The sequence below is a fragment of the Ctenopharyngodon idella genome, chromosome 15, assembly GCF_019924925.1.
Source record: "Ctenopharyngodon idella isolate HZGC_01 chromosome 15, HZGC01, whole genome shotgun sequence".
In the NCBI taxonomy this organism is placed as follows: domain Eukaryota; kingdom Metazoa; phylum Chordata; class Actinopteri; order Cypriniformes; family Xenocyprididae; genus Ctenopharyngodon; species Ctenopharyngodon idella.
In genome coordinates, this window is record NC_067234.1 from 25,123,871 (window position 1) to 25,232,344 (window position 108,474).

General features: G+C 36.5%; 2 protein-coding genes across 14 annotated transcripts; one reads left to right on the plus strand and one right to left on the minus strand.

Moving 5' to 3' along the window:
- The first annotated feature begins 533 nt into the window (after positions 1–533).
- si:dkey-52l18.4 (uncharacterized protein LOC560708 homolog) lies at positions 534–5,851 on the plus strand. Of its 2 annotated transcripts, none has more exons than XM_051861302.1 (5): positions 534–848; positions 1,281–1,616; positions 1,762–1,902; positions 2,025–2,053; positions 5,439–5,851. In XM_051861302.1, exons 1-5 carry the CDS (start codon positions 791–793, stop codon positions 5,538–5,540), a joined length of 666 nt encoding a protein of 221 aa, XP_051717262.1. In that variant the 5' UTR covers positions 534–790; the 3' UTR covers positions 5,541–5,851. The 2 variants fall into 2 exon arrangements, with proteins under 2 accessions (XP_051717262.1, XP_051717261.1); XM_051861301.1 differs by having other exon boundaries at positions 536–848; positions 1,759–1,902.
- Positions 5,852–8,583: 2,732 nt separating this feature from the next.
- Positions 8,584–101,261, minus strand: rap1gap2a (RAP1 GTPase activating protein 2a). 12 transcript variants are annotated; one of them, XM_051861288.1, is made up of 25 exons: positions 101,144–101,261; positions 83,068–83,103; positions 38,562–38,646; positions 30,024–30,059; positions 27,559–27,591; positions 27,035–27,067; positions 25,877–26,098; positions 25,337–25,440; positions 25,132–25,210; positions 24,097–24,150; positions 23,681–23,764; positions 23,492–23,592; positions 23,138–23,267; positions 19,349–19,504; positions 19,191–19,262; positions 19,021–19,107; positions 18,090–18,230; positions 16,351–16,497; positions 16,089–16,207; positions 15,368–15,463; positions 15,025–15,148; positions 13,143–13,242; positions 11,732–11,799; positions 11,434–11,472; positions 8,584–9,886 (listed from the first exon to the last, which is right to left on the minus strand). In XM_051861288.1, the coding sequence occupies exons 1-24, from the start codon at positions 101,155–101,157 to the stop codon at positions 11,464–11,466; spliced, it is 2,130 nt and encodes a 709-aa protein (XP_051717248.1). In that variant the 5' UTR covers positions 101,158–101,261; the 3' UTR covers positions 8,584–9,886; positions 11,434–11,463. The 12 variants fall into 12 exon arrangements, with proteins under 12 accessions (XP_051717248.1, XP_051717247.1, XP_051717249.1 ...); XM_051861287.1 differs by lacking the exon at positions 101,144–101,261 and adding an exon at positions 89,446–89,528; XM_051861289.1 differs by lacking the exons at positions 27,559–27,591; positions 101,144–101,261 and adding an exon at positions 89,446–89,526.
- Between the last annotated feature and the right edge of the window lie 7,213 nt (positions 101,262–108,474).

Sequence of the window (108,474 nt, forward strand, 5' to 3'; positions counted from 1 at the left end):
AACTGGTGCCCTACTAAAGTAGTGTATCGATTTGGGACACAGCCCATGATTTAATAGAACAAACTCTTGTTCTTCTTCATGGAATTTTATAGTGACAGAAAGTGATATATCTGGCAACATGCCATTTTTTTTTTTTCTAAAAAAATTTTGCACAACAAAAAGGTTATAAGAAATAAGAAAAAGAAAATAACTTGCCAGTGGAGTAAGAACAAATTATATTCTCTATTTACTCTTTGTATCTGATGCAGTTTTTCTTCTCACATAAATCTTATTTTAAGATAGTTTTACTAGAAAATTACAAAATAGCCTACAATTATTATTATTATTTGCAATAGTATATAAGCAACAACACAAATAAAAGAAAATATCAACTGCATTTAAAAATTGAAGGAAAACCTTCCGTATCTGTTGTAGGTTGTACCTATCTAGATTCCATCATTTGTCTCCTAGTTTCTGTCCAGTTATATTGGAATGTCAACAGTGATTGAGGTTCCCTGCTGCAACAGGAAGGATATGATCTTCCCTATAGCCTGTGGTGAACTCGTACAGTATTTCCTTCCTCAAGTGCACATTTACAATACGGCTGAAGCTGCCAAAAACGTAGGGTAATTAAACTGAGAGTGAATAAAGAGAGTGGGTGTTTACGGAGTTTAGAAGAACTAAAATTTCCTTTTGTTGTTGTACTCCGGAGTACGTGACGGAAGAATCGGCTATTAACTGTGAAAGCTCGTCCGAATCTGTTTTGTGGCTGCGAGGAAAGTCGAAAGATAGTATGGGAAAATTATAAACGATGAAAAGCACTTACAGGTGTTCCTTGACGTTTCTGGCATTTTTGTGTATCTTAAAAGGTAAGACACGTCTCAAATTCATAGTTAATACGACTGTAGCCTACTTTTAAAAAATCTTTAAAAAAAATCTTAATAAAAAATAATGTTTTAGTAATGTAAACATTTACAGTTCTCAAACATTTCTTTTAATTTTTTTTTTTTTTTTGCAAAAACATTTACACGGAGCCCCTAAAGTGACATTTGCAGAAGGAAAAACATTCGCGACTTTAGCGTGTTTACGAAAAAACTTGCGTGTGCAAAAAAGTTCGCATGCTAATGGATTATCGTTTTCGGTTAATGTTATTTTCATATAATTTTCTAATTCACGAATCTAGCTACATCTTGGGCAATTGTTAGCCTACTTATTTTAAGGGCTCTTTAATAATACAATCTGAACACAGTAGAAAAAATGATTTAGTGTAACTAAACTCGCTTGATTTACTCTGATTTCAGTATGTGAACTGTGCTCAAATGTTCGAGGAAGTCGTGCTTTCAAGGTTGTTGCAGAGGGAAGCAGTCTCCAGTTGAGCTGTGAAGTGCTACACTGTGGGGTCACTGGCTGGACTGGAGGATGGGCTTTCCGGGAAATGCCGACCACAGAATTTACTTTCCTCACTCCCTCTGAACGAATCGTCCTGTCCAATTACAGCTCAACAGCCAATAGCACACATCTGTTAGTCAACATTCACAACATCAACCAGTCAGATGCTGGAGCATACAGGTGCATGATAACCTGGCCGGGACAATCAACTAGCCCTGGGCACGTGACAAATGTTACCGTGACTGCAGGTAGCCTATATGTGTATTTTGGACATGCTATTGGTTTGAAATTTGCATACAGTATATTGCTAAAGATAAAATGAGAAAGTATGTATAGGATCATCATCCCATGGCTGAATCCAGTCCAATTAATGTGTTTATTTCTGGACAGCAGCAGTAGACTCATCGGGCAGAAACCTCTCTCATAGAGTTCTGCTGTGTCTTAGTGCCGCAATGTGCTTTCCTCTTGTTCTGGGATTAGTTTGGTGTCTGACCCCATCACCACCCCCTGTCCCACCTCGCTCCTACACTTCCTGTAAGAGCCAACTCTCTATTCTGCAAATGTGTCTTATATATAAATGTATATATAGAAATACCTAATGCAGCTTTTTTTGGTTTATCTGCCTAGTATTTAAATGACTTGTTTTCTTGTTCTAGTTGCAGCTAGAGGGAAACAAAAAAAGGAAGTAAGTACCTCAGTATCTTGTGCTTTCTGGTTTGTTTAAAAGGGTTATGAGCTACATTTTTTTTATTTTATAATGTTCTCTAAGGTTATCAAGAATTTTTACTTAAAAAAACATCCTAATTTAGCAGTAATAGGCTATTTTCAATACTGTTTTTGACCCTTTCATTCGAATGCTTGGAAGTAAATGCCCCTATGACTGGGTAACAGTTTTGCATATTAAAATAATTTTCAATGTCCCCGCCATTACACGTAACTTGTGATGTTGAAAAATATCTTGTTATATCATTGAAAAATTTGCCAACAATGTGAAACATTTATGCTTATTACATATGCTTTATAAGTCTTGGTTGTGGCAAATAAAGTGTTGTGTTTTAAGTAAAATAAAAAAAGAAGGAACAGCATATCACAACTATTTAGTTTGCGCTACAGTATAAATACTCAGTACATATCAAACGATCTTTATCAAAGAAATAGTGACACATGAAAAAACACAGTTACTCACTCTTGTGTGTTGTGACATTACCCCAGGTGAAAAAAAGTACATCTCTATAATGTACTTAAAGTGCTCTACTTTAATGCACTAATTTTGTACTTGATATACTAAAAATTCTTCTTTAGTACTTCTTAAGATAATCTTAAGAACATCTAAGTGTACTCAACTGTGCTATTTTGAGACACCATGAAATATGAACTAAAATGTGCTTTTAATATGCTATTTCTGTATTTAAAAAATGTATTTAGATACCACTTATAGTACATTTAGTGTACTACAAGTAGTATCTAAATACATTTTTTAAATGTATTTGTTTTTTTCACCTGGGACTATCTGATCCAGTGTAGTTGGCACTGCATCATCTATCATTTTCAGTCTCTCTGAAAAGCCTGTGCCGAACTGGCTTGTTTAAAATGAACAGGTTAGTTCACCTAAAAATGTAAATTCTGTCATTAAGTACCCATTCATGTTCATAACACTTTCATTCATCTTTGAAACACAAATAAAGATCTTCTTAGTGAAATCTGACAGCTTTCTGTCCCTCCATTGTAAGCCTACATAACTACCACTTTGACTCTTCAAGAAGTTCATAAAGAGATCCAAAAATGAATCCACATGAATTGAGTGGTTTAGTCCAACTTTTCTGAAGAGACACGGTCGCTTTACATGATGAACAGATTGAATTTAGGCTTTTAATCACATATAAACATTGATCAGTGAACATAAACAGAAGCTCAACCGTACCTTCTTGACGCGCGAGAACAAACCTCTTGTGGAAGCTCAAACGTGCTGCGTAACACACGAGAATGAACTTCAAACATGCCTGAGCTTCCGTTTACCACAACTGTTGATGAATGTTTATATGTGAACAATGTGTTCATCATATAAAACAATCAAGTCTCTTCAGAAATTTGGACTAAACCGCTCAATTCATATAGATTCGTTTCACCATCTCTTTATTAACTTTTTGAAAGTGGTACAGTAGTTTTATGGAAGGCCAATGGAGGGACAGAAATCTCTCAGATTTCATTAAAAATATCTTTATTTGCGTTTCAAAGATGAACGAAAGTCGACATGACGGATAGTAAATGATGACAATTTTCATTTTTGGGTGAACTAACTTTAAGGGTGCATTCACACTTGTAGTTCGGTTCATTTGGTCCGGACCAAAAAGAAAAAACATTTAGTCCTGGTCCGATTAGCGTTCAGATTGGCAATTTTATCACCGAACCAAAAGATACCGAACATACAGGCATAGGAATATGTTCACAACCTGATTGGTCGGATTTTATGACGTATTGCCTATTTTGAGACGGAACTTACCGAACATCCAAAACAATGCTGTGTGCGTAGCCTGCATATGATGGTATTTTGGCCAGCTGTGAACTTGTGAAGAGCTTATAAAATGTGTAAAGGAGTCAAAACAGCAGTGGGAATCCATCCGTCACACACACAAACGATCTGCTGCGTGGAGACGCGCGTCTGATGCCTGTGATGGGCAAACTCGCGACTATGACAAGAAAAATCGATATGCATGAGGATTCTGTCACTCATCTTCCTGTTTTTGGTTCATTTACATGTCTTTGGTCCGTGTTGCGTTCATATATCATTCGAACCGCACCAAAGTTCATTTGGAAGCGGATCGAGACCCATCTTTTCAGTGGTCTCGGTCCGCTTGTTTGGTGCGCAGCAGGATTCGGATGGCAGTGTTCACACGTTCAAATGAACCGCACTAACAGAGCAATCGCTCCAGGGTTCGTTTTAATCGAACTAAACATGACAAATGTGAACACAGCAGACTGTCCTATAGGTCGTTTTTTAAAGCACCTTATTACGACCTATATTTACGTTTTAAAGTCATGCGCCCTCTAGCAGGCATAAAAATAATGACAGTGTCGTGTTACGTCTGTCTTCATGAAATGACGTATGACGGTCATTACCAATCAAAATGCGTGTTCATTTAAATGCAGTGTGGACTTTTTACACCATTTGTCCCATTTCCATTTAGCAAAACTCTTTTTTTTTTATAAACGACTACACCCACCCTTAGTGATTTATAGCATAGACATTATAATAAACATACCGTTTATGATTACATACCGCACATGCGTTCCCTGGGATCGAACCCACGATCGCATGATCACATGATTGCATATTGTTGCATATTGCAATGCTCAACCATTTGAGCTACGCAGAACCCGAAATATGATGCAGATAAAAGGGTACAATCAATGCATTAAAACGAAGGTGTCCTGTTGTCGATAGGGGCGCAACTTTAGCAAACGCTCCTATGGGTCGTATTCCAGGGAAGTGACAAACGACCTATATGGGCGTATTGGTTGGAGGACATAATGGAACACACCCAAGTGAACAAATGAACAGTGTCTTACTGACGCGATCTGACTGGAACTTTGTTAAAAAAAAAAGTTCATCCACACTTTCTTAATGTTAAGATCACAAGGATGGCAATGCAAAGACTGTGTTTTTCCTTTTTACTTGACACTGCAAAACATCTTGTAATCCTCAGAGGCGTCTCCATGGTTTTGTTGCTGGAGTAATCCTGTGTTTGCATCTGTCCCGTATTTACTACTACATGATGTGCGAATCGGTGGGCGGGGCTAAAGAGGCAAAGATGTAGTAGTAGGCGTTGATCATCTTCTGCAGAGGTGGTCTTTCGTCACACTATGACGTAATAATGTGACAAAAACTTGGTGTCAATAAAAGCTGCTTTTGGAATAACAAGGAATTTTGAGTTCTGAAACTTACAGGATGTTTTTTATAGTACAATGACCTCTTATTTGTCAAAAGATCAATGAAAAATTGATTTCTCAATTCATGGCTCCTTTAATCAGTGAATATGATTGATTTTTTTTACTTGTCATTTTTTATGCAGTTGGTGTATGCAGAAGTGACATTGAACAAGTCAAGGCGGCAGAATGATTGTCCAAAACAAGTGCCTGAGGCAACTGTTTACTCCTCTGTGCATTTCTCCTGAACAGAAAGACTTCCATCTTGCATTTCTGTCTCTCATGTGGCTGCGGGTATTTTACTCAATACCAGAACCAACATGACTGTAAATATAGTGGCAAGACAGTTGCAATGTTAGACACAACAAGATTGAGAAGATCAACTGACTTGTGATCCTTTGAAATGTGAATGCTGCAATGTTACACTTTGATTTATTTTAGCTGTAATGTCATATTTGATGGCATTGATCTTCCAGAGATGTCTGTAAGATGTGTTTTGTGTATAATGGATTGTGTGATTGTACCTGAAATAAAAGGAGACATATCTGAGTAAATGGCATTGGACTCACTTTTCGAATGATTTACACAACAGACCGCTATTTGACACAAAATACATTTTATTTTATAATAAATTCTTAATGGCACATGCCATAACCAAATATACATATTCTGTTAAATTGTCTTTTAAATTATTTAGTTTGACTCTGTGTAATTTTTTTACATAACATCAACAACTTTTATTAATTATGCTCTCTGCAGTCGAATACCCTCACCAATACGTACCGCTGAAAACTAACAACTGATTTATGAGGAATGAGGAGAGACACATTTGTAAATAAATGACCCGTAATCTCTGCAACAGATGGAGCATAGTGGCTGTACAGGTGCTTATAATGCAGTTTTGTAGTCCTTCTCTCTTGGAACATTTAATGTGCTTGAAAAAGTGCTTGAACACCTGAAATGTAACTTTTTTTCAGTAAAATCAATGTAATACATTTTTGTTCAATAATATTTTTTATTTTGTATTTTAAGAGAATTTTATGGTAGGCCTACTAATTAATATTTATGCAATAAGTATGATCATTTTTCCCATTGAAAATAATACAAAAATTTTTTTTTTTTAATTATTTTTCAATTAAATGTCATTTTTGCACTCTTGATATTTTAGAATGTCACCTCTAATTGCTATGCACTTTTTTCGCATCCTGGCTGATTTGTAGATTGTACACACAAAAATGTCTCTGTTTTCATATTTTTGCCTATTTCCCAATCATTTCTGCAAAGACCACAAGTGTGACTATTTTTTACAACCATTTAGGCTTTTCGAATCATGCACTCAAATTATTATTTTTTTTGTGTGTGTTTACATTCCAAGTTTCAAGTGCATAATACTCACAGCGAGCAAGAGAAGCAGTGCAGAGCCGCAAGAGTCACGTAACGAAAGTGATGTGCAATGACTGACGACTTTTTTAAAAGTTGCATTTCTTAGTTTTAATGAAGTGAATTTGTATTTGTTTTATAGTTATAACTAATCATTCGTTTTAAATTAACGGGAAAATCAAAATATCTTTTATTTATTTGTGTTACACTTCATTTTGTTAATAAAAATTCTGTGTAACAAGCGAGTTTGTCATTATACCATTTTTTTTCATTAGGAATAATGTTGAGATGTAGTCTACATTAAAGATCAAAATAAGCGCTACAGGTCTAGAGCATCATTGACAAATATCTGCTCTTGTAAAATATGCGGTGTTAACGGCAACACCGGTGTTGTCACAAGGTTATTAATTAAACAAACACATAAACACAGGTAATATGTATGCCTGTAGTCAAAACACAATCTACAAACAGGCTGCAAGGCGACGGCACACAGAAATCAACTCGTAGACCTATCAGCCACAAGAAATATATCTCCAATCAAGAAATTGTAGGAAACTTTTTCCTCGTCGAAGCAGAGACCAGGAGACGTTGGGATATCTTTTCAAGCAGAAGTTACTCTTTATTGAGAAACGCGCTGTGCGTCGCTGTAGTCATCCAAGTCTAAGGCAGTGTACTTGGTAGTTCATATACATTCAAGGAGGAGGGATACATAGAGTAGAGGTGGAGACAATCTAAACAAAGCATGCAAATGCAGTGCAGGAATCAGCCCATTCCCTACATTTCCCAGCCATGATCTAATCAGCATAGCGGTGTCATTCAAATGCATAGGTGCTAATCCACTCAGTCTGACAGTATCGCCCATACCTTTACATTATCATAGAGACAAAGGCACCGCTGTGCTTTGAGCTTGTTCTGCCAAATGGTTAGGAAGCGTATGAAGACAAAAGGTTAATTTCACAGACACCTGGGCTGCCTGCCTTGATCTCCTTAGAATGTCATTATCTTTACCTCAGAATGTAAAACACAATGTATATCAAGTTTTCAGTTCATATACTATTACATTGGAACCTAGATATAACATAGTACAAATTTGTAATCCCACAGAGGCGTCTCCATGGTTTTGTTGCTGGAGTAATCCAGTGTCTGCGTCTGTCTCGTATTTACTACTACATGACGTGCGAAACGATGGGTGGGGCTAAAGAGGCAATTATGTATAAGAAGTAGGCATTGATCTTTTTCTGCAGAGGCAGGTCTATGACGTAATAATGTGACAACATCTGAAAGGAGTCATTATCTAAATTTGGTTTCAACAAAAGCTGTTTTTGGACTAATGAGGCAGTTTTGAGTTCTGAAACTTACAGGATATTTATAGTACAATGACCTCTTATATGTCAAAAGATAAATGGAAATTTGATTTCTCAATTTATGACAATATAATCGATTACTTGTCATTATTTATGCAGCTGGTGTATACAGAAGCTGAATATCAGTTCGAGGCGGCAGAATGATTGTCCAAAACAAGTGCCTGAGCCAACTGTTTACTCCTCTTTGCATTTCTCCTGAACAGAAAGACTTCCATCTTGCAATTATGTCTCTCATGTGGCTGCGGGTATTTTTCAATACCAGAACAAACATGACTGTAAACATAGTGGCAGTACAGTTAATGTTAGACACAACAAGATTGAGAAGATCAACTGACTTGTGATCCTTTGAAATGTGAATGCTGCAATGTTACACTTTGATTTATTTTAGCTGTAATGTCATATTTGATGGCATTGATCTTCCAGAGATGTCTGTAAGATGTGTTTTGTGTATAATGGATTGTGTGATTGTACCTGAAATAAAAGGAGACATATCTGAGCAAATGGCATTGGACTCACTTTTTCGAATGATTTACACAACAGACCGCTATTTGACACAAAATACATTTTATTTTATAATAAATTCTTAATGGCACATGCCATAACCAAATATACATATACATAATCTGTTAAATTATCTTTTAAATTATTTTGACTCTGTAATTTTTTTTTACGTAACATCAACAACTTTTAAAAGCAATAAATTATGGCAGTACAAACATATATGCCAACACATTTTATGTGAAAGTTCTCAATATTGTACAAGAATTTTTAACTCGCTCTCTGCAGTCGAATACCCTCACCAATACGTACCGCTGAAAACTAACAACTGATTCATGAGGAATGAGGAGAGACACATTTGTAAATAAATAACACATAATTAAAAAAAAAAAATCCTTCAAAAAATGATTCTGCCAGCCTTGGTTGAATAATGGTGCATTTACAAAAATGGAAATTAATTTTTGTACATCCACAAGTCTGAATGTAAAAAGAACCTCTCTGCTTTAAGTGTGCTTGAGAGCTCAAAATAAACTTAAAGTGAATAATTATATATATATATATATATATATATATATATATAATATTTGGAAAGCAATATATTTTTTAATTCAATTGTGCTAATGTACCTGTTCAATAAAGTTAGCAGTAGCTGCCAACAAATTTACTGTAAAGTCTTTATTCTGAGAACTAAATGTACACTGAATAGATTTTTGCTTTAAAAAATATAATAAAATGTGTCTTAGTCATCCATGCAATGCCATGTTTTTTTTGTTAAAAACTTTCCTTTGTACCACAAATAAACCCTGGTAAATCTTTCTCTTTCGTTACCCTCAGGAAAGAGTTTGCCCTCTTCTCACGTCACTCGAAAATAACAGAACTAACTCATTTCTCAACAGAGCTAGTTCTCTAAAGTGTACAGTATTTTAAGGCTTACACTGATGGGCGATGTGTTACAAGACACAAAATGACCCGTAATCTCTGCAACAGACGGAGCATAGTGGCTGTACAGGTGCTTATAATGCAGTTTTGTAGTCCTTCTCTCTTCGAACATTTAATGACTGTACTGTTCAAGTATTTCAAGTGGCTGTGTTAACATTGAGCATCTGGCTAGAAAGCAATTGCAGCAAGGCAAGGACAGTTTTCAACACTTGTTTGAGCACTATATTTAAAATGTTGGAAAAACAGAGACATTTGTTGCTTTTTCTACTAAGACTGGTGTCCTCTAAACCCTTTTCATGAGAGATTGAAGGATCAGCTCTTAACTAGTGTTCAGTTGTGTTATATGTTGAACAGTAATAACTGTTGCATTGGCTAGAGAAAATGGTCCCTTTTTCTTCATTCATAGTCACTGCCTAGAAAGAGAAAGAACAGACACACTGGGTAAATTATGTACTTTTAAAAGTACACAGATTCATTAAAGTACATACAAAACTAAGATAGAACAATACAGTAAATGGAAATATCTATAGTAAACCTCTATTAAATAGAAATCAGTGTTATTTTAGTATTATTTATATACTGTTACATTGTTTTTTTTTTAATATATTTTGAATTAGCTTTTATTTTTATATTTCATTTAAATTTTAAGTTTTTGGTATGTGGATTTTATTAGGTTTTTTTTAAAAATATATTTCTATTTAGCTTTAATCTTTTTTTTTTTTTTTTCAGTTTTAGTAATTTTAGTACTTCAACTTGAACTTGTTTCCGTTAGTTGCCAAGGCAATATTTCTAATTTGTAGGGTTTTTAAATTTAAGTTTTTCATCTAAATTTATATTTTATTTCATTTCAGCAATTATCAAAATAGATTTTTAATAAAACAATAATAACATTAATAAAAAACAATAATAAAATAATGTACCTCGTAACCAATCACGTCAGCGTGTCGGCGGGCTTTAGCATATCATTAACAGCGAACTAGCAGGGGAGTCTCAAGAGAAGCCAGGTTATCCTGGTTTATTTTTCTGTTGATATGCAAAATCGTGTAGATTTAGCAATATGGCAGGGTGTATGATGTATGTTATTATGTTATTATAAACTATATGTCTTTCTCCATCGACGTTCTGAGTTGTTAAAGCGTTTGTAAGGATCCTGATTGTTAGATGGCAGCTCTCTGACTCTGACATGGCGAACGGGAACATGGTTTGTTAAACATTTGCAACACATTATTAGCTGTTTGATAACATAGTCAAGCAAAAGGCTAATTATATTATTTATCGTTATGTGTCCGATGTTGTAAAGAGCGATACCATTGTGCAGCGTTTACCTCAGTAAGTTGACCAAGTGGATCTCTGAGCTGGTGTGAGCGAGTGGAGGTGGGGCTAATTTGCATATTCATTGACCCACGTATATTAAATGAGGCAAGGGTGTAGAGGTTTTTTTTTTTTTCACAGGAAAAAATGTTTAAATATGTCATTTTGGTGATCAAAGATGACTTTTATGGGATATAATTATTGACTACAGGGGACTTTAAAATTTCAAAAGTGACCAAAAAGCACCAGAGGGCAGTAACAACACTGATGGAAATCTTTTGTGACTTCTAAAGATAAAATTGGTAACTAAAGCCATTTAACAATCTATTTTTAACATTAAAAATGTCTAAATTGAAAATGATCAGACTTCTTTGTTGTTGTTTATTTGTTAACAATTATAGAACACGTTTCAGCATTCATTTAAAGCATTCATATTCTCTGAAAGAGGAAATAGTTCCTATCCTATCCATATATACTGTACTTCAAAGCTTATGATACCCATTCATTTTCATGCTAAATAAATAAAAGGTAATACAAAATTTATTTAAAAAACCTTTACATTTTCATGCAAGTATCAGTATCGGAATTTCAATATGCATCTGCTCATCCCTAGCTTAAAGATGTGTGCACACAGTAATATGCAAAGTACCTTTTGTCCATGCAGTGCCTTCTGTCTGACCTAATGACCCTGAAAGAAAGGGGAAGGATAATTCTCAGTTAATGATTTTTTTTTTATTATTTGGCTTACAAATGGAAACAAATGCACTGTTATAGATCTAAGATAACAAATACACTTTCAACATAAAACTCAGAGTAACACACGTGCTGTTATCATTTCAACATCACCATTGTTAACAATCTGATCTATCATAAAACAATCGACTTCAAAACCAATTTCAAAATACACACCCTCAATATTAAAGGTTATTTGAGGACACGGTACTTACTGTGGAGTGGCTCAGTTTGTCGAAGCGGAATTTCAAGTTTGACCTTGGTGAAGTTTTGCTCTTCCCATCTGAGGAAAACAGGGTGAGTTCTTGTTTATTGTTACAAGAGTTTGTGTGTGCAAGCAAGTACATGTGTGTTTATGCATGTCATGGCCAAAAGTATGTGAACACCACCCTCTAAATGATGACTTGAGGGCTTTTTTACATTTTCATCTTTCTTTAGGGTGTAATGTTGTTGTTTGCGCATGAAAAAGGTCTGCAAAGTTACAAAGCACAAAGTCCACTTCAAAGGGATCCAGTCTATATCATTAAGCATTCTGTTCTTGAAATGCCTCGATTGTAGTCTGTAGTTTTCTTCTGGGAACGTACATTTCACAATATTCCAAGCCATACGCGAAAAAAAAAAAAAAAAAAAAAAAAAAAAGGTGTGAGGCCTGATTGAGTTGCATTAGTAGTGTGTTGCAACTCGCAGTTAGGGTAAGCATGTGATATTTCAAAAACGTTTGAAGCGGTTTTGACCAATCACAACACACTGGTCCAGCCGACCAATCAGAGCACATTGTGCATTTCAGATGGAGGGGCTTCACAGAGACCGAAACTAAAGCGTTACTGACAGACTCGGAAAAGAGGTGCTGCAACAATGTAAAATATGTGAAAAATAATGTGTTTTTGAACATTCAAGCACAAAAACTTATTCTAGCAGACCCCAAAAACAAAAAGGGCATAATAGGTCCCCTTTTAATTGCAAGTCTGACAATTTCAACTACTACCAATAGTTAATCGAGCGCAACGTTAGTTCAGTCAGGCATAGTGCTGCGACCAGCTGACGCGGTCAGCTGTCAAATCGCTCCAATCACTACCATTCTCCTATTAGACCGGGGACATACGTGGCATTACTGCTCGGTAAGTATGCTCAAACTGCTCGCAACCCTCCGTCAATCCCTATTATAAGCATGAGCATATTACTGTGCACTTTCTGGTTGTCATCTTCTTTTGTTTCAGATTACTAAGGCTTTCAATTCCTAGCTGGCATGGACCTCTCTGCTGAGAGACACTCATCCTCATAACCAAGCTACAGTATAGACGTCCCACTGCCACATCTACACGATTACCACTGTTCGCTTTTAAAGACATTACTAAAGTGTCTTAATTGTCTATGTATTTCCAAGCTGATGGTTCCATGGGGGGTTAATGTTAAAGTTCTTGTATGTTCAATTAATTTCAGAGCAAGAACCCCCATAAGGAACCATACCGCCAAAGATAACTTGTGTTTCAATAAACTCAAAGTAACTTGCCAAAGTGGTCCTGTCTGAAATAGTTTTGACGTGAAATGTACATCAAGCGCATATGGGTGTGGTTTTCGGATGTCCACTAACTTTTAGCCATGTAGTGTATGATTGCTTTTTTTCACCTGTGGGACTGCGGCACATGATCAGCGGCGTTCCAGAGTTCTGGCTTTCCACACTGAGAGACGGACTGAACACAGTTGAAGCCGTGGATGGGTGACTGCTCTACAGGACACAACACACACCAAATGACAGTCTGAGTGAACTGCAGTGGTACTGTTAATACTAGTACAATCGCTATAGATTGTCCTAGAACTAGCTCTGGTGCAGTAATTAGGCATATTGACAGGCATCAGGCTGAGTGGATCAATGCAAAGGGTCAATTAGAAAGTGTGTGATGGTTATCTGCAAATCAGTTGTGTACAGGATGCTTCTAGATGTGACAGAAGCGTAATTGAATTGTTTTCATAGTGAGCTTATCTAAAGTGATTATCTGCAGGGGCTTTGCTAGAGAAAGAAACATGCTGCAAAAAATATTTCCGTAATCATTTTGTCTCGGTTTTAAAAAAAAATCTCTAAAAATTCTAGATGTGACTTAAACTTAACTGTTTTCACAGTGAGCTTATCTGAGGTAATTATTTGCAAGAGCTTTGCAAGAACGAGAAATACACAGCAAAAAATGTTGTTTTCCCACTTTAAAAATATCTAAATATCCTTAAAACAAAATAAATGTACTTACATTTTATTACTCAACTGACCGTTCGCAAAAACCCGCCTCCTATAGTGTTGCTATGTCCAACAAGCCATGCCGCTCTCACACCACACATCATGTTCTCACGCAGTGAAAAATACATCGCAGAGCAAAGAGGACACTGACAACGCGTTGACAGACAAGACACAGCAGGTTACTTTTGATACAAAACAAAGTCTCAAATTTTGTAATTTTTAAAGAAATTTAAACAAATACCGTTTTGTGGCTCTTTAACGTGTCGTGACAGATTGCTGTAGTGCCTCAGATTGGTTGTTGGTGCCAGACGGGCTGGTCTGAGTATTTCAGAAACTGCTGATCTACTGGGATTTTTATTCATAACCATCTCTAGGGTTTACAGAGAATGGTCCGAAAAAGAGAAAATATCCAGTGAGCAGCAGTTCTGTGGGTGAAAATGTCTTGTTGGTGCCAGAGGTCAGAAGAGAATGACCAGACTGGTTTGAGCTGATAGAAAGGCAAATAACTCAATAACTCTTTACAACAGAGGTCTGCAGAAGAGCATCTCTGAACGCACAACACGTCGAACCTTGAAGCAGGTCTGCTAGAGCAGCAGAAGACCACACTGGTGCCACTCCAGTCAGCTACAATTCACATGGGCTCACCAAAATTGGACAACAGAAGATTGGAAAAAACGTTCAGTTTCGATTTCTGCTGCGACATTCAGATGGCTGGGTCAGAATTTGGAGTAAACATCAACTGTTCAGGTGGTGGTGTAATGGTGTGGGGATATTTTCTTGCCACACTTTGGGCCCCTTAGTACCAATTGAGCATCACGCCACACCCTACCTGAGTATTGTTACTGACCATGTACATCCGTTTATGTACATCCGTCTGCAGCAACTGCGTGATGCTATCATATCAAAATGGACCAAAATCTCTGAGGAATGTTTCCAGCACCTTGCTAAATCTATGCCACGAAGAATTAAGACAATTCTGAAAGCAAAAGGGGGCCCAACCCGGTACTACCAAGGTGTACCTAATAAAGTGGCCACTTAGTGTTTATTATATATTACATATTTTTATATTATAAATGATATATAACAATATCTATATATCAATCTATCTTAAAAAGTTCTTTGTCTTAAGTACTTGTTTTAAGGATGCTGAGACACTTTTTTATTTAGACAATTTTATATATTTTTTTATTTATTTTTGCTGTGCATCTCTTGAATCTCCTGAAAGGTCAACAAAACTCTTTTGTCTGTGTGTGTGTGTGTGTGTGTGTTTGTTTGTGTCACCATTTCCAGCTCCTCCAGTCCATCTCCATCCCCCGCTGTGCTACTGAAGCTGCTGGTGCTGGAGGAGGATCGGGAGATAGAGATATTAGCTCTGCCGCTACACTCTTTTAGCTTCACGAATGGCCTGCAGGACCAAACCAACAGAGATTACACAACAGACATCCACAATTCTCTATTTACTGAAGAACTATAAAAAAAAACAAGAAGACTTTGCTAAAGAAATTGTGCTGGAAAAGCATTCAGAACTACATATCTGAGTCATCAAATGTCAAAACATTCCAACATTGCATTTAAATCTGCTGTAGCTCAGGAACTGGAACTCAGAAACAGCACAAAGACCCACCTTTCTTTGTTTGGGCAGATCTCTGGTGAACTCGGATTGGACAGTGTCTCTGACCTCACTTCCTGTGAGTGTGGGAACACTTCTGTTTTTTGGTCACTATGAAAACACAGAATACAGTTTATGTAGTGTTTTTCCCGAAATACTAATACATGGCATACACAGGCACAATTTGCATATTATCCATCCTAGATAGCATTCAAAATTAGAATTAGAGTATCCCAAATGTACCCGATGGTCTATTATTTTCGGATTTGCAGATCTGTGCACACTCTAACGGCTAATATTACCCACAATCCATCATGCACTGGACGAAGATTTGATTAGAACTACAAACACGAAAAAAGTGTTAAAACCCAAACCAAAACACATGAGAAGAGTTCTCTGCATGAAAGTCCCACGACTGGCAAATCAACGTGCTATTACATTTCTCTCCAATTCAGTATGAAATGAAATAAAATGTGGAGGATGTTAACTGTGACAAGATGATTGACAGGGCAGTTTAAATGCTGACAGGATACATAAGACGCAATTATGATGAAGTAGTATGTCCCAAAGCTTGCCTACTCTTGTGTTACACACTCAAAACGATGTAAGTTTTCTTCACAAAAACAGTACATACTTTTAGGGCATAGTATAAGTAGGTGTATTGGGACACAATGATCATCTGATTTTTAACATCAGTGTGTGTATATTATATATAAAATGATGTGTTTTTGAGTACCTGCTGCGAGTTGGATGTTTCTCAGTTGGACTTTCTGTGCTGGAGTGCAGTCTGGGGAACAAACCAGAGCGCCGCTTAACAGGACTCTTTAATGGAGACTTTGCAGACAGCACTGGAGGCTGACAAACACAAACAAACACACAAATAAAGCATCACTGCTGCATCACAGCACTGCTGCACCCCTATTATAAGTGACTTGTCAGCATACACTTGATAAGATAAGAATTTCATCTGAATAAAAAAAGTAGGAGAATAGAAGTACAGTGAAGGTGCTCTTGGTACACTCCATGCTGTTTTGCGGGAGTCCTCCACCGCTGACGCTGGACGGGACTCCTGCCACGGCTCCTGGACTCTTGTGTTTATGGGTCACCATTGTCTCCATGGAGTGGCTCCTCACACGCATGGCCCTCTGACAGAGAGAGAGAGAGAAGAAGAGGGTAAGAAATGGACAAAGAATGTACCTAAATGCAGAACCTGTATTGAGTACAACACATTTATAGAGACAAATGAAGAGAAAACGTGAAATTGTCACAGACTATCTCATTACAGCATATTCTTAAGACTTATATGTGCGTTTGTTATATTAGCTACCTAAAAATGTATTTAATTTAAATTATTTATTTGTTTATATCAGCCCTAGTAACTATGATGATAAAGCTAGGAAAACTGAATTGTATTTCCATGAAAAGCCAGTAGGTGGAGCTAAACACCAACTTTTATTAAAGCCAAAAGTAAAGAAAACACAATCTGCTCTCATCTTTAAAGTGTTTGATTTATATATTTATTTTTTATATATTACGTTTATATATTTTATTGTGAATTTACAAACTTTCCACACACAAAAAACATATCTAAAAATATATTTTATTTATATTTTATATTTTATTTCATGTGACAAAATTATTTTATATATACAAAATATATAATTTACTTAATATTATATACACAACATATATAACATATGTAAAAGTTATAATTATATATTATATATATATATATATATATATATATATATATATATATATATAAACTACTAAAATAAAATAATAAAAAATCTAATAAAAATGTATACAAATAATTTAAAATAATATGAAAAAAAAATAACTAAAAAACTTGCACAAAAGCACAAACAATCTACAGAAAAATCTAAGAGTCTTGTGTTGTTGTATACATGTTTAATGTATTATTTAATGTGCACTGGTCATCTGCAACAGTTCGGCTTGGTAATGATACACAGTCACAGCTGCTATGCAGATCAGAACTGTTGGATATGCGTGTGTCTGCAAACTGCCCCACACACACCTCCACCCTGCCTGTAAACACCCACACATGGCAAAATCATGCATATGGTCACAAACACACAAATGGGCCTTATAATGAGAGCTTAGTTGTTCAAAACAGCTCAGTTTCATGCATTTTAATATCTAGACAGACAGAATGACATGCAAATAAGACAGATCAAGACAGGCACACTGTCTTACACAAAAATTACATTCAGTGGCAGATGTTAAAGCTGCGGGTGTACATATACTACCGTTTGAAAGTTTAGGGTCGGTAATGTTTTTTTACAGCCAAGGCTGTAATTATTTGATCAATGATACAGTAAAACAGTAATACTGTGAAATATATTATTACAACTTAATTTATTTTAAAATGTAATTTATTGATGGCAAAGCTGAATTTTCAGCATAATTACTCCAGTTGTCAGTCACATGATCCCTCAGAAATCATTCTAATATGCTGATTTGCTGCTTAAGAAACGAGGAAGTGTCTTTACTGAATTTAATGCATCCTTTCTGATTAAAAGTAAAATCTTACTGACCCCAACATTTTAAATGGTAAAGTACATATTTGAGAATATCTGATATTTGATCTGATTTAGAAGGAATTGAGAATATTTCTCTATACAGAACAAATCCAAAGTGCAACATTGTTCAGTAAAATATTTAGGTTCTCTGAGTTTCTAAATGGTCAAGTGGAAGTCAGCATAAGACATCTCACCTTAAAGGACTCCAGCAGCCCACCATGACCTCCATTTTCTAGCTTTTCTTCATCTGAAGCTGAGCCCAATCCTACTGTGGCCTGTGTCTGTCTGTGAAGTTCATCGTGAAGGTTATCTAACAGTGCTGCCCGTGTCCTCTCCTGTCAAACACACACACACACACACACACACACACACACAAATAGACAATGATGCAGATCGACTAATTAAAGAGATGAAAACTCAGTGACAGAATTAGTAAATAATGACAGAATATTAATATTTTGCATTATTATTCCTTTAAATACAAAACAGGTAGAGTATGGAAGCTTGTTTCCAATAAAACATAAAAAAGGTAATTTTGACTCTTTATCTCACCATTCTGAATTCACTCATACTGAATTCTCTGTTTCACATTCAGAGTTGATGGTGCTGCAGTCTAAAAGTTGTAACGTCTTCCTGAGTCTCTCCATCAGTGCCTGATTCCGGTTTGAACAATGTAAGGCTGAACACCGTTACTGACAATCATCATTTTAGCTGCGTGAGATTCTCCAGCTTTGTTGTTGTTGAGCAACCAAAGCGCGAGCTGTTAAAGCTCCGCCCTCTTCTGGAAAGCGGTCCAGGAGCAGCAGCTCATTTGCACAAAAATGACGTGTTTTTGCTCACACCCAAATAGGGGCAAATTTGACAAGCTATAATAAATGATCTGTGGGGTATTCTGAGCTGAAACACATTCTGGGGACACCAGAGACTTATATTACATCTTGTAAAAGGGGCGTTATAAGTACCCTTTAAACTCTGAGAAAACAAATCCGAACTGTGACATATAAACTCGCAATTGTGAGAAAAAGTCACACTTGCAAGCAAAAAAGTCGAAATTTTATTTCGTGGTGGAAACAAGCTTCCATAGGCAGGTGTTATGTTGATCTCTGAATTTTCTTTTTTCCTCACCTCTAGCTTGGCGAACTTGTCTGACTTGTAGCATGCATTTTCTGCATTGATCAATTTTGCCAGGAGAAATTCCCGGAACTCAGGACCCTGGGGAAGAATTGATCTCCATCATCATATAACACAAATCATCATCTTTTCTAACATTTAATTGAAGCAATCTTCTATATTACCTTCTTAAAGACTGAAGGGTTTGGAAGAGGGGGGCCGAACGGAGGAACATCCTCTCGTGCTGTGACGGACACCTGTGAACACAAATCAATATCTCAGATCAGTGTTGGTTAAGGGATTGATGGCTATCTGGAGTAATTCAGTGAGGTGTTTGACAAACCTTGTACGTGGTATGATCAGTGCAGGGGTTTTCTGCCTGCACTAATACGTAGGCATGAAGGAAGTTGGAAGCGATCATATCAGGTACGAATGGTGTGGGCTCTTCCTGGAAGACAGCTGCGACAATGTCATTGCCAATATGTCTCTTCCTCTGGAGCTGAGAGAATATGACACAAGAGAAAAATATTTATAAATATTTTGAATGCATGGATTTACCAACACATTTATATACAGTGCTCAGCGTAAATGAGTACACCCCCTTTGAAAAGTGACATTTTAAACTATCTCAACAAACACAAAAACAATTTCCAAAATGTTGACAAGACTAAGTTTTATATAACATCTGTTTAACTTATAACATGAAAGTAAGGTTAATAATATAACTTAGAGAACAAAATTTTCAGTTTTACTCAAATTAGGGTGATGCAAAAATGAGTACACCCCACTGAAAGTCTCTGGAGCAAAGCTAAATTTTAGACTACAAATGTCTAATTTAACAAGAATTCAACCACAGGTGAGTCTAATTATTTATTCCACAGGTGTCCAGCAGACAGTGGACTATAAAAGGGTGTTAAAACCCCTTCCCATTTCATGCTGTCAGCAATGGCACCACATGGAAGAGAAATGTCACAAGACCTGAGAAAGAAAATAATTTCTTTACACCAGAAAGGTGAAGGCTACAAGAAGATCAGCAAAGCTTTACTTATCAGTCAGAATACTGTAGCAAAAGTGGTACAAAAATTTAAAAAAGATGGAACTGCAACCATCTCACAGAGATGTCCAGGTCGTCCACGGAAGTTAACACCTCGACAGGAGCGTCTTCTGATGAGAAGGGTTGAAGAAAATCGGCATGCAAGTTCACTGCAGTTATCTAAAGAAGTAGAAAGCCAAACTGGGGTGACTATTTCCCGTGACACAATATGGCGTACACTGCAGAGGGATGGCATGCATGGGTGCCGTCAACGAAAGAAGCCTCTCCTAAAGCCCAGGCACAAAAAAGCCCGCCTAGAGTTTGCCAGGGCCCATGCTGACAAAGATGAAGACTACTGGGACTCTATACTCTGGAGTGATGAGACCAAGATAAATGTTTTTGGAACTGATGGCTTCAAAACTGTGTGGTGTCGCAAAGGTGAGGAATACAAAGAAAAATGCATGGTGCCTACAGTGAAACATGGTGGTGGCAGTGTCCTTATCTGGGGCTGCATGAGTGCTGCTGCTGCATTTCATCGATGGCATCATGAATTCACAGATGTACTGCTCTATACTGAAAGAGAAGATGCTACCATCACTCCGTGCCCTTGGTCGTCATGCACTTTTCCAACATGACAATGATCCTAAACACACATCTAAGGCCACTGTTGGATTTCTGAAGAAGCCAACTTGTTCATTCCATGCCTAGAATTAAAAATCATGGAGGCCATACAAAGTACTAGATGTAGTAGTTTTTGTTGTGGGGTGTACTCATTTTTGCATCACCCTAATTTGAGTAAAACTGAAAAATGTGTAATCTAAGTTATATTATTAACCTTACTTTCGTGTTATAAGTTAAACAGATGTTATATTAAACTTAGTCTTGTCAACATTTTGGAAATTGGATATTGTTTAAAATGTTACTTTTCAAAGGGGGTGTACTCGTTTACGCTGAACACTGTATATCTATATCTATATATTTACATCTATCTATCTATCTGTCATGACAACTCTTGGAGTGTTTGGCATGGTTATGGATATGATAATGTTAATATGTTTGGTCTTGGCGGAATAGATCAAGTACGGGATTTGCTACTGCCAATACATACATGACACGCTGCTGCGAGTAATTAAGACATGCTACTGCTGTATGAGTAGCATACATGAATTACCCATAGCAGATCTTTACAGGTGGAACTGGAGCAAACGCTGACCAGCAAGCTCATTGGCTACTGATACAGCAGGAACCAATCAGCTGTGCCCAGAACAATGTGATTGCAAGCTGATTGAGTAAAGGACCTGTCAGCCTGTGTTATCTAGAGTTTCATGACAGAACTTTGTATATACACCAATCAGGCATAACATTATGACCACCTTCCTAATATTGTGTTGGTCCCCCTTTTGCTGCCAAAACAGCCCTGACCCGTCGAGGCATGGACTCCACTAGACCCCTGAAGTTGTGCTGTGGTATCTGGCACCAAGATGTTAGCAGCAGATCCTTTAAGTCCTGTAAGTTGTGAGGTGGAGCCTCCATGGTTCAGACTTGTTTGTTCAGCACATCCCACAGATGCTCGATTGGATTGAGATCTGGGGAATTTGGAGGCCAAATCAAGACCTCAAACTCGTTGTTGTGCTCCTCAAACCATTCCTCAACCATTTTTGCTTTGTGGCAGGGCGCATTATCCTGCTGAAAGAGGCCACAGCCACCAGGGAATACCGTTTCTATGAAAGGGTGTACATGGTCTGCAATAATGCTTAGGTAGGTGGTACGTGTCAAAGTAACATCCACATGGATGGCAGGACCCAAGGTTTCCCAGCAGAACATTGCCCAAAGCATCACACTACCTCCGCCGGCTTGCCTTCTTCCCATAGTGCATCCTGGTGCCATGTGTTCCCCAGGTAAGTGACGCACAGGCACCCGGCCATCCACGTGATGTAAAAGAAAACGTGATTCATCAGACCAGGCCACCTTCTTCCATTGCTCTGTGGTCCAGTTCTGATGCTCACGTGGCCACTGTTGTTGTTTTCGGCGGTGGACAGGGGTCAGCATGGGCACCCTGACTGGTATACGCAACAAACTGCGATGCACTGTGTATTCTGACACCTTTCTATCAGAACCAGCATTAACTTCTTGAGCAATTTGAGCTACAATAGCTTGTCTGTTCGATCAGACCACATGGGCCAGCCTTTGCTCCCCACGTGCATCAATGAGCCTTGGCCGCCCATGACCCTGTCGCCGGTTCCCCACTGTTCCTTCCTTGAACCACTTTTGATAGATACTGAAAACTGCAGACCAGGAACACCCTACAAGAGCTGCAGTTTTGGAGATGCTCTGACCCAGTCGTCTAGCCATCACAATTTGGCCCTTGTCAAACTCGCTCAAATCCTTAAGCTTGCCCATTTTTCCTGCTTCTAACACATCAACTTTGAGGAAAAAATGTTCACTTGCTGCCTAATATATCCCACCCAATAACAGGTGCCGTGATGAAGAGATAATCAGTGTTATTCACTTCACCTGTCAGTGTTCATGATGTTATGCCTGATTGGTGTATATATAATTTATGTTTTTAGACTATTAAGATTTTTTTTGCGTCATGAATTTCATGACAGTAACGCAAATAAATCTCATTACCATAGCACAAAATAATAATATATATAATTTTTGAACTGTAAAGTATTTATACATCATGGTAGTACCTGTTGTACTTCAGTGTATGCTAATTTTAAACAAAAAAAAAAAAAGCCTGTATTAAAGTCATGAGAATGAGAATTTTTTTCCCATTACAATAATTAAGATTTGGAATGGACATGTGCTTAATTGTGAATACAATGATTTTTTTCCTGTTAATTTTAGAATGAAATATGACAAAGAGTGTATAAAATCCTTAACAAATTAAAAAAATATTAGAAAAAAATACATAATTTATATGAAATAATTTCATAATATTTCATTATTACATATTAATTACATTTAAAAAGTTTAAATAAAAATAAAATAATATATTTTTTTAATATTTAAAAGTCATAATTTAAAATATATAGTTTTTTTAATCATTAAACATTATAACATAAAAAAATCATCTGGAATTGTGCAACCCACCTGCTGAATGTCTCCTTCTGTAAAGGGGAGTTTTGTGGAAACGTGAAACATGATTTCTCTCTGACGGAACGTAGTATAGACGGACTCAGATCCTGTCTGTCCATGAGACACGTCCAGACCGCCTCTGAACCTGAGCAGCACAATATTTCATATACCAGACAAATTAGTTCTGCGGAAGCACTGCTTAACCTCTGATTACCCTAAACAGACTTCCAGTCAAAATCACACACAATGGGTAAATTAAATTATTCACAACTGAACTATATGATTATTGTTTAATATTAAAATGGGCCTTTTATGTGTGTGCAGGTGACCCCTGGCAGCAGTTTTCAGAGTTTAATCTCCGTCTCTCACCCTTTAAAATCCTGCAGTTCAATATTGTCTCCTAAAACACTGAGGAATTCAGCAAAGGCAGGCGTCTCCTCATTGTTGCCGAACAGCTCTTCCTCAGATGTCTGATGTGAAGAGACAATAACAATGGGAAACTGAAAAAATTCAGTCAAAGTATATAAAATGAAGAAAACTACTCAAGACGACTCTCACCTGACCAAACTTCTGATAGATGACTCCAAACTTGAAAGTGTTGTTCACTTCGTGCTCATCAAAACTGACGATCAGTTGCGAGGCCTTGGGTGAGAGAAAACAGAAACTGAGCAAAAGCGCCCAGAGGGGGTAAATATGTGTGTCAGTGCCTTTCCATAATTCAGGCGTTTGTGTTTGCTATGCCTGAGAGACTATGCAAAGCCTTGAGATGGTCAAGGCTTCTCTCAAACACTATGTGGTTCAGGCACGCCAGGCAGTGTAAAGCAGATGGATTTGTGAGTCCCCTGGAGCATGGGAACATATTAATTCAGATGACTTGGGTACTAGGGTGAGACGGAGCAAAGTGCAGCCCTATTTCACCCTGACGCCTGGAGTAGGTAAGTCACAGATGGACTGAGAAACAGAGAAATACTCACCCTAGGGTAGAGGACGGGGTTGAACTTTAGACCCGTGACATCATCGCAGAGCAGCTGTAACACACAGGACACATCTGATGTAAGCATCTTGCATCTTTTGAGTGGATTGACAGAAGTTCAAAAGAGGTCTGCCAAGTATTTAAAGTCTTGAGAGACTTTGTGAGAGAATTTGTGTCCTCATGCACTTTAAAAGTTTGATTACATTTGGACTAGAACAATAACTCTAAAATCTTTTTGATTAGTTGGTTTAAAGAATTAAAATATATATACTACCATTCAAAAGTTTGGGGTCACTACATTTTTTTTGGTACAAAAATGTAATTTTTTTTTTTACAAATAAATGCTTTTCTTTTCAACTTTCTGTTCATCAAAAATCCTGTAAAAAGTATCATGGTTTCAAAAAAAAAAAAAAAAAAAAGCTGTTTTCAACATTGATAATAATATGTTTCTTTAGCATCAAGTTCTGAAGGATCATGTGACACTGAACACTGAAGTAATGGCTGCTAAAAATTAGGCTTTGCCATAACAGACATAAATTACATTTTAAAATATATTAACAAAGAAAAATGTTCTACTGTTCAAAAGTTTGGGCTCAGTAAGATTGTAATATAAAATGTTTTTTGAAAGAAGACTCTTATTTTCAACAAAGCTGCATTTATTTGATCAAAAATACAGTAAAAAATGTGATATTGTGAAATATTATTACAATTTAAAAACTGTTTTGCACATTTCTCATGATGCTAAAGATGGTTTAATTGAAATCTCATACTTGAATGCTCAAAATTAGTTTTTGTATTATGTGCCTTTTTATTAAATATAGATTAATCAATTTTTTTTTTTAATGGCCAGATAGTGAAGGAAAAACAGCCAACAAATATTCAGGATACATAGAAGCTTCTTCAAAGCATTCCAGGTGGCACTTCATAAAATTATTAAGAGAATGCCAAAGTCTGCAAAGCTGTTATGAAGGCAATGGAACAATCTAAAAGACAATTTTAATTTGTTTGGTATACCGCACGTCTTGCCAATACACACCTTGGCTATCTGTGGTACGCTTGGAAGCTGGAGAAGACCTTCAAGTGGGATTCGCTCATGAAGAGTCTTTGTTTTTGACCTAGAAAACGACACAAGAATAAATGCTTAGCTATTTACTGTTACAATACAGGCCTACGCAGCAATGACTAGACCAGAGTTTCGATATGTGTTGGAGTGTGTTTGATTTATGGTGGACATGTGGCACCTGAGCATGATGCGGAGTGACTCCTGTCCGTCTGCCTCTTCATACTTCAGAGACATTATGAGGTGTCCCATACTACTGGCTGTGCAGTAATAGTTCATGTGCTCCTGAGAACGAAAAAGGCATCATTTCACATGTTCCTTCCTCACAAATTTCAATATGGAGAGGTTCATTTTCCAATAGACTGATTTTGCATTTATAGCACTCATGTGTGGCTCAGTAAAACTGACACTGTCTCGTTCAGTGACACAGAACTGATACCAAATTGTAGAGCACAAAATGTTTGTTCAAAGAGGTGCCATCACACCTCAGATCCAGTGTTATGAAAAACTGTGAATAAGCTATGGGCACATGAAAAATTACATCACACAGGACACTTGCTTTCAGCTGAAAGGGCATATATTGGAATTTTGTGGCCGTGGTAAGAATTACCCATTATAAAATATTGCATACATGGGTGTTTCTTCAACTATGGGTACTTTTGGCCCTGTGGACTTATAGTATAAAAAAATAAACATACTGTCAGCAATAATGAATTCTGACCTTGCCCAGAAAGTGTTTGCGGTAAGCGCGTGAGGTGCTGTTACACTCCAGCCTGAAGCCGAAGCCTCCTCCTCCACCAGGACTCAGACCATCATCATCCTCCTCACAGAAGCTGCTGTCTGAGGACGTGGGCGTCCCGACTGGAGCCTCGGGATCCTCAATCCAGTATCCACCAAACTGAGGTAAAATGACCTGAGGGTAGGGACCACCCTTCTCCAGGACCTAGAGGGCCAATATGAAGAAACATAAAGGTCAGCAAAGTCATATTGATTTCAGTTATATCAACAATACAGTAAAAACAGCCATATTGTGAAATTTTAGGTAATACTTGATTTTGATGCTCCCCAACAGACATTCTACTGACTACTATGCAACTACGTATCAACTTATTCTGATATGCTGATTTGATGCTCAAGAAAAATGTATTTTGTTGAAAAAAGTTGTTCTGCTTAATATTTTTGTGGAAATCGTTATTTTCAGAATTCTTTGATGAGTAGAAAGTTCAAAAGAACAGCATTTTTAATAGAAATATTTTTGTAACAAATGTCTTTACTGTCACTGATCAATTTAATGTGTAATTTTAAATGTTTAATAGCAATGTTTAAGTTACTAATGAATGTTATTATCATGGCTACCTATGAAAACTATGGAAAAATATATATACTGTAACTGTATACTGGTCAGCAATTGTTAACTTAAAGAGCAATTTCTACCTGTTTTTAAACAAACAAACAAACAAACAAAAAACCTACAACTTATAACTTTATTGGAATAAATTATTGTATTTATGTATTAAATTATATTTTTGACGTCAAAACCAGTTAATTTAGATTATATCATTTTAGGTTACCAATTTTTTCAGTGTAGCAGAGTATATGAGATTTGTTGTCAGGGACAACAGCTTGATCTTAGCAATCATTTTGCAAACATATCTAAATGCAGAACACGGTGATTGACCAATCAGAATCAAGTATTCCAGAGAGCTGTATAATAAATAAACACAATCTGTTCCTTTCAGTCCTAAAACACTTGAGCATAATGAAAAATCTCTTGTGCTAATTTGCTAATACAAGAACATAATAATATATAGTACATAACTGCTGAAGGTTTAGAAGTGTGTGTGTGTATGTGTGTGTGTGTGTGTGTGTGTGTACTCACATCCTCAATCCGGGGGTAAGGGATGTAGTCATCCTGTAGGTAGGAGAGAAAAAGAAATTTGATCTTAGGATAACGCCGACTGCACAAATCACAGTCTGTTTATTGCAATGAAAGCATCCCAAGAGCAGGATAGAGGAATAATATCTACAACACAATATGACTGATAAAAAAGAAAATAACGGCAGCTGCAACAAAAAAAGGCATCTGATTATTCTCTGCTTGCATTCCTATAATCATATATGAAATATAAAAGTTTATAAGTCTACGTTTGGACTCTCTGGTAGCGTCTGAAGACCATCATAACTGACCTTTACATCACTAAATGTACAAAAATACTTCAAAATGATTGATGTTGATTAATGTTGTAAAACTCCACACTGTGGCTGATGTTTATCAAAATATTTATAGAGAAGAAAAGACTCTGAAGAAGAAGATATTATTCATACACAACTTTTCCACTCACACACATTTACATTCACTTACAGACACAAAATACACAAACACATTCAGATTACCAGCCCAACCTTATATCTCTTAGTCTCCTCAGTTTTGGGAATCTGCAGTGTCCAGGTAAGCAGAAGAGAGTGGAAGAGGAAGAATGCATGACAAACTAAATAATTTAACCTTGGTTGTCAAATAAGCTCCACAAATATAGCAGCTATGTTTATAGTCAATGTCCTTTTTTCCCTCATTTTAAATTGTTTTCATTTTTTTCTTTTTTTTTTTTTTTTCTCCATCACCACGGTGGCTAATATCAAGTTATTTGATCAAAAACTGTGTTTACCATGGTAAACTGTTTCCTGATAGTCTAGGAAAAACAGCTGCCTTAGAGATAAATAAAGGCAGAATCTCTTGTTCAGTACATGTTTGGCTCTTAGCTGTGATGAGACTAAAGCTGTATCTCATTATGCTGATTAGTTCCCTTTGTTGCGAATCTGAACATTGGGACATCAATGACACAATTATCTTGACGATTATGAGGTGACACATTAAACATAGCTAATATTTTTCCAATGTGATTGTATAACACATCACTTGACGATCTTCATTTTAGCTGTTATGCAGTTAAAGGGGTACTTCACTGCTGGCAAAATGGGCTTTTAATAAAACCTGGCTGCCTATGCAGTAGAAAGGCGAAACATTTTTGAAATCGATGCTACCTGACTACCTGAATCGGTGCTGCCCTTTTGCCAAATACAGTAGGTAGGAAAACTTCAACACCCATAATGCACTGGGCATGTTGCTGTCCAAGGCCACTCCCACCAGTCTGTTATGGATACATTTACCAGAGTCAAATACCGCCTTGCTTTAGTAGGAGATACTTCTTGGCAAACTTTTAGTTATAATGGAGTCGACTTGTATTGTTCCCGGGTGCAAGAATTTAAAGGGTTAGTTCACCCAAAAATTAAAATTCTGTCATTTATTACTCACCCTCATGTCGTTCCACACCAGTTTTTTGGCGCACAAAAAGTATTCTCGTTGCTTCATAACATTAAGGTTGAACCACTGTAGTCACATGAACTGCTTTAAATATGTCTTTAGTAGCTTTCTGAGCATTGAAAGTGTTAATTGTCTTGCTGGCAATGGAGGCCTCACTGAGCCATCAGATTTTATCAAAAATATCTTAATTTGTGTTCTGAAGATGAACGAAAGTCTTACAGGTGTAGAACGACATGAAGGTGAGTAATCAATGACAGAATTTTCATTTTTGGGTGAACTAACCCTTTAAATAGCAAATTTTAAAGAGTTACTTTCTGTTTCCAGTGAATGATCCAGTGCGTTGTATTAAAAAAATTCATTTAAATTATTTAATATTTATTTAGATTAATTTAAATATAAATTAAAATTAATTCATTTTATTTATAAATAAAACATTTAAAAAAAAATCTAAACTTTAAAGTTAAATAAAACTTAAAAAAAAAAAAATTTAAAAATATGTTTTTCTTCAACTTTTATTCCTGTTCAATTCTTAAAAGTTTGTGGCATTGTTTCCTTTTCATATACATCAGGAATGTAATTATAAACAAACTCTCTTTTAGACAAAGAAAATGGGAAAAGGCCAATTCCCTGAGCTCTGAACATGCTATAAGTATGGAGCTGACTAAGGGGTTGTTCACACAGAACGCGTTTTTCCATTCCAATGCACTACTTTTCTATTGTTTTTCTATGTAAACGTGCTAGACAGACGTGTATGACCGATGTGCTCACATCTTGCAGCATCTCGTGCATGACACAGCTTTCTGAAAATGCGTTAAAATCAGTTCAACTTTTAAAAAACACGTCTCGAGACCTTGTGTTTTTTTCCCATTCCATTGCCCACGTTTTGCGTTTTTCAAAGCAAAAACGCGTTCTGTGTGAACGAGCCCTAAGACACACCTTAACACCTTCATATTTGATTAAGAACATCACAAGTGCGTGTGATCCATTGGAGAGAGACATCAGCCCTTCAGACAAACCATCGATCTGTCACTCATACAGAGATCTGGACAAGAAGACCGAGGGCTTTAATAACACCCGACTGAGATACCACGCTTCTGCCGCAGCATATTGATCAGCTGATCTTTAGCTACCTGCTGCCATAATCTATACACTCTCACAAACATACATACAATGACAACACAATCATGCTGCTGTTATAAAACTGGTCAGTGTGTCCTGTTCCCAGTCTCTCACCCTGTGGGGCTCTTACAAAAACCCCCATCCAAAGACTGACCACAGAAAAAAGTGCTGGCCAAATCAATGCGTTTTCAAATGAGCTGAAATGTGTAATTATTCATTCAGAGTAACTGAGGATTGGTGGTCCACCGGAGAGAGAACACTTAGCCAGCACTCAAGGGCAAAAACATGCTGTGATTATTATATTATTATACAGTAAAATGCTCTTCAGCTTAAGTACAAAGTTACTAGAGGAATACTGTTATTACAGGAATCTTATTCCAAAGAACGACATGCACTTATAAGATCATCTGAATGATGGAAGGAGTCTTACCTGCATCCTTTCCAGCATGTCGAAGAACTCTGCCGACTGGAAAAGAAACAAATTGAGATGTCAATATTTGACTGTCTAAATCTACATAGTTTTGTGGTGATACAGTATCTACATCAAACCAGTTTTGTTATTTTTATTAATTAATTAATTTTTTTTTTTTTTACTTGAAGTTTTAGATCTATACAGGTGGAGCTGGGGAAGGTATAGGGTTTTAGAGGAACTTTGAAGCGCGCTGCAAACTGCTACAGTGAATGTAACCAGCCATTTAAATTTGTAAGCAACAAGCTCATTGGCTGCAGAAGTAAAATGGACCAATCAGCTTGTGCCAAGTAGTTAATGCTGTAATTATCATCAGCTTGCGTTAAGGACCCATCAGCCTGTGCCATCTAGAGTTTCATGACTGAACTATGTATATATTACATTTCTAGACTCATTTTTCTAAATAAAACAATCAATAAATCAATAAAACATTAAAAAACAATATCAATAATTTTAGAATGATTAATGTAAGCATCAAATATTTTGAGATTTGAAATATTACATTTAATAGTGTTATTAAATTCTTAGTGTTTTTTAAAAGATTAAGTTAAGGCATTATTACATGATGGCAAAGATAAAATATAATAAACCTATAACTGATATGGAACTGGTTTATTGTGCATCCCTAATCAAAACAACAACAACAACAACAACAACAAAAAAACATACTAAGTTTAGTTTGATTGAATTGCACTAGAGTTCATTATCCTCCTTGGTGCGGTTTGTTTGGGCAGGTGTAAATGCAGCAATCACACTCGGGTTTGCACCAAAAGTGTACCAAACAAGCGTACCGAGACCTCCTTGAAGAGGCGGTCTTGGTACGCTTTCAAACAAACACTGGAGCGGTTCACTCGAGATGTGAAAGCAATCCGACCCAACGGACCAACGAGCCAAACGATACCATAATTCTTAACGGAGAATGTGTTATATAAAAAGCAGTAGTGTCTGATTCTGTGAGCGAGGCACATTCGTTACTATAGATGAAAACCAAAGAGTGTCTCTTCATCTTAAATGTTTTGTAATTGCGCTTCTCCATTCTGTCCCGACGAAGCCTTCATTCCCGCTCTACTCGCATTATAACATTCATATATGGCCTCGACACAGCCTACTAGACAGCGCTGGGAGATCCAGAGAGATCGCGTTTGAATGCAGCATTAATACGAATGTAGTATATAATTGAACAGCGGGGGTGAAGGTTACATTCGTATAGTGTTTGCGTGTGTCTCGACAGTTACAAATAAAGCCACAATAAGTTCATCGAGTGAACTGACACAGAGAAAACTCTGACCAAAAAGAGGACAGTTGTACTCTCATGTGACTTGCATAAACACATTTTGGTACACTTTGAAATGTTGCCGTGTGAAAGTGAACTGAACCAAGAAGAAAATGCAACTTTGTAACAAATTTAATCCCTGTTTCGGAACAAAACAAATGATCCATAGATGTGAAAACACCCTCAATCAACATGAGGTGCATCCTGGGATGCTTTTTGAATTATACTAAAAGAGTTCCTATGTATATTGGGCTCTTAATCGTACACACCCAACTCACACAACCTTGAGGCAACAAGCCTGATCATATTTAAGATCAAATCAACAACTACAGACATGTCTGCAATCCACTGCACATTTGTAGATCTATATCATAAATACTGGAATGTGATATGGGTTGAGATATGCTCAATGCATGTTGAATGACATTAAATGCATCTTCCTTAATACAGACTTAAACAATAATACACCCTCAATCTAAATCAAACTTACTGAACCTTTACAGCCTTATTTAATTAATGGGCTGTGCAACCATTAGGGCTTAAATATTAGAAATGCAACAGAGATTTAAAGCATAATTTTTAGTCTAGACCTGAAGGGCTTAATAAAACAACCTCAACTATTCTTCAACTATAACTTGCACAATAGTTCAACTGAACCCAGAGATTCTTACCTTGACAGAGCACCCCTGCTAGTTAAGAGGCAGACCACCACAAAAACATCTGATTTTTGTTCAAAATAAATCCCTTTGGTTTAAGAATATTCCGAAAGGAGAGTAACAGATGTAGGTGGGTGGGACAAAGCAAATGTAGATCGTTAATGTTTAACCTGCCATGGATCCAAGGGCAACTTGGCTTCACAAAGTCAACAAAGTTCAGCCCAGCTGGGGCATATTTGCCCAAATAACCTTGAAGAACCAAGACCACAACATCAATAGGACACATTAGGGCAACTCCTTAATTCTAAGGCAGAATGCATGGTCAAAGAAGAAAGCGGCAAAATACTTTTTTGAAAGGCTTTGAAAGTTTTGTAATGCAAAGACCTGTTGACCTTTTTGATTATATATTGAATATTGAGATTTTTTGCTCTACAACCAAACAAAACTCACATGAGTCAGCAGTCCAATGCCTGAAGCTGTTTGTGTGAGCACATCAAATCAAAAATCTAAAAACAGAGCTGCATGATAAAAAATGCACAGTCTTTGTCTGTGGTGTCATAGTAAGGATATAAAGCTTATCTGCCACAACAACCTGTTAGTTCCACTGTTGTCTCAGCCAAGATTAACACCCTATCCTGGATCTTTGAAGCTTCACCCAAATTACAATGAACTGAAGGACAAAAGTATTCTCTAGCACACATAAAATGCATTTTTAACATTTCAGGTTGTATGAGTTAACATTACACCATGATATGCGTGTATATATGTGTGTGTGTGTGTGTGTGTGTGTGTATATTTTATATATATATATATATATATATACATATATATATATATATATACACACATATATATATACATACATACACACACACACACACACACATACATATATATACACGCATATATACCGATCATGCATAACATTATGACCACCTTCCTAATATTGTGTTGGTCCCACTTTTGGTGCCAAAACAGCCCTGACCTGTCAAGGCATAGACTCCACTAGACCCCTGAAGGTGTACTGTGGTATCTGGCACCAAGATATTAGCAGCAGATCCTTTAAGTCCTGTAAGTTGCGAGGTGGGACCTCCATGGATCGGACTTGTTTGTTCCGCACATCCCACAGATGCTCGATTGGATTGAGATCTGGGGAATTTGGAGGCCAAGTCAACACCTCAAACCATTCCTGAACCATTTTTGCTTTGTGGCAGGGCGCATTATCCTGCTGAAGGAGGTAACAGCCACCAGGGAATACTGTTTCCATGAAAGGGTGTACATTGTCTGCAACAATACTTAGGTAGGTGGTACGTGTCAAAGTAACATCCACATGGATGGCAGGACCCAAGGTTTCCCAGCAGAACATTGCCCAAAGCATCACACTGCCTCTGCCGGTTTGCCTTCTTCCCATAGTGCATCCTGGTGCCATGTGTTCCCCAGGTAAGCGACGCACACGCACCCGGCCATCCACGTGATGTAAAAGAAAGCGTGATTCATTAGACCAGGCCACCTTCTTCCATTGCTTCATGGTCCAGTTCTGATGCTCACGTGTCCACTGTTGGCGCTTTCAGGGTGGACAGGGGTCATCATGGGCACCCTGACTGGTCCGCGGCTATGCAGCCCCATACGCAACAAACTGTGATGCACTGTGTATTCTGACACCTTTCTATCAGGACCAGCATTAACTTCTTGAGCAATTTGAGCTACAGTAACTCGTCTGTTGGATCGGACCACACGGGCCAGCCTTCACTCCCCATGAGCCTTGGCTGCCCATGACCCTGTCACCGGTTCACCACTGTTCCTTCCTTGAACCACTTTTGATAGATACTGACCACTGCAGACCGGGAACACCCCACAAGAGCTGCAGTTTTGGAGATGCTCTGACCCAGTTGTCTAGCCATCACAATTTGGCCCTTGTCAAACTCGCTCAAATCCTTACGCTTACCTAATATATCCCACCCACTAACAGGTGCCGTTATGAAGAGATAATCAGTGTTATTCACTTCACCTGTCAGTGGTCATAATGTTATGCCTGATCAGTGTATATTGACTTTTAAAAGACCCCCCAAAGCTTGCAGTGGGTTTGGTGGGGGTTAATTGAGAATGAATGGAGGAAAGTCACGTGAGATATCTGTGATATATTATATTGGTTAAATTTTTATTATTAAAATATGTTAAATTGTTACTGACTTTAGTTATTGTTTTGGAATAAATGTAAAAATGTAAAAGAAAAATGTTTATACTTGGTTTTAATAAATAGAACATTAATTACATGGTTAATGTAAAAATACAAAATAGAATTGTATTGACTTTCTTTGTTTTCTTATCATGTAATGTTTAACCAGGAAACTGGGACATGAATTTACATTTGATTTACAAAAATTAAAAACAAATAAAATTGTGAGGACTTTGCTTCCTCATTTCACAACACCACTGCATGCCACTGATATATAGTCAAACCAAAATTTATTCAGACACCTTTCATTCACCTTTCACATTTCATTCATTATTACAGTTTATTCTCTATAGTTTAAAAAATGGTAAAAAAAAAATATGACAAGATCTCAGAGTTAAAGTGTGTCAGAAAAAATTAATCTTAATTATGTCAGATAACACTTAAGCAAAACATGGTCAGGTCAAAGCGTCTGAATAATTTTTGGTCCCAAATTTTTATCAGTTTTACTGGTAGTCCACTGTATGAAGAATTTTTGGGTATAATATGTCACAGTTTACTTTATTTTGCTATCCTCACTTACATAAACGAACTATAGTGTCCTGCACCCACTAGTAAAAAATGTTAAAAATTATTTCTAGTGTCTGAATAATTTTGGTTTGACTGTATATATATATATATATATATATATATATATATATATATCATTAACAGTGCCTCACTGCAACCTTGATTTTGCAGGACAAGTCAGGTTTATTTTTTGTGGTAATCAATAAGATGCAACAAATGCTGTCAAATGAGCTTAACTTAAATCCATAATATTCCTTTTAACATACCTTGGATTAATAAATGCTGTAAAAAAAATGCTGTTCATTTTTAGTTAATGACACCAAATACATTAGCAAATGATAACAAAATGAACCATACTGTAAAATGTATTGTTCAAAGTATTGTTTACATGAATGTGGCAAGATATTTTTTGACCAAGTAGTTATAGGTATAAACAGACGCACAAATAGAGGCAGCGAGGTAATAAAATGTGCATCTGGGACTCTTGTCCAGTTCTGGCTAATAAATAGATATTACATAAAGACCTCCACTCAGACACTCTAGAATGAATGAATGAACTGCAGCGGTGCAGGAGGTCAAATACAAGCTTCATCAACACCCCCGTCCCATAATAAACAAACATCCAGTCTAATACCTCTCACATTCTGTTTCCCCCGTCACAGTGTGTTACAAGCGATCATACCTCTCTCCTCTGATTAGCTGTTCCTCTTTGCAAACACTTTCAGTAGCACAAAGCAGGAAGAGGAAGAGGACGCCAAGTACGCACCCTAAAACTGGTCCTACCAGTGTGTCTGTACTTATAAGTTATTAAGTTCTCTCATTCTCTCTGCGTCTTTTGGCCTTTGTAGTCCTGCTTTGTATATGACCAACAGCTGAGCCACAGTTCAAGAGAGCTTATCACATCCACACACTCGCTGTCCTCCCTTTCCTCTTTTCTTCTTTAGACTCTGGGTTTACATTGGGAGTGGCCACTAACTGTGTGAACAAAACATAATTATATATCTTAAAAAGACACGCACACATACAGATTAATATGTCCTTACTAACTGTATTGTGTTTACACCCAAACACAGGTGTTAATGGAGTCTTTGCACATTGTGGGAGTGTTTTGAGTGGGTGTGTGTGTGTTTGTGTCAGGTTTTGGCTACACTGTGTGGACTAAATGTCCCTACAAGGGTAGCTAAACCTAAAATGAGGTACAGTACATTGTGCTGCGTTAACGTGTGTTTTGCAAACATTTCCCTGCAATGTGTAAAGTGACTCAGTAGTCTAAGGACAAGGTTAGAACTGGAAAAAAACAGGCTGTGTGAGTTTTTAAATGACAAATATACTTTAGGATTAGTACAATACAAACTAAAACTAGAATTCGTTAATGAAAACAGTCATATTGTGAAATATTATTTCAATTTATAATAACTGTTTTCTATTTTGAATATATTTTAAAATGTCATTTATTCCTGTGATGGCAAAACTGAATTTTCAGCATCATTACTCCAGTCTTTAATGTCACATGATCCTTCAGAAATCATGCTCATTTCTCAATATTTGTGCTGCTTCATTTTTTTTTTTTTTTTTTTTGTGAAACTATGAGATATTTCATTCAGGATGTTTTGATAGATAGAAATATATAACATTTGTAAAATTACAAAATCGCAAAAAATTACAAAATCGGGTGGGAATCGCGAAAGTGAAAGTGCCCTAAGTGTATAGGCAAAAAAACCAAAAAAACACATTCTTCAAAATATCTTCTTTTCTCAAACTTGTCAAAACAACATTGGACCCCATTGACTTTCATTGTATAGACAAAAAAGACAAAACAAAAAAACGGTGACATTCTTCAAAATATCTTTTATCAAACATATCAAAACAACACTGAACCCCATTAGGGGCTTTCGCACCGGAGGAACCTTTTCATAGTTCCTAGAACTATTGGCTGAAGTACCCATTTTTTGCCGTGTTTGCACCGCAGGAACTAGGAACGATTTTAGTTCTAGGAACTCCTTTTGGGGAACTAAATTAGCTCCTACTTCAGAGTAGGGTCTAAACCAGCAGAATAGGAAATATCAGTGATGTAAGTGTATGCTGATTGGTCAAACACGTCAAACACCGGCACCCGGCATTTGTAAAAAGCTGTGTAAACATATTTACTTCACGAACATGGAAAACAAAACAGTGATAACAGCATTTACCTGTTGTCTGAAAGTTGTCAAGGGAGATTTAATCTCTTAGCCCCACTTTTTGGTCTTTCAGTCACGTAAATATGCTAATCAATGACTTTAAGATAGTTAACTCCACATCAGCTACATAAATTCATCAACTAACCGTTCAGAAACATCCTGTTGCATTCTACATGTTGTAACTTCTTCTTGGGGGTCTCTATCGACATAAAAGGCTGAACAGTTTCTGAAATTTTCAGTGAGTCTGCGTGAGGTAACGTTAATCGGCGCTGCCGATTTGAGCTCCTGAAACTCCGCCCTCTTCTTGAGAGCAGCAGCTCATTTGCATTTAAAGGGACACACACAAAAAGGGAGTGTTTTTGCTCACCCTCAAAAAGTGACAAATTTAACATGCTATAAAAAATGATCTGTAGGGTTTTGAGCTAATTTTGAGCTAAAACTTCACATACACACTCTGTATGTTTTTTATTTTACATCTTGTAAAAGTGGCATTATATGACCCTTTTAAAGATGCTGCTGTCGGCCGCTTCACAGTTCCTATTCCCAGTGTGAATGCAACCAGGAACATGGCCCGGGGGAGAAATTAGTTCTCAGGGAACTATCCTAGTGGCTAGTTCCCATAACGGAGTTCCTATAACTATTCGGTGCGAACGCCCCTATTGAAGTATTGGTCAAAAAAAAAAAAAAAAAAAGTCATTCTTCAAATTATCTTCTTTTATGTTCTACAGAAAAAAAAGGAAGTCATACAGGTTTTGGAATGACATTAGGTTGAGTAAATAATGACAGAATTTACAAGATGCTCACAAGAGAGACAAAGTGATTTAAGTTTTTTTTTTTTTTTTTTAAAGCAGTTTGGTCCTCTGATCCTCCAACAGCAGGTGATAATAAAACACCTGATGGATACCTTAATAAATTTCAAGCATAATGTTCAACTAGCGCTGTGTGCTTCAGACATTTAATCAGTCTGAATGAGAAATTATCTTCATAATTAAAGCACTGGCTAACAGGATCATGACCTCTGAGTCCGACTTCATGTCTTCTCATCTTAATATCACTCCTGACACCTCTCGCCCTCCCTTCCCACATAAACACCAACCTCTCTCCCTCTTCTGATTTTCGGCAATTGCGTCTCATTTCAAGGTGACACCGACTGTGCTCCGCTCACACCACGCAATCCATCTCTGAACTCTGTACCACTTTTAAACAAGACAGAAAATCTTTCCAGGCCCTCTTGAGATTGTTGCAAATATAAAAGAGATAGCGATACTGTGCGAACTCAATGGGACCTTAATGCTCTGAAGAAAATGGATTTCTCAGTCCAAATGAATTAGAATTACATTTAGAGGTAACCTTGAATGAAAAGCTTTACCTCAAACACACTGCATGTACCTTCACAGACAGCACTGCAGGTTAATGTGCATGTCTAAGTCGGTTAGAGACATTATGTAAGAGCATGCTGACATTTCTGTAGTGAAACAAGGGTCATTTTATATAGCATGCTACAAAGGGCATTCTCACTTTCTCAGGTCATCACGCTAATAGAGGTTAATTTAGTATAAAGGTGTGTCTGAGAGACGAATGCACTAGATTTCAGCTAACAGCAGCTATTAGAGCAACGTTTGTGTGTGAATGTAGGACCACAGCACTCACCTTCATGGTGGGTGGTGCAGTGCGGGGAGGTGAGGGTGGACATTCTCCCAGAGGCACACTGGAGATGGTCAGCAGCTCTTGTTTCCTGCAAAACACACACAGTTAGCCTGGCACACAGTCAGCACACTATGAAGAAGACTAACTTGAAATGCAGTAGTTTTGCACAGAAGACTGATCCTCAAACACAGATTGCAGGGGATATTTATAAAAAAACAAACAAAAAAACAAACAAACAAAAAAAAAAAACAGGTTTTTTTTTTAAAAAAGAAAGAATGAACAAAGAAGAAAAGAAAAATATAGTTTAAAACACATGTGCAACATACTTAGAAATGCACCCTTTATATTCATGTTTTTGAAAAACATTTATACCATTTTTCTTTATGTTGGTTGCACCATATAACTGTGATTTTGCAGACAAAAGATTTATTTTAATTCAGATTTGTTTTATTTATTTTAATTCAGAGTTAAAGGGTTAGTTCACCCAAAAATGAAAATTCTGTCATTAATTACTCACTCTCATGTCGTTCCAAACCCGTAAGACCTTCGTTCATCTCCAGAACACAAATTAAGATATTTTTGATAAAATCTGATGGCTCAGTGAGGCCTGCATTGACAGCAAGACAATTAACACTTTAAATGCTCAGAAAGCTACTAAAGACATATTTAAAACAGTTCATGTGACTACAGTGGTTCAACCTTAATGTTATGAAGTGACGAGAATACTTTTTGTGTGCCAAAAAAACAAAGTAACGACTTTATTCAACATCATAAAACGGTTAGTTCCTGTCCTTGATTCTGATTGGTCAATAGCTGTGTTTTATTCACGATAAAACACGGCTATGACCGCTTCACCCAACGGTTCTGTGTATCACTACACAACACCCTTAGCAACCACTCTTAGCAACATAAACTGTATGTTCTCAATTGATATTATTCATTGAAGCTTACTGTATCATGTACTATTGTGAGAAAGATCAATTGAGCGAGTTTACTACCTACATTCAGATTTAGCATTTTCCTTCAGGTCAGTCCTATGTTCATAATAAAAAAATGTTTAAATGTCCGATGTATTATCTTGTCCTTTTAACAGTTAAGGGGTTTTCCCGTGACTGACAGCGCTAGTCAAAGCATTTGTCAGTTGTGTCTTGTTCCGTGTTCACAACAATTCAGTCTTTTCAATGTAAAAGTCTTCGCTACTGACTGACACATTCATAAAGACAGTCTTTGCCGCCATCTAATGGCTTAATAATGTAACTTCTGTTGCTATTTACGGTCAGGGACTATTTCTTTCGGCGGAAGGAAGGCTTTTAGTGAAACTTTACTTCATGAAAGTTGCATTGATACATATTTTTGGCTTTAATATTTGTATTGTGTGGTAACCGTTTTATAAAAGCAATAAGGTACTCGAGGCTAGTGCTGTATCGTGAATAAGTCACGGCTGAAGGGGTTGAAGACTTATTCACAATACAGCACAGCCTCTATTGCTTACATATTTAGTGATGGGCGACTTCAAAACACTGCTTCATGAAGCTTAGAAGCTTTAACGAGGCTTCGTTACATCATAAGTGATTCGAAATTTCAATGGTTCACCACTGGGGGGTGTGACTTTGGCAGTTTGATACACGCTCCGAACCACTGATTCGAAACAAAAGATTCGCAAAGCTTCGAAACTTCATGAAGCGGTGTTTTAAAATTGCCCATCACTAGATATTAGTGTATTAAAGTTGACTCGTTATTTTGTTTTTTTGCCGCACAAAAAGTATTCTCGTCGCTTCATAACATTAAGGTTGAACCACTGTAGTCACATGAACTGTTTTAAATATGTCTTTAGTAGCTTTCTGGGCATTTGAAAGTGTAAATTATCTTGCTATCAATGCAGGCCTCACTGAGCCATCAGATTTTATCAAAAATATCTTAATTTGTGTTCTGAAGATGAATGAAGGTCTTACGGGTGTGGAACGACATGAGGGTGAGTAATTAATGACAAAATTTTCATTTTTGGGTGAACTAACCCTATAAACTTTCCCCCAAATAGATAAATAAATCTACATTTTGAGATTTCTTAATAAACATACTATATAATATGTAATTAATGAAAATGTACATTTTTTCATTTATTTTTTTCAGGACAAACTGAGTTTTTTTCAGCCAATATATTTAAATGCTGTTCACCCATACAAAGACTTAACCTCTTGTACGATGAGCATGTTTTTTTTTTTTTTTTTTTTTTTTTAAAATTAATTTGATATTTTTGGGGAAATGAAAAGTCATGAAGAAAAAATCTTAATTGAAAACAATAACAATATTATTACTATTATTATTATTAAGCAATAATTACTATTACTATCATTATTATATATGGATGTTCAAATAAATTGATCAGACTGGACAAAAAAATTAGTGATCAATTTATGTTTTCATGAATTATTTAATATTAATTTTTAAGCAAGTCTCAAAATGTAGATGATTTCAGGTTTTAGTGTCCTTTTGGGTTAAATTTGCTTTTATCATTACAGGCAATTCTGACCCCCACACAAAGTAGCCAGGCAGATCAACACAATTCTTTAGCTAAAGACCAAGATTTTTCTTAGTTTTTCACTAAAACAAAAGACTGGCCCTCAGACGTATATGTATACAAACACACACACACAGAGAGAGAAACAAAGAAAACAGAGGGCAGAGGGTCAGTGCAGTACCCTTTGTAAAAGTCTACTAAAAAGAACATGGTTTTGCCTCTAGAGACTAAGGTGAAAGACTGCAGGATAGAAAAACCCAATAACATCAATTCTTCTGTTTGCCTTGGTATCTGCACAGAGACATAACAAGAACAACTAAGAGCAGTCAGCCCTGCAGACAAACTGCTGTAGGTCAAAAAAGAAGTAGAGAGAAGAGGTATAAGGAGGGGAGACAAGGTGTATGGAAAGGCATAAGTCTCCCAAGCAGGAACATGATCGCATTTTAAAAGCAGTTTTTTCAGCCGAAGACAAATGACAGGGGGGCTTCTTGGAAGAGGTTAAAATTAGTCAGGCAGACAAACTCTGGTCGAGAAATGCAGCTCCTTGCAGACAGTCTCAAGTGAGGGTCCATTAAAATCTTCCCTTACATTACACCTCTGAGGGTCATTTAACTCCAAAAACACTGAACACATGAAAATGCCACATGAATACATATATGAGGCTGTGAAGCTTTCAATAAAAAATGTAGGACAGTCATTTCAATCTGAGAGGATGGAACCAATAACACAAACAAGATTTATACATAATATTTAGTATTTATATCATAATAGCACAAGAACCACAAAGGTGATATGCAGTTGCAGAGGTTTTGTTTTAGAAGTATTTGTCATTGTTAGTTCTTGTTAACTAATGTAAAAAAAAGGATCCTAATTGTAAAGTCTAGCCAAAATTTTTTATTCAGAAAATTATGTAAACTAAAAATATTTTTACCAGTGATCAAAATTATGAATGAAACATCCAGTAGTCTAATGCAGTGACAAAGCAAATTTGCTGTTTCACTGCCCAGAAGGTTTCAGCATGTGACCTGGACATTACTAAAATATCACATTAAGTGGAGGGACACAGTCAATGTTAATGTACTTTGTTGATGCGTATACTCATTTTTTCCCTTCTGAAATACATCCAGCACACAGAAACCGTTCACTTAGACTCAAAAGCCAACTGTGAGTGTGTGTCTGGCTGCCTGTCTTTCCATTGTTAACGGGAAACACTGAGTAAACATCTATTCCATCTACCCATGACTGCAGCTGCTTGAGGGGACATGCTCCAGAACACTAGGACTCTTGTTGAAAACGACCAGTCGTGTCCCAAATTCATGTCTATACTGCACCACACCTTTTTCCCAGCTGGGTCATCAGAACAATGCCAGCTGCTGCTATGGATCTAAAGTCAAGAGGACAAACAGATGGACAACAGCAGTTTTTTGGACCAATCCAAGTCTACTGTATTTTGACACAGTTCCATCAAATTAGGCAGATGCCAACATGGATTGTGTGCTATACAAGTTTTTTTGCAACAAGGATAAACATGGTTTGTACTGACTGACCACACTATGTGTTCTGTGCGGTGAACTGAGAAACCATAGAAATTCAAGACACATTTAAAAACCAAATACTGAAAACATAAAAGACCAGCTTGTTGTGTTTTTCGAAAAATAAACAATGGAATCACATAACTAGAAATCCTCAAAAAAAAAAAAAAAAAAAAAAAAAAAAACTGATGGCAACATTGATAATCATAAGAATGTTTCTTGAGCACCACATCATTTTATCAAAATTATTTCTGAAGGATCATGTGACACTAAAGACTGGAGTAATGATGCTGAAAATTCAACTTCGCATCACAGGAACAAATATATTAAAATATCAAACAGTTATTTTAAATTGTAATATTATTTGTACAATATTACTGTTTTTTTACTGTATTTTGATCAAATAAATACAGCATTGGTGAGCATAAAGAAACTTGTTTAAAAAAAAAAATCATACAGATCCCATAAATTGGTCAGAAATAGGGATGTGCCCGAAGCCAAACACTATGTTCGGAAAGGAAATGATGCAAGGTGGAGGACATGGTGATGGAAAAAATATGAGATGAAAGGAAAAAAAATATTTCAATGCTTTTATATTGTCTCGCAATTATATAGTTAATTATATAGTAGACATTTTGCTTTCTATAGATAAATTTTTCCTGTCTGTGAGGCAAGTTTACATGGAGTTTCGGTTCTTTTTTCGGTGCACTCAAGTTCACAGAGAGAGACGGCAGAAAGCGCACCCCGTTTGCTTTCATTATTTAACAAAAGCACAATGTTTTGTTGTTATTTTGAGTACACACAAATAAAAGTAGACTCTTCACAGATTCAAAAGATGTATTACTCTTATCTGTATGACCAAAAATGACAGAGTATTTTAAGTGCAAGTGATCGCGCCAGCGCCTCAATGTTAGCTGTCATGCAGTAAGCGAGCTACTATTCAGCTTTCACACTCCGCACAAACTCTTTAATAGCGTTATTTTTCTAGGTTAACTTTAAAGCGAGCGGCCATGTAAAGTTGCTGCTACTTACATGTTTCAGATGATAAGCCATATTTGAGATCGATGAATGATAGGCGAGCTTTGGATGTCCTGCCCGATGTACTGTAATTATCACATAGACCAGCTGTTAACGATCTATCCATCACAGACTTTGTGACTTCGCCACTTCCTGTGGATTTTTTTTCCTGCGACTAAGCGACTAATAAAGTTTGGGTCAAGTAAGCCTCTTCTTGTCAACTAATGGTTAATCGCGCATACTCCGTGTATAGACCTTATTTATCAGAGAAACAAGTGCGCCGCCATCTTTAGAATATTGTCTTTGAACTTCCGTTTTTGCGGTAACCCTGTATATTTCTATGGCATCGCTGTTGAAGAATAATTAGCTGGTGAAGTGGATTTACCTGTTGTAGAGTTAATGAAAGTTATCATGAGCATTGTTACGTTTAAAGCAGATGTCTTAACAAATGTCAGTAGACCGGGAAGATTTTAAAATGAGCAGTTCATTCATAAATACATAAGATCGCTGTGGAAATATAAGCCGGAAGTCAAAAGACAACGAGCACAGCGCTGAAAAGGGGCGGGGCTACATAAGGTCTCTAGGGAGCAGCAGTACTGACCACACATTTTACAAGATTATATATTTCAGAATCTGTTGCACACCAAATCCTCCAACATCATACTGTCAGTCATCTCTCCTTACTATCTTCTGTACTGTAATGTAACAAAGTACAGCAGCAAGCCTATCCATGTCAGTTTAGGGACTCCATAGAATGCGTTTTTCATTTTCCGCGCCTTTCTGAATTCAGATTTAGGCATCGGGCACATAGTCAGAAGTCTTTTTTGTGCAGTGTCAATGTTGTAATGTTTATATATGGCCTGAAATACATATGCGCTGCTTTCGCATGCAGTCTGAAACTGGTGTAGCTTTAGAGGCACAATGTAATGCATCTTACTAAAGGGAGTGTGATCAGCATTTTGACTGTCTAATGACACTCTTTGCTGATGTAACTGCTTCACTGAATACACCACTCTTACTTTGCATGAGGGGACAGGACCACAGACACAGCACCAAAAAGACCACTAAATGCTCAGTGTTCGATCATTATACATCAGTGGGAAATTTTCAGTCATTGGTGATCTTAAATATACAGTTTACAAAAACAAAAATAGATACAGTACATTTAAAGGGATAGTTCACCCAAAAATGAAAATTCTGTCATCATTTACTCACCCTCAAGTTGTTCCAAACCTGTATGAATTTCTTTGGAAAAATAGTAGTCAATGGGGGGCGAGATCTGTTTGGTTACTGACATTCTTTCAAATATCTTCCTTTCTGTTCAGCACAACAAACAAATTCATAGTTTTGGAACAACTTGACCATGAGTAAATGATGACAGAATTTTTATTTTTGGGTGAACTATCCCTTTAAGACTGGAATTATCTACAAAACAATGTTTGTATGCAGTTAATTTATTGAATATAAGTACAAACACCTAACCAAGATGTTAAAAAAACAAAAATTATTACAGTATGTTTCACAAAAAAAATACTATTTCAGTCTTTCTACTTCAAAATATCATTAATAATTTATATAGTGCTGCTTAAAAAAAAAAATACTATTTCCGTCATTCTACTCTCAAAATGGTATGTTTAATTCAATGTATTACTTGCTGTTTCTTTGCATTTATTTGTGAAATTTACTAGCAATTTCTGAGTGAAATTTTTTTATAACTATATAATTTTTATATAGTAAATTCTACACAACTCACTGTGATAAAGATTGCATTTGTTTAAGTTCATAAAATGTATATGGGGGATGTGGAAAGAGGCTGAGAGGTTTGCTATGCTGTGCACAATGGAAAGATGAAGATTTATAAATAGGCTTATATGAAAGCTATATGAAACTTTTTCCTGGAACTCAACTGCAGAGCGCATTTATGATGCTGATTTATGAATAAAGCCTTACAGCACCCCAGAAACACAATTAACAAATCACAGTAAATCGCTGTTATGGCTTTATTAGAATCTTATCAGCTCATAGGGAGAACCGGGAAATTGTGATATCTCTAGTTGTCCTGCACATGCTGTCTCCACTCATTTCCAGTCCACAGTTTCATCACAAGGCTGTATATCTGCCTCTTTAATTAGGCCTGATTCAACACTAATCACATCTGCCCAGTGATTATGATTATCTAATGTTCCGGCAACATGCCTCATGCTTTGATTACACTCCAGAGAGAGAAAGACAACATACATGCTGAGTACTTATTATGTAAGCCGTCTTGATTCTGATAGGTCAAAATATTTAGAGGTATATTATTTTTGTATAAAGACTCCAGACCATCAATTTTCAAAAAACAGGATCTTGTATCAACATGTATGATCTGTTCTGGTTGAGTTTCATTGTGTTTTGGTTCTGTTTTCCCTGTTCCTGTTTGCCTGTGTGACCTTCCTAGTTTGTGCCAGTTTGTTCCCTTGATTAATGATTCCATTCACCTGTTGTTCAATTATCTCATTTGGTCTGTATATGAAGAGTTCAGATGCATAAACGCCACCTCCGTCAAAAATGAGATAATGATATTGAGCGAATGCTCTCCGCGCATAGTATACGTTCATCAAATACTTTTGCTTCAAATCTGCTATATCCCAGCGTCAGCCCATTCAGAAATACCAGTTCGTTGGCAGAAACTGCTAAACGCCACTTCCCTTTGCCAGCAAAAGCCTGTAAGTCCACAGAAGAACCAATCAGAAAACGCAAATCGAGTCACATGAAGATGAATGACGGTGTGCGTATGAGCCAGCTTTCAATTGCCAAGCTGCAAGTTATCATCATGTTTCATTCATCGTTACAGTGGCAATGACAGGATTTCGTGAGTAGCAAGTAAACGCAACAGTGTTCCTTTCGCTGCTGTAAAACTGACAGAAATGGACGTTTTACTATGTCTTGTTGTCCAAAGAGTTGAGACACATGGACTTAGCTGGATTGAAGCAAAAGACAGTCAAATTTGTTAAATACCAATGAACTGACTAAAGTGACATTTATGAAAATAAAGCATTTCAATAACTGACTAATAACCTTTTCATTGCCATTAAAGTGGAATTACTGAACCTAAACATAGGAGCCTGATAAAAAAATATGCTAATTTAAAAGAAAACACGTCAGACAGAAGGTTTTTGCAATTGAAATATTCTTGTCGTGTGCTTCATTGTACCACAACCACACATGACAAATCTGTGACTTTTTTTCTCACATTATAAAATAATTTAAACTTATTTAAACAAAAAAAAAAGAAAAGAAAAATAAATACTTTTCTATTTATCAAAGAATTCTTAAAAAAATTTATCAGTTTCCACAAAAATATTAAGCAGCACAACTGTCTGTTTTCAAAATAATAATAATAATAAGAAATGTTTCTTGAGCAGCAAATCGGCATACTAGAATGATTTCTGAAGGATCATGTGACACTGAAGACTGGAGTAATGATGCTGAAAATTCAGCTTTGCCATCACAGGAATAAATTACATCTTAAAATATATTAAAATAAAAACAGTTATTTTAAATTGTAATAATCACACAGCCTTGGTGAATATAATGTAATATAATATAATATAATATAATATTATATAATATAATATAATAAATACAGTCAAACCAAAATTTATTCAGACACTTTGAACATTTCATTCATTATTACAGTTTATTCACTATAATTTAAAAAAATGGTAATAAAATATGACAAGATCTCAGAGTTAAAGTGTCAGAAAAAATGAATCTTAATTATGTCAGAAAACACTTAAGCAAAACATGGTCAGGTCAAAGTGTCTGAATAATTTTTGGTTCCAAATTTTTGTCGGTTTTACTGGTAGTCCACTGTATGAAGAATTTTTGGGTATAATATGTCACAGTTTACTTTATTTTGCTATCCTCACTTACATAAATGAACTATAGTGTCCTGCACCCACTCGTAAAAATATATAAAAAAAAAAATCAAAAATGTCTGAATAATTTTTGTTTTGACTGTATATAGTTTGTCCATTTTTTCAATTATTTATTTGAAAAATTCAGATACCCCTGTTAGGGTTAATTTTGTACTCACATGCTGACTATACATTATCACTCACAAATTACATAAGACAGGCGAGAAGACCAGACTAGAGGAAAGGAGATATTGCCTGAGGGCTGACAATTAAATCCTAATTATAAATGTTATTTTTGACCTTGATAAATACTTATGAAAACCGATAATGAACAAAGTCCCCCTTTGATGATTGCAAATGGCAAATCCTTGCAGTAATGGACTTAATATTCAGCAAATTAGAAAGAAAAAACAATGACAAGCAGAAGCAATTTAATTGTTACCTACCAAAGGCACTGCGTGTTTGTTCTGCTCTCATAGACTAATTTAATATGATCCCGTCAGGTTCATTCTTTTACAGATACATTATGCACATCTGAGTCCGCAGCCTAAACATTATCTATGTGCTATACGATTATGCCATCGCTATGACAGTGTCAAAGCTCTGCTTGTCAGCTAAACTGACAGTTCACATGCTGAGGTAGTCTTTTATCATACTTCTCCCAGCAAGAAGGGATTATGGGAAGCAATACCAGTGTTGTTTAAATGGATAATGTTTTCCCTCAGATAACTCTTAGAGTGGTCAGAGTGCTGCTTCCTGTTGTACGTTGATATGTTGAGGCTATTTATAGAAAGTGAGAAATGTGGACCGCAGCCAGTGTCCCAAACATGGTGTACCACGTAGACATATTCAGTCACATGCACTAACACACAAACAAATGAAAATGCCTTGAACAATAAAAGTAATTTTGACAAACTCCATATGGAAATTTAATTAAGAAATAATTGCTGCTGAAACAGAAGGTTTTAACACATAAAAGGAACAATCGATACTGAGTGCTGTTAAAACCCTCTCTGCTTTTAGTCCCTGCTGTGCTAACAAGAACTACAAAGTCGCTCAATAGGGCTCAATTAAAGCATTCAGTCCTTTTTCTTTGATTTTTTTCTTGTTTAACTTTTGTAAACAAAGTATTAGAGTACTAGAGGAATATGGCATTGTGCCAGGATAAGGTTTTATGACTTTTATTTGATCAAATTCAATCTTCCTTCTTTAACAGACTACACAAAAATGAACTTGAACAAGCCCCAGAAAGTCATTCAAGTTCATTGACTAGTTCCAGCAACTAGCAGTTGTCAACCTTGTTAGGATCAATTAATGATGCAACATACACATCAGGCTAATTTATAGACCTTTAGAAACTCATCTTTTTTAAATAGGAAGCCGGTTGGCCCCTGACTCTTTGCACCTGTTCTCTATTTTACTCTACTGAGATTTTGTCCACTGCTTGTAGACAATCAATAACTCAATTAATAAAGCCATTCAGTCACCATTACACATTAGCAAGACTAGTCTCGCTACTATTGCAACTGCTCAGAGGTTGATATTAGAGGTAGACCGATATATCGGTCGGCCGATATTTGTCTTTTTTTAGTATATCGGCATCGGCCGATATCCGTGTTTAGTAGCGCCGATTTAAAGCCAGGCACGTCCGCGGGCAGCCCTGTGTTATTGGTGCGGTGGAATGTGCTGCTGCCACCGCATGTGAATTGAAACTTTTGGAAGATTCAACAACAGTCCTGGGAGATAAAGGTAGCCTAAGGCTTAAATTCTGATATTTCAAAGTCCTATGGCCATATATTTACTATATATTACTAGTAAACTATGAGGTGTTGCTTCACTTAGTGAAAGAAACGACGGATAGCAAAGAACCGTCGGGAACCGGCATAATGCTACAGCTGGTTGAAGGTTCGCTTACTTGTAGTTAACTTTAAGGACTGTAGTCCAAAACTACCAGCAGCTTGCTTGCTAACATATTAGCCCCAATGTTATAAGTTCTGTTTTATTTTTCCTGTATCGGAGTCGGAGAATTTCACTCTGAGCTTGGGGTGGAGAAGGCGGCAGCTCTCACAAACACTGCAGCGTGATTGAGGGCTACGTTACTCCGACAAATATTGTCAATATTAAGAGGATTTGGCATTTCCAATTAATGTAAGCCTGTTACATTCTTCTAGTCTATTATTACTACTATTAGGTAAGCTACTTTTATTATTAAATTAATATTATAATAAATTTGCCCCGCAATAATTTCACAGCGCATCACCGCATAACTGACGTGCTGTGAGGATAATAAAAGATTAGGCTATAAGCTCCTCTTTGAAAATGTTTTAAACATTTTTTAGGTCTATTATACAATGAATTAGACCAATAATTAAAATTATTAACAGTCTATAATATTTCCTAACACTGCAGTCATAAATGAAAATTAAGAGCAGCTTTAGGCTACTTCACCAACTTTAAAAAAACAAAACAAAAAAAAAAACAAACAAGCTGTTTAACACGAAATACTATTCTTCTAATTTTTTTTCACTATATGTACGGGCCACAAAGGAAATTATGGAATAAATTAAGACAGTTATATACCGTTATCAGCATATTATGTTGAAATTCGTCTCTGAGAGAAAATGCTCCGTTAATGCAGCGTCAGGCAGCTCCGTCACTTTTACTTTCACTTTGAATACTGACCGAGGTTAAGCTTTTACCGGCATAACTTTTCCGCAAAGTTTGCACGTTGCTTCTTGTGTGATATCCATTGGCTCCCCTTCTTGGTTGAACCCCCGCGGATTTGCGCTACGCCACTGCGCAGAAGTGTATGACATTTGTTCTGAAGCATGGTTTGATGCAGACAATAGCCGGGTTTCCATCCAACTTTGCATTAATGAAAATTCAGCTCAAGAATATGCGCATCTGCGTGTGTTTCCATCAACTGTGTAATGCGAATAAAAATGGACATCAGCCTAATAAAGTGATGTGTTCCGACCAATGACTAATATATATATATATATATATATATATATATATATATATATATGTCGCACAGTTATTATCCTCATTAAACCTGTCTAACGTTAACCGTCAAGAATGTAAGAAATCACTAAGAGTTTAGCACTGTTCTTGCATACAAGGCTGTGCAACATGACAAAGTTTTTAATTGATTTTTATTCATAAAGTTGTATTTATTTTATTTAAATGTATATTTAAGTTTACATTTGTGTTCCAACAAACTTGAAAAATTCAGCTTGATAAATGCTCTAAAACATTTATGTAAATCAAGTCAGTGTTCAATAAATGATGTTAAGTTTAGAAATGTTGTGCATCCACTTATTATTAGTGTGACATTTTAGCATGCAAATAAAGGGGAAAACTTCAAGATATCGGCCCTAAAAATCGGCAGCACATATCGACCATCGGCTGACCCTGACCTCTAAACATCGGCATCGGTTATAGAAAAACCCATATCGGTCGATCTCTAGTTGATATCCTATATGGCTAATAACTCTCAGCAGGATGAGAGTAACAATAAAATGCTCAGGACAAAATTGTATAGATTTACAAGTATATTTTATTTCTTTTCCACAGAATATGGCTAAAACACGCAGTTTTTCAGCTTGAGTAAAAGAAGAAGTTCTGAGGATCAAACAATCTAGATGTCACAGCCCGTGGAACAAAATCAAACCCTCTTGTTCACGTTCATTTTTAAGTTGCATTCTCTACCAAGTTCATAAAAATAGTACTGTGCTGGTTCCATTCCATTTCATTCCATTCCATTCCATTTCAAAATAAAATGAAATAAAATAAAATAAAATAATGACTCAGAAAGCAGCGGGTATACAGTATTAGGCTGCTGTCACTTTAAGACTGAAGGCACGGATCCAATATAACGATACACGTCGGTTTTCTTTCCTTAATTGTTTACGTAAGCCAAAATCAACCGTGTTTACGAGGATACTCAACGAGACGGCCATTTTGACTTAATTTTGTACGTATGTGTCCGTTCAAAAACAAATAGATAAGAAAGAACAGAATTCGGTGTTTGCAAGTCCGGTGTTCGGTCCATACGGATCACACATCAACTACGATCACTACTTGACATCGCACATGCTGCGATGCGACTATCGCGGATGCGCACATAGCAATATCGATGCTAAAACGATATCGTGCAGCCCTAATTCAAATCCTACTTTTTTTTTTTTTCAGTGTAGCTATTGTATATTTCAGGAAGTGGTACCCACACAAGAGGATCATCATATTTGGTGGTGTGTGGCATCTATAGTATTTTAAACAGTATTACCATACCATTACAGTTTAGCAATGGTACTTTTTTGCAAGTGCTACTTGTTTCTACAGTTCAATTTTACAAACCAGATTATGCTAAAGCAAAATAAGAGAACAAGTAGGCTACTGGTAAGAGAACAGACACAAACCTGTTGACGTAATCCCTCTTTCCAACTGTCTGAATAAATCAAATTCATTCTCACATCAACAATATCTTCCCTCACCTGTTTGACAGTATTCAGTCTGATGTACGTTTTTGCCTCCAGCATGACTCTGGGAGCAGCTCGTGTTTATTTGCCTTTCGACAAATTGGACAGTTGTTAGTTTTTGGAGGCTTTCCACATTCAAAAAGTCTCTCACAGAGTCCCAGCAGATCAGCAGAGAGGCCTTAAGGGGGGCTGGTGAGACGCTGCCATTGAGCAGGGCTTTTGATATCACTCCCTCTATTAAAGCAACCTGTGCTCCTCTGGGGTTTTTAAATGCATTAATCCTTTGTCCATATCACTAAATCAACAGTCTAACAGGAGACAAAGAGGATGCCACAGGGTTTTAAGGGAGCGAGAACGGGGAAAAGAAAAGTGACTTCTAAAAATAACCTCCTCAATTCAACTGCTCTGTAAATAGGCTCTATACAGCCTGTCAGTGAAACCGCTTCGAAGCACTTGTTAAGAGAGACATGGTCACCTCATCTATTCCACTTACAGATACAGTTCAATGGACCAACATATATACACACACCAGAAGAGACGTTTTTATTTTCATAATGAGTGGCAACTATACTATCGCCGTATAAAAGGTAAAAATGCAGTAACTATGGGAACAGTGAAGCTGGGAAAAATGGCTTCAATGTCTTTTGAATGAATTTTGATTGATTTGATGTCACTTTTCACACTCTGTCTTCTCTGAATCTGAGCTTAGTTGAGCTAAACTCATCTGTCACAGGATAGATCATATTCTTAAAGATCTGATTTTACTCACAAATCAATCATAGGTTGACATGATCTTATGTTTTTTGTCCATGTCTATTTATTTATTTAAAAAAAATAGGCCTACATTAAAAACAATGCATTTCTTACATACAGTGACCTGAATACACGACTTACAGTATCTGATCAACATGTATTTATACTCATTTATACTTTTTTGGGGGTGGGTATAATGTCTGAAATATCTAAAAAAAAAAAAAAAAAAAAATATGGGTGATACAGAGAAAAAAAAAAAGCCTCATTAAAAGTATGGAAGAAAATCCATATTGGGTAGTTTGGCATAAGCCTGCAGACATCCAGAAGGTGCAGGGGGGAAAACATTAAACTGGAAATTACATCACAGAAAGGACCCCTGAAGACTGTCATAACTGTGTGTCAAGGTCAGTAAGTCTCTTAAAATCTCAGTTAACCCTTAAACGGATACTTCCGGTCTTTAGTGACCCGGGACTTCATTCACTACCCTCCTCCTCATTCAATTTTTAAAGTTAGACATCAACCTTCTTAGTATTCTTCAATCAAATCATTATAAACAATATAACAAGAAAAAAAATAATAAAATTATAAAAGAATGCCTGTTTTCCCATTCATTTTTGTAAAAAAAAAAAAAAAAAAAAAAAAAAAAGTAAATTAAATAAAAAGTATGAAGGTGTATAACGGTGTAAGTATATTTTTTTCTGCACAACAATAATAAATCTTTAATGAGTGAATAATACACAATGATGAAGTGACCTTTCACTCATAGTTACCGCAGGCAGAAAACAAAAGAATAGGAAGTATCATCAGCAAAACTTGAAATAACTCAGCTATTTACTGCAGAGCAAGTACTGAACGCAATCAAATATAAGTGTCACTGTCACTTGATTGTGGATCTGGTGAAGAAGCTGTCAGCGATCAAAATATTGATTTTGAAGATGCTGAAAATGATAGTTTTAAGAATATGTCTGAGATCGCGAATATGAGCCAGATGCTGAATGTACTTGGAAATGAGCTCTGATGAGGACAGTGATGATGGTATAAAAGATCTGCTCAAACTGAACCCTTCCAAGCTCCAAAAGGTAATAAAAGGTCATATCAAGAGTTTTATATTATCACAACAGGTAGATTTTCATCCTTGCTAGATATAGATCTAAGTCGCTAAAGACTCGAATATGTAATAATGAATGGCGAAACATTCATGCATTTAAGGGTTAATGTGACTTTTTTTATGGCATGGCAAGGATATTCAGGTTGCAAAATGTCATGTGGTACAAAAATCATAATGATATATATATATATATATATATATATATATATATATATATGATTTAATCATAAATACTCAGAATAATTCATGATATTTGGAAAAAAAAAAAAAAATTTGAAAATAATTATTAATATGTGGACTCATGTATTCATTGAAATGTTGGCACAAAATCAAATGTATTTTCAATACAAAGTTACTAGATTATTAAAAGATTTTTACTTTATCACTTTATCACTTATGTATTGAGTCTTTGACAAAATCACTGTTTTGTTTTCGCAAGGCAGTATAAATCACAGACAAAACATTCATGGATTTCAGAAGGAATATTCAGTCCCCTTTCCTTTGACTCCCTTTAGTAGGACTGATAAGAAACATTAGAACATAATCCATCACTTGCCCAATATGCTTTGTTGCCATTTGACCCCTTTACTTTGAGTTTTTACTATGTGTATTTTACAGACTGAGCTTCGCCCTTGTGCTGGCAGCCAGAGGACTGTTTTACAGCCCCTTCTGGATGAATGAGCCGCATGATTTTTTCCAGGTACTCAACGATGACTTGCTCTTACAGTTACAGACGATGATGCATCTGTGATACTGAATGAGGAACTGAACTGGAATCTTATAGTGGGAATCTTATCCTCTCACCTGAAGGACATTGAGTCTGTTTATGTTTATATGTGGGGCAGAGGGCAAAAAGTGACCTAGTTTAGTTTATTTTCATGCAGCTGCTAATCAAAAACGCTTTCTCAACAACGGGGGGGGGGGGGCAAAACAACTGAGCAAAGAGGAACTAAAGGTGGGAGGAGCGCACAGCGGAGGTACATGAGGAGAGAAATTACACACGGAGAAACGATGTGAAGGAGAAAAGTGAAAAAAGCTGAAGGGAAATAAAGTGTGATGGAAACAGAATGAGTCAGGAGGTGAAGGCAGTTCATGTGAGCTGCAGGAGACAGGATCATGGGAGAAATGAGTGATGAAGGTGGAGGAAAATTAGATTTCAGTGAATGAAACAGGAAACCAGAAAAACATTTGCTTTGGTGCTTAATGAACTTATGAAGAAATGCTTTCGCCGCAGCTCTCATCTTACAGCACTTGCCAAGATAAATGGAAGAGAAGCATCATGTAAAATAAAGAATTATTAACCAAAATAAAACATAGTCAAGGTGAAAACAACACAAAATAATGCAAAAATTATCTTAAGTATTTGTCTTGTTTTCCCAGTAAAAATATCAAAAGTTCCTTAAAAGAAATAAATTTACTTGAGGAGCAAAATTGCATCAGATATCAAGCTTTGTTTTCAGAGAATACATCATCCTTTAATCCACTGGCATGAAAATAGCACGAAGCATTAACCTTACTATTTTATTTACCTAGATTTATGCTACAAAAATGTTCTTCAATGCTTAAAATAAAATCTGCCAATCGGGTAAAAAAATAAATTGTTATATTATATTATATTATGTTACACATTATACAGCTAAGGTGCAGAATTTACTATTATAAATTTAATAACTTCAAGATATTTTCTGTAAATAAGTCTTAAGTCAATTCAACTATGGATAATATTTTAAATGAAAAATTTAAAGGGTTAGTTCACCCAAAAATGAAAATCCTGTCATTAATTACCCACCCTCAAGTCATTCCACACCCATAAGACCTTCGTTCATCTTCAGAACACAAATATCTTTGATAAAATCCGATGGCTCAGTGAGGCCTGCATTGACAGCAAGTTAATTAACACTTTCAAACACCCAGAAAGGTACTAAAGACATATTTAAAACAGTTCATGTGACTACAGTGGTTCACTCTTAATGTTATGAAGTGACGAGAATACTTTTTGTGCGCCAAAAAAACAAAATAACGACTTTATTCAACAATGTCTAGTGATGGGCGATTTCAAAACACTTGAAGCTTTACGAATCTTTTGTTTTGAATCAGTGGTTCGGAGCGTGAAAGTCATGTTATTTCAGTAAACGAGGCTTTGTTACATCATAAGTGTTTCAAAATTTTAATGGTTCACATGACTTTGGCAGTTTGATACACACTCCGAACCACTGATTCGAAACAAAAGATTCGTAAAGCTTCAAAGCTTCATGAAGCAGTGTTCTGAAATCGCCCATCACTAGATATTGTTGAATAAAGTCGTTTTTTTTTTTGTTTTTTTTTTGTTTTTTTTTGCGCACAAAAAGTATTCTCGTCGCTTCATAACATTAAGGTTGAATCACTGTAGTCACATGAACTGTTTTAAATATGTCTTTAGTACCTTTCTGGGCGTTTGAAAGTGTAAATTAACTATTTTTACTGGAAATCAAGATAAAAGAAGGTGCTTTTATAAGAGCTTTTTACCAACTCAAAGAGCATCATTAACTCATCAACATCATTAAATTACACTCTGAAGTGCTCTCGAACCTTGTACCAAACCTTTAATTTTAAGATAAAACAATGCAATTACAACAGCATTCAAGCCTTTGATTAAGACAAGATGAAGCAATAACTTTCCTAACAGACCAAACTTGAAACAACCCGCCTTCAAGGTGATTCACTTTATACTGTTTACAAATATGCCCTGCTTATCACTCATTCAAACACTGAAAAGCCTGTCAGATATAGACTTTCTTCTCACGGAGTGCTCATCTGAGCTGAAGAACGGGACAGAACCGATCTAGAGGGAATAAACATGGTGACTCCAGCTGGGCTGTCTCACAGTGATGTCAGTAACCATGCCAGTTATCGATGAAATCTATGCAAATGGAACCGCACATGCGACGCCTCTGAACACAAATCGCATTGTGTGCATGGTTCAGAGCGGCACGACACCTGCATAAAAGAGTGTGTGTGGATGTGCGTTATTACGTGCCTATGCGGTCAAATCGGTTTTTAATTAATGATTAGACAAAGTGTACACTAGGGCCACTGTTAGTGATAATCAAGCCAGTTGATATAGAGCAACACGGCTACTGACCAGACAGCCACTGGAGAAACCTGGTATATGATAGCTGAGAAATAGTTTTGTGGTTTCTTCCTCGGAGATTTACTTCTACATACGATCTGACCTGGATGACCCCGACCAGGGGATTTCAGTGAAAACTATCTGCCCCGCTCTCTTTGTTTACTCTCTGTTTGTTTAACAGAGCTGTATTTGCTTTGAACTCTTTGTGCACGGACTGTTACACAGGAATGAAAAATTACACATGATCTTTTAATATCTTAACTGTTTCTCCTAGACAGCAATGAGATTAGATAAGAGAGCAAGGAAGGGTTTGCTTCCCCTGAAAAAAAAGGACCCCAACAACCTCACATAGAGTTTGAAAAGACTAGAGTTATTGGTGTTAACTAAAACTAAATTTATTTAAAGGATTTATGTTAATTAAAATATAAATATTAGATTAAACAAAATAAATGATAACTAGAAATAAGTAAAGTTGAAGCATAAAATAACACTGCTATCAACAATGTCTCAAACTGTGCTCAGTTTGCAAATTTACTGTGTTCTGTGATTAAAAGTCTCAAACATTTCTCATCATAATCTTGCAAGACCAAAAATGTAATCCATGGTAATTCTATAGCCATATACAGTACCTTTACTGTACAGTAAATCAACAATTGACTCATTTGTGTATTATGTCATTTCTCCATCAGAAACAGTTGAGATATTTAAATGCCACATAATTGTGAACTCCATCAAGTGTCCTAAGCTATAAATGAGCAATATCTAAGAACTTAAATTTTGCTTTGGGGCATATGAGGAGAGAAGCTGGGAAGTTGCAAGCAAGAACATCCTCAACTGAGCCAAGAAAACTGTCCTTTACTATATACTGACCCAATTACAACACACTCTGGGATGACAATAAATGTATAAAGTGTACATACAACGACCTACATAGCCATAAACGCAGGTCAACTAGAGCACGCCGGCCAATGACAACACCAGAACCGAGCCAGATCTGAAATCACAGGTCAGATTAGTAGGTGGGAAAAAGAAAAGTTCACCAACCGCTCCTTCTCCCTCTCTTTCTCCTTCTGTCGTCTGGACTTGTGCAGTAGTCCGATCAGAATGACAGCAGCCCGAATGCCGGCTTTTTTGGAGTTCACTCTGGGTTCAGAATCCGACATGCTGCCTGGCCCACGCTCCGAAAGACACTTCGGACCAGGACCGTCCTGTGCTATTCTGGTATGACCAAGCTCTCTGCCTCTGGCTGAGGGACTGAGAATATACATCTCCGTCTACCTCTCTTCTTCTCATGCTCTCTCTCTCTCTCTTTCCTCCTCTCACTCGCTCCTACACCAGTTCTCATTGCCTGCCCCTGTCTGGATCTGATAGGCAGAAGAGGACGCAAGCCCTGCCCCCTTCTCACCAGCCCCTCCCTCTCTGTCTTTCCACTCATTTTCCATCTGCTCTGTTCCTGGACTGCTCGCCTTTCTGTTGCCAGACCTTTCCGCACTCATTCAGTCTAAAAAAAATCTGTCCTCTCCTGCCCTCTTCACGCAACTACGAAACACAGTCAGACTTAATTGCATCTTGCATCTTTCTAAATCTCAATGTGACCTTTTGTTCAGTGTTGAAAGAAACTATCACCTGTCGGTCAACATCCTTGACCCCTTTTCCTATGTTATATGGCATTTCTTACCATCACAAAAAGGCTTTCAGAACATTCAGTGGTATGACAATAAGGCAGTCAATATGAGTGACCTTCCTCCTCTGCCAAAGTAAGAATTTCCATTATGTTTCAGTATATTTGCGTCTGCATGTTTGCGCATTCCACAGTCCAGCTAAAGGTACGTATTGCGGTTTGCTCCCTCCAGCATCTTGTCTGACCTGTTCTTCATTTTTCTGTCCTGTCTCTGTTTGTCTTTCATCTTCTCTTTCTGTTTGCCTTTTCCCACTGCAGGAAGTTACCCCCTCTTCTGCTGTCTGCCTGGTGTGCTGGGTCAGACTCTTTCCATGCATATCTCGCTCATTGACGGATTAATGCATGGGCCTGCTGAGCAATTGCCCCAAGGAGGTCTATAATACCTGGAGAAGGCTATCCGTTAGCATTTCCATTCATCTCAGTGGCAGTTGCTCAGCTGGTGCAGGAACCCCCAGAAGTACTGGTTTGAACTCTACCTTTTTTGCTCATGGCACTTCATGGAACCACATAAAATTAAAAAAAAAAAAAAAAAATATATATATATATATATATATATATTCATTTGTACCTTTGTATTCATCAAAGAGTCTTTAAAAACATTTATATAAATTGTGACGCTGGTTGGTCTTTAACACCCAGCATCAACACTGAAATTATGTGGCACAAATGACTTTGGTCTCCTTCCCTGGTCTCACTGGTTGCCCAAAGCTTGTAGTTAGATGTGTTCTTTGTGTCTAATAATGGCCATAACCCATCCAGGTTTTTTGTTCTGTTTGCAAAAGATTAACTACCCATGTCTGCAAAAACAGATGGTTCTCTGAAAACTTAAATGAAAGCTAAAATGGAAACAGTGGCCAGCTGGTCCTCTCTTAATCAATAAGGATTAAAGTCAACTTAAAATCAAAATTGACTTTCCCGTTTACTTTCTTAAAATGCATTCCTTGTCTTGGTCGCACACTGTTCAAATAAAAACATTTCTATAGAGGGTATGCATAGACGTCACTTTCCCGCCGGAAGGCGCTCCCTCAGCTGAACTGAGTGGCAAAAGAACCTGCTGCATGACTGGATTTAAACTTGTATAGTTTTTGTCAGTGTTTATTTAAAAACACCCAATTATGCAGAATATAAGATGGTAAATATTTAATTGATGAGTTGTCAACACAGTATATAACAATACAATATACAGGGTATGATTTTACTCCAAAATCCAACATTTTGACACAAAATGATAACTGCAAAACATGTTTCTTTGCCTGGAGTCCAGCTGTTTCTGTGAATTGCAGCGACCTATTTGCTTCTTTTTTCTGTAGCTTTCAGCAGTCTGTAAAAATATACCTCAGATTTTGTGTCAAAGCTATTTGTACAGTCAGTCGCAAAGCTCTTTCCCTTTTTGGATGTGTTTTGTGTGTTTTTCGCTGCATTCACGCTGAAAACCAATGCTGCCACTCAGTCTTTTGCCACTTAGTGGGCATAACCGCAATCCTAACGGTTGACGGTGACGTCACATGCATACCCTCTATTCATAATATTTCATTATAGAATTGCTCCGCCTCTAAAAGAACTTTACTTATCGACTGATGTCACCAAACCCTCTTATTTTACAACTCAACTCTTTCAACCATTCACATAAATACAATTAGGTTCCGCCCTAAATTTTCTCATTGAATATCCCGTTTCTCTCAGAAATACAGTTCAAAAAATGTTTGGGGTTCAAAAGTTACAGTAAAGACATTTAAAATGTTACAAAAGATTTCAAATAAATGCTGTTCTTCTGAAATTTCCATTCACCCTGAAATCAGTTTCCACAAAAATATTAAGCAGCACAACTGTTTTAAGTATCATGTGACAATTAAGATATAGTAAACATCTTACTAACCAAGAACTTTTGAACTGTAGTATGTTAAATTACTTAAAGCTGCAGTCTGTAAGTTTTGCTTCTGTCGCCATCTCTGTTTGAAACCTGCAATTGCAGTTATTTGCGGAATTATCATCTTTGCATGGGTTGTGCCTCGGCTCCTCAGCGCGGATGAATCTAATGTTTTGAGGAGAATGTTTGGCTGTCAGTCACCGTATACTGTACTTCGGAATCACAGATTGTAGTTTTGAAAGTATGACCAAAATAAGAATTTTCACCAGAAAATGTCATCCAAAGGAGTAAGTAACATGTCTCCCACTTTTGTTCTGACCAACTGAGAAAAAAAAAAAAGCATTACAATAAATCGCGCTACCAATGGTGATTAAATCTAACGATCGCTTAGCTTGGATCACATCAAACCGTGGAAATTATTATTATTGTTATACTTTGTTCTCAAATTGTTAACAACATCAGCATTGCGTGACTATGTGTATTTAGTGTGTGTTAGCGTTACCTGTAGATTTCAATTTCTGTACAGTCTAATCTCTATTGTTAATTTCTCATCCCATACAATCCACCATCAAAATGATAAGTTTAATTATTCCAGCTGCAGTAAAAAGGCTATAAATGATTCGCCACCTGCAGCATCCTCACATAATTTAGCCTACTAGTTGGGACTCCTCCTTTATGTAAACAGACATGACGTAATGACACAAAGATGTACCACCCGAATTATAAAACATTATTACAAGCTTACCGTAGTGAATTGGGCTAAGGTAAGGAGATGGCTGAACACTGGCTGGTTATGCACTTGCTCAAAAATAGATTTTGGATAATTTTTAAACAAAAAAAAAAAAAAAAAAAAACTTACGGACTGCAGCTTTAAGTAAACTGGGTTGTTAAAAATGAGATGTGAACCTGGTTCCTTAACATATATTGAAAAGACTGAACTTCAATCCTTACCAGCCCTGTTTCAATTAAAATGTGTTGTTTACTCTGTAAAAAGTATACTGTAAGTCTATAAGGTAAGATGTTGAAGTATCTATTACTTTGTTATATGTAGTGAGATACTGTTCTCTCATAAGTGCAAAAAATGAATAAGTTATGAATGAGACAAAAACAAGCAAGCAGCTGCAACAACAAGTGCTTCAAAAAGCCCATGTACCCCTTCCCCAGACTCAGGCTCTGCCATGGTAACGTTGCCTCAGATTCTCCAAATCTGCCACCAGGATCCTCATCCCCACGGCAACCCTGAGCTTCCTCTGGGGAAGGGGCAGGTTGACAAGCAAACCGAGTCATGTGATCAGTGGGAGAGATGTGGTATCTTGTATCTGAGGAGAGATACTGCGAAATGAATATGTGAGGTGTCTAGTAGGGAAGGTGAACCTTTTCCTCTCGACTGAGCAGTTAAAAGAGTTGGAGAGCGAGATGGAGAGCAAGAGATTCAGAATGGACACAAAGTGAGCAGTCTTTCAACAAAGATCCATGAAGCTCCAGGCTGAACCCCTCAGAGAGACACAAACACAAATGCATGAGCAAACACATCCCCCTCTCCCACTCCCTCATCTCCTTACACACACAAACATGACTCCCACTGCCCCTCAGCACATCACACACACATAAATACCCTATAGGAAATCACACACATTCTTCCCTTCCAAACATCTGTAGTAGCTCACGGCAACACACATCCCTCACACATTTCACTGCACTTCACATGATATCCCAGTGGTCTTCTTCATTCAAGTGCAAAAACACACTTTGGCCACTCACGAGGGGTTGCATGGCCCAAGAAACGTCTCCAGTGACAAAAGAATGGCGGCAAGGTACATCAAATAACCTGCAGAGCGTCGGTCATCTGAAAACTCGACACCTATGAAGGCTAGACACACACATGCCAACACGAAGCTTAAACACGAAATCAAACCTGCAGCTCAGTCAGAGTTGAAATCTTCACTGTTTCTGAAGTAAAAAGCTACTGTTCGTGCTGTGGTGAGAAAACTCGAAGTAAGATCAAACTCCTCAGGTTAGTTACATAGCTATATTATGTAACATACTGTTTGCTAAGCAATGTTAGTTTAATTTAGTATTAAAACTTTTTTCCAGATGTGACAAAACTTATCCGTTTTGCTGCACACATCCTATAATATCCTAGCCTTACTATTAGCCAATATCCTACAGCACACATAACATTTGCCAATAATTTCCTAGCATAAACAATGTTAGCCAATAATATCCTCCTAGCATACATAATTAGCCAATATCTTAGCATAAACAACATTATCCAATATCGCAGGATAATTAACATTAGCCAATAATACCTTAGTATACATGATATTTGCTAATTATCATATAAATAATATTAGCCAATAATATCTTAACATAAATAATGTTAGCCAATAATATCCTAGCACTTAATGTTTGCAAACATGGGTTATCCAATCAAATCCCAAACGATAAAGTCTCGCCTACATTATTTCCCACTCAACATCGTTTCATTCAGAATTATTATTATGTGTTAAAAACCTTTTTTTTTTAGTTAGTTAAATAGCTATATTATGTAACATACTGTTTGCTAAGCAATGTTAGTTTAATTTAGTATTAAAACTTTTTTCCAGATGTGACAAAACTTATCCGTTTTGCTGAAGTAAACAAGACCATGTAGATGGAGAAAAACAATGGTAGAAATAATATTAGACATTATCCTCCCAGATAGCACACATACTGTACATCTGCAAGATGTCTGTTCATCTGGAAAGCATCTGCTGTGTACAAACATCTGAGAGACGTCTTTAAGATGTCAGGTTTACATACATTCTAAATCATAAACATCTTAAAGACATTTTCTATGTCTATGTCTATTTAAGGTCTGACAGGAAACGTCCTAGAGACGAATTAAAGATGATACGTCTTCCAGATGTAAATACGCACATCAAATAGACATCTCTGAGATTTATGAGTGCTATCAGGGCTAGCATAAAGAATATTAGACAATATTATCTTATCCTAAATAATATTAGACAATAAAACATTAAAGGGGTGGTTGATTATGATTTCACTTTTTTAACTTTAGTTAGTGTAATGTTGCTCTTTGAGCATAAACAACATCTGCAAAGTTACGACGCTCAAAGTTCAATGCAAAGGGAGAGATTTTCTTTTAACAAATTCCCTATTTAAGGACTACAACAAACGGCTGGTAGGGACTACAACAAGCTTCTTCCCGGGTTAGTGACATCACTAACCCTAAAATTTACATAAACCCTGCCCCCGAGAACACGCAACAAAACTGGGTGAGGCCATGTTGGGCTGCTTTAGAGAAGAGTTGTTGTAGTAGAGTGTTGTTACCATGCTGTCATTTTGTTGAACTGCTTCACAAATGAGGGTTAATTCAACGCTGGATTTGCACAAAAGATTAACATGACGGCACATGCTAGTCGATGTGTTTAATCAACTCCATAGCAAGTACATACATTTACCCACTAACCATTCAGAAACGTCCAGATGCATTTTAAAAGTTGTAACGTCTTCCTGAGTCTCTCCATCAGTGTCTGACTCCGGTTTGAACAATGTAAGGCTGAACACCGTTACTGACAATCGTCGTTTTGGCTGCGTGAGATTCTCCAGTTTTGTTGTTGCTGGGCATGAGCTGTTAAAGCTCTGCCCTCTTCTGGAAAGGGGGGCAGGAGCAGCAGCTCATTTGCATTTAAGGGGGTTTTTGCTCACACCCAAATAGGGGCAAATTTGACAAGCTCTAATAAATGATCTGTGGGCTATTTTGAGCTGAAACTTCACAAGTACATTCTGGGGACACCAGAGACTTACATTACAACTTGTAAAAGGGGCGTTATAGGTACTCTTTAATAATATTAGCCAATAACATCCTAACATAATAACATTAACTAATAATATTGCAGCATTAGTAACATTAATCAATAATATCCTAGCCTTACTATTAGCCAATATCCTACAGCACACATAACATTTGCCAATAATTTCCTAGCATAAACAATGTTAGCCAATAATATCCTCCTAGCATACATAATTAGCCAATATCCTAGCATAAACAACATTATCCAATATCGCAGGATAATTAACATTAGCCAATAATACCTTAGTATACATGATATTTGCTAATTATCATATAAATAATATTAGCCAATAATATCTTAACATAAAGAATGTTAGCCAATAATATCCTAGCACTTAATGTTTGCAAACATGGGTTATCCAATCAAATCCCAAACGATAAAGTCTCGCCTACATTATTTCCCACTCAACATCGTTTCATTCAGAATTATTATTACGTGTTAAAAACCTGTTTTTTTAAAGAGAAAACGAAGGCGTCTAACACTGAACCAGACTTCTGGAACACAAGGTTTTAAGGTTGCCATCAATCCAGTTTTTGTCTCAAGCTCACACACACTAAATTTATCAGAACAAGAGTACAGTAGATAGGTCTATTAGCCAGCCAAGATAGAAAAGCGTTGACGCTGTATGAAGAATGAGACAAGACAAGACAAGGTGACTGAAAGAGCAGCTGAGTATAAATCCAAGCCAAACACTACAGACAGAAATAGCCGAGCACCGCACAGGAGAAACATGTGGCCCTGGAGCCAAGCCCAGCCAAGCCAGAGCTCCTTAATGAGCACAATGCTATATAAGTGTGTGTTTATACACTTTCACACTAACACACAGGCTCTCATACAAAAAGATAGGGTCATTCACAATCTCTGAAACACACACACACTCTGGCAGCCACTTACACACACATCTACTCTTGGACCACAGCATCTTACTGATATAATTAGCTTGATGGGAACAAAAACATCTGTGACACTGATGTAGAGTTAGAGCCCACCAATAAAAAAATAAAAATAAAAAATAAAAAGCTGAAACTAAATGCTTAATGCAAAGGCAACAGGTAAATGTGACCCAGTAATTGGATAGTTACTGAGAACTCTTTACCATGGTGTCTTTAAATGGGTCATTTTAACCTTATGTTGCTCCAGGGAGACAACACTTGCACAGAGTGCATAGTAAATTGCTTTGGAAAAGACCAATTAGCCCTGTTAAATACCAAATAAGCAATATTTAAACTGTGGAAGACATAATAAAGTGAAAATAATGTTGAATTCTGTTTGTCAGTGCTAAACGCAAGTAAAGGGAAATAGTCAGCTGCTCATTGTCGCAAAATAAACCTGGACAGGTTGGCAGGTCTTGTGAAGGGGTTTATTTTTGTGATAATGGCCGGCTGAACTGTACAATATCCATATTATTTCATGGCTACTTACTAAAATCAATGAATAAATGGACATGAAATACTGATTTGAACAGAAATTATTTTATTTTACGCAAGATGAAAGCGTCTGTGGCAGTGTTATTGTTAACTAAAACTATTAAAAATCATTTTTGTTAATTGAAATAAAGATTATATATATATATATATATATATATATATATTTTTTTTTTTTTTTTTTTTTTTTTTTTTTTTTTGACCATTCTTCTAGAAGCGCTTTTGTGAGGTCAGGCAATAATGTTGAACAGTCTCCGCTCTAATTCATCCCAAAGGTGTTGTATCGGGTTGAGGTCAGGACTCTGTGCAGGCCAGTCAAGTTCCTCCACACCAAACTCGCTCATCCATGTCTTTATGGACCTTGCTTTGTACACTGGTGCGCAGTCATGTTGGAACAGGAAGGGGCCATCCCCAAACTGTTCCCACAAAGTTGGGAGCATGAAATTGTCCAAAATGTCTTGGTATGCTAAAGCATTAAGAGTTCCTTTCACTGGAACTAAGGGGCCAAGCCCAACCCCTGAAAAACAACCCCACACCATAATCCCCCCTCCACCAAACTTTACACTTGGCACAATGCAGTCAGGCAAGTACCGTTCTCCTGGCAACTGCCAAACCCAGACTCGTCCATGGGATTGCCAGACAGAGAAGCGTGAATCGTCACTCCAGAGAACACGTCTCCACTGCTCTAGAGTCCAGTGGCGGCGTGCTTTACACCACTGCATCTGACACTTTGCATTGCACTAGGTGATGCAAGGCTTGGATGCAGCTGCTCGGCCATGGAAACCCATTCCATGAAGCTCTCTACGCACTGTTCTTGAGCTAATCTGAAGGCCCATCGAAGTTTGGAGGACTGTAGCTGTTGACTCTGCAGAAAGTTGGCGACTTCTGCGCACTGTGCGCCTCAGCATGCGCTGACCCCGCTCTGTGATTTTACGTGGCCTACCACTTCGTGGCTGAGTTGCTGTTGTTCCCAATTGCTTCTACTTTGTTATGATACCACTAACAGTTGACCATGGAATATTTAGTAGTAAAGAAATTTCACGAATGGACTTACTGCACAGGTGACAACCTATAACGGTACCACGCTTGAATTCACTGAGCTCCTGAGAGTGACCCATTCTTTCACAGAGTTTTTCCATTCTAATATATATATATATATATATATATATATATATATATATATATATATATATATATATATATATATATATTATACCATACCTAAAAAACTAAAATAAAAATGAGAAATGAAATGTTGCCTTGGAAAGTAACCAACCCAGTTGCACTGAAAATGTGCCTATGGCATTGATATTACATTTCATGAACATTTATAGAGAAATGTCCAGTGAACGGTGCTAAAAGAATGTTTTTATCCAAAACAGATGAAAATGAATCTGGTAAAATTTTATATATAATGGTTGTTGTATATATCACGGCAGTTCAGAAATTAAATGTCTGGTAAAATAACATACCACCCGCACTTAACCGATAGTGTTAACAAAAGCAAATGTGAGATAAAACACATTTGCTGAAACAGCCACAACATTTTAGCTTGCTTCTACAAATCTTTAACCTTGTTCATCATGACTCGTGTTTCACTGGACTCGTACCCGAGCGCTTCGCATCACAAGTGCACTGCTGTACCAGGTGAGCTACTGAGCAAGTTTACTACATTTGAAAAGCCACACATATGGAGCTGGTTATGCCTCTGGTGTTCATTTCAGCTTGAAACTGAATGTTTCTTAATTCTTTATACATCTTTATTAAAGCAAATGTGTTTAACAAGGTGAGGTATATGTCATTCTGTGATGATGACGACCCTCTAGCGTAATGTGTTTCCAAGGCCAGGCACTCAATTTACGACTGTGTTTTTCAAACATGATTTAGGATCAAGCTGTCATCACTTAAATCTTCTTGGATCATGTCCCAATAAATGAACATTTTTTAAGACTGATTTTAATAATATATAGACTACAGAGCACTTATAATCACATAAATTAAAGAGATTAGGGTTTTCACTGTACATGTTTGTGTTAAAAGATTGCAATGCTATATTACAGTCAAGGTTAGTTCAAAGTGTATGTGCACTTGCCATTACGTATAACTCTGAATGAAATGAGACAGTAAGTTCCTGACATGTGCTCACATTTACTGTAATGATATTTGAAAGACAAAAAACACAAATTAAGAGGCCATGAATATTAATTTTTAAGTTAAATTGAGTACATAAAGTTGTGTCTATTTTTTGTTGGGTTGCCCTAGAGTACTGTTATGGCACTGCACCTGTATTTCTGTTATTACTTTGAATGTTAATAAGGATAAGGTAATTTTCCTCTGATCTAAGAACAGCGGATCCAAAGTTAATATCCAAATGAAGGTCTTCTTTGTTCTCTACGGCTTTGCCTCAGTATGCTTTCTGTAATTGTACTTGTTACACCAGTTGACTGTTTGCACAGTCACTCTGGTCCAAAAGCATCTGCAAATTGAGAAAATGCAAATGTTATGGAAATTAAAGCTCGATTTGAGAGTGACCTTTGCAAATGTCATTGATATGTAGCGCGATAACTTCTATGGAGAAATTTTGAGACAGAATTAGTGTCAAAAAGGTGTCAAACGCTTCATTTATATCAATATCTGGGTAATAGGTCACCTATTTTAAGCCTAAATCTACCTAAAACCTAAATCAAAAACATCTCAAAACAAACCTACATTGGTAAGCAGTAACTGTGTGATAACAAAGAGCTCTTTTACTGTTTTACTTTTTACATTTATAATAACTTCCACTTTACAGAAGAACCACAGTCCCACTGGGTCGAGTGAAGGATTGGTCACCTGAGGTACGGTGAGCAACATCATGAAACCAATCCCTCCAGGCTCATGCCAAAACGACACAAAGATTAAAACCTGAGGAATAAAAAACTGTCCTCTGACGTCTATTAGCTTCCAGGCAAACCCCCGAGGAGCTGTGTTTTTCCCACACCGCTCTGCTCTGAACTCAGGAGCGCAAGAATCTCATTCTCACACCTCATCATTTTATGGCAGTTTCTAACTTCATCTCTGAAAAAGAAATCGTCACTGTAATTATTAAGACCTTTCTGCTCCTACACAGGGCATCCGGGACACTGTCCGACAGATCATCTATCACTTGCAAATGTCTGCACCCTGTGGATAGGCAATATGACAGGCTGCCTGGAGGTTAACAAATCTTTCACTTATAAAAGTACTGAGTCCCTGAGAAGAGATAGATCTGTGACAAGGAACTTGGTTAATGAGTATTATACTAGAAATGAGCATCCAAATGAGGATTTTTGACAGACATAAGATGATGAAGGTATGTGGAATCAAGTTATTAGAAACTTTTTTTTTCAAGCTATTTTTTGTTTTTGTTTTTTTTACATCTGGATGACCTCATCAAACACTCTAATAGCACTAATATTTGAATAACACTGTTAAAAGCAATATTTAGCAGATTTCAAAGGGAAAATCCATCTTTAAATTTCACTTTCAATTTCAATATACACTACCGTTCGAAAATCTGAGTCAGCAAGGATGCACTAAACTGATCAATTGTGACAGTAAAGACTTCACAGTTACAAAAGATTTGTATTCCAAATAAATTCTGTTCTTTTAAACTTTATATTAATCAAAGAATTCTGAAAAAAATTATCACAGCTTCCGCAAAAAAACTGTTTTCAACATTGATATTAATAAGAACTTTTCTTGACCACTAAATCAGAATAATTTCTAAAGTATCATGTGACACCATCACACAAATAAATAGTTATTTTAAATGGAAATAATAATTGACAATTATTGCTGTTTTTACTGTGTTTTTAAAATTAAACTGAAAATTAAACATTTTTGATCAATACAGATTTTGTGAGCATATAAGATTTCAAAAACATTAACAAAAATCTTACCGGCCCCAAACTTTTGAACGTATACAATGTCTAAATTTATAGAAACTAGTTTACGTTTAACATCCTTTCACACTTAAGTTTAAAATATTCTGGCTGACCCCCCAGCGTGACTTTTTCAAGGTGACCGTTATTTAGAAAGTATCGCTTTACTGTTTCCATGGTGACGCGTCAATGCTTGTCACGTAACACACCGCAGCGCTATGTGACTGATGATTTGCTTTTATTTCTTTTTTCCTTTTTTATTCAAAATAATCACAAATTTGTTAACTATAGCATGAAATATCTGATGTTCCGATTGTCAAATATGTGCAAGTGGATGTGTTTTGCTGTTTAAACGTTAGTTGAGCTATATGCGCGATGGGCGCCGCCATGTTAGTTTGCGTCGCACAGAGAATCGGATCTGTTGGATTTACAACACGTGAATTCATCCACTTCTCCCAAAATACATGAAAGTGAGCCGGTGAACTGGGAGAAGAATAGAGTAAACTTTAAAGTTACTTTTACAATGTGTATCTGATATGAATAAAACGTGTCGTCTGATTATAATGGAAAGGATTGTTATTGCTGCTTCTATAGACATCAGTGTGTATTTTACAAACTCTAAATGCATTGTTTTGTTAGTACTCATGTGTATTTAAATGTCTGAAACATAAAATAAACATTATGTGGTTGAAAAAGCGCTCAGCGCATCTGGCATTGGCTCGGCGCCAGCCAAAGCCCGCAAGCACATTTGAATTTGGCAGTTGATCACGTGATGCGCTGAACGCTCTAATCACACAGGTGTGATTGTACGCGTCAAAGGGTTAAAAATATTGATTTTTATATTTGTGCATTTCACTGTTTTCTTCACCTAATTACCATTCATATTTATAAAAAAAAATTATATATATATATATTTATCAGTACATCACTATAGTTAATATTATCGGTTATTAGTGACATCACTGGAGACATTTCAGAGGACACGTTATTACATTTGGAAAGACTAAACCCATTTGATTTAACGATTTTTATTGTTGAATGATTTTCAATAATGTTTTTCAAAGGCAAATAGCACACTGAAATCAATGTGCTGTGAATTCATTAATAAAAATTTGGGAAGCAGATATAAAAGATGGTCTCTGAAATGTGCTACGACTGACGTTTTCTCATCTTTATGCAGCTACTAATTGCTTAGCTGCCCTTCCGTGCTGGAAAAGCAGGTTATCATCTCCAATTAATTTGGCTCAAGAGACACGGAGTGCACCATTGTTCCACGGCGGCTCAATCAAAATAAGATTCTTTCAGCGAATGCACAGATTTGCCTGAGCATTAAAGAGACTTCTGCATCTAATCTCTGTCCAATACTTTTCCCCTCTCTTTTCCTGTCTGTTTTTCTCTTGGCCAGACAGAATGTTCTTCTTCTTTTTTTTGCTCCGCTGTGATGCGTCCAGTCAACCAGACCCAGACTGATCTCCCCCTCTCCTCCTCCTCCTCCTCCCAAACCCTTTCTTCCTCTTCTGCTGCAAATGTCATTTATTTAATTTGAGTCATAAATCAATTTGGTCCCATCCTTCTGTTTGTGGAAAGGGTTGACAAAGCTTAGTCTGACAATTGTTTAGCCCCTGCCCTGATTCCCCTCAGAGAAGGGCGGATGCTCGCTGGAAGAGAGGAAGAACAACAGGATAGACTGATCGGACATGAGTAAATACCGAGTGGTCGATATGATATACAGTGCAATATACCAATACCACAGTTGTGAGGTTCCTATGTTGAAAAGTAATAGGTGAAATGGCAATAATAGCTACAAACAAGCAAGCCAACTGATTTTCTCTTTCTCTGATCTGTGACACAGACAGTAAGCAGTCACAGGCCTTAGTTTTAATAGATTTCTCTCATCATTTATGAGTGCAGATAGGAGGCATGCTGAATCCAGCTGCAGGTCTTCTTTTCATGCATATCTTTTGTAAAAAGACAGAGTGAGAGAGATTGAGAAATCAGGAACAAAGAGAAAAGGAAGAAGAGGACAACAGAGGTCAGAGTCAATTTAGCAAATATGATAGAAATTTTGGACATATCCTGTGCGGCTTGTGTCTCATTGAAAGGAGGCACGTTTTAGCCTTTATGCAAACTGGTCTTGCCTTCTCAAACCTGTTGATGGCACCTTGACTGTGCTTCTGATCCTAATATTCAGTGACAGTATCAGCTCCAATTTTTGCCAGAATGGGTATCGGTCAGACGGGACCAACCCAAGTGCGATATACTGTATGTACTCACAGTTGGCGGCCTGGCAGAAGCTAGTTATTTTACTTTATAACGTGCTAAATATGGATATTTTTCTTACACAAACACATTGCTTCGCTTTGCTTCAAAAGGCCTTTATTAAAGGGTTAGTTCACCCAAAAATGAAAAAAAAAAAAAATGTCGTTCTACACCCGTAAGACCTTCGTTCATCTTCAGAACACAAATAAAGATATTTTTGATGAAATCCGATGGCTCAGTGAGGCCTCTATTGCCAGGAATGCCACCGAACTTCAAGATTCAGAAAGGTACTCAAAACATATTTAAAACAGTTCATGTGACTACAGTGGTTCTACCTTAATATAATAAAGCGACAAAATACTTTTTGTGTGCCAAAAAAAACAAAATAACGACTTTTCAACAATATCTAGTGATGGGCTGATTTCAAAACAATGCTTCTGAGCTTTATGAATCTTTTGTTTTGAATCAGTGATTCAGATCGCGTGTCAAACTGCTGAAATCACGTGACTTTGGCGCTCCAAATCACTCATTCGAAACAAAAGATTCAAAGCAGTGTTTTGAAATCGGCCATCACTAGATTTTGTTGAAAAGTCGTTATTTTTGTAGAACGACATGAGGGTGAGTAATAAATTACATTATTTTAATTTTTAGGTGAACTAACACTTTAACCCCCCGGAGCCGTGTGGAGTACGTTTATGATTGATGGATGCACTTTTTTGAGCTTCAAAGAGGTGGTTTCCGTGCACTGCCATTGTAAAGCTTGGGAGCATCTGGGTGATTATTAATATAACTCTGATTGTATTCGTCTGAAAGAAGAAAGTCATATACACCAATGGCTTGAGGGTGAGTAAATCATGTGGTAATTTTCATTTTAAAGTGAACTAATCCTTTAATAAACCAAATAAATCAAAATAATGAGCCTTTAATCGCCTATATATAATACATAGCCTAATCAGTGCTCAAACGCAAGCATAAAGCTTGCAGCAGCGCACCAGCAAATGTAATGATTATGAATGTGACATGAAAAAAAACAGAAGGAGACTTCTGAACATTTTAATAATTCATTTATAAACCAGTGTTTTGTGTGTTTTCGGCTGCAGAGATAAAGTCACCATTCAGCATTCAAACAGCGTGTCAACGTTCGGTTACCACAGTCAGCACGGTAAAACTCTCTCCGAGATGATTCAATATTCCCATTATTATACTTGATCTGTAGATAAAGGTTTTGCATAAAATTACTTTATCTAGCTGGAGTTTATTGCTGTTTTTAATGATGTGGTACTCGCTACCGGGCGTCTGTTAGATCACAACGCTGGCATAGAGACGACTATGAATTGGCACTGTGACTGGAATTTAAAACAGTGAAGAAAAAAAATGCTCAAACTGTTAAATGGATATAATATATTTGTGCGCACAACATCTCTTCTCTTCGTGCCCTGAACTTTTTCAAAGCGTTTCGACTCATGTTGCTGTAAACATGTTATTCTACACCAGGATGCATATAAGCTTAAGTGGTTTTTGCAGCTCTGTATTGGAGCCTTTAATATTATTATAGTTTTGCTCACTAAAAGATTATTAAAAGCCTATCTTGTTCTGTCATATCTATCATATTGCTGCCCCATTAAAAACATATAAAATGAACGTCTTTTAATTTTGTATTATTTATTTTCTTAAATATAATTTTTTTACATTTACATATAGGTTACATCTAAATTTATATTAGATTTATATTTATATATAAATCTTATAAATGTGTTAGATGTATATAAATATAAATCTAATATAAATAGTATTTCATGAATGTATTTGATAAGAATACAAATAATAATTTGCTATTTGTTTTTTATTAAAATTTAGCACTTTACTTATGTTCATTTTTTTTCCCCCCCACTAAATTGTTTCATAAATGTTTAGATTTTTAAAAATTACTGTGCACTGTGTGGATTATGTTTAACACAAAAATCAGTTCATCAGGTATAGATATTCTACAATGATCAAGGAAATACAGCACTGGTATCGGATCGGTATCGGTCGATACGCAGAATTTGAAATATCAGAATTGGATCGGTTATGAAAAAATGGTATCATGTAGAATAGGTAAAGCTCCAACAGAAATGCATAAATGTGTTTCAAGAAGAAATGCACAATATAACAGTTATTGTATCGTTTATCTTTCAATATTATAGTTTTTTTTGTTGTTGTTCATTTGTCAGCAGGGGTGAACTTAACCAATGAGCGAGGTAAGTAGCCGCTTAGGGCCCCAGGGAATCGGGGGGCCCCAACAAATACCAGTCTATATATAAATTATATATAACTTATTAATTTTCTGTCACTTTTTGTATATTCAGGATATCACTATTAAAGTTTTAACATTATTATTATACCTGCACGAATGATTACAGGCCATATATTCCTAGAGAAATCAATGGATTCCCTGCATTCTCCAATGCAGAATAATCCCTAGGGGCTCCTAGATGAAGATAAGACAGTGAAGGGCATCAAACCTGCCGTGGAAGTGAGACAGCAGTTCTCAGAACATGCCCTTTGTTTCATGAGCAGAAAGCTGGTGGTCTCAAGGAGTATATATATATATATATATATATATATATATATATATATATATATATATATATACACACACACAGTCAAACCAAAAATTATTCAGACTTTTTTGATATATTTTTACTAGTGGGTGCAGGACACTATAGTTCATTTATGTAAGTGAGGATAGCAAAATAAAGTAAACTGTGACATATACCCAAAAATTCTTCATATAATGGACTACCAGTAAAATTGATAAAAATTTGAACTAAAACTTATTCAGACACTTTGACGTGACCATGTTATCTGACATAATTAAGATTAATTTTTTCTGACACAGTTTAACTCTGAGATCTTGTTATATTTTATTACCATTTTTTTAAACTATAGTGAATAAACTGTAATAATGAATGAAATGTTCAAGGTGTCTGAATATATTTTGGTGATATAATGTTAATTTACCAACCTATTGAAGTACTAATATCTGTTTTGTACCTTTGTAATACACTGACAACCACCACAAACAGGTGGTGATGAGAAAGTCACATGATCAATCAATTCATCACAAGCAGCTTTTCCACAAGCTGAAAAGGTAAATACTAATATATAGAAGGTGCACACAGTGTCATTCACACAAACACTAAACACTATCATAGTAACACACATGACATTAAAAAATGCAATAAACATTAACTTAACAACAACAGATGTAACATAAAACCCTAATGTACATAACTGATTAGAAAAAAGGGAATTCTGGGAATGTCAATTTATAGTTTTTCACTGTAAATTATACAGTGATTTGTTCTTTTTCACGTCCAAAAACTTTAAAATGAACAGTATTTTGATGTAAAATTACATTAAAGGTAAGGTTAGATCTATTACAGTTATTTGCTGTATATAGTACGGAAATTTTTCACTCAAAAAAAATGAACTTTCACTGTTGTTAGTTTCACTCAAACCACGCTTGTTCACATTACTTAAAAAACTCATGTAACTACATGAACGTAATTTAACTGAGTTGTTTCTACTAAAAATGAGTATTGTCAGCTTTTCTTAGTAAGGGTTTGTTCAGTCAACTTAACATTGCTGAGTGAAACGCACAAATTAATGTTGACATAACTAACTGGGCAGTGGATCCGTAGTTCCCAGCATGCTTTGCAAGGGACTGCATTAGGAGAGTAAATTTAGGGATTAAAGTGTTATTTTATGTGTTTTTCAGTAAAGGGAAAGATGTTGTTAGTTTATGTTAGTGTTTAATGTTCAGTTATGTTGGACATTTAGAGTAGTTTCTGTAATGTTTTTGAATTTTGTGGTTACCATTATGCAGAAGAGTGTCGCCTGTGTTTAGGCTGTGAGCCTCATATACGCATGTTTAGGATAGAATTCCTGCTCTCAATTCAATTGAGTTTATTCAATGAGTTGTTTTTTGAGCAAATAGTTCATTTAATAAGGTAAATTAAGTCAATAAATGTGTTCACCTTACGTAATAAACATATTATTAAGTAAACTGCATATATAAATATTATGTAACAGTGACATTCAAATGATTTGTATTTACTCAAAGAAATTTGTCAGCTTTACTTGAACTTCTTTTGTTCATACAACTAAATTGTTATTTGTACTAATTACTCAATATAGTTGCGTGGAACCACTTGACACTTCTTTTTTAAGTAAATCCAACAATTCATTTTCTTTGAGTGTGTTAAACAATTAACAGTTTTTTACCATAACATTTTTACAGTCTTTTACTGTTAAAATCACAATGATTTTTTTACTGTGTACAGTATACTCATGTAGGGCAAATTACAATATATACTAAAGCAAATCTCAACTTAAATCTTTGCAAAATGAAAATGTATGGCCAGCTGTAATCAGCTAAATGCGACTATAAGACGAAGATATTAAGATAGCTAACTCTCTCCAGCTATCATAGACCTCCTTGGTTGGTCACATGACTACAGCCTACACCTTGGGGGCTTAAGTGTGAATCCAAAGCAAAGACAAATGAAGCAAAAACAACCTTACTACACCATCCTCCACGTTCCCTTCTCCGTGTCCCTTTCAGAAACTCATCCTGTGGCGCCACTGCCCAGCACACGCTCATCAAAATTCATTTTCCCAAGCTGCCTGACACCACTTCAATCAATAAAAGGAGTCCTTGACATGCTTATCTTTCATGTCACTGAGGTGGTTTTTAATTTTCTACACACTGTATATGCAGTAAGTCTTCAGGCTTTGGAATGTCAGCGGGTTTTCGACGGATACGCGGATAACAGGACGTCACGATATACTTGGGGCTACGAGATGAATTCAAAACAAAAGCTGACTGACAGTTCACCCGGTGAGTGTCATATCCCAGAAGGGTTATGTGGGATTTATTCATCCAATATCACCGTAACCCCCCCACATCTCAAGGACGTTCGGCCCTTATGTGAAATCAATCAAGGCAACAACAACAAAAAAAAACATAAAAGGACTAAATCTAAACGCTCCTTTAAGATCTCCGGAGGTCTCTGTTACCCCTCCTATTCGGACAGGAGAGAACCATAAGCTATCCTCCCAGTGGGCTCTAGGCTTCTTTATGGCCCTTAAAAGCCCCATTAAAATCAAGCTGCCAGATGGTGCCCTTATCAGAGCCGTCAAAACGTTGCAATGGGGGCAGAGTAGTAAATATTTGTCAGGAGAGGAGGGCAGCTGCTTCTGAAGACAGATTTGTGGAGGAGTCATCGTCGTACACAAGTCCACAACACTGCACTCCTTCTCGGACAGATTTTGGCACTCGGCGTGTGTTTGTGTGAACGAGAGAAAGCGAGAGATGGAAAAGTAGGAGGTGAAGAGAAATAATAATTCTACAGTTGGTGATAATCATCAAGCATCTGTGGCTGTGGGTCTAATAACAATAACACAAGCTGTCTCGGCCGAAGCAATGCCAAATGCCACTGTCATCCAAAACAGCTGAACAGGGAATAGCCAAAATATTCCACAGTCCGACTTCAGGGCTGTCAATCAGCAGCAGATGTTTTCAAAGCTAATGATGAACAATGTAGCTTTCATTATGTTTGTTTTTCTCATGGCAACAAGCCCTGTCGTAGCCTGGAATGTTCTACTGTCTCTGATGTATTGCTACTCCATTGTCATGACCGTAACTCACGAGAGACCGTCTCACATTGTCAACATGCTGAGACCTATTCTTCACCACCCACAAATGATGCGACCCTCTTTCATTAAGTCATTCATTAAAAAATAAAGACATTGAGATGATACTATTATGTTAAATTATGCAAATTTTGAATGCGTCAGCTGCAGCCTAACTTCAACTTCTACTTGAAGCCTTCACAGCAAACACCTGTTAAATGAGTTTCGTTTCATTTTATGAATTTCAAATTCAATATAAGATCTCTTAATGCACATTCTTAGTCTTAATGTGAACAATTTATCCATTAAAAATATCAAAATAATAACTTGATCTAAAACAACTTTCCTTTTCCGCTGATGTCACACACGGCTGCAGCAACTATATAATGTTAACTAATAGCCAATTAGCTCTTTAGACACTGTTGTAAACTCCTATAGGTTTGGCTCCATTCTGGTATACTGTATAACACCCACTTTTCATGATCTCATCAAATCCTAGTGGCTAAAATCAAATCTTGTCCTACATTTTTTTCTCATTGGTTATACCGTTTCACTCAAAAATTCACATTATGAACTAAAATGGGTTGCAAACAGCAAGTCAAACCACAGTAATTCGCTTTGTAAATTTAAATTACATTATTATTATTATTATTATTATTATTACTACTACTGAATCGAATAGAGTTGCAAACAGCAATTCAAACAGCAGTAATTTAATTTGTACGTTTTTATGAAAATAAAAGTAATAATATTAATTCTAGCCTATTTGAATGTAAATATTATTATTATCATCAATAATAGTAGTATAATTAATATATTTAATAATATATTATTAATTTATAAAAGTAATTATATAAAAATAATAGTAATAATAGTAATAAATCAAATCATATTAAATATTACATTATTATTATTATTATTATTATTATTATTATAATAATTACTGAACCCAAAAGAGTTGCAAAAAGGAACTCAAACAGTAGTAATTTGATGTGTAAGTTTATGAAAATAAAAGCAATAATAATTTTAATTTTAGTCTATTTGAATGTAAATATTATTAGTATTATTATTGTTATTATTATCATCAATAATAGTAGTATAATTATTATATAAAATAATATATTAATTAATATAATTAATAATAATAAATAAATAAAATCATATTAAATATTACATTGTTATTATTATTATTATTATTGTTAATATTATAATTACTGAACCGAAAAGAGTTGCAAAAAAGAATTCAAATAGCAGTAATTTACTTTGTAAGTTTATATGACAATAAAAAATATTATATAATTATTTTTTTTTTCAATTTAAATATTATTATTAATAATCATATAGTAGTATAATTATTATTACATTTAATATTATATTATTAATTAAAATATTACATAATACTAATAGTAATAATAAATAAAACCACATTAAATATTACATTATTATTATTATTGAACTGGAAAGAGTTGCAAACAGCAATTCAAACAGCGGTAATTTACTTTGTGAGTTTATATGACAATAAAAATTATATTATTAATTTTATTTTAATATTATTATTATAATTATTATTAATCATATTACTATAATTATTATTATATTATTAATTAAAATATTACATAATACTAATAGTAATAGTAATAATAAATAAAACCACATTGAATATTACATTATTATTATTATTATTATTATTGAACCGGAAAGATTTGCAAACAGCAATTTAAACTGCAGTAATTTACTTTGTAAGTTTATATGATAATAAAAGTAATAACATTGATTTTTTTTAGACTTAAATGTTATTATAATTAATACTAGTAGTATAATTATTATTATATTTAACATTATATTATTAATTAATGTATCATGTAATAATAGTAATAATAAATACAATCATATTAAATATTACATTATTATCATTTTTACTATTATTATTAATTCGTACATTAACAGGTAGTGCACAGTGCTAGCAATGTTGAGGTCACGGCATGGGTTCAATTCCCAGGGAACACACATAATGATAAAATGCAGACCTTGAAAACTGCAAGTAGCTTTTGGGGGGTGGGGGGAGTGTATGAATAAATATAACAATGTCATCTTGAAAGAAACAGAAACATTCAACAACACTGCCCTCTGGAGGACAATTACTAAAAAAAACTGATTGTCTATGCGTTATACATTCATCTCTGCTGCCCTCTAGTGCCAAACAAGTGTGAGAGCTCACTTAAACCTATTATAAATATATTATGCAAGTGTATGCAAATTGTTCTCATAAATCCTTACAAAAAAGGTCTAACTTGGCCCCTAGGCACAAAGCAGGATATTTTAGTGAATAAACAGATTTAGTGTATAGAAACTTTACAGAGTTTTGGGGGAACCAAGTGAGATTTGTGTACATATCCGTGAATGAATGACTGATGGATTAATTAATTAATATGTTACATTAAATGTGCAAAGAAAAATACCTGCAGAAGGTCAGAGCAGAGATAAATTTATGCTCCTTGACATTTAACATTTTCGTAAGAGAGCAAACTCATCTCCATACCGTCTGGAGTTGTGTGTTGTTGCTCTCTGTCTCTGTTCAGTGTAATGGGTAATTGTAGGTTTATGCCTATAATTGCCTCCTGTAGGACTACAGGCATAATTGAGACAGCTGCAGATGTGGCTGGAGACACAGCGCCATCCCAGAAGACACTGCATTGAGCAGTCATACCGCTCTCAGATCAGCCAAAACAGCAGTTCAGCCCAATACTCCCTTGATACATGCACAGTAATGACTCAGTCTGAGCGCTCTCGGTGGTCTTTTCAGTCTAAACAGCCCATTTCAAGTCTATAGTCTCACACAGCAGAAGGTTTCAGGGACAGATTGCTGACCCAGGACCAAATTAGTTTATAGATAAAGGACAACAGTCTTTCAGAGTCATTTAATGTCACCGCTGTCAGCCATTCGCAGCACCCCTGTAGAACAGGCTGTTGGGTCCAATATTAGATCATTATGGGGGAGATAATTAAATCACATACTGGGGATGTGATCAATTGTGACGGATAAAACAGCTTTTCAGGCACGGTCTCATTTAGGTGTCCGATGTTTTACCTCCAGTCCTGTATCAAGATAGCAATCTAATACAACTTAATTCCCTGTTAAACTGGGCATTTATGGTTTAAACACCTTTTTTAAAGCATTTTTAAGAAAGAAAGAAACAAAGAAATAGAAAATGGAAATATACTATCCCACAGCTAAGAAAAAACAATTGAGAACCCTTCAATATCTTTTGTTTGTTTGTTAAATTGTTAAAATCTCCTAGGTAGAAGATTAAATAGAGATTGATTGGAGACTATTACTTAAATTGAGATGTTTCTCAAGAGTCTCCTCTAGAGTTATCAGATGCTGTACTTGGATTACTTGCAAGATAATCTGTCAAAAAAGTCAAAGATCTCAAATCAAATCTCAAATCTCAATATGAACTCATTAAATTCTTCCAAGATGAAATTATCTATCCTATGCAATCCACATTCATTTTTTAGCTCTTACTGTATCAACACCCTATGTTATTTCTGAGGAGTTTTAGGAGAAACATCTGAAACAAAACTGACACTTAAATGAGACCTAACTGAGATCCCCATTAGGTCTCCCAAATGTAACCTATTAACAATTTTCCTCTGTGATCTTTCTTAAAGCAGAAATGGATATTCTCATTTAAATCTTTTATATAATTTACTATATGTGACCATGGACCACAAAACCAGTCATAAGGGTCAATTTTTTGAAATTGATCTGAAATCTGGAATCTGAGGGTGCAAAAAAAATCTAAATATTGAGAAAGTCCTTAGCAACACATATCCACTCACAAAAATACATTTGTAATATATTTACGGTAAGATATTTACAAAATATCTTCATGAAAACATGATCTTTACTTAATATCCTAATGATTTTTGGCATAAAAGAAAAATCGATAATTTTGACCCATACAGTGTATCGTTGGCTATTGCTACAAATATACCCATGTGACTTATGACTGGTTTTGTGGTCCAGAATCACATATTATAATGTTCTTATAATATAAATATAAAGCATTTATATTCATTAAAATAATTATTATAGAATTTGTATACAGAGTACAATACCGTTCAATAGTTTGGAATCAGTAAAATGTTTTTTAAAAAATGCATTTTGATCAAAAATACAGTAAAAACAGTTATATTGTGAAATATTATTACAATTTTAAATAACTGTTTTCTATTTTAATATATTTTAAAATGTAATTTATTCCTGCGATGGAAAAGCTGAATTTTCAGCATAATTACTCCAGTCTTCAGTGTCACATGATCCTTCAGAAATCATTTTTATATGCTGATTTGCTGCTCAAGAAACATTTATCACCAACGCTGAGAATGGCACAAGTGCTAAACAAATATGCAAACGCAACATTAAAAAAAATACTCAAAACTTGAGGAAAGCCAGAAGCAAAAACAGGAAAAACTCACCAGATTTTGCGAGGCATCTTACACATTCAGAGCTGCACTCAAAATATACTGCTCTCTCCTCTCAGTCTCTCTATTTCAGTCTCTCCCTCTCTGTCCTTCCATTTCTAAAGCATATTCACATAACACTAAGCTTTATTACATAAACAAAAGCACCTGCATAAACAGGCAGACACACAGGGCCTGATTATGCTGTTCCTCTAATGTGGCCCTGTCCTTCAGTTAGAGAGAGCCGACCATTCACTTTGTAGTTGCAGATGCGATGGGGGGAAATCATTGGTTAGACTCTGCCTGGCAAAGCACAGCCCTACATAGACAACCAGCCCAGACACACTGACCTGTTCTAATACACACACACCTTTTTTTGATGGTCCTTCCTTGCATTGTTAATACATTTCCATGGAGACCAATATAAATAGTAAGCAGCGACAACAGGAATTGTTATTCGTGACAGAAACACACACTGAGACACAAAAAGAAATGTGACATGACAAAATCTGAAGGTATATAGTGTACTGAAAAAACTGAGCATGCTGTCCTTCTCACACACACATGCACACACAAAGGCCACCTGTGTTAATCCACAGCGGGGGGCTTTGATGTCGGTCCGTTTCTGTCTATACCGAGCTCACGATTATTGCCTCCACTCCTCCGCTCGCCTCTCTTTTATCCCCGTCCCTCCCCACCAGACAGGCTGATAGACACTCGAAGGTTGAGACGGTCATACAGAACAGGTATGTGTGAAGATCTTGCACCAAAGACTTCACACAAAGTCGGATTAGCATGGGCACAGGGAGTGAAATGATTGCTGGATCAATGGCAGATGTATTGACTGAATATTCAAGTGTGTCATTAAGACGGAGATTTAGATAGATCAAGTTCATTCGACACACACACACACACACACACACACACACACACAAAGAGAGAGAGAGACTCACCGGGTTCTCAGGGCGGCAATGCCGGACTTGTCAATCCTGAGAGAGAAAAGGAGAGAAAAAATACTTAATTAAAAAAATAAAAGATGAAAATCATCTTTGAGACAATAAGATACACCTGCTTTTTAACCTGAAAATATATATATGTATATTCCTGATAAATGGGAATCCTCTTATTATATAATTAATTAATAAGCCATAAATGCTGTCAATAACTAAATTGTCATACAGCTGTCCAACACAAAATTCTAATACTGAAAAAAGTCACAAAAATTATTTATGATAATTTGGCCCTAATTCTGTCATCCCTTTTTATTCAAGTACATGTCATTTGACTTGTTCTATATATCTCCAGACTTTTGAAGTCAGATGACAGCTTTGTGTGAGAAATTTACTGAAATTTAAGTCATTATTTACTAAATATCTTGCCCTTTGCTGCAGCAGGATAAACATTCATCTAAACTGGTTTTGTGTTTCAATAAAGAAAGTCAGTCATATGAGAAAGAATGAGAAAGAAAGAATATGAGAAAGAAAGTTCAAAATGATTTAGCAAATATGATCTAAACAAGCTGTTGCTGTTGTGCTAGGTGGAAGATGAAATCAAAATTATTCAACCCCCTGAACCCATTTTGCTGCTGAGAACAAAATTTTATGAAAACAATTCACCAAAGGCATAAGTAAACTATTATACAAAGTATAATACACATTTGAGTGATTCCGAGAATCTAAAGTTGATGAAAAAAGAAAGAAAAAAAAATCAAACTGGCTCTAAACATACGAGTACAAAATTATTCAATCCCCAAGTGTCACATTTTGTGCAGAATCTTTTATTCTTTATAACCTCCAATAAACTCTGCCTGTAAGTGCTTAGAAGCTTCTGTCACCACTCTACTGCAGTCTTGGCCCATCCCTCGCTTTAAAAGCTTCTAGATCACTGATAGTCTTTGGTTTCTACAAATTCCACCAAATATTTTCAATGAGATTTCAATCTGAAGACTGTACAGGCCACTCAAGAACATTCACGACTGATCTCTGAACCAAGCTTAGGTAGATTTGGACGTATACTTTGGGATGACTGTCCTGCAGGAAAGTCCATTGATCATCAAGCTTCAGTCTCTGCACCGAAGGCATCACCATCTTTGCCAAAATGGCTTGATACTTCAAAGAATTCATGATGTCCTTCATACAGTCAAGATTTCTACTTCCTGCAACAGCAAAGAACCCCAAAACAAGACTGGACCACCTCCATGTTTGACAATGGAGATGGTGTTCTTCTGCTCGTAAGCTTTGCCTTTTTCGCACCAGACGTACCGCTGATCCATGGTTCCGAAAAGTTCCAGTTTGGTCACATCCCTATTAATTCAAATAAAATAAATAAAATAAATTATCCAAATTAATTTAAGCATATTCAAATCAGCCTTTTATGTTCGTCTTAGTCAAGAGTGGCATTCGGCAAAGCCGCAAAGCTTATGAGCAGAAGAACACCATCTCCATTGTCAAACATGGAGGTGGTCCAGTCTTGTTTTGGGGTTCTTTGCTGTTGCAGAAGTAGAAATCTTGACTGTATGAAGGACATCATGAATTCTTTGAAGTATCAAGCCATTTTGGCAAAGATGGTGATGCCTTCGGTGCAGAGACTGAAGCTTGATGATCAATTGGACTTTCCTGCAGGACAGTCGTCCCAAAGTATACATCCAAATCTACTAAAGCTTGGTTCAGGGATCAGTCGTGAATGTTCTTGAGTGGCCTGTACAGTCTTCAGATTGAAATCTCATTGAAAATATTTGGTGGAATTTGTAGAAAGCAGTGGTAACATGGAAACCAAAGACTATCAGTGATCTAGAAGCTTTTAAAGCGAGGGATGGGCCAAGACTGCAGTAGAGTGGTGACAGAAGCTTCTAAGCACTTACAGGCAGAGTTTATTGGAGGTTATAAAGAATAAAAGATTCTGCACAAAATGTGACTTTTGGGGGTTGAATAATTTTGTACACGTATGTTTAGAGCCAGTTTGATTTTTTCATTTACTTTAGATTCTCGGAATCACTCAAATGTGTATTAATAAACTTTGTATAATAGTTTACTGATGCCTTTGATGAATTGTTTTCATAAAATTTTGTTCTCAGCAGCAAAATGTCTTGCAGGTTAAGGAGTTTGAATAATTTTGATTGCAACTGTATGTGTGTGTGTATATATATATATATATATATATAAATTAAAATTAATTAAAATCTACTTTTTCTGGGTCTGAACTATGTATTGTGCATGACGAAGCAGCAGATCAGATGAAATGGTCTGCCTACGACCTTGGATGAGTATTTACTCCTGTTTAATTTGTTTCTCTGTTCTAATTTCTTGAGTTTTTTGTGTAATTCTGCTGAGGCCCTAATTGCTGCCATTAAGCCTGATGTGAAGAACAGCATGAGGTTTATCATTTCAGCTAAATGAGTGATGAGCCAAACACATGCTGGTAATTTGCTGGCACCATGGAGAAAGAGTTTATATTTCTGTTTCACATTCAAAAAAACATTCCAGATTTACATATCATATCCCTACAACACGAGTTTCAGAGAACCGTTTGCAAGAATTAAGGACATTTCAAACATTTTGTCCATTTTCAACATGTGAACATTTACAGCCCGATGACGAAAGCGAGATGTTCTATTCCATTCAGAGGGTCAACCGTCAATCATTGACCTTTACCTGCAGCACACACAGCTGGATACATAAGAATACAAAAGAGGAGTTGACTTATTAATTTTCTCTAAGAAACAAGTCCATTGTGCCTTAAATTAGCTTGTCCACTGTGCCTTCAATCAACTCAAAATTGAAGCGATGTAGATAAATGTGTATATTTCAGCAACCTTCACAGCAGAAAGCAAAAAGAAACCAGTTTTGCAAGTCAGATTTTTTGATTTGATTGTATTTTGATTATCTGTCTCACTGAAACATGCTCTCTACAATGAAACTCATATTACTTAGAGCTACTGAGAGCATTACTCAGAGCAGCCAGTGACGCTCATGTAAGCAAAGGTGTGAGATATGAAAGCTGGTATCGTCACGGCCCCAGTTGTGACGCAGTCATCTAATCAGTGTGCATTGTCAGATACGACAAGCTTTGTCACTCTGCATCACTATCAGAGCATCAACACTGGCCCACTACAAAGCACAGAGGTGGACCACCATTAAAACTGCAACAGCTGGCATACTCATTATGCACTGCAACTGCATTAATGTATGAAAAGGTGGCACTAAAAAGGTTGATATCAGCTTCTTTGCTTTAACTTAAATGGTTAGTTCACCCAAAATTTAAAATTCTGTCATTAATTACCCACCCTCATGTCGTTCTAAACCCGCAAGACCTTCGTTCATCTTCGGAACACAAATTAAGATATTTTTTATGAAATCTGAGAGCTTTCTGATCTCCCTATACACAGCAACGTCATAACCAATTTTAAGGCCCAGGAAGGTAGTAAAGACATTGTTAAAGGGTTAGTTCACCCAAAAATGAAAATAATGTCATTTATTACTCACCCTCATGTCGTTCCACACCCGTAAGACCTTCGTTAATCTTCGGAACACAAATTAAGATATTTTTGTTGAAATCCGATGGCTCGGTGAGGCCTGCATAGCCAGCAATGACATTTCCTCTCTCAAGATCCATTAATGTACTAAAAACATATTTAAATCAGTTCATGTGAGTACAGTGGTTCAATGTTAATATTATAAAGTGACGAGAATATTTAAACTAAATAACGACTTTTCAAAACACTGCTTCATGAAGCTTCGAAGCGTTATGAATCTTTTGTGTCGAATCAGCGGTTCAGAATGCCAAAGTCACATGATTTCAGCAGTTTGGCGGTTTGACACGCGATCCGAATCATGATTCGACACAAAAGATTCATAACGCTCCAAAGCTTCAGGAAGCAGTGTTTTGAAATCGGCCATCACTATATAAGTCGTTATTTTGGTTTTTTTGGCGCACCAAAAATATTCTCGTCGCTTTATAATATTAATATTGAACCACTGTACTCACATGAACTGATTTAAATATGTTTTTAGTACATTAATGGATCTTGAGAGAGGAAATGTCATTGCTGGCCTCACTGAGTCATCGGATTTCAACAAAAATATCTTAATTTGTGTTACGAAGATGAACGCAGGTCTTACGGGTGTGGAACAGCATGAGGGTGAGTAATAAATGACATTATATTCATTTTTGGGTGAACTAACCCTTTAAAATAGTCCATGTGACTACAGTGCAGTGGTTCAACCTTAATGTTTTGAGGCGTTCATAACATAAGGTGCTATATAAATAAAACATATTATTATTATTATTATTTATTCTTTCCCTCTGCTGTTCTCATTTTTTTTCCTTCCACTCAAAGACAATTTCTGTGAACTATTCATCTCCATGCATACAGATTATTCCCTTAGATTCTGCATTTAGTAGAGTTCATTCCTCAAAGTGTCACAGGTGCGTTTAGATAATCAATGCATGATGCAGAATGACAGAGAATCTTTAATAAACACAAGAGTGACAAATGAACGAATGAGAACAAAGGTAAAACAGTAGTTGCGACACAAATGATGCACTATACACTATGCACTTGTATACTATGTTCTTATGCACTTTGTACTCATCTGTGTAGTGAGTGAACTTTATAAGGTTATTTTGTCATTTAACAACAGACGGACACTAATAGCCCCTCCCCCTCCACTACGTAATTAAAGCTGCAACAGTTGAGTGCATGAAGTGTCCAACATTCCACACTTCGTTTTTTCCGATAATTAAGTGCATCATCCGGGTATTTAAAGTGTACTTTTTCTTTTTGTAATTTTCAGTGTGAACACTTACTTGCACTATTTATACTTAAAAATGTCATACAATAGTGCATAAGTACGCAAATAGTGACACACCTAGTGACAAGGTAAATAAACCATGACAAAGAAACTAAACAGTCAAACTGAATTTAACAAGACATGAACGTGACACAAAGACATTGTAAATATCTCATACTGCACCTGTTTGAAAAGCCAAAGCAGAAAGCACTTTGATCTGTCAAAATAATATTACAAATAATAATAATTAAGTTGTTAATAGGGCTGCACAATATCGTTTTAGCATCAATATCGTGATCTGCAATTGTCTCATCGCAGGATGATGTCTGGTATAGGGATCATTAATCCGTACAGACCAGGCACCACGGTTCAAAACGCATGTGATTCTCGGATTAATTGCAAAGTTTGACCATCATACAATTAAAGTTTATCATTTGAACGTGATTTAGGTCCTGTCATTTTAAACATTTGAGCGCACAAAGACGCGAAATAGAACTCAATTCTGAACGTGCGGCTCTTACACACACACACAGAGAGCCACGCAGATGCACGTGAACACCGAAAGCCGTTCTCTTTCATGTCTATTTGTGCATGAACACATGCAAAAAAAAAAAAAAAGTCAAAATGCACCATTGAGTATCCCCGTAAACACAGTTGCTTATTGCTTAGGTGAACTAAACTATTGAGAAAGAAAACCGGATGTGTAACAGAGTTTTGAATCCACGCATTCAGTCTTAAAGTGACAGCAGCCTATATTCCTGCTGCTTTCTGTGTCATGAATGTTAATAAAACAACAAAAGACAAAGAGAAAAATCACTTTCGTAGTTTTAACACAGATTAATTATATTTATACAGTTGAAGACTATGTAGTGTTAAAAAATAAATAAATAACATAATACATGATAAACTCTTTTCAACATTAATAACAATAAGAAATATTTCTTTAGCACCAAATCCGCATATTATAATAAAAGATCATGTGACGCTGATTCCCATTCTTACAAGCTCTAATTCCGATCTCTACAAGGACGTGACACTTTTTGTTGAAATCCCATCATTACGGTAATTACAACATGCCCTGAACGCACCTTAAATTGCAGCTTTGCCATCATCACAGGAATAAATTACATTTTAAAATAGAACGGTTATTTTGAAAATTGTTCATTTTTTACCATTTCACTGTGTTTACTGTGACACTTTTAAAAAATCTATTAAAAATAAAGAAATCTAAAACAGAATTCTTTACTAGATGGACAGTTTTACCTAGCTTGATGATGTACTCCCCCAAAACAACTTGAAAAATATCTAAATTAAAACATTAAAAGTGTATTATAAAAAAGGAAATATAGCCATGTACAATTTGCCATCTTTTACTACAAATCAAGTGATTATATGCAGGGCTTTCTATTAGCAAAGAAAAATGAACAGATGCATTTATCTATCTCATTCTATCAAAAACTCAAATGCACTGAGCTGAACTGTACTTGACTGAAGTGCAAGTTTTCACAGTTTGAGGCTAGAGAGAAACAAAGAGTATCCTACCATCCAAAGCCCCCAAATGACACACTTCTTTTCCTCCTGTACATGCTGACCACGCCACTTTCTCTCTCTGTCCTTCTCTTTCTTTGTCAGTGACAGACAGAAGACTTCACTTGTCCTTCCACTCTTTTAGGGCAGGCCACCAGGGGGAAGAGTAAGGGACAAGAGGGAAGGAAAGCTGACGTCTCCTCCTACCTGTTTTCCATCCCTAACCACCACCACCCACTTCACCTCCCTCTATATTTTATAAATGTGTCTGTGTGTGGCTTTTTAGGTCACACCAGCAACTCATTATATCCAGCACAGGAAGTACAGCAACATTAATGTAATGACTTCAATTGATCCCAAAGAGATTTTTAGTGGATGCATGATGCCATTTCCCCTCAAGTTGTAACTTTTTTCCACTAATATCTGATATTTAGCACAATACCTCACTTGCCTGTGTGAAATCGCTTAAATAAAATCAGTGCCATTTGTTTTGATGTTTTATAATGTGACGCACTGACATTCATACATTTTTAAAGGTGCAGTAAGTGATTTCTGAGAAACTGTTGAAAGTGGATCGGACCAAGCACCGCAACACTTGTAGCCAATCAGCAGTAGGGGGCGTGTCCACTCATGATGGGGGAGAAGAAGGAGATTTGAAGAAAGACTGTAGAAAGAGAAATGGCTGAGAGACATTACAAAAGACAAAAGGTCAGAGGAATATCACTGGAAAAAGAAGGGATATGATAAGACGAGCTTTAGGACCCACATTAATATTAGAAAATAGGGCTGTGTATTGCCAAGAATTTGGCGATACGATACGTATCACGATACAGGTGTTACGATACGATATATTGCGATAGACTGTAAGAAAGGCGATATATTGTGATATTTCTTGTTTGATCTAATTTTAGAACACACCACCATATGCATAAAACCTGACAAAAACTTTCTTTTCATTTAATCAAGACGGTATCATTTGTATTTATATCACTAATCACTCTTTTGTGCAATCTAAGTAAAGGGAAAATAGTAAAGTGACTGCAGGATTCTTTAGGTGTATGTTTTAAAGGTTCACAGTATAGCCGTTTTTAATTTCTAAAGTATTTAACAACAGAAAGTCATAGTCAATTCCATGACTGCATGACTGTTTTTTTTTTTTCATATTTAATACTGTAAAGCTGCTTGCTTTAAAGCAATATATTGTATAAAGTGCAAATTAAATAAACGTACCTTCACTGAAGTGCTGAACAGAGCTGGTGCAAACATATCCACATCGCTATGATCAGATGCTTTCTTTCTGCTACCACCGCTATCATTTTTCTTGTGTGTTTATTTTGTTATTGAGAAGAAAGCTTGCAGTACATACTACATATTCTATCAAAGCGCCTCTCAGCAGTGCGGATGGCGTCGGGATTCTAAGTGAGCTTTCAGATTCAATGCTGATTTTAACATGGCCTATTTTGCAAACAACATGACTCTTGTCGATCTCCTTAGTGGTTTATTTATAGTTGAAGCCAAGTTGAGTATAGTTGAGTCCACACTTCAGGTCTGTACACCGCGGCGGGAGCCAGAATAATTTGATCGTCTTGTGAGCAGGGTTTGCTAATGCTAGCAATGCACGGACCTTGGCTTTCTCTTCTCCGCGTCAGTTTACGTTCTGAGATAACACTGCCATCTAGCGGTTGGGTTTAAACCGAACACAAAGCCACGAATCTTGGATGTAAATAAATAAATAAATAAATATCGATACAGTGTTTTTGAGAATCAATACAGTTTAGCAAACATAATATCGCGATATTCACGTATATCGATATCGATATTAGAAAAGCTTTCCAGCGCTGGAGAGTCCCAAGCGGGAAGGCCTGAAAATGGACGCTGAGGTTTAGTTGTTTCTGCTCCATTTGTGAGTTACAATTGGTTTTGTTATGCTTCACAGAACAAAGATATGCTGTTGTTGTAATGTTAGTAACAAGACAGTTTTGGGTGCCATTGTTTGTCTGGAGCTGCTATGCTGCTGGCGACTAACAACGAAAGGATGCTTGTACAGACACATGCACTGTATGTTCATTTTTTGTATTCCATGTCATTTGTTCGTCATCTTCGCTTAATTTTTTGTGAAACGTAATTTTGCTTCGCTTCAGCTATGATAGACATCCACTCTTGTATTGTGTGTTTGTGCATTTTGGGGGCGGAGCAATGAAGGGAGGAGTGTGTTTGTTTGGGTTGATTTCAGATATCAACAGTGTCTCTCAGAAATTGCTTACTGCACCTTTAAACGGATCTAAATACTCTATGGGCCCTTTGATAAAACTTTCTTTGTACATAAAGAATCACTCAAAGTACACTTTAAAAAAATATTTTTCTAAGTTTAAATAAAACAGATTTTTAGAGCATGTTTTACAAGAAAATACTATTTCAGTCTTTTTACTTAATGTCACATTTGATTTAGTTTGTTACTTGTTTTTTTTTGCAGCTATTTGTGAAATTTACTAGCAATGAAATTAATGTGAAAATTGTTTCAAAGTAAATTAACATTTATTTAACGTTAACTATTTTCATTTACTTTTAATGCACAAATTCTTTTGTTGCTGTGTTACATAAAGGTGTAAATACCAAGAGACAGGTGGGGTTACACCACTTTTTTAGTGTACTTAAACACTTGACGTTAAGCAAATCAAGTAGATTTTAAACTGGTATAAAGCATGTTTGGCAGCGTCAAAACACTTTCAAATACATGACGCATGATGCTGAACTCAAAGCACACCTCCCTTTTCATCTGTGATGTTTACTGAGCACAGTATATTTGTTCAGGTACAGTAGTGATGCATTTTGCTAATGAAAGTAGATGTTACGGCTTGAAATTATCACAAATAATTCACTTCCTCATAGACAGCTGGAGAGCTTTTTAAAATGAAGAGAGAACAAATCATGTTCGCTGTGGACATGCACTTGTCTCCCGCACCCTTGTATTTACATCCGCTTCGATAATGATTAACGCTGGCCATGGCAGAACATCAATATATGTGGTAATCAGATGAGTATCACTTGAACTTTTCTCACCGGCTTTGTGATTCATAACGAATAGAAAGGGTGAGATATTTTATGACTGGTCACAAGCATTGATTAAAAAGGATTTCATCACACACACACACACACATACAGGCACCCACATTCAAACATGACAGACATCATCTATCTAAGTGCATTGGACCCCAGCTAACAGCTGTAGCGTCATGGCAGACAGAATGCAGTCTGTCAATTTCAAGGGCGCTCCCCACGGCGTGAAGTCAGAAGCTCATAAAGCGATGACTCAGCATGGGCTGAAATAGCCTGATCCACCGAACCCCCAACTGTCTCTTGTTATTTACACCTTTATGTAACACAGAGCAACAAAAGAGTTTGTGCATGAAAGTAAATGAAAAAGTTTAAAAATGCTAGATGAATGTCTTTATTCAAAATTGAACTAATGTTTTCATTGTAATGTTCAGCCATTTAAATATTAAAATTCTATATTATTTTGTCTAAATTACAAATGGTACAAACCCTAGAAATTAAATCAGTTGTTTAAAATTTTCACAACATTAAAAGATTTTAGTGAGATTTTCTAAAGTTTACAATTAACAGCAATATTAAATTGGGTTTTTTAAAGATTAACTTCTGAAAATCTTACTTTTTCCATGTTTAAGTGCTGTAATCGGGTCCCCGGTGCATCTACCAACCCAGAAAATGTGAAAAAGGACAACCCAGTACTTTGTTTTGGTAAGTCTTTCTCTGCAAGCATGTGAGAAAACTAGCCGCTCAGATTTCATTGTCCTTGTGACGTAGGAAAGGGACCATTTTTTTTTCACAAGTAAAAACGGTGTACCAGTTCTAACGCCATGGCAAAAGTTCGAGCAAAGCATGCTAACTGTTCTGTCGCGGCTGCACAGACGAGCACAGAACACTGTTTAGAGTCTCATTAGCTTGGATACCCTACAAGTTGACCCTGGCAAGCTCGATTGCTAAAAAAGAGCGATATTTTGGAAAAAATATTAGACCATTCACAGCATTTGATAGCAATCATAAACGTTAGCCTGGTGCATATGGCTCTGTTTGGCAAACAGTTATGCTATGTATAGTGGGTATTCATACAGATTTTGCACAAAAGATTAACATGACAGCACATGCGATGAGTTGAATCTACTCCACAGCAACTACATAAATTGATCCACTAACCATTAAGAAACGTCCAGTTGCATTCTAAAAGTTGAAACTTCTTCCTGAGTCTCTCCATCAGTGTCCAACTCCGGTTTAAACAATGTAAGGCTGAACACTGTTACTGACAATCGTCATTTTGGCTGCATGAGATTCTCCAGCTTTGTTGCTGTTGAGCAACCGAAGCGTGAGCTGTTAAAGCTCTGCCCTCTACTGGAAAGCGGGCCAGAAGCAGCAGCTCATTTGCATTTAAAGGGAAACACACAAAAACGGCGTGTTTTTGCTCGCACCCAAATAGGGGCAAATTTGACAAGCTATAATAAATGATATTACATATTACATCTTGTGAAAAGAGGCATAATAGGTGTCCTTTAACCCGTTTAATCCCAAATTTTCCCCAGAGATGACATATATGAATTTGTATGGTATTTGTAAGGATATTAAACAATCAATGTCAATTATGTAAAAAAAATATTGAAAAGTCCATGAAAAATTGGGTTTTATGTCCGGTCACAAAAGTGACCGGTGGTAGAACACAGGGAGTCTAGGTCTATGGTGTCAATGCAAAAAATCTCTAATATCTGCCAATAACCAATATGGTACAAATATTTTGTGCATCCCTTGTTAGAATAATTCCCCAAATTCCCCAAAAATGAAAATTCTGTCATTAATTACTCACCCTTGTGTCGTTCCACAACCATAAGACCTTCGTTCATCTTCGGGACACAAAAGAATATATTTTTAATGAAATCTGAGAGGTTTCTGTCCCTCCATAGAAATCCAACCCAACTATCACTTTCAAGGTCCAGAAAAGTAGGAAAGACATCATTAAAGTACTCCATGTGACTCCAGTGGTTTAAACTCAGTTTTATGAAGCTACGCGAGTGCTTTGTTTGAGCAAAAAAAAAAAAAAAATACTATTATCCAAAGCATGTTCATGCAACAATGTCAGCTCTCACGTGAACACAAAATATTTTCGTAAATAAAGTGGCAAATTATGTTTTTTTGCACAAACATAGCATTTGTGTCGCTTCATAAAATTGAGGTGAAATCACTGGAGTCACATGGAGTACTTTAATGATTTTTTATTCCCTTTCTGGACCTTGAAAGTGATAATTGCATTGGATCTCTGTGGAGGGACAGAAACCTCTCAGATTTAATTAAAAACATCTTCATTTGTGTTTCGAAGATGGATGTCAAATGACACAATGGTAAGTAATTAATGACAGAATTTTCATTTTTGGGTGAACTAACCCTTTAATGCTGTATTTTAACAGACACAAATAAATTAGGGTGAATTCAGGTTAATGGGCCATTTTGCCTCAGTTAACAAGGATTCACCTCATGTCTGCATTTATAGAGCATGTATGGCTGATAAAAATCTGATGACTGATTAAAAAAGATGTACTGTATCTACTAGCTGTATCATGAACAATGACCACCCTATTGGACAGTTTGCCTTTTCTTCTCTAGATACACAGCAGTATTTCTTCCCTGAAAAAGAAGATTGAAGAGCGTACAGTACATGTTGTGAATGAGTTATGAGAGAGAGAAAGAGAGAGAAAAGCAAAGAGAGGGAAAGCATGGGCTTAGAGCCAGTGCTGCAAGAAACTCAAGGTTAATCATACCTTAAAAAAAGAGTGAAAGAGGAAGGCAAGGAAGTGCCTCTCTTACACATTTACAGTGTGTGATTTGGAAACCACTTGTTTCCCAAATCTCATTTCCAAATGTCCTTTGAACTTCCTTTGGCATACATGCAACTCAACTCAGTCTAATAAGAGTAAATGTAAAACTCAATGCAAAATACAATGGTGCTCAATTTTACCTGAAGGCAACGGGGCATTTTGAAGATGCTGTTATCCAAAGTAACTTTTAATTCACAAACCTACAACCTGATAACTCAGACAATGTGATTTACCAAAGTACATACACTATACTTCAAACTTTGAGATCTGTAAGATTATTTTATGTTTGTGAAAGAAGTTTCTTATACTCACCATTAAGGTTGTATTTATTTGATCAACAATACAGTAAAACAGTAATATGTAATGTAAAATATTATGACAATTTAAAATTACTTTTTCTATTTTAATATATTTTAAAATGTGATATGATGGCAAAGCAGAATTTTCAGCATCATTACTTCAGTCTTCAGTGTCACATGATCCTTCAGACATCATTCCAATTTGCCAATTGGGTGCACAAGGAACATTTCTTAATATTATCAATGCTGGAAACAGTTGTGCTGCTTAATATTTTTGTGGAAACCATAATACAATTTTTTCAGGGTTCCTTAATAATTAGAAAGTTCAAATGAACAGCGTCTTTACTGTCACTTTTGATCAATTTAATGCATCCTTGCTGAATAAAATAATTAATTTCTGAAAGACAAAAAATGTAAATAAAATAAAATCTTACTGACCCCTAACTTTTGAACAGTCTAAGCCAGTGGTGTCCAAACCTGCTCCTGAGGGACACTGTCCTGCAAAGTTTAGCTCCAACTTGCCTCAACTCAGCTGCCTGGAAGTTCCCAGGGCTGCATTTAAGTCCAATTTTTTTATGCCCTTCCCTTGCTAACATTCATCCGTCTCATTCATTTGTTCATTTGTCAAAATCATGTTGCATTGTGGTCTATGGATCTGCCTGAAGTGTAAATATTGAGTAAACATGCTCCCTCTTTCAAAATCGAGGGGTTGAGAGTCTGTCCGAATAAACGTACTTCGCCCACTTGACAAAGTTGATTGCACTTCAAGATGGCGGTGGGGATTCCCCCGAGGGGAAGTGCTTAGGGAGGTCCACAAGTGTATGTCTAAAAGTGGATTTAAATGCAGCCTAGTATGAGCAAGAGCTTGATAAGCTGGTTCAGGTGTCTTTAATAGGGGTTGAAGCTAAACTCTGCAGGACAGTGGCCCTCCAGGAGTAGGATTGGACACCCATGGTCCAATGCCTCATTTCCACCGAGCGGTACAGGACAATACAGTACAGTTCAGTACCATTTGGGATGGTAAACTCTGATCCGGCTTGCATTTCCACCGCCAACAGTAGTCTTACTTGATGTGGTATAGCAATCGATGTCATTCTCACGTGAAAAAGAAAGTAGCATGCGCAAGTGACGATTCTCTGTCAACCAATCAACGTTCTGCAGTGAGTCTAGCTCCACCCTTTAGTACCGGACTACTGTGCTAGATACCCCAATGGAAGGGTCCCAAAAAAAGTGGTACGGTATGGTTTGGAATTAGAGTACCATTCACAACTTCTGACAATGGAAACAGCAAAAATTGCGTACTGTACTGAACTGTACGGTACCGCACCGCTCGGTGGAAACGAGGCATAAGCAATTAACATCCTTTCTAGGTCCTGCAACATCAAAGCCCTGAAACTATCCTTAACACTAACCGTACCCCTTAAAAGAAGCAGTGAGCACATTTAAAAGCATGTTCTTAACCTGATTATGCTTAATTCTTAATTCTTAATGCTTAATTCACAATGACAATGTGAACACGCTAACACGTTAGGTAATAAACAGCTTAAGCATATACCAATCCACAAAGCTAGATTTTTGACCCTTACCCCGATTTCGACCCGGCATTTAAACATGTTAACGTGTTATGTCACTTATTGAAGAGTGCATGTGTGATACAGTATAATGCATTCTTATACAGCCTATCCTGACAGAGCAAGTGTGCTGAAGTAAGGGAGAAGGAAATATATTGCAAACCCCGACTCTTTCTTGACCCAAGAAATTATAAAAACGTTTTCTCATCTCGTCCAGCCGAAGTAGAAGTGGTACAGTCAAAATGCTGCATCTGTAGCATAAAAGGATAATATATCAGTCCGTAAGATTCCTGCTGACATGTTGGACATGACATGTTGGTTTTCAATGCTTTATTGAACATCACAGCTGACATAACAAATGGAATACTTAGAGTGAGGTACACAAATTATTACATTTTAATGTCAATGCAGGGAAATAACTTGATTTATTTATTTATATTATTTATATTTATTGGTTTGCATGTAAACAATGGGTTATTTCAATAAGCTGCTTTTTAGAAGTTTTCAGCATAACACTGTACAAGTAGACATGCTCAGTGATTGGTTAATAGGAACATTGTTCAAGTTCCTAAGCCATTGTAAGATTAGGAATAGGTATACAGTTGTATTTCTAACCCAAACCTAACCTTAAAATGTGACTGGTTGATAAGAATTTTGCTCCAGGACCAAAACAAGTCCTACTTGACAACTCATGATTTTGCTAAGCTGTTTTTTACCTTCTGATGGTCCTGAAACAACATTCTTCAAACACAAGTCTCAAATTTATCTCTAACCTTAACCCTATAACTACCCTATAAACAAAGAAAAATTACAAGTTGAAAGGTTGAGAATGTGACTTTTTATCGTATACGATACGATAATCATGACAACCGATCAGAGTCAAGATACTTTGTCAATTGCTTGGTTGCTCCACCCACTCTGAAATCTCATTGGTCTACAGTCCTGTTCTGGATTGGTTGTGATTGTGTCAAGTTGTGAAGTAGTTTTGCATTCAATCTGAAAACTTGTTGCATCACCCCTAGTTGAAACATCGAAATGCTTCTAGGGGCACAAGGATGGTGATCCAGCCCAGATCTTTAGCCATTTCACCAAAAGACATTAGACTTACATTAAACAGTCACTGGAGTGTGCATCATATATTCCAGTTGTGTTGAAAAGTTTAAGCTAGGCGCTTGGCATGATTGTGCTCTGCCTAATGGACTAAAGAAAGTGTTTTGTGGGCTCCAGCAGCCCTGAGCCAAGACTGACTGATAGGGCTGTTTTCCAGTGCTGCCGCTAAATGAACGCCATGCTCTCTCATTAGATTAGTGGGTAGAGAGGGGGTCGTATCACTCACAGACAGCGCTCACACGATCAGGCTCATTAGATCTACTGTCTGGGCTTCCCCTTATCTGTCGCTGGAATCAAGCCACCAAAACCCCAAAACAGGATGGCAATTCTGCTTTGCTTTTATTCCACCTCATTATTTTTTTCCCTTTACCTCTTCACAAAACCTTCGGGGTTCTACTTTACAATTCTGCTCTCATCTTCCTCTACTCTTTGGATATGCTGTCCTCTCATCGACCTCATCCTTAACTTCTCTCTCTCACAAGGCCTTCTCACATTTTTGACTTCCCGTGCTTGACTTGTCTCTGATCCACTCATTAGTGATGAACGCTGCTCTCTCACCTGTCTCTGTGCTGTGTGAGAGGATTTCGATAGCCGTGACAAAGAGCTCAGCTAGTACACCCACTCACAGCCAGAAACCCGTTTACATCCACCCAACCAGCAAATCAAACACATCCACATATGAGTGTGTGCATACACAGACACTCACAGAAACAAATGCAGGTCTCTGCAGTGCTTCTAGCGCTTCCTGCAGTACCTTATATTTTTGAATTTACAAAGAGAGATGGACAGTACAGCTCTGAGACATAACTAAATGTAACAAAACGAGAAGGATGCAGCTAGACAAGTAAATAATAAGAGATAAAATGACAGTGAAGAGATGAGATGAGGTGTAATAAAAGAGAATAGAACAGATGAGTTGAAAGAAGAAAAGAAGCAAGAAGAGACAAAGCAAGACAAGACAAAATGAGATGGGAAGAGTAGAGACGAAAAAAGAAAATAGGAGAAGAGATGAGACAAGCCAAGAAAGTACAGCTTAGTAGAAAAGAAAGGAGACCAGAATTTGATTAAAGAAGATGAGAAGAGTAGAAATTAGATGAGATGAGACTAAATGAGACAAAACAAGACTAGAAAGAAGAAAAATGGAGACGAGATGAGAAAAGAAAAAAAAGAGGACAGAACAGAAGAGATGAGACAAAAATAGACAAAACTGAAAAAAGATGAAAGCATAAGAGATGAAAACGGTGCAAAAAGAGAAGAGAAACAAAAAACAAAATGAAATGAAACAGAGGAAGACAATTGATGAGACAAAACAAAGCAAAAAGATGAGAAGGAAAGAAATGAGACGAGGTGAGAGAAGAAAACAGATTAAACAAAACAAAACAAAACAAAAAATAAGAGATGAGATGAGGGGGGAAAAGAAAGAGATGAGAAGAAATGAGACGAAAAGACTAGATGAGAGAAAAAGAGACTAGATGAGACAAAACAAGTAAGACGAAAACAAAAAAGATGTAAGAGGCGATGAAAATGGAAGGGAAGAGAAAGGACAAAACAAAAGAGATGGAACAAAAAAGATTAAGGAAACAAACAAAAAGATGAGAACAGAAGAGGCTAGTTGAAAGAAGAGAAGAGAAGAGAAGAGAAGAGAAGAGAAGAGAAGAAAGAGAAGAGAAGAGAAGAGAAGAATTATTGCCCTTCACTCTTATCAATAGTGACTCATTCTCCATTTAAGTTTCTGCTCATCACTCATTCCTTTAAGCGAATCAAGAGAGGGCAGGTACAGAACAGAGGTACAGAGGGGGAGGAAGGAGGAGAAAATGAGCTGTGGAGGGAGTACACCGCAAACTAATGAGAGACTGCAGGGGGGAAGAGAGGGAAAGAGACTTGAGAGAAAGTGAGAAAATGAGCGATGGGGAAATTATCAGATGAGAATCACAATAATGGAAGGATGAAGACAGAATGGAGGACAATAGAGAGAGCAGATGAGGCTGATGCACATGGCAGGACCCACAATAGTCTTTAAGAGACATAATTATGCTGTAATGTTGAACTGTGCACCATGACACTCTTGCACTGGAGAGGACGGCAACATACGGTTCATTTATCACTCTAATGTACATGCATACAAGTAATTGTACGAAAATATAAGCTCAAGCTACAGGTTGTGATAATAACCGCAGTTGTTCGGCAGAATATTCTGTAATATTAAACCCAAGATCATATATCACTTCCTGCTACAACCACAAGGAAATGTGACTGTGTATATATTTAAACTGTGTAGAATTTCATGCTAATACTGTTTTGCATCTATGATGCTGAAAGTCTTTTTTAATTTATCCTTATGCAAGGCTCTTTATGATTGCTCTCTGTTTGCCAAATCCCGCACAGCCCGTGCAGAATGACTCATATGCATCATCCACATACTTTATTTATTTCTAAAAAATTGAGCCATCGTGCTGAAAACATCCCCCTGGCAGCCACAAACAATGGCATACACTAAGGGAATGAGTCACTAACGCAACACACACACAAGCCAAAAACAAGCTAACTATTAATTGAAACAGTCAAGTAGGCTTTAATGTCACACAGTTGCGTTTTAAGACTTTTTGTAAGAAAATATGCAAGTTTAAAACTCAGTTTAAGGACCCTGATGCAACTCATGGGCATGACGTATGGCAAAACAGCTTGTAAGAAAAGAGACACAAATACAAACACACCCTATATACAGCAACAGTTTAGTCAGGTCCCATTCAAACCCACACGCTGCTGTCCATTAGTGTGACAAAATCAGCAGGAAATAAGATTTACGCTCTTGAATCCATCATGCACTTGAATAACCATTAAAACATCACCTTACCTTGAATCTGCCATCAGAGGCTCTCAGAACTGAGTAAACACAGCAGTGCTGCATGAAACGACTGGTTCAACACGAGTGAGGAGAGAGAACCGCTCAGTGAAATAGAGGAGAGAGAGAGAGAGAGAGAGAGAGAGAGAGAGAGAGAGAGAACAAAACAGTGGAGGGAGGGAAAAGGATGAGAGAATGTGAGCGAATCGTGAGGAGAGAGATAGAGAGATGTGTGTAAGAATGCAGGTAGTAGTTGTAGTAGTTGCTATGGCATTGAATATGTTCTGGCTCTCTATGATGGGCTTGTGAGGGGGTGCGGATTATTTCTCAGATGTAAAATTAAACAGAGCCACAAAAGCCAACCTTACAGAAGATTTATGGCACAGGCGCTCTCATATACAAGGCTAGAAAGGCATAACTCCTAGAAAGGCATAACTCGGGGGCAGACAGCTCCTCTTTTGAATTTTCTATTTAAATGCATTCAAAATTCAATAGATTTACGGCAGCTTATAAGGCCCTTGTATCAAAGGTGACTCTGATGCAACTACTTTCATTCTGTGTTAATTAGGGATGCACTGATATTTAAAATCTGGTCGATACCAAAAAGATAATGGGTCATTGACGAAAAGGTTTTTAAAGGTGTAAAAAAAAAACATAATGGAGACATAATTAAGTTTTATTAAGTGTTAACAATGAGATTATGTGGTTTTTATAATCAATTAACACTGCTTTTGTCATGTTTTACAAGATGGACAAAATTTGTCACCAAAAAAGTCATTCGGTTTAACCAAAATTTCGGTTTTACCGAATGACGCTTTTGGTTATACCAAATGACAATATTTTCAAACAATGCTAACAGGCTGATATCTAGCTAGCTAGCAAAAGGACAATCAAACATTTTATATTTAGTACAAGTTTTTAAAATATTACAACATTTTCCATGTTTTATAGCGGTTGTACCGAATGACCTGATGTTTCGGGACATGCGTATGAGCAAGTGAAAACATTAATTTTTCAAATAGTTAAAAGAGAGTTAGTTACTTTGCTTCATGACCATGTGGTCCTGAATGATGTCACATCCTGTCACATGATACTGACCGCATGACTTGATCCAAAATGGTTCCTTTATATTGGTTACTCTGAATGACATCAATGAAATTCTTTTTTCCGGACATTCTTTCTCACAACAAAGCAGCGACTTCTACACATAATTTTAATACCATTTTGCACTATGTTGATATATGATGTTATAAAATCATGCCAGAATAAAAAATATATACATTTATTACATTTTAAGATATTTTATACACAAATTAAGTGTATTGGCCTTTGGACGGTTAAACCGAATGACCTTTTGACACTTCAAAATCTTTAAAATACCTTTATATGTAGCAAAATATAATTAAAACCTTTTGAATTCACTAAAATAGATCTAGTTGTACTACCTTACATACTTTGGATGTCATATCTTTGTTTTTTATTATTATTAAGGCCTTTGTGGTGGTTAAATTGCTGTCTATGGACGAGTCATATATCTCTCAGATTTCATCAAAAATATCTTAATTTGTGTTTAGAAGATGAACGAAGGTCTTACGGGTTTGGAATGACATGAGGGTGAGCAATTAATGACAGAATTTTCATTTTTGGGTGAACTAACCCTTTAAGTATATATCCAACTTAATATAAAGAGTTGGGGCGATAATATAGTTACACTTTGAGAAGAAATAGAAAAAACTTTGTTGCCTCTCTGCGGCATTAAACAGTCTGTGTAAATACATCTTCAGCAAAGGAAACAAACAGCTCAGAGCTCAAGTTCTCACAGTAAGCCATGTAATACAATGAGAACATGGATCTGTTCAAAGAGGAAGATTCCACTCAGATGTTCCACAGTAGTTTTTTCACATGCAGACACATGTGCCTCATTGGCCATTATAACAGCATGTGGTCAATGCAGTCAGCCACCACTGGGGTCCAATCAAATCAATGTCCACTCACACACACTCTCAGCCGCACGGAGGAACATCAATATTCTGGATTCACGAGCAGTACATCATAAATATACTGATGAGTTTTCTTGAAACGTTACAACCTAGGCAAGAAAACCTGATCCTCGCTCACCATGTGCTCAGAAACACCCTCAAGTAGTGGCTAATGCAATCTTCTACTAAAAGAGCCTGTTGAACATTGCCTGGTTCTTTCATTTGTCTGTTTGTTTAGAGCTGTTGTCTCCATCTCCTTCAATCTCTTGGCAGTTTAGTGTTTGAGAGCCATTGCGCCTTCTAATTGGTGCACTTTCTGGGGTTGCCTTGGTAACCCTCTTTGGAAATGTTCTTTGGAGTTCTGCCATAAGATTTGGTTGGATGAACATATGTATATATAGCATTAACCCGAAAATTACAGTAATTTCAAATAAGGTTTCACATTTTATCAGCCTGTTCTTTTCCCTGCAATCATATGACTAGATTTGATAGGAATTAAAAATGAGCATATGGCACTGCAGTGCTTGACAGCCAGCCAGAGGTGTGACTTCCCTCTGAAAAGAAATCCATCAGCTTGTAGTTTAATTCACATGTATATGCCAACAAATCCAATGTAAGATGGGCTCTAGACGTGTTAGTACAATTTTAGAGACTTTTAAAGTTCTGTTTAATCAATAAAATAACTATTTTACAATATATATTATATATTGTATATTTTATATTATGTCATTCCTATGTTATACCATATATAATATATATATAATATACTATAATATCTATATTAAATATATTTTTTAAAAGAAAGCATTTCTTTTTACTTTAACTTTAAACAAGCAAATCATTTTTTGAAGCACTGTGTTATGTATTTTATGTATAATTTTTTATTTTTTTTTTTTAATCATTATAAAGAGGGTCTCATCTTTATTGGTATGTTATATAATAAACTAATAAATTTAAATTATACTTTTAAATCATTTATATTTATGTGTGTTTGTGTGTGTGTATATATATACAGGTGCTGGTCATATAATTAGAATATCATCAAAAAGTTGATTTATTTCACTAATTCCATTCAAAAAGTGAGGCTTGTATATTATATTCATTCATTACACACAGACTGATATATTTCAAATGTTTATTTCTTTTCATTTTGATGATTATAACTGACAACTAAGGAAAATCCCAAATTCAGTATCTCAGAAAATTAGAATATTACTTAAGACCAGTACAAAGAAAGGATTTTTAGAAATCTTAGCCAACTGAAAAGTATGAACATGAAAAGTATGAGCATGTACAGCACTCAATACTTAGTTGGGGCTCCTTTTGCCTGAATTACTGCAGCAATGCGGCGTGGCATGGAGTCGATCAGTCTGTGGCACTGCTTAGGTGTTATAAGAGCCCTGGTTGCTTTGATAGTGGCCTTCAGCTCTTCTGCATTGTTGGGTCTGGCATATCGCATCTTCCTCTTCACAATACCCCATAGATTTTCTATGGGGTTAAGGTCAGGCGAGTTTGCTGGCCAATTAAGAACAGGGATACCATGGTCCTTAAACCAGGTACTGGTAGCTTTGGCACTGTGTGCAGGTGCCAAGTCCTGTTGGAAAATGAAATCTGCATCTCCATAAAGTTGGTCAGCAGCAGGAAGCATGAAGTGCTCTAAAACTTCCTGGTATATGGCTGCGTTGACCTTGAACCTCAGAAAACACAGTGGACCAACACCAGCAGATGACATGGCACCCCAAACCATCACTGACTGTGGAAACTTTACACCGGACCTCAAGCAACGTGGATTGTGTGCCTCTCCTCTCTTCCTCCAGACTCTGGGACCCTGATTTCCAAAGGAAATGCAAAATTTACTTTCATCAGAGAACATAACTTTGGACCACTCAGCAGCAGTCCAGTCCTTTTTGTCTTTAGCCCAGGCGAGATGCTTGTGTTGTTAAAGAGTAGCTTGACACAAGGAATGCGACAGCTGAAACCCATGTCTTGCATACGTCTGGGCGTAGTGGTTCTTGAAGCACTGACTCCAGCTGCAGTCCACTCTTTGTGAATCTCCCCCACATTTTTGAATGGGTTTTGTTTCACAATCCTCTCCAGGGTGCGGTTATCCCTATTGCTTGTACACTTTTTTCTACCACATCTTTTCCTTCCCTTCGCCTCTCTATTAATGTGCTTGGACACAGAGCTCTGTGAACAGCCAGCCTCTTTTGCAATGACCTTTTGTGTCTTGCCCTCCTTGAGCAAGGTGTCAATGGTCGTCTTTTGGACAACTGTCAAGTCAGCAGTCTTCCCCTATGATTGTGTAGCCTACAGAACTAGACTGAGAGACCATTTAAAGGCCTTTGCAGGTGTTTTGAGTTAATTAGCTTATTAGAGTGTGGCACCAGGTGTCTTCAAGATTGAACCTTTTCACAATATTCTAATTTTCTGATATACTGAATTTGGGATTTTCCTTAGTTGTCAGTTATAATCATCAAAATTAAAAGAAATAAACATTTGAAATATATCAGTCTGTGTGTGATGAATGAATATAATATACAAGTTTCACTTTTTGAATGGAATTAGTGAAATAAATCAACTTTTTGATGATATTCTAATTATATGACCAGCACCTGTATATATATATATATATATATATATATATATAGTGCTGTCAACATTATATAAACATGTAAAATATATATAAATGTATATATTTGCATAAATATATAAATGTGTGTATGTGTATATATATATATATATTGTAATGAAGGGTCGGCAGAATGGTGATCCATTTGCAGCTTTATTTAGATTAAACACCAAGGCAGACAGGGGCAAAGGCAAAGACATAAACAGGAACAGGCAATGGTCGGGGCAGGCGGCAGACAAACAGTATCGGGTCACAGGCGGAGATCAGGGCAGGCGGCAAGCAAACACAGTCCAGTATACAGGCAAGGTTCAGGGCAGGCAGCAGAGAATCACAACGGGTAAACAGTCCAACAGTAACAGAATAAACAATCCACAAGAAAACGCTCAGAAATGATCACCGGGGCAAATCAAGACTTCGCAGTGTGTATGTGTGAGTGTGTGACTTAAATAGTGTGAGTGTGATGAGGTGCAGGTGTGTGCGCAATCAGTCCCAGGAATGAGGGCCTATGGGAAACGTAGTCCGAATGGGAAACAGTCAGTATTCAGGTGATGGCTCCCTCCGGTGGTGCGGAGGAGGAGGCGAGGGAGCCACATTCGTGACATATACAGGTGCTGGTCATATAATTAGAATATCATCAAAAAGTTGATTTATTTCACTAATTCCATTCAAAAAGTGAAACTTGTATATTATATTCATTCATTACACACAGACTGATATATTTCAAATGTTTATTTCTTTTAATTTTGATGATTATAACTGACAACTAAGGAAAATCCCAAATTCAGTATCTCAGAAAATTAGAATATTACTAATGACCAATACAAAGAAAGTATTTTTAGAAATCTTGGCCAACTGAAAAGTATGAACATGAAAAGTATGAGCATGTACAGCACTCATTACTTAGTTGGGGCTCCTTTTGCCTGAATTACTGCAGCAATGCGGCGTGGCATGGAGTCGATCAGTCTGTGGCACTGCTCAGATGTTATTAGAGCCCAGGTTGCTCTGATAGTGGCCTTCAGCTCTTCTGCATTGTTGGGTCTGGCATATCGCATCTTCCTCTTCACAATACCCCATAGATTTTCTATGGGGTTAAGGTCAGGTGAGTTTGCTGGCCAATTAAGAACAGGGATACCATGGTCCTTAAACCAGGTACTGGTAGCTTTGGCACTGTGTGCAGGTGCCAAGTCCTGTTGGAAAATGAAATCTGCATCTCCATAAAGTTGGTCAGCAGCAGGAAGCATGAAGTGCTCTAAAACTTCCTGGTATACGGCTACGTTGACCTTGGACCTCAGAAAACACAGTGGACCAACACCAGCAGATGACATGGCACCCCAAACCATCACTGACCGTGGAAACTTTACACTGGACCTCAAGCAATGTGGATTGTGTGCCTCTCCTCTCTTCCTCCAGACTCTGGGACCCTGATTTCCAAAGGAAATGCAAAATTTACTTTCATCAGAGAACATAACTTTGGACCACTCAGCAGCAGTCCAGTCCTTTTTGTCTTTATCCCAGGCGAGACGCTTCTGACGCTGTCTGTTGTTCAAGAGTGGCTTGACACGACAGCTGAAACCCATGTCTTGCATACATCTGTGCGTAGTGGTTCTTGAAGCACTGACTCCAGCTGCAGTCCACTCTTTGTGAATCTCCCCCACATTTTTGAATGGGTTTTGTTTCACAATCCTCTCCAGGGTGCAGTTATCCCTATTGCTTGTACACTTTTTTCTACCACATCTTTTCCTTCCCTTCGCCTCTCTATTAATGTGCTTGGACACAGAGCTCTGTGAACAGCCAGCCTCTTTTGCAATGACCTTTTGTGTCTTGCCCTCCTTGTGCAAGGTGTCAATGGTCGTCTTTTGGACAACTGTCAAGTCAGCAGTCTTCCCCATGATTGTGTAGCCTACAGAACTAGACTGAGAGACCATTTAAAGGCCTTTGCAGGTGTTTTGAGTTAATTAGCTGATTAGAGTGTGGCACCAGGTGTCTTCAAAGTTGAACCTTTTCACAATATTCTAATTTTCTGAGATACTGAATTTGGGATTTTCCTTAGTTGTCAGTTATAATCATCAAAATTAAAAGAAATAAACATTTGAAATATATCAGTCTGTGTGTAATGAATGAATATAATATACAAGTTTCACTTTTTGAATGGAATTAGTGAAATAAATCAACTTTTTGATGATATTCTAATTATATGACCAGCACCTGTATATATATATATATATATATATATATACAACATTTATATATTCAATAAATAACATTTATATATTCATTTTAAATTTTAATGTATATTATTAATAAATAATAAATAGGTTAGTTTAATTATATATTATAAATTAAAATGTATAAATTAGAAAATGAAAACAGTAAATGAATAAAATAAAATAAATTAATGTGCTTATTGTATTTTTTTTTTGTAAAGCACTTTGCGCTGAATTTCTTGTATGAAAGGTGATGTACAAATACAGTTTATTGTTATTATTATTATTATTATTAAAATAGGATAAATGAAAGGTGATTAAAAATCGAATATAAGATGCATAAAATGCATCCTAATAACCATCACAAAATAATTTTATAAACAATCCCAAGGTCACTTTATTGTGAAATATTTGTGACACTGGCCTGCGACGCAATAAAACAATATTTAATTTCAAGCGTTCTTTTTTGGACAGATGTCTCCGATCTGCTCATAAAAGCAATCTGATCTAGAGCAATAAAACTCTAAAGAG

Bases quoted from the DNA above. Each gene is read 5' to 3' on its own strand.
- si:dkey-52l18.4 (XM_051861301.1), top strand. From the start codon at position 791: ATGAAAAGCACTTACAGGTGTTCCTTGACGTTTCTGGCATTTTTGTGT. The intron at 1,617-1,758 runs GTAGCCTATATG...ATTTCTGGACAG, and splicing joins AAATGTTACCGTGACTGCAG to CAGCAGTAGACTCATCGGGC. The intron at 2,054-5,438 runs GTAAGTACCTCA...TTTTTTATGCAG, and splicing joins GAGGGAAACAAAAAAAGGAA to TTGGTGTATGCAGAAGTGAC.
- rap1gap2a (XM_051861284.1), bottom strand. From the start codon at position 58,246: ATGTATATTCTCAGTCCCTCAGCCAGAGGCAGAGAGCTTGGTCATACC. The intron at 19,263-19,348 runs GTTTGTCAAACA...TTGTGTTCACAG, and splicing joins CTGATCATACCACGTACAAG to GTGTCCGTCACAGCACGAGA. The intron at 15,149-15,367 runs GTGGGTCTTTGT...TTGGTCCTGCAG, and splicing joins ATCTGCCCAAACAAAGAAAG to GCCATTCGTGAAGCTAAAAG.